At 29.5% G+C, this 144,179-nt stretch overlaps 12 protein-coding genes and 2 non-coding genes across 18 annotated transcripts; 7 read left to right on the top strand and 7 right to left on the bottom strand.

Annotated features, from left to right (window-relative positions):
• Positions 1-4,938: 4,938 nt before the first annotated feature.
• On the bottom strand, positions 4,939-5,766 carry LOC114179261 (E3 ubiquitin-protein ligase RHA1B-like). The gene has a single exon (XM_028065528.1). The coding sequence runs from the start codon at positions 5,639-5,641 to the stop codon at positions 5,159-5,161; it is 483 nt and encodes a 160-aa protein (XP_027921329.1). The 5' UTR covers positions 5,642-5,766; the 3' UTR covers positions 4,939-5,158.
• A 13,942-nt stretch (positions 5,767-19,708) lies between these two features.
• On the top strand, positions 19,709-23,919 carry LOC114178228 (BTB/POZ domain-containing protein At1g63850). Its single transcript, XM_028064020.1, has 3 exons — positions 19,709-20,908; positions 21,367-22,355; positions 23,417-23,919. The coding sequence occupies exons 1-2, from the start codon at positions 20,009-20,011 to the stop codon at positions 22,309-22,311; spliced, it is 1,845 nt and encodes a 614-aa protein (XP_027919821.1). The 5' UTR covers positions 19,709-20,008; the 3' UTR covers positions 22,312-22,355; positions 23,417-23,919.
• An 11,566-nt stretch (positions 23,920-35,485) lies between these two features.
• Positions 35,486-39,331, top strand: LOC114177868 (homeobox protein BEL1 homolog). Of its 2 annotated transcripts, none has more exons than XM_028063457.1 (5): positions 35,486-35,824; positions 35,952-36,969; positions 37,434-37,816; positions 38,233-38,293; positions 38,473-39,331. In XM_028063457.1, exons 2-5 carry the CDS (start codon positions 36,040-36,042, stop codon positions 39,034-39,036), a joined length of 1,938 nt encoding a protein of 645 aa, XP_027919258.1. In that variant the 5' UTR covers positions 35,486-35,824; positions 35,952-36,039; the 3' UTR covers positions 39,037-39,331. The 2 variants fall into 2 exon arrangements, with proteins under 2 accessions (XP_027919258.1, XP_027919257.1); XM_028063456.1 differs by having other exon boundaries at positions 35,487-35,824; positions 35,918-36,969.
• A 7,700-nt stretch (positions 39,332-47,031) lies between these two features.
• On the bottom strand, positions 47,032-50,489 carry LOC114179177. Its single transcript, XM_028065416.1, has 3 exons — positions 49,404-50,489; positions 47,552-48,094; positions 47,032-47,405 (listed from the first exon to the last, which is right to left on the bottom strand). The coding sequence occupies exons 1-3, from the start codon at positions 50,310-50,312 to the stop codon at positions 47,304-47,306; spliced, it is 1,554 nt and encodes a 517-aa protein (XP_027921217.1). The 5' UTR covers positions 50,313-50,489; the 3' UTR covers positions 47,032-47,303.
• Positions 50,490-53,436: 2,947 nt separating this feature from the next.
• Positions 53,437-53,554, bottom strand: LOC114180026. The gene has a single exon (XR_003603603.1). It is a non-coding gene; the product is annotated as a U5 spliceosomal RNA (small nuclear RNA).
• A 3,887-nt stretch (positions 53,555-57,441) lies between these two features.
• LOC114180027 lies at positions 57,442-57,557 on the bottom strand. The gene has a single exon (XR_003603604.1). It is a non-coding gene; the product is annotated as a U5 spliceosomal RNA (small nuclear RNA).
• A 4,972-nt stretch (positions 57,558-62,529) lies between these two features.
• Positions 62,530-63,099, top strand: LOC114175880 (protein SPIRAL1-like 5). Its single transcript, XM_028060721.1, has 2 exons — positions 62,530-62,739; positions 62,867-63,099. Exons 1-2 carry the CDS (start codon positions 62,557-62,559, stop codon positions 62,939-62,941), a joined length of 258 nt encoding a protein of 85 aa, XP_027916522.1. The 5' UTR covers positions 62,530-62,556; the 3' UTR covers positions 62,942-63,099.
• Positions 63,100-67,562: 4,463 nt separating this feature from the next.
• Positions 67,563-70,036, top strand: LOC114178367 (probable polygalacturonase). 3 transcript variants are annotated; one of them, XM_028064221.1, is made up of 6 exons: positions 67,563-67,983; positions 68,099-68,437; positions 68,532-68,652; positions 68,740-68,914; positions 69,019-69,089; positions 69,166-70,036. In XM_028064221.1, the coding sequence occupies exons 2-6, from the start codon at positions 68,102-68,104 to the stop codon at positions 69,870-69,872; spliced, it is 1,410 nt and encodes a 469-aa protein (XP_027920022.1). In that variant the 5' UTR covers positions 67,563-67,983; positions 68,099-68,101; the 3' UTR covers positions 69,873-70,036. The 3 variants fall into 3 exon arrangements, with proteins under 3 accessions (XP_027920022.1, XP_027920021.1, XP_027920020.1); XM_028064220.1 differs by having other exon boundaries at positions 67,565-67,983; positions 68,091-68,437; XM_028064219.1 differs by lacking the exon at positions 67,563-67,983 and having other exon boundaries at positions 67,998-68,437.
• Positions 70,037-70,370: 334 nt separating this feature from the next.
• Positions 70,371-73,252, bottom strand: LOC114178368 (mitogen-activated protein kinase homolog MMK2-like). Of its 2 annotated transcripts, none has more exons than XM_028064223.1 (7): positions 73,070-73,252; positions 72,750-72,972; positions 72,527-72,656; positions 72,266-72,403; positions 71,522-71,854; positions 70,879-71,062; positions 70,371-70,777 (listed from the first exon to the last, which is right to left on the bottom strand). In XM_028064223.1, exons 2-7 carry the CDS (start codon positions 72,932-72,934, stop codon positions 70,602-70,604), a joined length of 1,146 nt encoding a protein of 381 aa, XP_027920024.1. In that variant the 5' UTR covers positions 72,935-72,972; positions 73,070-73,252; the 3' UTR covers positions 70,371-70,601. The 2 variants fall into 2 exon arrangements, with proteins under 2 accessions (XP_027920024.1, XP_027920023.1); XM_028064222.1 differs by having other exon boundaries at positions 73,084-73,252.
• Positions 73,253-75,968: 2,716 nt separating this feature from the next.
• Positions 75,969-86,730, bottom strand: LOC114178309. The gene is made up of 8 exons (XM_028064140.1): positions 86,512-86,730; positions 86,134-86,263; positions 84,578-85,250; positions 78,442-78,630; positions 78,299-78,347; positions 77,922-78,201; positions 77,599-77,731; positions 75,969-76,230 (listed from the first exon to the last, which is right to left on the bottom strand). The coding sequence occupies exons 1-8, from the start codon at positions 86,642-86,644 to the stop codon at positions 76,156-76,158; spliced, it is 1,662 nt and encodes a 553-aa protein (XP_027919941.1). The 5' UTR covers positions 86,645-86,730; the 3' UTR covers positions 75,969-76,155.
• Positions 86,731-99,512: 12,782 nt separating this feature from the next.
• Positions 99,513-101,229, top strand: LOC114176072. The gene has a single exon (XM_028060981.1). The coding sequence runs from the start codon at positions 99,829-99,831 to the stop codon at positions 100,996-100,998; it is 1,170 nt and encodes a 389-aa protein (XP_027916782.1). The 5' UTR covers positions 99,513-99,828; the 3' UTR covers positions 100,999-101,229.
• Positions 101,230-105,280: 4,051 nt separating this feature from the next.
• Positions 105,281-112,727, top strand: LOC114179951 (monodehydroascorbate reductase, chloroplastic/mitochondrial). Its single transcript, XM_028066469.1, has 17 exons — positions 105,281-105,503; positions 105,579-105,738; positions 105,835-105,934; positions 106,047-106,124; positions 106,338-106,409; positions 106,802-106,920; positions 107,007-107,090; positions 107,425-107,515; positions 109,130-109,231; positions 109,344-109,433; positions 109,611-109,691; positions 109,981-110,052; positions 111,082-111,176; positions 111,267-111,355; positions 111,457-111,519; positions 111,610-111,650; positions 112,356-112,727. The coding sequence occupies exons 1-17, from the start codon at positions 105,488-105,490 to the stop codon at positions 112,485-112,487; spliced, it is 1,485 nt and encodes a 494-aa protein (XP_027922270.1). The 5' UTR covers positions 105,281-105,487; the 3' UTR covers positions 112,488-112,727.
• A 2,280-nt stretch (positions 112,728-115,007) lies between these two features.
• LOC114176366 (heavy metal-associated isoprenylated plant protein 39-like) lies at positions 115,008-116,709 on the top strand. The gene is made up of 3 exons (XM_028061397.1): positions 115,008-115,172; positions 115,677-115,752; positions 116,164-116,709. Exons 1-3 carry the CDS (start codon positions 115,167-115,169, stop codon positions 116,496-116,498), a joined length of 417 nt encoding a protein of 138 aa, XP_027917198.1. The 5' UTR covers positions 115,008-115,166; the 3' UTR covers positions 116,499-116,709.
• Positions 116,710-120,094: 3,385 nt separating this feature from the next.
• LOC114178008 (1-aminocyclopropane-1-carboxylate synthase) lies at positions 120,095-122,628 on the bottom strand. The gene is made up of 4 exons (XM_028063670.1): positions 122,330-122,628; positions 122,089-122,220; positions 121,807-121,967; positions 120,095-121,458 (listed from the first exon to the last, which is right to left on the bottom strand). The coding sequence occupies exons 1-4, from the start codon at positions 122,498-122,500 to the stop codon at positions 120,468-120,470; spliced, it is 1,455 nt and encodes a 484-aa protein (XP_027919471.1). The 5' UTR covers positions 122,501-122,628; the 3' UTR covers positions 120,095-120,467.
• Between the last annotated feature and the right edge of the window lie 21,551 nt (positions 122,629-144,179).

The following is a 144,179-nucleotide window of genomic DNA, read 5'->3' as shown; positions in this document are numbered from 1 at the left end:
AAAGATGGAACCTACCTAGGAGAATGGAAGCCGAGAGAGGAAGCTGCTGAGGGTCCTGTTGAGTTGGTCCTTCCAGAATCTGAGCATGCAACAGAACAGACAGTGAAATGGCAGAACTTGAGAAGAGAGGTTGAGAGAGAATTTGGGCAGCCGAGAAGATGAGAAAGGTGAGAAAGATGGGTATGGTGGTTTTGTTTCTTAATAGAGAGAGGGAAAGCTAAAAAGGGGTATCACAATAAGAACATTTCGGAAAACAATTAGTTATCGTATAAATACAAAAATTATATTGACTGTCATCTTGTCATGATAAAAAAAGGAATAGAATTTTTAAAGCAAAAATAATCAAAGAATAAAGAATACGGAAAAACATTGAAAAGCCTCAGTGAGATTTGAAACAAAATGCTGGTAGTTACTAAATATAACTACTCTCCCTCGAAAATAATAATTTAATCTTAAAAATATCTTAATTATTTAACTAAAAATGTAACAACTAAATTCAAATAAAATGTAACAACGAGTTTTATTTCAATTTGAATGTACTATCAAGATACATATTTTTATTTATATATAACTTATTATATATAATAAATTTATTATTTGTATAGTAGCTATCTTAAAATTATAAAATATACACTTAACTTATATTTTATTTTTTTATATTTTACTTTATTTTAATAAGTGTACTTTTTTATTGTGCCATATAATTATTATATTTATACTGAATAAACTAATAAATTTAAAGCTCCATTTTTAATTAAAAAACTCTTCAAGAAGTCAGCATCCGATCTTTTCAATAACTGAGTTAGGTTTTGAGTTGTATTGAAGTATTCTTATTCTTATTTTTCATTGACAAGTGTGTCGAAGGGTTTTTGTTATAATTTAATAGTATAAGTCGAAAATAAATATTAGGCATTATAAGAAAATATAATTAGGTATAATATAATATTAAACATTTTGAAGATTTAATTTGACGTTTATTATAATTTATGTGAAAACATATTTTAGAATAAGAGGTTTAAATAATAATTTATTTGGCAATAAAACTTCCATGTTTAAGATTGATACACCGTATGCAAGTCAATATATTTAATTTTAAAAGGATAAATAAATATAAGACTTAGTATACTATAAAAAAATTAATGTAATACTATTAATAATGCAACCACAACAATTTTTTATTTATGTTTCTTTAATTAGGTCGTCTAGTTTTCTAAATAATTCAGTGTAACATGAATCTAACGCATATTAGATGTCATGCATCTAAAGAAACCGATCATGCACAAAAATCGATTGTAGTAATTTAGTTATAAGTCTGATAGCTCTATTAAACCATTACTTACTAATTTCTTAAATAATGCTTAAAGTAAGGTTACCAAAACCTGAAATCGTGTTACTATAATTGTTCAAATCAAATAATATTTCGTGTGCATTCTGTCAAATATCGTATATGGTTTACATTAGCTAACTTATAAACAAATTGGTTAAATATCGAAACCAATTTAAGACTCGTTGATGGACCAAATCGCAATTCTAAGAAGTTCATCTAAAGTTAAAAAAAAATGAGGATACTAATTTAAAATGAAAATTAATCATAACATAATATATATATATATATATATATATATATATATATATATATATATATGTGTGTGTGTGTGTGTGTGTGTGTGTGTGTGATGTTTTCAAGATATTAAGACTAAGTTGTTTATGAGTTAATATTTCAAAAAATATTTTTTGAAGTTTTTCCAAATAACTTATATTGAATAGGTTTTTTACTCCTATTGCATACACTTAAAAAAGAAAAGTATGAAAAAAAAATCATAATATTTAATTATCAATCTTGATAAATTCAACATATAATACGAGATAATTTAGATCTAAAATTTAACTTTCAATTGATCATTCACATCATTCACCGTGAATATCAAAATTTACTTGCAAAAGTGATTAGGTAGTGAAAATTTTCTTGTTAAAAACATTAGCACAACCATAATTTTTTTTTTCTTGAAAATATGAACAAGTTTTGAGTATATATATATATATATATATATACTTATTTGATAAGTATTTTCTTAGATCACATTATGGTCTTGTCATTTATTCTGCTATGCATCAAAGTGTGGTTCTCTAAACACACACTTGTGGATTAACATGGTCTCCGCTAATTAAAGAGAAATCTAAAACTTTTTTTTTTTTTCAAATAAAGTGACATACTTTTTAAAATTTTCAAGAATCACAAAATTTGAGTTATAATTTTGGATATCTTAAACTTACAATGTATCTATGGAGTCAATGTATGTAATGTTTATATTACAAATGTGTCATTATTTTATAGGACTTGATTACATATTATTATGAAAACTAAATATATGGACATTTTGACAAGATTTACACACTTTTAGAATCAAATATAGATGAAATTTGATGGATAAACTTGAAAAGTTTCTTTACAAGAATTAGACAAATCAACCTCAAAATTAAAAGAATCAGCAAAATTTTAAAAAAATTACAGGTCGTCAAGGTAGGAGACTTCTTCTAAATATAAGTTGTATGCATGCATGGTGACTTTTTTGGAAAATAGAGAAAAATGTGAAATTGTCAGAACATGTGACGACTTAAATGTGGTTGAACTAAAGTCGTTAGGGAGTGTGACACTTTCTAATATAGCATGTGAAATGGGACACTGTGAGGTGCTATGACGACTTTGTTTCAACAGAAATCCTCATGTACTATGATGACTTCAGTTTTTTTTTTCTTTCTATTTTTCAAGCATTCTAGAGTAACTTTTGGTTAAGTTTTTCATTATGTGTTAAGTAGCAACGACAAAAATTTAAGAATATGTTTGTGCCTTTGTAAGAAAAAATTATTAATCAAAGTACATGATACAATACATTTTGGATTACATAATAATTAAAATACATTTATCTGTGACGTCGAGTGCCCCATGTTGGTCTTCTTCTTGGTCTCTTGGGTCGTCTTTGTTGTTTAGGGGGTTCATTGTCTTCATCACTCTATTGAGTTTGAGAAAAGTGAACAACATATTGAGACTCTTGAAAAGATATTATTGTGAAATAAAAAGTCATTGATGGAGATCCTAGATCGTAGACAAATGGTGGTGTTATGCTAAAGGTGGAAAACATATGAGATGGTCATGCACCAAAGGTTGAGTGAGGGGAAAAAATGTGTGTGAGGAGTGGACTTGGTGCATGGGGGAGTTGGATGAGATGTTAAGGTGAGAAGGGTGTACATATATGAATATTTGACTTTGGTCCATAGGAGACTAGCCAAAAGATTGTTGTGGTGGGTGAAGAAAAATTGAAATAAGACCTAAGATGGTGAGGGTAAGCCTGTATAGGAGGTTGAAGTTGTCATTTAACTTCTTTTGAAACAAAGTCGTCATAGTACCCCACAGTTTCAATTTCACATGCTAAATTAGAAGTCGTCACAATCCTAACAACTACAGTTCAAAATTATTTACATTGAAGTGGTCATGATACCCGTCGGTTTCCAATTTTGCTAAAGTCATCGCATGATCCAACAACTTCAGTTCAACCACATTTACATTGAAGTCATCACCTATCTTGATAATTTCACCTTTTTCCTGCTTTCTAAAGAAGTCGTCATGTATGCATACAACTTTTATCTAGAATTCAGTCACCTCGACTTGTCCTAGATTTGTAATTTTTTAAAAATTTTGTCCATTCTTGTAATTTTGAGATTAATTTGTCTAATTCATGTAATAAAAAACTATATGTAGTTGTTTAATAAGAAGTATGATTAACATTTTTTTTTTCTGCTTAAAATATCATCGGTATTTAGTTGCAACGTATATATTTATATAGTTGATCAATTATTACTATTATTTTAAAAAAGTATTACTATAAGTAATTTAAAAAAAATTGTTGTAAGTAAATATTATCATTGGTCAATGACGAATAAATACATGCATTCACTAAATGAAGATTATTGTTATCTTGATTTTTTTTTTCTTCTTTTGATAGAATTAATCTTTTTGATAAAACTAAAACTTAAGGTTTTGAAATGAATAAAATTAATTTTGAGTATGTTGTAAAATTATTTACAATGTGTTTATAATAATAATGCCTGTGTGTTGATAATATAAAACAATCTTACAAGGTCAGCCAGTAAATATTGTGAACATAATCATCATAAAATGTGAATTTATAATCAAATAATAGTATAGTTTTTATAGCAATAGTAGATGACATATTTTTTCAACATATAATATGTTTAACGTTAGTTTTAGAGATAACATTTTAAATATCTTCCAGATAGAAAGAAAGCATTCCAAATGTATCCAAGACATAAACAGCATCACCATTAAACGACAAAAAGGCTCCCCAAAACAACTTTCTCTTTTTTTCTTGTTTTCTTTCTTTTTCTGATTTTCCTGTGCTGGTAAAACCATTCCTCTAAGTTGCAAACGTTCGAAACTAAACAAAAAATTTCTGTCTTTTTATGACCAAAATTTGTCGAAACTGTGATGCCCTTCACTCACTGCCACTCAATTCCTTCACTTCCCAATCCATGCTCCAAAATCCCAACACCCTCACCAATTTGGTAAATCATAGAGGCATCAAATTAAAAATGATTTTTTTATTAAGAAAATATTATTAATATACTTTTATCACAACTAAATTCATTTTTAGCATGGTTGGAATAAAATCAATTTTATTATTTTCTTTAAAAGAAATAAGGTTACCAAAACCCTAAACCATTTTACTGTAACCTTTCAAATCGCGTGCTTTCTGTCCTTCGTGATGAACTTACACCCACACCCAAAATTGGTATTTGTAAACAACCAAATTAAACCTTAATAAACTGCAAAATGGTTTTCTTTTACAGTTTAGTTTCTATTCTCCACATTTAAAAGGGAAGTTTTTTATGATAATAATAATAATAGAAGATCCATGAATCAGATCCGAAATCTACAAAATTGATGTAAATGAGATAATGATATACAATTAAAGTCTCGATCTTTCCTCTGACCTCTGTATATTTACACATACACAAAAAAAAATTGAAAACGAAGAAGAAAGAATGAAAAACAGAACATGTTGTTCCGATTCTTCTTCATCAATTTCCCTTCCCCAAAAAAGTAAATAAAGGAACATTATTTGAAATAGCATTAATGAAGCTAGGAAGCAGGAAGAAGAGGGTGTTCAGAGATCCCAGAAATAGCCCGGAGTCTTTCAATGAAGGTACCTTGCATATCGTCTGGTATGAAGGGTGTTCTGCAAAGAGGGCACGTTCTCTGATCGTAACCCATCCAACGGTCCAAACATCCTCGGTGGAATATGTGTCGACAATTGGCCAGCCGTCTGATCTCATCGTTTTTCTCGAACTCCGTGAGACAGACGGCGCAGGTTTCGGGTGGGTCCAGGAGGTCGCCGAACTTCACTACGGGGAGGATTTCCCGGATAAGCGTGGCGGAGACGGATTCGAATTCTGGCATTCGGGTGTGGGCTTCGGGCCAAGCAATGTCGGGCTCGAGGAAATCGTGGAGGCCCATGAAACGGAGGACGCCGCAAATGAACCTCCGGAGGAAGCCCAAGAGGGAGAGGAGTTGGAGGAGAAGCTTCGGGAAGAGAAGCTCCGTGTAGCCCACAGGGAAACCCATGAGATTAGAGCTCTTGGTATTGTTTTGGAAGAGAAAAAATGTGCAAGAGAGAGAGAGAAGTGAAAAACTCACAAGGTGTGCTATGCTAAATAGACAGATGAAGAAGAGTTTGAGGTTGGAATGACAACAATGGCAGCTAATAAAGGATACTTTTTTTTTCTTCTCAATCAGATAAATAAAAGCTGCTTTTTTTTTCTCTTTAAATTAATTTTTAACTTTTTTATTTTATTTAACAAGTTTTACAAAAAATACTCACTATTTTTTTTTTACCATTACCATAGATTTTGTTTTATGAGATTAATAACAAAGACATTTAGAAAAAAATAGTAGAAAATGGATTGTCAACGCACGTTAATCTCCGTATTTAAAATTAAAATAAATGTTTACAAAAACAAGTAATTTTTAAAAAATTACTTATTTTAAAAATTTTGATTTATTTCTTAAAAGCACAATTTGTTTTACTAAAAAAAACAGTTTTTTTTTTATATATAAAATGGAAAAAAAAAGTCCCTACATAAGAAGAAAATAAATTGTAGTAGATTGGGTATTATTTTCACATTTACTTAACTGCCATATTATAACATAGATAGCACTATTCTTTTTTTGTTAGGATTTTAATTTCTTTTTCAAACTAGAACATTTTTAATTACTTTTTACCCAAATAGCATATATGCTAAATAATTACTATGCATTACTATAATAGTTTAAAACTCAGTTTTTAAAATAAATTTCTAACATGATTAAATATAATTTTACAAAAAATGTAGTTTTAAATTCAGTTTCGAAAAATTGAATTCTGAAATAAATCTTATTTATTTTATTTAAAAATGAAAGAAAGAGAACTTATAATTTGAAGTTTTAAAAGATTCTTATTGTAAAAATTGATTTGAAAAATAATTTTTTTTAAAAATATTTAATTAGAAAAGTAATTATATAAAATATAACAATTTAAAAAAAATTATGTGAATAAATAATTAATTATAAAAAAATTATTTTAAGCAATTAAAGAAAATAGGTAGATAAGAAAAATGTATTGAGAAATTAATATTTATAAATTTTGATGCAATTTGTTTTAATTTTTGTTGCAAGTTACGTTAATGATGTAGGATACGATGTATATATCACATACATAAGTAAAAAATTATATTATTTTATTTTGAGAATAAAAGGATATAGTGATATATATATATATATATATATATATATATATATATATATATATATATATATATATATATATATATATATATATATATATATATATTAATTTTTAAAAAACATGATAAATATACTATTATTATTGTGTGAATTCAAATTAAAATCACATCTATCAAAATTGTTAATATAAAAAATTATAAATTTTTGTCTATAAAAATATTATTATTGTATGGATTAAATACTTTGTTAATAAATAACAATAAAATATCAAATATTGATATGTGACCAAATTTGAAGTATTGATGCATCATAAGTTACCATAAAAGACACACTTTATGACTTAAACTACTTATATTCTTATTTACAAAATAAAAATAAAATAAAAAGAAGTTAATCACAGTAAATTATGTAACTCGTGCTTAAATAAATAAAAAGAAGTTAATCACGGTAAATTATGTAATTCGTACTTAAATTTTTGTTTACTTATTTATTATCTTATTCATTTAATCTCCTTTCAATTTATGTTACTTCGATGTTATGTTTTAATCATTATGAAACATAATTTCAATTCTTCCTTTGTAAAAACATTAATTTAATATATATATATATATATATATATATATATATATATATATATATATATATATCTTTAAACTTTAACATAATATTATAATTTGTTTTTATTTCAAACTTAAATACAATCTAATCTTAAACTTTAAAAATAAATTAATATAGTCATTTTAATCTAATTGCATTAAATATTTTTAACATGTCAAGTGGCATTTTGACTTGGCGTTTAAGTTTTTTTACACAGTTCAACACATTATAATTCAAATATCACTCTAGAATATCTTTTAACACGTAAAAAAAATGCATACAATTAGATGGTTTGATTAAAAAGGCTAGATCTATTAGGGTGTGTTTCTTTTTATGAATGGATATGGGGGAGAGTGTGAAGATGGATTTGTGTAGATTTAAGAGGATGGATATTTGTGTTTTTTTGAGTGGATTTGGAAGGTAAAGTGAGTGGATTTGGAGATATTTTTTATGAAAGTTAGTGAAAGATTTGATTGATGTGATAGATAAAATTATATGTTAAAATTGATATATTTATTACTTTACCATAATACCCTTTTGTCAAAATTCCACACTGACAGCTCCTCCGCCAGGCGCGGCCTCCGGCGACTTCAAACACCACCAAGTTCACCTGCACAAAACACAAAACATGAAAAAAGAAAATTTATATATGCCCCTCGACACCGGTGTCGTAACCGGTGTCGTAACCGGTGTCGCCCTTTAAGAAACAAGGCACCCGTTACGTAACCGGTGCCATCACCCATGCACACAGCACCACACCGGTGCCACCGGTGCCACCCCCACACCACATGCGAAAAGCGACTGAAAAATGAAGGGTAAAATGGGTAAAGCACCATCTTTATTCGCTAATCTTCTCCTCAAAGCGTGGATGGAAAAATCCACAAATCCCTTAAATCGTCGCTCTCAAATCAGCTTCAATTCGTTCAGTGGAACACGATATATTTTACGATCCGCGCTCCCTAATTCATTTTAACAGTAATATCCCTACAAACGAACAGGCCCTTAATGTTTAAAGTTTGAAGATCAAAATATATCAAAGTTTTAAATAAATATCAATTTCACGTCCAAAATTAAGGACATAAAACATATTTAACCTTTGAAAAAATTTAACAAATAATCATATATTTAAATAATAAAATTATATCATTAATAATATTTAACATAAATATTTTTTAAATAAAATAAAATAAACTTTAATATTTTAAACGAATAATTGATAGTAACTATCATTAATCAAATTAACATCATTTTAAATTAATTTCTGTATAAAAAATTAATAACAATAAAAATAACTTTTATTCAAAACTAAATTTAACACCACCATTTAATATTAATATATATTTAATTGTTTTATAAAATAAATGATGATTAGAGTTGGATTTTGTTGGAGTCACTTATTTAAAACCAATTTTAAAATAATTCATTTGGTTTGAGTGTCAGTAAAATGACAGTTTATACACATAAAATTACTCAAAATACTTAAAAGAATTAAATATTCAGAAATAAATCACAAGTTTTTAAAATCAAATAAACATTATTATTTTAAAATATATTAAAATATTTTTATTAATGGCATAAATAATTTTAATTTTAATTTTATTATTATTAAAAATATTTAATATTACTATTTAATAACAACGTAATTTAAAAGTAAATAATGGTTATTTTTTAATGAAAATTGCTTTGAAAATATAAATTTATAATAATTCTCATTATTTTTTTTACCAGTAATTAAATTTAAATATTATTTTCATTAATTGCATTCAATTTACTCATTATTGTAATAGATGAGGAGGATATCTCGGCCTATATTTCTATGAATTAAAGGGTTACATCATGGTATGAAATACTCAAATATCCATGTAGACATCAAGATAAATAACAACTAAATAATAATAGACTAATGGTAATTAAGCAAGTTAGGAAACCCTAAAACAAGGTAAACCTGTGGACCTTAGATCCAACAAAATTGTTCAGGAAGTATGTCATAGAATTATTTATTATTATATTTTCAATTACATCACATCACTAATTTGAGTGTTGAAGTGTCTTTGCACCTGAGGACATCCTGACTAAACCGGAATATGACATATCAATATAGTAATGAGAATATATAAATCTAAGAAGAAAGATAAAAGTGAACACATGATGTTCTAGTACATATAGGCATCGACGAATCTCCAACAAATATTTTGGATGTATAATTTTTTTTATTATATAAGTGTATACAAATTTTTAGGATGCCAAACATAAAAAATATAATAAAATTTGTACATAAATATTTAAAATTATATATTTTATATTAAGGATATATATATAAGAAAAATTGGGAAACCAAAACCCTCTTCATGTCTATACTAAGGTCTCTCGGTGTATCTCGGTCTAAACAAAACAATTATTAATTATAAATTAATAATATAAAACAAGAAAACAATTTAACTAATTAATGAAAAATTAAGAAACGTGGACAGAAATTGTATCATAGGAATTGATTTCTAGCAAGTAAAATCAATTAAAGGATAAAAGCGATAATAAGATTAACATGTGAATCCAGGATGTAGAGGAGGAATTTTGACTATAAATAATAAAAAAGTTTATTTGGGTAAATATTCATCTATTGAGTCTATGTGAGATTTTTTTTTATTTAGGTTTATTTTGGAAAAGAAATATGAATGCATGTATGAGTGAATAGAAAAAAAAGAAAGGTGATAAAAAAAAGTAGAAGTGACAAATTATGTGATAAAAAACAAGAGAAATAAAAATAATACGGTGAGAGTATGAGCGATACAAGAATTTAAAAGATTTAAAGGAAATTAAAAATATTTTTTTGATTAACAGAATTATTTATGTTAAAATATATAAAATTTTGGGAGGTTAAAGACTAAAGCAAATTTAAGAATTAAGTTTTTTTAATAATAAAGTAGTTTTATTGTAAAAGTTAATAGTCACTTATAATAAATAAAATTTTAAAATATTTTTTGGAAGGTGCTTTTTGGACCTTAAGCCGGGATGAGAGCAAGAAATCATAGGTAAAGTTTTAATTTTAATGATAGTGTTTAATGTAGTAAAAAGTTATTAATATATGGTAACAAACACGGGTAAAATTCTTTTATAATAATTTTAATTTTTCATATTTTTTTCTTGGTAAAAAAGTAATTATAAATATACTGGTAAAACCATGAAGACAGTGTTTTTTTCTGATCGAAGTTGAAACTGAGAGTTCAAATGACAGTGACAAGAAAGACACTGCTTTGAATGATGTTAAGAAAACTCACATAACATAACCTATTCAAAGATGATGATCGAGAGATTTTTTTTACCATAATATTTTAATCTATTTTTTTTACTTATTTTTAATTTATTATTTCAATCACTATTAGATTATCAGATCATTAAAAAAAATAAAAAAAAAATCTAATAATAATTAAAATAATAAATTAAAAATAAATAAAAAAAAAATAGATTAAAATATTATTTTCTATTTTTTTTTTCTTCGAAAATCCTTGCAGACACTTCACCCTCCATTCCCTCGTCTGAATCTTTTGCATGCGTTAAAAGTGCAACAAATCAATCAACCTTACCTCGCTAAAGTAGCGGGGAAATCAATAAAGCAAAATCACATCAATTATGTTATATTAATAATTAACAAATGAATTCATTTTTTTACTTTATCTTTTACTTGTTGATATAGTTCAATATGAATCATCAGAAATAATTCTAATATTTTGTTTCATTTGGAAAATGAAATGAAAAATTAGATAAAAAAAAATGGAACATTTGTTGAACAACATTGTTTTAGTTTATGTAGTCAACATATCAACGTGCTAAATTTATTGTTTCTACCTTCATTTTTTTTCTAAATAAAAGTAAAGGTTGTTGTACTAACTATTAAAGTGGATTAAGTAAAGTCAACTTGCCTAATCTGCCTATAGTATGAATTCAACTTTAATAGCTTCCATTTTGAATTGAGTTGGGGACGGATGAGTGAGTTGGCCTAATTTTTGTTTTCAATAATAATGAAGTTATTGTTTCTAACTTTAATTTGGTGGCAAATTTTGTTGGGTGGGATGTTGAAAATTTGAGAAAGGAAAGGGTAATGGTCACGATGTTGAAATGTCTAGAGGATAATATAAATGTGAATTTAGAAATAACAAAAGTAAATATTATATATAAAATATTTATAAATTTATTAAATTAAAATTTTGGATAGAATGATATCAATAAAAAAAATTAAATATGCTTTTATTCTTAAATTTTTCGTGAAAATTAGAAATTTTTTTTAAACTTTGATCTAAATTAGTTCATCAACGTGAATTTCGTCTTTTTTAATATTTTTTACTAAATTTATGTGACGTTTCAAATGTGTTTGATGATAACAATTTTTAATACATTTTCGTTTAAATATTAACTAAAAAACTATTATAAAATACATTTAAAATATTAAATAAAGTTAATAAAATATTGTTAAGTCGATTAAATTCATGAATTTTTAAAATTACAGAATTAAATTATATCAAAATTTTGAAAGAAAACTTATTTTAATTTTTATTGAAAATTAAGAAATAAAAATATATTTAATCATGAAAAAATAATGTGACGTTATTATTAAAGATGAAATTGAGAAATGAGGTTAGTAAAGTGAGTGAATGGTGGGTTTTAGTAAAACATGAGCATTCAGGGAGATCCTGTCCCATATGATAGGCGTGCATTTCCAACATATATTTTTGAGCTACCCTTCATTCTTATCACCTTTCATGTTTCACCATTTTTATCCTTTCACCACTTTTCTTTCTCTCTCCACAACGTGCCTTTCACCTCGCCAGGAGACACAACACAAATGCACTCTTTTTTTAAACCCTAATTCGAGGTGGGTTTTTTTTACGAAGAATCCAAGTAATGTGATTATAATTTCTACCTTTCTTTGTTTTATATATTCTTTTTCTTAGTCATGTTTTTACATGGTTCAGAGTGCAGAAATAGATGTATGATAGTTTGTGTTTGTTTTGTTCCTTTGTAAAGTCTATTGGATAGTGAGGTGCAACGAGGTGCGCCTCCTACTATTACCAAATTCTTAAATTTGGTGTCTTCTTTAGTTGTTGGATATCAAACTATTATCATCACTTATTTACAGTGAGTCTAATAAATCATAATAACTAATTTTATAAATTATTTTGATGCAGTACTTCCTGAATCACATCATGTGCTCTCCCTTATTTTTTTAAGAATGTAAGGTTGACCTCAGGTTTTCTGTCAATTAATTGTTCATTTAATAAAAAACTAATTTATATAGCTTTTTAAACTACAAGTACTAATAAATGTATCCACATATTCAACTCTGAACTTTTATAAATAATTTTACTTATTAAACGAGGAAAAATAAATGCGTCACCTGCTTCTAAAATATTAAATATATTTATGTTTAATTAATATATACGGCGCCAAACATTTAAATAAAGTGTTAAATATGTTTTTGCTTTCTTAATTTTCATAAAAAAAAATAAAATTAGTTTTTTTTTGAAATTTTGGTTCAATCTAGTTCATCAACTTTATACATGTTTGGATCTAGTATTTCTAGTCAAATTTTATTAAGTTTATTTGATTTTTCAAACATGTTTCTCGACTAACATTAAAATGAAGATGTGTCAAACGGTATAAACAACTCAAATGCTATAACAAAGTGTGTTTAAAACATCAAATAAACTTAATAAAATTTGGTTAAAATGATTAAATATAAAAATTTCAAAAGTTTGGAGACTAACTATAACCAAAGTTTTGAAGAGGGACTAATTTCAATTTTCGTCGAAAGTTAAGGAATCAAAAATATATTTAGTCCTTAAATAATGAGAAAAAAAATGCTAATTAAACATTTTTCTAACAACAAGGGTTACCAATTTAACCGTTTAGATGAAGATGAGATATTTTCAAAACCAAACATTACATCTATAATTATACAAACAGAAAGTACACAATTATTATTCCTACTTTACCTTTTAGAATAAATTATCTACTTATCTTTTAAAAAATAACAGTTATTTTGATATATTTTTTATTAAATTATCTGAAGAGTTATCTTTTCTTCTTCTTTTTTCATTTATCAACATTTATTTTCTCTTATTTACTCCATTCATTCTACTCTTGATTTTTTCTTCTTTCTACCTTTGAACATCTAAAACAAAGGAGACGTAAACATAAATAACAGTGATTATTCATATCCAAATAATCCACCCGTATTTAACTGAACCTGAAATTATCCATGTCAAAAATTTGATAAATGAAATGATCGGATATATATTAAAATATTAAATTTAGGTTATATTCGATCAGTCATATTTCACAATTCCACCCTGCTCAGCCCTACTTATACTATAAATTTGCACATATTTTAATATATGCATCTATTACAATGTGAAAATAGAAAGCAAGAAATTTCAACACTTTATTACAATAAAAAACCTATTAATTTTTTTTCCACACAAAATTTCAAAAGATTGATAGAAGGGAGTAATTAGGAAGCAACTCCACTTGTTCTACGTTGGCAGAGTGGAAAACTTACCAAATATACCCCCTCCACTCCCATAGGGTTATGTTTATATGTTTTTCTCATAAACTAAAATAGCAATAAATAAATTTTGTATCAAAATAACTTTATTAAAATATCCTTGCTGCACTGGTTATATATATCGGATATTAACAGTTAAAATTTTTGATAAATACTTTATTGAACTAATTTATATATAAAACAATATATCGTTAAAAAATAAAAAATGATGGTGATGATTTACTAAAACAAATGCTAATCAGTGTCTTAAGATACTGATAAAGAAATTTAAAAAACTATGGAAATGTATAAAAATATATTTTCTTACAATTTTTAATTGTAATAAAATGTATTTAAATTTTTGAAGTGTTGTTATTATCATACTAGTAACGGAATGAATAATTGAAGGTAGTAAAGGAACAAGGGGTCCCAAAAGTTGAATCTGATTTTGGTTTGCACTAGAGTTAAAACATGTTTAAAAATCGAACTATGATGGTGGGAAGACCAATTATGAGTTAAAGATAAAACTCGTGAGAGTGGTAATATCGTTGGTCGATCTCTGGGTCACATGCTAAAGCAAACTTGTCTTCTGATGTTGCTTTGGATTAAGGATATCTTAATGTATTTTCTTTTTAAATTTAAATTTCGAAGAACAAAAGGTATTTTTTTTTTAAATAACACGTGGAACTGATCTCCAAAAACGGACTTAATCTTAGTTTTGAAAATTGTTTTTTATACAGTAAAGTATTGTTTATTTGATGTGGCAAAAGATGGTTTTATTCATTTTTTTTTTATATAAATTAAAATAATATTAATTTTTCTTATAGTTTGAAAAGTATATGATGATTAAACATAAATTACTTCCCTCAATTGTTGCATAAAAGAAATGACTTCCCTCAAATCATGAAAGGAAGTAACCTTAAATTCACATTGAAATTTTCAATAGATGGAGAAACAAGAGGTAATGGGCCATTGGTCCACTTCCAAACTTCACTAAATTATTCCTATATTGTCCTTTTTCTTTTCACAAATACCAATGTAACTCCACTCACCAAAACAAACCCAACCATGTATCGTACAACACTTGGAGATAAGATTAACAGCTAAATCCAACAATGTTTAATCTTCTTAGTCCCACTTATTATTACTTATTGAAATTGGTTGTGACCTCTGATGAATGCTAAGTCAATGTAGTCATTCTTAATTGTCCCAAATGATTCCAAAATTTTTAATCCAAAGTATCAGAAATTGTCTACCATTAGGTTAAAAGTAAAACCTAAAACTCGACCACACCGGTGCCTTACAATATGCTTGTCAGATACTGTCTTTGCCTCATGACAATGGACAAAAGCTTCAAAATAAGAGTTGACAAAGATAATGTGCAACAAGTACACAAATTTGCATGTGCAAAATGGTTCTATGCACCCTTATTATCAACTCTTCAATTTGACACGTGAGAGCACGTTCATGATTGGAGATGTTGACAGAAAATGTCTACAGCTTCATTAAGAACAACAAATTTTAAAAAATAAAGACAGGCCAGGGAATATGGAAGCCATAAAAAAATTGTCATATGCATGCCCTTTCAGTGTATAAGTTAAATATTAATATTTATATATTTTCTTTTCTTCTTTATTTTGATACTGTAAACTAAACACTAATCATTGTTCATGATCCATCTCATACATGTCCCTTTTATTTGGTTCCAAACTGGAATGGAATCAATGAATTCATTATTTAACTAATTCCATGGAGTGGAAAATAACCACCTAAACCTAATAACCTGAAAAATGTAATAGGATACTACGTAAACATGGTGTACTAGAAAGAATAAGGTTTATTTTTCTTGATCTCTCTCACTCTAGGGACACGCACAGAACACAAAGAAATAAATAAAGAAAACCTAAGTACTGACACTGGCATGGCTAGAAAGAAGAGCTAAGCAACGTATGGTGTGTGTTTTTTACAGCTTGTAGGAGTATTGAATTGGGTTAAGTGAATCTCTGATCTGTATTTATACCATGGTAGGATTAAAATAAGAACAACAATAATCTATGTTTAACGTTTTACTAATATTATGTTCAGCATCTGGACAGCCTAGGCAAATTCAGATACCATGTTTCTTCACTTTTTTGGTGTCTTAGATTCTTTGACAAACTGTTTGTACCTTCTACCGTACGCGTTGTAGTTGTGAATGCTACTACCTGCTTTTTCTCCCGAATCACTTTTCGTTAAGGAGAAGAGACATTGTCTTTTCAATACATATTATTGGGGTACTATATTTATTCTCGAAATTAATTTTTAATCAAAGAAATATTACATGATATTTTTTCTTCTCCTACCTTTTTACTGTTCAAAATTTTGTTTAAATAATTATTAAGTGTCACTCAACCACTTGAGAGTTAGTGAGGAACTATTTCTTTAATGAAAATACATTACAATGGATTATGAATGAAAAGAACGTAGCATAATCGATATCACTCAACAGTTAAAGAGAAATAATTTTTTTAATAATAAAAATGTATATCAATGAATTGTAAAGGAAGCGAGAATATCATAATAAGTTTTTTGTCAATTAAAAAATTACATTTGTCAAGTGAGTTTTGAGGTCAACAGATATGAGAAAAAATATCAGTTAAAAACTAATGTCTTTCGGTAGGTGGTAAAAGAATTTATTTATCCGTTGTCTATATAATCCATTAACAAATAAGTTATTTAATTTAATCGTTATAATGATATAAAAAAGTAGATTAAATCAAATGCATCTTTTGATGTCATATATGAATAATAATTAATGAATTAATTCCATTTTAAAACTCAATAAATTTTTCCTCCATTAACAAATAGGTTTACAATTTATACTGTGAAACCGAAGCCTTTTTGTTATATTATGTCTTATTTGGGCTGAATTCGTTCGTCGTGATTAGATGGGCCGGCCTTTATTCACAAACGTAAAGAGAATTCCCATGCAGCCCAAAACCAAATGATTGATCATGCATGTTTTAGTTTTAATTTTTATTTTGATTTCCTATCTTTATAAACTTATATTTTGTATATGTATATTTTAATTAAATTAGAATTAATGAATTTTTTCACCAAAACATACTATTATTTTATTAAAAATAATCCTTTGAGAAATAAAGTGGTGATTTAATTGTTGGCTGCTTTTATTTTATTATGGTATGCCTCGATAGATTTTATATGGTTGGGAACTTTTATTTACAACATCACCACCTTTTCTCTTTTCCTCTTCAATTATCTTAAAATTAAAATAAAATGACAATGTAAAACCAATATGTCAAGTCAAACAATTATGTATTTTTTCCCCAAATTACCTCCTTAAATAAATTTTCAATATCTGATTTGAGAGCGAAACAGAAATAGTACAAACAAGTTGCATATGCTTCATCTTAAAATAACTCATGCGTGTTAATATAATACTTTTGAAAATATAACACTTCTATTCTAATTTTTTTTTTTTAGAATTTTCATATCAGAAAAAATCGTTGAATAGTGTACCTTTAGAGGCTCACAAATCCAAAACCTTGTAATTTTTGAAGGATTAAAAGTAAAAATTATCTAATTTGTAGACAGAACAATTTACTAAAAAACAAAGAAAGAAAAGGCCGTTCCTCGTAGTATAAAGTGTAAAATGAAAAAAGAAAATACGAAGAGAGGGAGGAAAAATTGAATTATTGGGCCAGTACCAGTAATATATCCGAGTTGTTTTCTGTACTTTAAAAACATGGAGGAGAAAAAAATGAGCCCTGACAATTGAATTATTGGGCTAGTAATGTTACGTGTGGGCCAGAGCCCATTATTGAGTATTTTGAAATTTGAAACACCGTAAAAAAAAGGGTAAAAGTAAAAGGAGGTTGGTGTCGTGTCATACTATCCAGAGAAGAACCCAAATCAGTGGTCCACAGAGGAACACAACTTGCTTTGAGAAATAGGTGTTGCTTAAAAAATATATATAATAAAATTATGTGATGTTATACATAATCATAATTTGCTATACATTTAATATATCGATAAAAGGTATGAAGAAGAAAATATATATGATTGTAAAATGTTCGATGAAAAAAATTCTATAATAAAACCCAATAGTTAAATTGATAAAATGTTAAAAAAACACTTTTTTGGAATATATCATTTAAATTTATACAAAGATATACAAGTACATATGAGAACATCGTTACAAGAACAAACTTTTTTAAAAAGTGGTATTTGAATAATTTAATTTGTGGGCTTTTGGCATTAACAAGATCCTAACAAAGCTGAGATCTTAAAGTGAGAGCACTTTGTTTCCACGTTGGAATCAATTTTAGAAATTCAGATAAGGCGTAATGAAATAATATTTTTCTTAATTAATAAATCGTTACTAGTGCCATAAAAAATATATATTTAATGGAGTTTAATTTCTTTGCAGTTTCAATGTAAAACATTACATTATTAATTAATCAGAAGTTGTAATCATTTTATTTTATGAATTGAACTATTTTGATATTTGATTTATGTGTGTTTTTTGTTGTTGTTGAGAGTGTGTCAGTTTATAAAGAAGCTTAAAATATCTTCCTTCTTTATATGTTTAAACAATATTTTTTAACGGTTACGACACACTCTGTTATCTTATTTTTAATATTATTATTTTTATTATATCAAGATAAATTGAAAACTAATAATTTAAGAAACAAATGACCTGTATTAGAACATTTAATAAGATGATGTAAATTAAATAAACAGAATTTGTCTTTTTCAAATATAGATTTGTGGTCCAACTTCAAATATAGGAAGCTAGTATATTGTACAACATCGAGAAAATGTTATTTACATAAAATGACATCCTTTCGGAACAAATTATTGAATGAGATTACTACATCAAAAACAAAACAAAACAATTATAAAATGAAATAAAATAATCAAATATTAAAACATTCTTAACTAATCTAGACTTTCTAAGTAAGGACTTACTAAACTACTACAAATAAGACATGGTTATTCTACAAAATCGCACTAATGAGCAAACATGGAAAAACAACGATCCACGTAAGCATCTTTTAAATGTATTGTATAATAACTTGAAGCAGACATGAATAATATTGTGATAAGGTGGGAGACGATCGTCTTAGTATGATTCAAACGTGCCTTGAAAACCAGAAAAAAAAATGATACCAATTGTTTGTGGCTTTAACATGATAATCTGTGATGATGAAAAACAACAACTTTTGAGTTTTTGTTTTCCTTTCACGAAAAGAAAAGCTGGCCATAGAAAAACAGAGTTATTAGCTCTCTGCCAAATATCGACACCATGATTAGTACAACTCCATGGAGCTTCGGGTTAAAAAAATCTCTAAAAAATTAAGAAAATTCTTCTTTTTTTTTTCCATAAAATACATAATTTTAAAATTTAAAGCACGGCATATCTTAAATAAGAAAAGAAGAAGAAGAAGAAGGAGTTTAAAGGAATGATAAATTAAGTCTGACAAGAATATAAGAAGTGCAGGCTAAGCGTAGTTGAAGTAGAGGAGCCATAAAATAAGACATCTCACGTGTTAGTTTATTTATTACTGAAATAATTAATGATCTGTGAATCTGCCATATTGTTGTGTTCAAAAGTCAAAACCAGGATTTGGAAAAAAAAGAAAAACTTTTTTTGATGAGATTAATGAAACCATAGGGTTGGGAACAGAAATATAGAGGGACAATACACATCTACCAGTAACATATGATGTTTGTTGGTTTGAGTTTTGAATGTGAGTTGTGTGGTTGCGCATGTGAGTGAATGTACCCACCAAACAGCAAAGGGGTTAAAATGGTGAATTCCAGTTGGAAAAGAATGAGGGTGATATCTCTTTCAGGTATTAATGGTTGTGTGGGTTTTTTATCCCATTCCCACCTCACACGTCTCGTTTCCACCGCCATTTATTAAACCTTGCGCCACTCTCTCTCTCTTCTTTCTTCTGCGATGCGCTAAAGGACAAGAAGAAAAACAGGCGCAACAGAGATTAGTAGCAGTAGCAGTGTGATTAGTGATTATCGCAACAACAATACAATAACAAGAACGACAACATTGGATGGCAGCGACAACTACAACAACTTTCCTCAAACTTCAAAACCAGCCCACCAAGCCCAAACGACGCAAGTATCGAGAAACGACAATCTCCGCTGCGGCATCTCCAAACCACACCCAAACAATCCCTCACCGTCGCACTCCTCAATCCCCTATATGTTCCCAAACCCCATCACAACCCGAACCCGAACCCGAACCACCTGCATTGCCCGAATCTCCCTCCACCCACAGGATCCGCTTCTCGCCGGGGCGCTTCTCCCCGATAATGGACTTCACCCACTCCTCCCCCACCGCCAACGGCCACCACCCCTCCCAGCCGCAGGCCCACGACTTCCCTTCCAGCTTCTCCAAGTTTAACTCCGCCCTCACCGCGGGCCTTTTGAACCCAATGTCCCCCCCGCCCGACAAGACCCGATCCAGCCCCACGCTCTTCGAGATGATGGCCAGCGAGCCCGATGTCCACCACAGGCCCACCACCCACATCCCGCCCACCACCGTCACCGCCGCCGCTGCGTCGTCGCTGCACAAACCCCAAATTCTCGATCGCCACGCCCTCATGATGCAGCGGATTTCGGACCTCTTGGGGTCCCGCAGCCCCGGGAACCAGTTCAACGATGCCGCTTCCAGCGATATCAAGCTCACGCTCAGCTCCAAAGATGGAATCAGTGTCTCCATGAACGTGCATCGCCAAATCCTCGTCGCGCATAGTAGGTTCTTCTCGGTGAAGCTCTCCGATCGCTGGACCAAGCAGCAGCAGCAGCGCTCGCCGGTTCCCTACGAAGTTGAAATCGCCGATTGCGACGATGTGGAGGTTTACATCGAGACCTTGAGGTTGATGTATTGTAAGGATCTTAGGAAGAAGCTCATGAGGGAGGATGTCTCCAGAGTTCTCGGTATCCTAAAGGTAACGCCGTTTTCTGAGGGTTTTGTTATTTTGTTCAGGCATTAACTTGGCTGCATTGTTAGGATCACGCCATCTGAGATTTGTTCTTAAAGTGTGTGTCTTGGTGGTTAGTGCGTTAGGGCAAGAGTTCTATCTGAACTACTTTTAATCTCGAATTCTAAACAATATGGATTACTCTTTTGGGATGGAACAGTTTAGCTGTTCTGTTTTATTGGATGGATAGTGGATGTTAATTAAATGATGCTGTGGGGTTAGGTTTGGGCAGTAGGAAAAGTTTGAATTTCGTATGTGAACAGTTGAAGGATGGAAATTCTGCTGTTTAGGTTATGGGTTTGGCTATTTATTACGCCAATGCATTCCTTTTCTCGTCCCTTGCTGTTTTTTGTGCCTGTTTGGAATTTGCCTTGTTTAGGGTTGTGGGGCTGAACCAGTTGTTTTTCCTTGTGGTTTTTTATTAGGTTTCAGCTGCCATTGGGTTTGATGCTGGGGTTTTGTCTTGTTTGGAGTACTTGGAAGCGGCACCTTGGGCCGAGGATGAGGAAGAGAAGGTGGCATCGCTCCTTTCTGAGCTTCGTCTTGAAGCGGTTGGCGCAGGGGAGGTTTTGAAGAGGGTTTCAACTGATGCTGCTACCAATGGAAATGAAGAGGGGAGTGATAATGAGGAGGTTCTTCTTAAGCTTATCCGTGTGGTTCTTGAAGGCAAGGATGAGAAGGCCAGGCGTGAGATGAAAGGGTTAGTGTCGAAGATGCTGCATGAAAATTCTTCTCAGAATGATCTTCGGAAGGAGTCGCTGTACTTAGCATGTGATGATTGTCTGCAGTTACTTCGTCACCACTTTTTGCAGGCTGCGGGTTCGGACTTGCAGGATGTGAGTCAAATTGCAAGACAAGCAGACAATTTGCATTGGATTTTGGATATTTTAGTTGACAGACAGATTGCCGAGGATTTCCTGAAAACATGGGCCTCTCAGGCAGATTTGGCTGAAGCTCATTCTAAGGTGCCAGCAGTTCACAGGTTTGAGGTTAGCAGAGTTACAGCAAGGTTGTTTGTTGGGATTGGGAAAGGACAGTTGTTGGCTTCTAAAGATGTTAGATGTTTGCTTCTAAAAACATGGTTGGTGCCCTTTTATGATGACTTTGGTTGGATGAGGAGGGCATCGAAGGGGCTTGATAGGCACCTAATTGAGGATGGTCTCAGTAACACGATTCTTACTCTGCCACTCTCCTGGCAACAGGATATTTTGCTTGCTTGGTTTGATCGTTTCTTGAATTCCGGCGAAGATTGCCCAAATATTCAAAGAGGATTTGAAGTTTGGTGGAGAAGGGCTTTCTGGAAGAGGAATGGAGAGCAAGAACGGACAAGACAACTACGAATTACAACTACATCAGCTGAGAACCCTTGAAGACAGATTGTTCCACTGTGGAAAAATTGGCAGTAAATTATTGGGTACGTCACCTTTTGTGCTTCTTGTGATCATGTCTATTTGATTCATCTACGACCTGCAAATTCAATGGTGTGAAATATGTAGTTAGACTTGATGCCTTCATGCTCTGGCTAGAAGTTAGCACTGTTTATCTTCACCACCTATTTTGTTGGAAATAACCAAAGAGGGTCGTTTAGTTTGAGTCGGTGCATGGAACCTCTTTCCTTTTCTCACTTCATATCTGCTGTATTATTTACACTTAGGTCATCAGTAATTTTGCTCTTATCTATAGAATGGATGACATTCCTAGAGAAGGAACTGACAAAAGTGGTTATGTAGTGTACCTAAGACAAAATCAGTCTTTATTTTATCAATGATAGTTCCAACTTCCTCGTATCCATGTAGTGTGGTGGCAAGACATGCCTAGCTTCTTTTGTAATTTATATAATTTTTTAGGTTCCAAAATACCATTTCTGATAACGTTTTTGACTTGTCCGAATGAAGTATAAAATAAGATTCATGTGGTTGACTAAACATTAGATTTTCTTCTAAAAATAACTGGTCGTGGCATCATTTCTATTTTCTGATGCCTGGATGCTGTTTAAGTGTTGTTAACTTGTCAGTGAATATTTTGGCACACCATCATCATATTGGCCGCACAGTAATAAGTTTAGATGCTTGATTTTTGCTCTTTGAAGTCAATCTTCTTAAAAATTCTTATAAGCGTGAGATTCTTTTGTTTTATTTCTCGGTGTGAAGTTATGAACATGCTGGCCAATACTAGCATCATCCCTTTTGGCTGTGAAGATCTCTTGTTTGTTTTATGTTGCATTATTCTCTTATGCAGGTAAACTTCGTCTTGGTCAGTTAGTTGTATGATTCGTTGGTCTTTATCTCATATTTGTGCTTTTGATTGGCATATTCCTAAATTGTTCAACTTCTATTTGTCAAGGCCTGCCACATAAATCTATTCCTTAGAAATGCATGTTTTCTTCAGTAAATATCCCGTAATTGCTCCCGAACATAAGTAAAATGCATTTTCCTGGAAAATAATTCAATCTTGGTATTGTGTTTCTCACTGTAGTTTCAGTGACGAATATAAGTTTCTGATGGTTCAATGCAAGCTCCCCGGCAAGAGTTCAAGGTAGTTGAATGCTGTTAAAGAATGGTTGGCCTTCAATTTTCCAAGTTCCTAAGATGAGCCATGTTTATCGAGTTCAGCAACTCGTTCCACGTTATGTTCCGCTGGGTTCATGGAAGGTTCAACACGAGGATAAAATTTCTTTTATGGTAGAGCATCAAATAGCTTTGAATGCAAGAAAGATGATGGTGGTGAAAAGGAGGATGGAGATATATACATATACTTAAATATCTTTCTTGCAAATTAGGTTATCTTGATTATTGAATGGTATTGAGTATTGAATATATTCAACCGGTTGTGTTATATATGATGGGAATAACTTGGAGGGAGGTTAAACTTTGGGAATATAATTTGTTTTTTCTTTACTGAAGACTGTGGATTCATTTTCTATTTCTTGCTTTTCAACAAAAGTTTTGAGAGATGCAAAACCTTCACCTTCACTTTCACCGTTCTTGGGTTTTTGTTTCTTGCTTGTGTGTTAGATTCTTTATGAAAGCATGGTGAAATGGCTATGGAAATTAGCCATGGTACAGGCAACATAATCATCCATGCTTTTCACGAAAAGGGAAAGAATGATGAAGAAGTGGAAAGGAAGAAGTTTTGCAAAGTTGGAGTTTCCATAATACTAGTCAAACGACCAGAAAACATGTATGCTCGATGGAGACATGATAATTGAACAAATAGGTTGACCCAACAACTGGTTGCTATTTGCAAACAACAGAAACATGCCCCTGTCTCATTGCTTATGTTCTGTCGACATGCTACCTTGCACAAATCTAACAATGAAGGAAAAGGGAAAAGGGACAATATTATAACTTTGTACGTCAAGTAAGAAAAAAGCTTCGTCTCAAATATGACAATGTTGCCCCAATTTGTTTTTTAATTCTTTTTACTACTGTAAGCAAGGTCATAAAAACAACAGAATAACGACAATGTTTTATTCCACGTTAAGTAGATGAAAAAGAAAACCTTAATGTAGTAATTGATGATGAAAATTAACATCAGCATGCTTGATAAGTGTTCAAATAATGATGTCTGTTCTCATTAAATCCTGGTAAAAAAACCACTCATCGTTATCAAGTGCTATGTTTTGTCTGTTTTTGGCATATTTAATTATAAATTACTATAATTTGCCATTTGTCTTTCACTTTCAAATTTTCTATTGAATAAAAAGTCTACATCCGCCAATAGCATAAACTATTTTGAAAATCACTATTTAATTACAACTGTCAAGTAAATTTATTGGGTTTTATAATAGTTTATTGCCAACAACAATCTCTTATAGTTTAATTTATTGATAAATCACACATAGAAACAGAGTCTTTTTTAGTTAGTCAACATAATGCTTCGTAAGCCTTTTTTTGTCTGTCTATCATTTATTTAGAAATGGCCACGTAAATTATTAACCTTTATCAAATTTATTTTTTAAAAAAAATCTGACCTACCATATTTTGTAGTGTTAGATATTTTTAGCATACTGTTTATATATATATGTTATAAGTTCCTCACACGAATCATGAAAATGAAGTTATTTGGGTTCAGTGCTTTCTATCTTTTCTTCAATTATAGCAAAAGTTGTGACAATTAAAGTATAGGCCCAACAACAAAAAAATTAAAAATCAGTTGCAAATTAACAGAGCTTGAGAAAACTGTTCATTCAACTCCAAAACAAATTTATATTGATAAATAAGTTAGAAGCAAGTTCAAATAGTACACACATAAGGGGATCATAAATGCAAAATACCAATCAATTTTTTGACAAATAAAAGGAAAGGAAAGGCCCATTAAAACATTTATTTTACAGTTTTAGGATGGACTTACGCATAAATTATAATAGTGTTACTTTCTGCACCCTGTCAATTTTTTCCTGTATCCAATCGAAGCTTCCCAAAAACAACCATTACAATATTATGTAAAAGATCACAAAGATAATAGAATATAGATAATAGTAAATAATATATAAATGCATCTTTTCATCATCCTACTTTAAATTAGCATTAAGAAAAGTAATATATTTCTAGTTTCTACATAAAATTTTTAAAAAATAATATTATATAACATATTAAATTAAAAAAAAAATCAGAAAACTTATATGAAAAATTTTGTGGTGAAGATTTTAAATATGTATGATAAAGAAAATACATCATCCATGTAGTGTTGTTTCTGTGGGCTGATTATCGAAGTATTGATTTAATTTGCAAGAATTTCAGTTTGTTCACATAAAATAAAATATGATGCTAAAATGTTTTTTTTTCCTTTGAATGTTGAAATTTTTGTTTTTACTGATAAATACCATGGAATGAGTCTGAAGGAAGAATTACCCGTTCCCACTGTTATTCTTATCATTGGCCACCAGCTAGATACTTTCATTTTTGGACTTCAATGATTATTTTATTTTTAAATATTTTCATTGCAACAGTTTATATTAAATTATTTCTCATTTTAAACAAGTAATTAAATGACACACTTAAAATACAAAAAATTGACTGTGTTTGATTAATTAACGTGCGAGAACACAATAAAAATCGAACACTGACGGTTGTTTTGTTTTACTTCTTATTACTTGCATTTCCATCTCTTTCTCAAACTTATTTTATTTTAATTACCCAACAAACGAATATCATAATATGAAAAATATGATGTTGTCTGAAGCAACCGTCCAACTAGAAAAAAATAGCTTTCATGTTGAAATTTAATGCAGAAAAATAAAAAGAAAACGAATTTATTGGAATAAACATAAAAGGTAGCTTTCATTAAATTTGTCTTCTGCAAAAACCTTTTAACACAATATTCCAGGGACAAGGCCAAAGGAAGTGGGTTTAACGTGGAAATTCAGCTGCAAGTTAAAGGAAATATTTCTAAATACATATGAATAAAGCTTCTCAAAATGTGCACGAAACCTCTAACCTCTGGAATTAAAACAAATTTCCAATTAACTTTTTATCATTAGATAAAAACTTTCAAAATTTACTAATTGGGTAAACTATATAAACAATATTTTTTCTAATTTACAAAAAATATATTTTAAGATAAGTGTGATAAATAATCAAAATTTAAAATCAACAACATTTTAAATTTTTTGTGTTTGATTATTTTTTTTTATGTATTTTTACATGCCTTCTATAGGTATTTTCTTGTTTTGATTTTATCCCACAATTTCTCTTTGTTTGTTATAATTCTACACCTCACAAAAGTGAGTTTGACTGCATTTTTTTTATTGGAAGTCCATAAGTCTTCTACACTTATCAAAAAGTGTGACAATAAAATTTCAAAATTATTCAAGAATACTTATTTTATGTCATAATTGTTGTGTATATAAGAAATATATGATATATGTACTAAAATAAGTCTTTTTAGTTTCAATATAGTATGTTTATTTTCATTTTATACCTCTAATAATATTAATTAATGATGGAAATCACTTGAATTTTTCTCAGAAAACATAATAAATAATAAAAGAAGTTTTCCTAGGCTGTAGAAGTAGTCAATTTGAATAAATTTATGTTAAAGTAAGCCATAAATGAAAACAAATAATAATAATAAAACCATATTTTCAAAATATTTTTAATCTATATATAAATTAGTTTTTTCGTATTGGACGTAGAGTTTATTATCAATGGATAAAATTCAATCTTTTTTTACTTAAGAGTTTATTTTATTCATCTTATCTATCTCATAAAATAATTGATCTCTTCTCTAATAATCTTACTTTGTAACCTTAATTTAAAAAAAATGGGCCCATATCATTTACTAAGTGTGTGTTTAATTTTTAGCTTGAGAGTTCAAATTCAATTTTTCTCTGTATTGAAAATCACAGACAATGTTTGACAAATTTTTGTTATGTTCCATTGAGTTTCAGACTTTGGTTAGTTTCAAAGCAAAATCATAAAACTTTTTTGTTGAAAGAGATTTTAATTTTACTCAACCAAATTTAATTTTTTCTAAATTTAATCAAAACAAATGTTATAATTGATGGTTGGAACATAATTTCTTCTACTTGGGAATATAACAGTGCAAAGACTATAATTTGATTTGTGAGTTAGTTCACATCTCATTCTACGATACAATTGACACACTCTAACCTAGGACAATTAGTATATGAAAAAGTATTTTATATTTTGTAAGAAAATATCTAAATATGTGTTTTAGAAAGGAGATTAAATGGTTGAAAATGTAGGAAAAATGATGGCTGAGTGGAATTAGCGAGGTGTTAGGTTGTGTAAGTGAAGTTAATTAGGATTAATGATCCTATTATTAGAATCTAGTATGCTCTTCTAAACACAGGCTGTCTTGAGTAAATAATTGAATATGTTATTTTTGTTTATGACAATACTTTTGTTTTGTCTGAATAATATTTATTTGCACATAAAATGAAATTAATAAATGAGATGAAAGCATGGTTGGAGTTAGAAATGAATGGGATTGGATTACAGTAAATCGAGGGGGGAGAAAAGAAAAGAAAAGAATGTAATTAATAATAATAGTTTAAGGATGTTTTTTTTGGATGTCTCAATCTGAGACACAGTTGAAATGGTGTAATTAATAAAAGGAGGATGGTTATAGTGTTTAGGGGTTGCATGGGTAGGTTCCCTAGTTGAGGAAAAGCAGTAACCCTAGGATTAGGATGGTCCTAAGTAGGAACCACAAATATACCTGTATGTACCACTCAAAAGAACATGGACCACCCTACCCTACACACTTCATCACACTTTTCTTTTACTCTTACACTCCCCCGCCATTTCTGGACTCAAAACACTTTCAAACACATTTCTTTTTTATTTTTTCAATTTTCTCAACACTCTCCATCTTGCATTGAAAATCCAAATCCTGTAACACCAGCCAAGAAGAATCTGCTGACGCTCTTCCTACTTCACAATTCTACTTTTTACAATCTAAATCTGCAATATCTCATCATACTAATATATATATATATATATATATATACGGGTTAAATATGTTTTTGGTCTCTTAACTTTTAATGAATTTTGGAATTAGTCAATTTCGTAATTTTAGACTAATTTAGTCATTCATTTTTCGAAATACATAGATTTAGTCCTTTTAATCAAATTTTGTTAAGTTTATTTGATGTCTCATACGTATTTCAGAATTGTATTTGAGTTATTTAGACTGTTTGACACATTGTTGTTTTAATGTTAAGTCAAATATTATTATGAAACAACAATTGAAATATCAAATAAACTTAACAAAATTTGATTAAAAGGACTAAATCCACGTATTTCGAAAGATGAAGGATAAAATTGGTCCAAAGTTTCAAAATGGATTAATTCCAAAATTCATTAAAAATTAAGAAAAAAAAACATATTTAACCATATATATATATATATATATATATATATATATATATATATATGGATAGCATAAAAAGATAAATTATACAAAAATTATTTATTTGAAGTGATATTAATTATTGTATTACAGGAGTTAAGTGAGCTAAATTACAATCGAAAATTATGATGTTTGTACTGTTATACTTTTAAACAAAAGTTACACTCGACTCATAATTATAACTTTTCATCGAATGATAAATATTTGATAATTTAAATTGCGAGATGATTGTAATAAGTAGCTAAATATTTATAAGTCGGTGTGCAAGAATTTGCGCATACTTTATTTCCTTTGATTTTTATTTTTCTAGGGAAAACCAAAATATAATTTTATTTCTTCCTTCCTAAGTTGTGAGATAGTTCTAGAGTATATAAGTTGGGGATTCGACTTATACCTTCATAATAATTGTATATTAGTTAACAATTAGTTGGAGAGATTCTTCTCGTGAAAAAAAAAACGTGGTTTGTGTTTGAAAAGAGACATAGTATTTTTGTTTCGATTAAAAAAATTACCGTTGTCAAAGTGTTATTGTATCATTATGTTATACCTATTGGGCACAATTTTATAAGATGTTTCAATCCAAAAAGTGTTTGACGAGGGCTTGATTACCAATTTTTATTTTTGAATTAAAAATGTATATTAATTTTGTCTATAATATAACTAATGTTTTATTTTCATTTTTCATGAAATAAAGGATATATATATTTACTTTCACATTGTTTTAATTCTTAAGTAAATAAGATTATTGTAAAAAATAAAAATCAAGAATAGAAAAATATGACAATATCAAAGATTCAATGTCAGAAAAATAAATATTTTATTTTCTTCGGGGTGTCTGATTAAGTGAGAAATTATAATTATATAAAAAATTAATGATAACAATTTTAAAAATGTTAATTAATTACGAAAAAAGTAAATAATGATAGAAAAATTAAATTTCATGTGAATGGTAACATTTGTGAATTTTGCAACTATTAAGATTGGAAATGTATTGAAGATTTAAATGAATTTGGTAGATATAAAAGGAGTTTTACCATCAAGAGATAATGAAAAGAAAATTCTCATATTAAACAAAATGTAGAACAAAAGAGAGAAAAAAAAGAGGTTAAGAGTTTACGTTGAAATTGGTAGTTAAATACTTACATGATAAAAAAAATAAAAAAAATAAAAAAAATAAAAGTGATCATAAATAATTAAATATGTATTCCAAAAATAATTTGATTCGATAATATTAACATTTATATTTCCTAAAATGTAATAGATTATCAAAACAAAACTTAAAAAGAATTGTGAAATTGAAATTATGCTAAAAAAGTATTTCTAAAATTTAAATAAACTTAGTAGATATTAAATGAATGAAGCAATTAAGAGACAGAATGAAAAGTTGTTTAACAAAATAATGGTTCATCCAATAAAACAAAATATAAAGAATAATTTTTTAAAATCAATTTAAATTAAAACTATTTTAATAGTTTAAAGTAAAGAGAAAGGCGAAATGAATATGACTCGGATGATCCTGCTAAATTTTTTTTATTAAAATCAAGATGAGTTCAAGAATATCCACAAGTTCATTTGTTATGTTGTAGTAAGTTCATTTGTTACCCTTGTGTGCGCAACAATTGTGGAATTCCCTTCACCAATTTGTAAACATTAACTAACCAACTATATTCTCTCATAACTATAATACCACAAAAATCCTAATGGAAACTTAGGAAATCAATGATATTAACATTGCGGAGGGCCCCATGATTAGAGATGTGAACAAAGAATTATTATCTCATACCTATAAATAAGTAAGTGCTATATTAAATTCATATTAAATCTTCCGATTAAAGATTCCCAAAGTCTTTCGCACACCAGGTTTAGAATAATAGTTAAGAAATTGAAGAATATATAAATATAACAAAACGAGAGGTATTTTTTGTTTATTTTGATAAAAAAATTATAAACTCCTTAATTTATAATTTTTCTACACTTCTTCACACCAGAATATATAGTTCTCAAAAATGTGAGACCAGACTTGTATAAATAAAGTGGTAACAGCAGTGGATTATAATAATCGATATCAGAACTAAGGAAGAGATTGTTGTAGGTTGCACAATTATTCCGTAACAAATGTCAGATGAATCAAGTCACAATTTAAGAATAGAATTTCTAGTAAAATAATTGCTGAAAAATAAATATTACATATCACATCAATTGTCCCGTGATAAATACCAACTATATGGGATCACGTTATATCTCATGCATTCACTTGAGTCTGCGCAGCGAGATGCGGTTGAAAGCATGCGCAGAGTGCAGAGAAAGAGCAAAAGCAGTATGAGAAGTGAGAAGTGGCAATAAGAAGAAAGAAAAGAAGTTGGTGTGTGATGTCATGGTTGGGTTGGAAGAAGAGAAATTTGGCAAGCGGCGGAGAAAGCTGCACCAACGTTCAAAACACAACACAGAAAAAGGACCACAAACACCAACCAACCACCCTTTTTATCACTTCTTCACTCTCCCACTCTCTTCTCTTGCGCGTCTTTTTCATCTCCCCTTTCAATTCAATATTTTTTTTTTTAACACCAAGATTCATAACATAACATCGGTTTGATGCAAAACAACGTTGTTCTTGGACGTGTTTTTGATTGAAAATGACGAAATGCAAAATTAGAAATGGCCAAAAATGATGGCTTACTAAGAAGCGAACGTGAGAGTGTTGAATGGACAGACACTACTATCCTTCACTTCATGGATGATTTAATCTTGCTTTACGTAATTATCTGTTGGAATTGCCTTGAATGGGATGAAGGGAATTAGTGTTAGTGATAATGTTGAGTGAAGTTTTGATGGGTTTTAAAATGTGAATAATGATGATGATGATTGAGTAATAATTGTACTTAGGTAGCATTAATTGAGATTTATGTAGAGTGCTGGGTGCGAAAGTAGATGCGCGTGGAGGGGCATGTTTGGATGAAGAATAATAAAGATAAAGGATGATGCGGTCCCTCCCATGCAAAATGGAGAGAGAGGAATGGGTGGAGTACTTTAATTCACCCATTAATATAAGATTTAGATGGGCAAAGATAGGATCACCAAACAATGCACCTCCCAACATTACTGCCTTTATTACCTATGCTTCTAAATTTTGTTTTTGGCTAATCAACATTACTTCCTTTTATTTATCAATCAAAATTTCCTGATATTGCTATGAACCTCTATCATTAAAATAATTTTTGCTTTTAATTTGTTAAGTAAAGGTACAATGAGAGATTATATTTAAATTAATTAAAGAGAATATTATAAAATATTTAACGACAATATATAAATTTGAACATGGATATTTTCTTGAAAGTATGAGTATAAAATTGAATGGATTTTTCTATATGGATATAATGATAAGTATTACTGATTTCTTTTTGAAAAATATAAGAAGTTTTTTTGTTTTTTAAATAAAATAAAATTGAACTGACATTAAAGTCCTTGTGAAGAAAACAAACTAACATATCTCTTTATCTGTTTCTTTCGTCATTTGATTCCCTTCATCTTTTCCAACATAGCCTCCATCTATTAAGGATTTTAACAAGTTACTAATAAGTATTCTAAAATAGATATAGATTCAAGTATCAAATCCTAAAAAAATTTCACGTAATGTATATACAATTACACAATAATTCAAGATGTGAAAACAATGGTTTGATTTTTTAGAATAATTCAAGTAAAATAAATGTTAAAGGAAAAAAAAATAAATGACTTGTTTGTGATTTTGTTAAACAATAAATGTGTAAAGTGTGTAGGTGAAATACGAACGAGAAATTAGAGTTGAAACTTATTAAATCACCTCTCGTGCAATAAATAAAGTATTAATTCATCCAGGTTCAATGTATAGCATTGATCACTCAATGATTTAAATAATAATTTTTTAAGTAAATGAGCATAAATTACTTTATTATAAATACTACTTTTTTTTTGGCAAGTTCCAAATAAACTTTGTAAATTAAAAATTTAAAGAATTTGTGATAAAGACATTTAGAAAATGTTTTTCAGTTTCACTTTCAAAGTTTTAATATATTTTTCACACTGGACTTAAGTCTGTATAAGTTTATATATATATATATATATATATATATATATATATATATATATATATATATATATATATATATATATATAATAATTGTTTGATCTCAAGTTATATTTTTTATTTAAGTTAAAATAAAATATTACTTAAACGTATTTTACGTAGTGTTTCGTCCTTTTTATTATTTAAGGGAGTTATAGGTCTCTCACTTAAGAAGTTGTAAATACTACTTAAGTAAGTTTTTATAATCGTATAATTCTTTACCATTTTCGTTCTTAAAATCATCTCACCCCTTAATTCCAAATTTAGCATAAGGTTTATGTTTTTTAAACACTATTAAGTATTTTAGGAAGTGTATCAAATTTACAAGTAATGGTTTTTTAATTTCAAGTATATAATTAATTAGTGGACTAACACGAGAATAAGTTTAATGTACATATTTATATTTTTATTCAATTAAAAAAAATAAAGGATGAAAAAAAGAAGCTCTATTACAAATTGTTGAAGATTGATATGCACATGTTGTTTTTAAATTGATATGAGATATTACAGTTGGATTTAATGAAACCCTGTACAACTCAAGTTTATAACATTTATTCAAATTATATGGTGGATTCATTTAATTATTGTAATTTTAATTTCTTAAGTAATTAAACCTAAATTAAGTGATTGCAAACTAATTCCTTACAAAATTAAATGATCAATTTTATAGTTTAAGATTTTAATAATGCCTAATTAAAATCAACCCACTCTTAACATGAAGTGTATTTTTTAAGTGTTTTTTTCTCCAAATTCTAGGTTTTAAAATTATTATCAAATATAAATTAAATCTTAATTTAAAAAAAAAAGGTATTTCTTCCTTTTCCATACACCCTCCTTCAAGCTACCACATATGTGCCTCCCTCCTACCAACACTTATCTCTCTCACAAAACCTTCCATGAACAACACTTGTAGACTATAGGTCAAGTTTTGAGATTTGAATCGTTTTTATTTATTTTTTATAAATTAAGGGAGTTAGATTATTGTTATATTTTTGTTTATTTACACACTGAATTTTTTTGACATGATTATTTGTTTGTTGGAAAAATTCAAAAACCATGATTAAAAAAATACTCTATTTTATATAAATTACACCATAAAACTAATGTCGAAACCCATATTCTCGGTGGCTGACATACTATTGAAAGTTTTCCACAATGCAAACAGGTTAAATTACCTATGTTCAATTTTCTTTTTTATCTTCTTCTTGCTTAAGCAAATGATACATTTTGTTGAAATGAAAATCTAGACTAGACTGAAACATCTATTTTTACTATGTAAATAGATATAAATCTTATTTTATTAGTTGACTTTTAAAATTAAATCAATTAACGATGGATTTATAATTTTTAGTATCTCTTGAATTTTACAACATTTATTATTTATGGATTAAAATAGTTAAAGTTGTTTTTATTAAAAATTAACGAGAAACATCTATTTTTAATAGAAAAGCATTTTTGTTTAAAGTATATTGTCTGTATTTAGAAATGAAAGAAGTATCAGTTGTCAGATTTTTTATTTTCCTCTGTCTTTTTTCCTGTACACACCAATGTTGACCAAACACCTTCCCTATAGAAAAGCATAGCGTATCCAAATCCAAACACACCTACGTTTTTGCTATTCAATCTCTCTCTCCTTAGGAATGGTGAGTTAAAATTCTCACTACTTGATATTTAATAAACTCTACTTCAGTGTTAAGAATGAACTAAAAATAAATAAAAAATAAAAAATTTGATCGTTGATGTGTATGAATTATACAGTTATGGATAGTACAACAGAGCAGGTTCACCCTATTTATCTGTGTAGACATATAACAGAAGGGAATAACTGAGGTAGCTTTTGTTTAGGAAGACAACAACATAAGGGAGGCAGTATCAGGACCCACCCTTCTCTTCTCACTCAAAAACCCTTTTTTTCACATTACTTACCAATCACTTCCATCTAGGGATTCGTTCCCTACAAAGATTTCCCTATTCCTTTCCCCATTGCAAATTAATAATTATTTTTTTTACCTTTATAACCATTTTTATTTAATAAAAAAATATAGAAGGACAAACTAAAATTAAAAACAGGACTTTTGTAAAAAAAACATGTCTATTTTATGTTGTTGTGAAAGATCACGGTGTTAGCAAATGAAAGAACAACTCATGCGGCGGCTTGTACACAGTAGTTAGTTTCATATTTGAGGCAAAGGACGATCTTACTTTATTATGTTGTTGCTGCTGGTCCATGTTATGTGTACTTTGAGGTTAATTTCGTTTTTATTAGAATTTTACATATACACATTATTATTGTTATATAAAATTAGACAATTAAATATATTATGCATAAATAACGATGAAAAACAAAAACCTTTCACAGTCATTGAAACTAAATTCATTAATATTTATTAAAATATATATTGTATAAAATGATTTTTATTGAATTTAAGATGAAATTTTAATATGATTAATTTGAGTGATTGTAGAATTTCTTTTAATAATTAGGAAGAAATAATTGGTTGATATTTTTTGCATTTAAATGAAGACTGTTTGGGGTGTATACCTGTATTAATATATCTTTCTGCATTGACCCACTTCTCTGCATAGGTAGAGAGAGAGAAAAGAAGAAGAACTGGAGCAGCAGGCATATCAATGATGATCATAGCATGGAGGTCATCATCACCCCTATCTGATCTTCTATTTCTGAGGAAGTATATCTCATCTTTCTTCCTAGGTTGGTTTTCATGGTACCCTCATGTTGCCTTCTTAAACCACAACACTCAGGAAAAACAGCTTCCACTTCCTCTCTAATTTACCCTCTTCATCAATTTCCAACCACACCTTCACCATCAACATCACCACCACCTTCACCACCACTCTCATCAAACAACCATCTACCCTAATCTCATCTATTCCACCTTACGGTAAGATCTTCCACTTTTTCAATTTTTTCACTTTCAAATATACTCATAAGTCATACACACATAAAATTTCATTTTTTTTTTTGCTTTCTTCAGTTTCTAACTATCTCGGAGGGGCTCTATTTCTTAGTTTTGTTCAAGCTTGATGAAAGCGCATCCCTTATAAACGGAAAGTGTTGCTGGGGACATAGATTATCAAGAAGTGGAAGTTTAATTTCATGATGGCTCGACAATTATGTGAAGAGAAATCCAAGGACATGGGTTCGTCAACCGGGTTGTTCTACCCCGATGTGTCATCGAACAGCCCAACTCTCCAACCCCATCTCATGAACCACATCCAAGGCTTTGTGACCGACCCAGAGATGTTCAACCTCACCACTGGCATGGAGATGATAGGGTTTTCCAAGAATCTCAATCCACACAGTGAAAGCAACGGGGTCATGTGGAAAAGTTTCTTCGCCAAACCAAGTCAACACGCGGGTCCTTCCTCTTCCAAAACTATGAACGAGTCTTCTTGCAATTTTTATAACCAGCATGAGTATAGTAATAAGCAAGACTTCACATCAGGGATTTCTGAAACAAGTAGCGAGAATTTAATAGTCGGTGGCGCCCATGATTCTGCCCCGTGGCAAGAGAACAGGTTAATGCTAGATGATTCTTCCTTAAGGTGCGTGTTCCCCTGTGAAGGTAACGAAAGGCCCAGTCAAGGCCTTTCACTCTCTCTCAGTTCAACCAACCCTTCAAGTATTGGGTTGCAGTCTTTCGAGCTAAGACAAACAAACCATCATCAGCATCTTTCTGATTTTGTTTCAAGAGACGGGTATTTTGGAAAATCGGTCAATGCTCAACAGCAGCAACAAATGTTGCAAGACGGGTACGTGAGTCCTAACAAAGCTGCGAATATTTACCAGGGGCATTTTCTGATCAAGAACTCCAAGTTCTTGGTGCCTGCACAGCTCCTTCTGAACGAGTTTTGTAGTCTGGGAACAAAGGAAAATGATGTGCAAAAGCAGAAGCAGTCTCTGAAGAACAAGGCGTGGGAAGAGGGTAACAACGGTGGTGGTTCCTCAAAGAACCATTCTCTTGGCTCTCTAGAGTTCGTGGAGTTGCAGAAGAGAAAGACAAGGCTGCTATCGATGCTGGAAGAGGTACATATATGTTTCAAATATTCTTATTTTTGTTTGGGTTCATTTAAGAGATGAGTTTGTACTTGGGAAGGAAATATCTTCCGTGTGATTGTTCCACATAACATGGAAAAAGTGAGTAAAAACCATGCATTTACTTCAATCGAATTACCCGTCACAATCCATGTTCTTAACTTTTCTTTGGTGTGGTTGATGGGATTGGGGTCTTTCCACTTTGATTCTTGAACTAATTAAGCAGCTGGTGCGGGCCTTTTCATCAATGCCAACTCGTGACAATCGAGCCTTTTTATTTATCCTCGCAACAAAACCCCCTTTTACCTTTTCTTAGCAACTTCGCTTTCATTTTGTTTCTGTTACTTTAATGAAAATCTTGCGAAGATTCATTCAATTCCAAGGTGGCCGTAACTTTCAAAGTGAAATTTATATATTACTTTTCTTTTACTTGCCCACACTTTTTGTTGTCTAAGGTTGATAGAAGATACAAACATTACTGTAACCAAATGAAGGCTGTGGTCTCCTCCTTTGAAGCAGTGGCGGGTAACGGGGCAGCCACAGTTTACTCGGCTTTGGCTCTGAGAGCCATGTCTCGCCATTTTAGGTGTCTGAAAGATGGAATCATGGAACAAATTCAAGCCACCAGAAAAGCTATGGGAGAGAAAGATCCCGTTGCACCAGGCACGACAAGGGGCGAAACACCCAGGCTTAAAATCATTGACCAATCACTCAGACAACAAAGGGCCTTTCAACAGATTAGCATGATGGAAACCCATCCCTGGAGACCTCAACGTGGCCTTCCCGAACGATCCGTTTCGGTTCTTCGGGCTTGGCTTTTCGAGCACTTTCTTCATCCGTAATTCCTCTCTACTCTTCTTATTTTATGCACTTCATCGCTTTGCATATATGAATGAATGATGAGATGAAACTGAGCATAAAAAGTAAGCTACAGAATAGATTTTCCCAAGGAATCAATGATTCGTGCCCGAGAAAAAACCATGTGAAATGAAATTGAATTTGGTAGCTTCTGTGCATCACCATTGAGATTCCATGTTCTGGTATTTTGTCACTTTATTTTGAATGATTTTAATTTTGTTTTGTACATTAAATTATAATCACAATGTTTCGAATTGCCTCTTTCTCTCAACTACTACGTAGGGCCCCGTTTCCCCCACTACAGTTATCTCTAATCATTAATCAATTAGTAACTCCTACGAGCCATCGAAGGTCACATTAGTGTTAATTAATGCTTTGGGTGAAAAACCTTTGCAGGTACCCAAGTGATGTCGATAAACACATCCTAGCCCGCCAAACCGGTCTCTCCAGAAGTCAGGCACGTGTGCATATAATTATATATCTTCGCATAATTTGCATTTGAATATGAACATTATCGTAACTAAATTAATCGTTGCTGTTGCATGCACGCAAGTTGAAAGTTGAAAATGAATAGATTAATTAAAGAATTAACAAATACGGTTTGGTGACACCGGCACGTGTGGGATTTGGGAGCAGGTTTCGAATTGGTTTATCAACGCGAGGGTGAGGCTGTGGAAGCCGATGGTGGAGGAGATGTACTTGGAAGAAGAGAAGGAGCAGCAAAACGACGTAGCATCGTCGGAGGGAGGAGGCACCGAGGGGGATCAGAAGCCGACGCAGGCTCGGCTGCTCCGAATTGACTCAGAGATGTCGTCGATGGTGAGCAACACGGAGCACAAAAACGACGGCAAGAGCGGGAAAAGCGTCGAAAACGAGAACGAAATGAATGAGAGGAACCATCCGGCGGAGGCGTTCGGGTCGGTGGAGCTTGAGTTTTCGTCATACGTGCAGCAGTCGTCCGGCGTGGTTGGTTACGATGGTGAGAACGGTGGGGGCGTGTCGTTGACGCTAGGGTTACAGCAGCAGGGTGAAAGCGGGGTGAGTTTAGCGTTCCCGCCAGCGACTCAAAGCTCGATGTTCTACCCACGGGACCAGATAGAAGAGTGTCAAACAGTTGAGTACTCTCTTTTGGACGGCGAAGGACAAAACATGCCGTATAGGAATCTCATGGGGACACAATTGCTCCATGATTTGGTATGATATCATTAATCATATTATATACTCTTTAATTCCATCATGGAGGAAGTGGATTTAGATGTCACGTAAGTATATATATATATATATGTCCTAGTTAAAGTAGAAGGATTAGTTTTCAGTTTTAGTTAATTAGCTTTTTCATATATATATAGTACATAGTTAATTATATATATTAATGGTTCCATAATATAGAATTTCAGCTACACTACACTTGTAGTTAGATAATGTAAACTTTTCAACAGGTATTGATCACGCGCATGCCTCATCTATTTTGGAATTTGAATCTTCTAATTATTTATTTTCTTGTGTGTTGATGGGGTTCCCCTAGCAAAGCGTTGAAGAGGAAAATAAATAGTTTTTTGGGATTGGAGATATTTGTAATTTAATGGGGAAAAGAAAGGAATATTGTAAAAGGACAATAAATCATTTTGGCTTTACAGTTTTGGTTGGATGCTAAGAAGAAGAGGTGGGAAAATATGAAAGATAATTTGGAGGGTTTGTGGTCCCTTGTTCACTTCATGGTTGCTTTATGATATATCTGTTTTATGATTGGTTCAACGGTGCCCCTTCTTTTTCGCCATTAAAATTATATCTTTACAACAGTGTTGGAGGCACTAGCTAGGGTTTTTTAAGATCAGATGCATCATCATGCATGCTCTTTAATCACACTGCAACTTGTGTTAAAAGTTTCATCACCAACTCAATGCCACGAACCATACATCGATACGTATCTATAGCAGAATTACACTCCTGCTTATTTAATTTCCTTCATTATTGGATCTTATTTTACGCCATCATAATGCACAGCTTATAATTTCCAATCAATAAATACTTATAGCTATAAATTCTTAAATAAATTCACTTTTCACTTCAAGTTTATAAAATTCTTACGTTAAGTTTTGTTTTATGTATATGACCTAATTCCAATGTCATGTTCATGTTGATTTTCAATACTATTTTTTCTCACTGTACAAGAAAAAACCATTTTATTGCTTTAGATCATAAACACTATATCCATGGATGGATTTGCTTGAGAAGAATATCAGAATGGTCAAAATAATTGACTCAAAAAGACAATTAATTTAGACATGAAGCGCATGACAATATATTCCTTACTGTTTTGCATGCAACGTAAATTTCTCGAACTTGAATCTCACTATTTCAAATCACATCTCACAACCCTTGTGTCGTGTTCTCTCTTATATTGTTTGTCAAAGTTAGAAAATCTTCTCCACATTTCATTGAATCAAGACTCGGTTAATTGTCGCATAGTTTGGGTTGATTTTCTATAATAATTATTACTGTTGAGAAATCTTCTTTGAATGTTTTCAGGATGCAATTATATAGAATTAAAAAGGCAACCAAAATCTGCAGTGGTTGGATTTGCCAAGAGATTCTTTTGGTTTTCGACAAGAAATTGGTGGTTGGATTCAAATAAGTTATGGATGTGTTAAGAATCCAATAACTTAGTTAGAAGTTAATTAAGTTCATTGTAAAGATTCTATTTTATACACACAAAAAAATTGTTGGCAATGGATGAGTAATCCATCATCATTATTACTTATCTTTTCACGACTACCGACCTCTATGACTCTAATGAAAGAGTAGATTACTCAAGCGAATAGGTTGGTAGACAAGGAAAATAAAATAAACAAAAGGTTACACTTTATTTGGCAGAGGGCAAAAAGTGTGGAAAGAAAAATGAAAAAAAAAATTGAAAAGAGATCAAGTTAACAAATATTGTATAGTTAAAATGAAATAAAGTGTAAAGAGATAGAAAGTAGAAGGATATTATAATATATATATATATATATATATATATATATATATATATATATATATATATATATATATATATATATATATATATATATATATATATATATATATATATATATATGTTTAATTTAAAGAAAAGAATTTATTTTATAAATTACCGTAATTGATGATCACTAGATATGTAACAATTTCAGAGTGGCAAGTTACTTCTTTTTCTTTGAAATGTAATTTTTCAGCTTTTACGAGTTCTAAAATGGGAGAAAGCTTCATGAGTACTGCCAAGGTACTCCCATGTGTGCAAGAGCAAATGCGGGCCATTTTGTATATAATGAGACTAGTATTTAAATTCATATTTTATTTTTGGACCATGGTACATCACTGCAAGAAAAATTGTTTATTATTGATAGATTAAATTTGTTGATATTAGTAAAATTTTATTGGTAAAATGGTCGTCCATAAATTTTATCGATAAACCACAAAATCTATCAATAATTTGTCATAATCTCAAATCCATCGGTAAATGTTCATTGACAAAATATCCATTTGTAATTTATGACAGACACTACAACATAAATAACTTTAGACAACGGTATAAAATTATGATATAAATTTTAAAAATCGTGGTCTAAAGATTAGACAATAATTTTTTAGGTGTGGTATAGGTGAGTGTAGCTATAGGTAATAGACAACGGTTTTTAGTATGACAATATTTTTTAAATCGTTGCTTAAACTTCTCACAATAGACGACAGTTTTACATGTTGATTTTATACCTTACATATGTTTTTAAATCACATTTTTACTAGTTTTGCCCACATAGTTTAAAGCAACAATTATATAATCATGGACTTTCATGATATTTATACATCATTTATAAAAATGTTGTTTATTATATGTTTAGGCTACATTTATTTAGCCGTTGTCTATTTTAGTGTGGTCTAAACTATAAATTGTTGTAATGAGATTTTGAACATTCAATAAATACATTAGTAAATTTCGGATTTGATATTCTTCTTCATCATCCCATTATTCTTTCCTTTTGTTCTTTTTCTACTTCTTCTTCCTCCAATCCTCTCCTCCCCCTCCAACGTCTATTGTTGTTACCTTGAACTCATTTTCTTCTTCCTTTTCCTCCAACTTTGATCACCATAGTTGACAACTTGTTGTTGAGCTTCCTCTTTCTCTTCCTTTCTTTTTCTCGTTTATGTCTTCTTTTTCTTTTTCTTCTTCTCTTTTTCTTCTCACTTATACTCTCTTAATATACAAAAAATCTTATCAAACTTAGCAAACAATATACCACTCATGTTATCGATTGATTTATAGATGAAAATATTTATGAGTAATAGCAATTCTAAGTTATTGATAAATTTTATCAATAAATTCATTATCGACTGAAATCTTTGTTGGCAGAAGAATTTTCTTTTTGCAAAATAAGAAAAGTCTGGTCAAGATTTTAGCTAAGAAGCATGCAAGGTTTTTTTTATTTGCCATAGTATTCTTTCGTTAAATTTATATTATATGCGTTATTTTTTACTCTTCAAAAATATTTTTTGTTATGTATACATGTGATTTACAAAACATGTCAATTTTCATCACTTAATCGTTACTTCAAGGAAAAAAAAAGTGTATTAGTATTTAGATGGATGAAAAAATAAATCCTAAAAACCATTTAAAAATTATAACGAAAATTTTATATATATATATATATATATATATATATATATATATATATATATATATATATATAACAAATTACATATTATATTTTCAACGATTTGAACTCTCCTAGAGTATATTACTTGCGATTTCAACTCTTTTTTATCGTTGATAGATTATCAATGATTATATTAACTTGCAAAGTATTAATATTTTTTTATGGACAAATATTAATTGTCACTATTTATTTTTTTATGAAAGAGTTGAACTCAGAATATTTTTTATATGTTGGAAGTCTCACATCAACTAAATATAAAACAATTTCATAATATGTATAAGTGAGATGTAATTCTTACCTTACAAGGTGATTTTGTGGAATTGAGTTAACATGGTATCAGGGCAAGATTTTTTAGACGTTTTATTCCACCTTCTAACAGAAATCTCACATCAACTAGAAGTTTTATGGTGTATGGGATTGAGTTAGACTTAAAATACACATCTAACAATGTTTTACTTTAAACTTATGAAACAAATTTTATTTCTTTAAATTATTATAAGGAAATCAAATCTATGATTTTTTCCTCCCTTGCCTTCCATTTAATCACTTAATTGCGGTTGTGCAAACATATGCTACTTTTCTAGCGATTTCGAGTGTGGGTATAGACAGAATGAAACATATGATGCAGAAAAAAGAGTGAAAGAGGAAGAGTAAATTTCAGAGGCACACCAATTGAAATTAAACATTTATCTGTAAACACTGGCTTCTATTCTATCCAATTCACAGCTATGAAACTTTATATGACCAACCACCTGCTATATTACATATAATAAGCACCGTGATAAGGCTCAACTATGGTTACGTATTAAGGTACCCAAAATACTCTAAACTTAAAAATTAGGAGTCATGCATGAATATGTGTGCGTCATCTTTGTATTTTTTTTTCTTGTTTTGAAAATGCTTGATGGTTTGTGTCACGATGTGCTAAATAAACATTTAATCTACACTATACTTGTACTAAGATATTTATTATTATATTAAATTGTATATCCTTCTTTGTTTTTCCTAACTAAACTAGTTGGTTATAAATTTATAGATGCTAAATGGTACCAAACCTTTGTGAATTTTGTTTCTTCAATACTCATTGGCAATGATTTATGCGTAAAAGGGGAATCAATAACGGATACTTCTATTATGTAACTTAAATTTGATAGTAACAATAACTTATTTAATATTAATGTAATCTATATGTTATTAATAATTTTTTAAATAAATGTATTCTAGTCAATATATTACGTTACTTATATTTAAATCATAGTATATTTTAGATTAATATGTACTGTCTTAGTATTGAATATATTTGTTAAAATTATTTATAATTATAGTAAAATTTCATATCAATCAATAATATAATAGTTGTGTGTCATTATTATTTGATTAACCAGATTGAAAATGTTTGTTTCCAATGTGAAAATGATCCTCGCTACGCCGAAGGTATATGCAGTGAAAGACTTGGTCTATAAAATTACATAATTGTCCTTGTTTTTAAATGTTATTTGCCCTTTTTACTTTCACCTTTTAATTTCACTATTGCGTTCGTTCACCGGTTCACAAACTCATTTTAATTATTTTCATCGATAAATACACTGTTTTAACAAATTACTCCTATTTTAGTTTATATTAATTTTAAACAAACACATCTCGATTTAAAATATTTTTATTAATTGAAATTATTACACAGTTTTATTAAAACTAATTACCAATAATCTATTTCGACTTGATTTCTATAAATCAAATTTTAATTTAGTATATTTTTATCAATATTTATATTCTTTTATTTTAAATAATTACTAACATCTCAATCTATAATATTTTTATCAATTGAATTATTACTGTTTTATTAAGACTAATCACCAAAAACTTATTTCAACTTAATTTCTATAAAATAAATTTTAATTTGATCTAATTTTATTAATATTTTTTTTAAATAATCACTCACATTTCATTACAGTGTAATTTATACTAATTACAGTTTAATTTAACATACTTTTATGAAAAAAGGTTAAATGATAATCTTCTATTTTTATCAACTAAAATATTTTTTAAACTATCAAACTCATCACACCACCTACAAACTTTCATATGGTATCCTCTTATTTCTCTTTATGTTTTAATATTTTTTTTAATCCAAACAAATTCATTTTCAGCTCTATTTTCTCTTATATTCATCCTCCTAAACCTATCTCAAAATCAAATTCAAACTTAAACATAATATATATATATATATATATATATATATATATATATATATATATATATATATATATATATATATATATATTAACCTTGCTATAGTTATAATAAGCATATGTCAAAGTAACGCACTAAATGTATATCATTACTATCTCAATTAATGAAATTATTAAATATAAAACTAAACGTAGCAATACATTTATTAATAAAATTTAATTTATGTTAAAGTATATAATTACTAATGTAGCATATTATATTTTAAATATGAAAACAATTAATAATATATATCATTATTATTAATATTTAATTAATGACATCTTAATTAATATAGTTGACCATGGTAATGGAGTAAAGAAAAGAGAGAAAATAACCGATGATAAATGGAGTAAAAAACTAAAATAACTATTAAGACAACTTTATAAAAAGTATGTAAAAATAACTGTTATTTAAAAAAAATATATATTATAAAAGATTAAATAAAAATAATAATTGTGAATGGAAATCTCATTCTATATAATTATATATAATTATAAATAACCGTGTATATTGGTCATATACATGATCAATGTTAGGTTCTTACTAAAATTGGGATAGATTCAATAATGTTAATAAAGAGTTAATTTATTCTATACTTAAAATATTTTTTTAATGTAATTACTTATTTAAAAGTTAGATCTATCTAATTAGGACAGATTCAATCATGTTAATAAAGAGTTAATTTATTTTATACTTTAAATATTTTTTAATATAATTACTTATTTAAAAGTTAGATCGGATTTACTTATTAAAATGGATAGAAACACTACTCGTTTTTATAATCAACTGATATATTATACAAGCATTTTATTTTATTTTATTTCATTAAATAAATGATTTCAAACAAATTGACTTGATGTATTTCCTAACTTAATTTTTTCAAATAAATAATTTCATTTTGTAAATAATTCCATTTAATGTATTTTCATTTAAAAGTAGTTGAGTAATTAACTGTACGTCCTAGAAATTATTTGACTCGATGTATTTTCTAACTTAACTTTTTTAAGACACATTTTTTCTTGTCAAATTTATTAAAAATTAAAAATCAGAAAAAGTTAATTAAAGAGTTAATGAGATGTTGAGTCAACTAAAATTTATGATTTTTTGTAAATTTTGACAAATAGTAGGAAGTGTGTTGAAAAAAGAATACATTGTAAATATTCCTCTTGAAGGGCATCCCAAACCTATATGTAATGGGCCTGGGTATACACCAAAGTCTCATGAAGCTACTTCTTGTTTTGAAGTGGGCTTTTAATGATGTACAACACTTATTTGTTTGAAATAGGTTTCTTTTTGTGGTCCTTCGAGTGTGAGGAAATGAGAAAGAGGTGGTTTGGTTGGTGCCATGGACATATATTAGATACAAAATGATTGAATAAATAAATAAATTAAAGCATGAGTTAGCACTAATAATATATGGTTGGGTTGAAAAACAACTATCATTTTGTGTGGTTTTTAAGTGGGTTGTGGCTGATTCCATTGTTAAAGGAAAAAGCTACCAAAATCAGATAACAACCGAGTTTAGATATTGATATAAAAAAAACGGCTATGGAGTCAAAGGGGAAAAGTTCCCTTTTTAAACCAATTTTTAGTAAAGGTGATTTTGCCTTTGCATTTGAAAATAGTATTCTTTAAATTATACTTTCATTTGTTTAAGATAACAGAAAGCATTAACAGAAAGCATTTAAATCAAGCAGAACTCAGAAATAGTTGCTAAACACTTATTTTGAAAAATGAGTGAATGATTGTATTAGAGACAGCTGAAAGGTCAGGGTCAGAGGTGGGTTCCACTGGAGACAACTTTTAGTACTTCAATCTTCAAGATTCTTTTGTTATTTATGTATTCATAAATTTTGGTAGAGAGCCACTTGTGGAGCTCAAGCCTTTGTTCTAAAAGCTTACTTCTCATTTGTTTTTTCATACAAAAATAAACGTTCTAATGAAAGTAATTAATTATATAAAATTGCACGCATTCTAATTAATTCAATAATAAAAAATAATTCTATCAAGGCTAATTATAGTGTATAAACCGACCCTTTACCTCTGAAAGATTCCTAGACATTGATAATATAGTATTTAGATTCATCATGTGACTCAACAGCTGTATTACAGAAGACAACACAACGTAGTGTGCAAGGCAAATAGATTTGTTAGCATCTTATTTTAGTAATCTGTATTCATAGCGCAGAATCAGATACTCGTATATGGAGATATACGAGAGAAAAAATTGGAAAAGTCGATTTTTTTTTTTATGAAAAAGTAAACAGGAGAGGAGAAATAAGCACGCATGTAATGATTTTGTTGAATAGGAAGTAAATTACAGGTTTTATTACAGCTCTCCTTGTGAGACCCCCTCTACATTTTTTTGTTTAAAGGACAAATCTCTTTGTACATTGTGATTGATCTTTCCCCAATATCTCACCCCTTTTCAGTGAATCCGGGGAAAAATTACAAAAAATTCTCAAATGAGAGTGAGCTACCCAATAAATAAAGAAATAAGGTTTTTAAGAAACTCCCTAATGTAATTTATAACTAACATTAACATCATCGTTATGTCTCGCTTACCTCACCATCTCTGCACATACCCACATCTATCACCATCTTCCCTTTCTCCTTCGTCCTCCTCACTCTGCAACAGTTTCTCCTCGGAGCCTGCCAAAATATAAATCAAAACAAACCCAAATCAATTACTGAGTAGTAACATTATGAATTGATCTTGTTGGAAAAAAAAAAAAAAAAAACTTTAAAACTACCCTCATGTGTTGGTAGTAGTAGTAGTAGTATAATATCTAACTTACTCTATTCCACAGATTGGGATCTGGCTTCTTGTATACCTCCACTTTGTCAAGAGCAGCAGGATCATCCATCTTCCACCTGCATTCCGGGTGAGGAACACGGTGCCTTTCATATTCGCTCACTATTTGTTCCATTGCAGAACTGTATTTTGCGTTGGAAAAGTAAAATACAAAAGGCTTCTGGCATGGATTTCGGCTAACTGGACGGGTGTTGAATGCATATGCAGTGTAATCTGCTCTTCGATACCAATTCAAGAATGTTCTGGAAGGCATTTCTATCTCTCGTGGTGAAAATACACCACGAAATATCTGAACAGCAAAACCCCACGAAACGGAAACAGTCCAGCTTTTTAATTTGTCGTAGCAGATGGATTGCTGCATCAGCCCTGCCGAGTCAAGCTTCATTGGTATAGTCAACCGTTGAAGGGCTTGCAATCGGGTCACGTTGGGGAAGATTGGCTCAACCACATCAAGGTGGTGCAGTGACACCAATGGAGTCACCGGATGAGATGCCAGAAGCCCAAACAGGTTTCCATACACATCGTACTGTTTCAATAAATCAGCGGCAATCAGTATGGATGTTATCACAACGGTATTTACAATACCCACCATTCCTTGTCCATAATCATACCAGCTGTCATCTTGACTTCGCCATTTTGTTCAACCAAATAAAAATCATGAAATGCTACATTTGATTGAGAATTTTAAGTAAATCATATTTAATGTTCTCTTTTTGGAGCAATTAAACACATTAACAAAACCCATTAAAATAACCCAGGAAGAAAAACTACCGAAAAATCAATGACAATTTAAAGCAACTGTCTCTACTCTTTAAAGAGCAGGATTAGGAGAAAAAGCTTATTACTCTTGGCCTAATTGTCTCGGCCACTTTGGCAACAACTAAAAGCTCTTAATTGTCTCCAAAGTTTGACAACTCAAAACTTGGTTTGCTTAGTCAAGATCTATAGTGCCTAAATTTCCACCGCATATAGAATAGAGCTCTCCAAATCGTAAATCTGCAGCTTAAAGTCAAAATTTCGAAATCAAAAGAAATGGCAGAAGCACCATGTTTTCCACCACCCACCCTCTGCGCCAGATAATCCAATCTAGTCACGCTTTTTATTGTCATGTACTTGCAAACGCTGAAAAATTAATTTCTACAAATATATTTTAGTCCTGTCAGATTTACAAACCCTTTTAGTCTTGTTCTGTTAATTTTCTTAATTCCTTCACCCGAAATGTTCACAGTCGTAATTATGAAGTGCACCAAATTCAGGTTTTCCAGTATATTTTTATAAATATGTGAGTATAATATTAGACAAAAACTTATTAGCCAATCAAAGAAGTTATTGGGAAGCGTAAATCAATCGGAAGCAACGCAGATATTTAAAATCCAATAAACAGAAAATGAACAGGAGTCAAATTCCGGCAAGAAAGCACAAACATAAAAAGAAAAAAAAATTAATGCGATTCCACACCGACACGCAAAGACAGCACTTCAATCCCTACTCCTCGGGTCCAGAATACCCGCAAGTAAACTATAACCTTCCTCAGTCACCAATTCTGGTGACGCCCAAAGTTTTCATTTAATCCATAATTAATATTAGCAATAGATTGCATAATCACAAAGCAAATTAAGATTTAGGGAAATTAAGCACAAAAAGCAGGAATGAGAAACCAGCCCCCACTCCCAACAAACACAAACAATGCCGACAAAAATTGATAAGACAGCGACAGTAACAAAATAAATAATAAATGATAAATAAATAAAACATTGATTGCAAATAATAATTACCACTAACAGAAACAATGAGTGAGTTTGAAAAAATAGTGAGTGAGTGAGCGAGTTAAGAACCTGGTGAAAACCGGTTTCCTTTGTGAGTGGAACACCGAGTTCGGCCATACACGCTTGCATTCTATCGTCGGAACCATAGAGACCCGGGTAACGCTGAATGCAGCGGTCCTGCATTTTGTACAGAGCCTTAGCGAGAGGGTAACTAATTGCAAAACCTCCTCCACCGTAAGCCATGTTGTAAGAGAAGTAAATGTTCTGCAAGTGACTCTCCGACAAACTCCCAATGTAGTAGAACTGATTGTGATCGTATTTCCTCAGAACGCGAATTAGGTTTTCGGTCACGAAAACGGTGTCGTCGTCGCCCATCACGAACCACCGCACATCCTTTAACCCCAGCCGCAGCGTCTCCGCCACGATCCGCGAGATCCTGATGGCGGACCGGTGCCCCTGCTTGTTGGTGTAATGGAACCTCTCGGTGTCGCCGGAGATTCTAACCGGCGGCAGCGCATCGCTATCCTTCCCCAATTTCACCTTCTCGTCGAGCCACACCACGCCGCGCATCTCCCGCGGACGGTACCAGAGCTTGATGTAGTTCTTCCTCTGCTCCCAGAGCTTCGCCGACGCGGCGATTCCGAACACCACGTGGCGGAGGTCCGTCCGGTCGTCGGAGATGGTTTCGCGGGACTCCCGTCGGAGAAGGGAGGGTACGGCTGGGACGGTGACGGTAGAGGTGGCATTGACGGTGGGAACGGTTTTGGAGAAGGTGGCGGTGGGGAATAAAAAGTGGTGGCATGCGTGTGAGGTTGAGATGAGCTTGAGCGTGTAGACGACGTAGGTGACGGAGACAAAGACGACGAGAATGACTAAAAGCTTTGGTATGTTTCGGTGGTGTGCTGTTGGTGCAATGAGAGTGGCAGAAGGGGTTCTCATCGGTTCCCAAATTACTTTCTCCGACTCTTTCTCACCCATAGCAGATGCTTCACAAATGCAGATGCAGGGAAGAACAATAGAGGGCCTTCAAAGCCCACAACCAAATAACCAAAAAGCCCAGAGTTAGATCTTAAAGAGGAAGAGGAAGAGAATTATGGAGCATGCTGCCACTGCCAATCCACCTTTTCTCACCCCTTCCAATTACCATACATACCATACACATATACATAGTATAAATACTATTTATTTTTTATTTTTTCATCTTTTATAGTTGGGCCCACATGTCAGGAGATGCAGGTCAATTCAGTGAATCCAAGGGCGGATCATATCCTCACATTATTGCGTGTGGGAGGGAACACACAATAAACAATGGTCTTCTCATTTTATTTATTTTGTTAAACTCGTGTGCTGGAATTTAGACAAATATTGAAACGCGTTTTTTTCTTTATTAGTGTGAATTTCTCTCAGACAGAACCACGCGCTCTCCCTTCACCACATCAGTTTAGGCATTAATTTAAAATTAATGAGTCAATTTATTTTTTAACTATTCAAATAATATTTTTATTTATTTTTATGAGGTTACAAATAATAATGGATGAACTGACTATTTTCGGAAACTCAATCTTTGTCCTATGAAAATAAGTTACCTTTTTTAATCGTAGAAAAAAAAAAGTGACCACTTAAATTCATGTACACAGGAGTAAACATAATAAAAAAGATAATTCTCACTCATAGGAATGAATTAAATTGGAACTTTTTACAATATTCTTTGAAATATTTATAATTTTAAAATATGCAGCAATACCTAAAGATACTTCATAATTGTAATTGTATTCAATTATCAACATTTTAATTTGAAAAACAATTTCTTTTTTGGCTCACAGTGCCCGGACCTTGACTGGTGATGAAAGAAAAAAAAAAACACAAAAATAAATTGGACATTTTGTATAGTTGATTTTTTTTTTTTTTATGGTTTGTCCTGTTCAAACTCTAACTTGACCGAGGTTATTGTTATCATTTGAAATTATGTAATATCTGATTAACTTTATTCAAGAGGAAGGAGAGAGAGGATGACTCTTACCAAAGTAGAGTATCCACAATATTTTCTTTTTTTCATATGTAGTTTGTGAATAAATTAATCAAATGAATAATAACATTAAAATGTTTAATGAGATTACCCTAATTACATAAATTTTATTAATGAGCCTTATTTGAGATATTAATATTAATAATTATAATTAATTAATAGTAAATAATTATTAATCCTTAACATCAATAGTATAAGCATTATATATAAGTTCTAAAATTATATTTATATTCCATTTATAAAAATTAAATTTTTGTAATTAAATTATCCTAATATTTCCTATGATATAATTTATTTCCCCGAGCATACGATTGAAATTACAAATTCATTTAAAGATGGGATCCAAATCTTTACTATAAAGTTAATACCACAAATTAAGTATAATTTTTTCTATCACTTTATAAAAGAATTCAAAATAAAGAAACATATTAAGTATTACTATAAATTTTGACATCATGTTGACATTCCAAAATTCATTAATGATCTGTCATCACTAAATTTATTAAAAATAAAATAAAATAAAGAATACAAATCGAAGAGACCACACAAATTTTATGATAAAAATCATGAAATATAAATAAATTATATTTATTATAAAAAAAATCTAAATAAATATTTGGAGATAAACTATTAGAACACTGTTATTGTTTTCTATGAATAAAACTAATTTATCATCATAATAATTTCCTTTATGAAAATTATGAAAAATTTTGAATTGCATAATTATTTATTCACAACCTCTAATATTGTAATGAGAAGATAAACAACATAAAGCATGGTCGATCACACTAGTAATTAATATGGTAGACGATCGACCTGTAGGTATTAATACAGTTAACCAATCTGAAACGAAACTTAACAAAAATCAATCAGGTAATCATATTAAGACACAATCTAGTAGTAATTAGTGGTCATAATTAAAAGTTCATTACAAATAGTATATATGAAGTCCAAACAAGATAATTATATTACATTCATTACAATATTTTAATACTTTTATATTCGGATACATGCTCATTTAAGCATTGGAGTGCCTTCTACAATAACACTCCCAACGGTTTAGAAGATTAAAGTGATTTGAAAATTAATATATAAAGGAGTTTCCGGTAAAAATAGACATTTAATAAAAATATTCTTAGGAGTAGTGCAGTATATTTGTGCTTTAGTATTTTATTTGTTGATTTTTACGAGGATGCGATGTCCAAGAACTTGTTTTTTCTTTTTACAATCTTATTTTGATTTATTTAGGAAGTTGGGGCTTAAAAGATGGGGCGGATATTGACAATAGATTATGTTTATGGTCACACAATGAGACCCACTACAATTGTTGTTTCATAATAAAAAATAAAAACAAATTATCATTACTTAACCCACTTGTTTGGTCATATTAAGCAGGTTTTGTCATTATTTTCTGGAATTGTCAAGTTTAAGGTTTTAAATTTTGAAATACTATGTATGTTTTAACTATTTTTTTCAGGTACTTCCCCACTGGCTTAAGACAAGTTTCACTACAATCAAAGTAGTTTAAGACCAGCCAATTAAACCCACTACAATTGTTATTTTTGCAAGAAAAAAACAAAAATAATTAAATGAAGAAAGCAAAACCAAATTATCTTCACTTCACCCACTTGTTTGGTCATATTTACCCATTCTTTTCTGGAATTGTTGAGTTTAAGGTTTCAGTCTCCTAAGTCAAGTCCCCTTCCCATATGCCTTGTCTTCCCCGGTCAGGAAGAATAAAAAGACGAAGACTATAAAGTACACCATATGCCTTGTCTTCCCCGGTCAGGAAGAATAAAAAGACGAAGACTATAAAGTACACACTTCACAAGTCACAGCTTTCAAAAGCATGAAATTTCTAATTTAGAGATGCCAGACTTATTCAACAATCACATTTTCACAAATCCTTAATTCAACTTACATAATCTACTTAGAAAACAACATAAAAAAATTTTCTTAAAAATTAGACCCTTTCATAAATAGAGAACCTAAAAAGGACATGAAAACAAAATGTTTCATGCAAGTAGTAGAAGATTTGCTACTAATCAATTAAACAAAATTTACACTAATAGCAGGATCCTTTTAACAAAAGGGATCCTTCCAAAAATTGGTGTATGCCACAAATGTATCATAAACACGGTATTCTTTAGTAAAAGGCGAAAGAATAGTTCGCATTGTTTATAACACATGGCTCCATAACTTATATGTACTAGCAACCCTCTCTGTTTTTATAGTGCAGATAGTACCTGCTCTTAGAATAACACTCAATGTGGGCTCTAGAAAGAAACCAAACTCGCACTCTTAATATTCCGAATCATGGGTGCTACATCTGATTCATTGAGTAAATACTTGTCATACTCGTATTTTAAATACTTGTTTCATCTATTTTTTTTTTATTTTCAGGAATCCAAATGAAAATTTGAATCTTACATCGAGTAAAAATAAAAATTTGAACACCATATAATAAATTCATCGTCTTAAAATTTTGGATTAAAAATCGTGTTAATTTTTTATACGTGGATTGGACTCATGCTTATTGGTGTTATACCTCTCCAATGATCTTCTCTAAAAAGATCCGGCTTATCTCTTGTTATGTCAAATACCAAAAGAAAAAAGAAAGACACTCTTGTTTTTTTTAAAATAAGTAAATATGGACTACACTATAAAATGTTGGCAACAGTGCATAGATATGACCGTAATTGACTTTAACAGAATGAAAACAAATCTTCTTCAGCTTTTGTATACCCTTAAAGATGGTATTGTAAATGATGCGGCTTTTTTGTATTTGAGGGTCTTTTTGACCAAAATATTGTAAAATAGGGTTCGTTGAATTTTTTTTTGTAAAATTGGGTTAAATCGTTATTGGGGAGGACGACTTTCAAGGTGAAACCGTCCTCCCCCAAGCCGGTTTTGCATTTTTTTAAAAAAAAAATAGTGTCGTTATTTCTTATAACGACTTCTACTAAATTGAAAAATGAAGTCGTACTGTAGCATGACGACTTCACTTTTCATTTCTTTTTTTTTTAACTTTTCAGTTTTAATTTTTTTTTAGTTTTTCACTTTTCATTATTTTTTTTTAAATATTTCAATTATTTTTTTCCTTTTTTTTAATTTAACTGTTTTGATTATTTTTTGTTTCATTTTTGATTATATTTTTTTAATTTTTAGTGTTCGTTATTTTTTTTTAATTTATAAGTTATCAATGTTTTTTAAATTTATAAGTTATTTGTTTTTTTAAAATATATTAATTTAAATTTAATTTTTATTTTATTAAATTTTTTACTGTTTATTTTTCCAATAAACTTAAATTAAAAAATAATGAAAATTCATATATTATGAAAAAAAAATAATAAAACAAAAACAAAAAAAACAAACAAAAAAATTTTGGAAAGGTGAAGTCGTTATGCATAACGACGACTTCACTTTTTTAAAAGCAAAATCGTTATAGTATAGTACGACATCACTTTTGAAAAAAAAAATAAAGAAACCGGTCAGGGGGAGGACGACTTCACCTCCGATGTCGTCCTCTTCCCTGACGACTTGACCCATTTTCGCAAAAAAAAAATTAACGAACCCATTTATACAAATTCAACTTCTAACAGACCCCAAAATACAAAAAAGCCAAATGATGCATACCTGATTTTATAAATAAGGGTGCAATTTCTTACACTGGTGGGGAATTGTGACAACTACTAGTAATAATAGCATATCATATTTCAGTTGATCACCGTGGCCTGAGTATTAAACGTAATCTGATTGTTCCACTTCTGTACATATAATTTAGTTTAACTTGGTTAGAATTAAGTTAAGCAACTGTTAAGGTGATAAAAAAAATATCTCGAAAGCTTGATTAAAACAAAAGGTATAAAATGTAAGAAATGAGAAAGCGTGAAAGATATCATTCATCTCCACCTTAAGAATGAGTCTTTTTCACAATGATAAGAGATTGTAGATGATAGACACCAAGTTGTAATGTTAACTACCTCGGTCTCAATCTGAACCCCTGGAAACCCTTAAACCAGAACCCAACTCACCCTATATACCTATAATGCACTGGGTTCTGTTGTCCTACTTAACCCAACTCTAAACAAAGTTTTTTTATTTGACAAATCAGATTCAGATACATAAACAATGTGCTATTACCACTGGCTAGTTACAAAGTAATAATTTTCTGAGTGTTTGGTATCAGATAGTACCCGAAAGAGTTTGAATATGTTGTATAACGAAACTGAGTTTATCCACTTGCCTTTGTTTGGAAGGCATCAAAGTAAACCAACTTATGTATCTCGATGTGGCTTATTAGTTAGTCAAATTAAACCGTAGACCAATTCCATATCAACTTGTACAATTCTTGAAACTGTTTGATTTAAAATGACAGCAATCATGTCGATATAAATGAACGTGTTTGGACAGTGGAGTAGAAAACATGTGACTGCGGACTAGTTGCAGGTTTCAAAATGAGATATGGAGGAAGCTGAATGAGCTTAATAAATAGTACATAGATTTGGAAAAGAAAAGAAAAAAAAAAACATTTGTATATCTGAACCATGCTCATCTGCACCACTCAGGAACTGAAATTTCATAGTTTACTGCAGGGATTGTAATACCCACACACTCATTCAGTGTATACTTCTAGTGAAAGAAAAATTAGCAGATAAATTGATTCTCTCTGCCAACAAAATTATCTTTATCACGTGTTTATGATATAAAGTACTTACATATCTGAATATATACACAAGTTGATGATGCTTTAGTCCCAGCCAGCTGCAGCTGCTATTAAGAAATGCAAACAAAATTAAAGGAATAAAGAAAAAAAGTAGTGACCAAATCTCATACCAGAAACCAGCACCAAGGTTTATAAGGCAGCCTCAACGCCACTTGCACATCTTAATTAAAAACAAAACTATTGCATCAAGTAAACAAATCTACAAAAAATTTATTAATTGAATTTGAATTGGAAATTTTTAAACCAAAACCTTTGACTGTTAAATGTTATGTCTGGTTAAATGTTATCATGTATTTTTATTAATGAACACTCTTAAAGTAAAATTTGCTGTTCAAATGCAAAAGATATTGAAATTCATTCTCTTGATTAGTCAATCAATTTGTCTCTAAATAATAGTTATCTGTTAAAAGCAATAACCAATGTAGGATCTAAGGGCTGACTAATTTAGTTGACAAGTAATTATTTGTTACTTTTTTATTATAACACAAACTAAACTCACATGTCAAGTTGATGGATAAGTTTATTATAACATATAAATTCTGTAGTAGAGCTTTATTTTCTAATAAGATAATTTGAGATCTATATAAACTCTCGAACCTTACACTCTTCCGCATCCGCATCCTCATTCTTGAAACACAACAAGCTGATAAAAATATCTCTTGCATCAAACTATTCATTTACTTCAGTTCCTTTAACATGATGAAGAACCCTTCCCAGCATGTTCCAGCTGCAGAAGTTCCCAACAGGAACAGGTTCAGAAACACAAAATCATCTCTGAAAAGGGGACAGATTAAATCCAAGATAGTGGTTAGTGTTTTTCATTTCATTGCCTCCGTAATTTGTTCAGTCTCATCACTGGAGATCTGCATTAAAAAATAGCTACTTGGCTTGAAGCAGGGATCAACGATGCACAAGGATTTCTCTGTTTGCTGTTTGTATATCTAAAATCATTTAGTTTTTCATTTTTTCTCCTTTTAACTGATGTGTATAATATTTGTAATACAACCTTTCATTTCATAAAACTGCCCTTTATCTTTAATGTATTTTAATATAGGATAAAAATGATAAGAATCCCTTGACAGAGGGTTTGGCTGTTCAATGTAAATAAAGAATATTGAATAAAACAGCAGTTCAGTTTATAAAAGCAGATAAATTTTAGAAGATTTCGGATGTTATCATCAAATCATATTCAACTTTAAATAAAATAAAAATTATATTTCTACTAGAATGATATTATATCTACAGAACAACCATTACTGTAAAAAAATAGTTAATGACTTCACCAGTAACTTCTTTACTAACATAGAATAAAGCATAAAAACAAAAAATAAAAAAAATTTAGACTACATTTGCAGAGTCCTAGATAATAAGACTCTTTCAAAAATTGAAGTATGCCGCACAAAGTGCCAGAAACACGGTATTCTTTAGTAAAAGGCGAAAGAATAGTTCGCTCTGTTTCTAGCACACGGCTCCATGGTTAAATATGGGTCAAACATTGATTTTTATAGCATGAGTAATTTATTAGCATTTAGAAAACTGACCGATGTGGGCTTCGATCAGATACTTGGTGACCTCCGCATACACTTGAACTAAGCAAGCAACTATCATTAACCTAATAACATCTCACCAAAGTATTTTCAAACTTTATCTTATTTATTTCTTCTATTGTATACTATATCCTGAACTCTACCATGGTAACGAGAGATAATTGCTTAGCGTAACAGTGTCTTCAAGAAAATAACCAAATTTAGTACAAAATTGAATAGAAGTAACAAAGAATATATGAATGTAGATACAACATTGTGGATTTGATGGTAATAATTGGATGTTATTCAGATTAAACAACTCTAACACAACATTAGTCCTTCAGCTTAGTGTTTAGTGAACTGAGATAAGTTTTATCATTCTTGGGTTGTTTGCTTCAAAAATTAGGAGTAATTTTCAGTGTTTAAGTAGTATTCATTATTATAAAAGTACCATTGTAATTGATTGAATATTATATATATTTATATACTATAAGAGATGGGATTATAATGTAAGTAAAAATGACCATGCATTACTAACTAACTGCAGTTCTGAACTGATATGAATTTAGCTAACCTGACAAGATATGAGCTACAACAAAAAATGAAGAAACTTTCATTTCATTTCAAGAGATTAAAATATGTAATTGAAATAAGGAATGGCAATGGACATGGTTCAATGGACCTGCTTGCATTTATCATTGATTAATTGCTGTACATTTTTTTTTAACTTATACATAAATTTACTTTTATCGGATCTGTTCATGAAAAACTTGATTTTGACATATTTATTTATTTAATCTGGATCTTAAGTTTATATTTATTTAGTTTATTTCAATTTATTATCGATAGTAGACTTGGATCTTAAGTTTATATTTGTTTAGTTTATTTCAATTTATTATCGATAGTAGACTCGGAAGATGAAAAAAAAAATGTTAAACATTAAAATAACATTATCCTACAATATTTGTAAAAAAAAAAAAGTTAAGATTATATTTATGGCACAAACCTGCATACCTACTGTCCAATCATTATTCAGGATGAGCCAATTTAAGTCTCGTGCAAGACGAATGAAATGCAAAATGGAACAAAAGGGATACATCAACTTACATTGTGATTTATAATTAAAACAACATAAATTATTAATTTAAGAATTTACTCTCTTTTTTACTTACTTTTGAAACGACCACCTACTACTTTATTTACTTTGCTTGATAAAGAAATAGCATTACCCCATTTTATTTTTTGTATAATTATATATTATATAATATCGTATCAAAAACTAATTTATTTCACTTTTATATTACAAATAAACTATTGCTTATCGTGATCAAATGTCTAACGTGATATTTAAATTTTTTTTTGTTATTTTCTTATCAAAAGGTTTAATTGTCATAAAGTATAAAATAGTTTTACCATGTCCATTAATAAAATGATGGTTTATGTCTTTTAACATAATTGTGCTAAAAAAAAACAAATTTAGCCAACATGATAAACTCAATGGATAGCAGACAAGTATTATTTTAGTTTGCAAGGACGGTGACAAATTCATTTTTTTTTAATTAACATTAATTCACAATATGAACAGTATAGAAGAAAAGTAGATTAATATTTATTGAGACTAAAATGAAAAAATCAAATTCATGTTGCAATGGGGTAATCAATATGAAATTACACCAACAAAATGTTAAAGAGATGCAAATGCAAAAGAGAAGAGGAGAGGCATATAGTATATACATTGAGAAGGATACATGCTCTAACATTATAATAGAATAAATTTTAACATAATGGATACGCTCTCTTTTGCTCATACTTTTGAAGTGCTTTGAATTTTTGTCTTTCATTAAATCTTTTATTTTATGAATTTTGTAAATAATTTTATAAAAAGGGTTAAAATACCCCAAATGTTCTAGTATAATATTTTTTATTGATAAAAAAATATCAAAAATCAATTATATATTGTTGTTGTATCCTCTACCACTTTGGTATTAATATATTTTTTACTGATAAAAAAAATATTTAAAAGCAATTATATATAGTTACTGAATCCTTTACAATTGGTAGATGTAGCTTTGTGACTATTGGGTAATAAAAGACAACTCACAGAACGAAATGAATAAAGGATGTGTAAATTGTTTTTTTATTTTAATTCTTAAATAATGTGAGACTCAAAACAAGATTGCCTTAGTTAAATGTATTGTTCTTTTTTAAAAAAATAATGAAACTCTTTTCATATAAAGATGTAAAATATTATGTTAAATGAAGTTATCATAATTGAAATGAGTTCAAGTTCATATTAAATAGAAATGAAAAAAATAATGCATACAACTACTAATATAATATCTTATTATGCATATTTAAAAAATGTATACACACATGCACCGCAATAGTATTTTACACACATATGCAATATTATCTGTGTTTATGCTATTACAAAATAATTAAAGTTCCTACAAGATAATTTTTGTATAATTAGTAACTAAAAATAATTAGTCACTATAACAGTTAATTTATATATATTTTATAAACTAAATATTATTGGTAACTAAAATAGTTTTAATTTATTATTAATATTAACTACCAAAATTTTAACTATCAAAAGAATTGATATCTAATTAAATTATTGATCTCTATAATGATATCTAAACATATATTTATCACTAAAATTAACCATTATTTAAAATAAAAAAAATCTAACGGGGGCTAACAACATAAAACATAACATGAGATAAGGTAAATATTGCATAACAAATTTGTGTTTGATATCTTGTGATTCATGATAGCCAACGTAGTTTTCATCCGTCACCGTATCACATTATGTTAATTATAATATACATAATTCAAAATTTTAATCTATTGGCATTCCATTGCATTTTTTTTTTCTGTCTTTTGTTATTATTTGATGGTCCTTTTAAGTAAGAATGTAGTGTTCGGTGAGAGATATCTGTCAAACAAAGAAGACTATGTTTAAATCATTACATTCTTGAGTGTACTTTTTAGCAGCTGCTATGTTCGTGTCTAAATAGTTCAATTCATTTTTTGGATCTCTCGTAAAGCTGCACGTACAATCAAACTCTTTTTTTTTTTTCATAGGAAGAAATCCTTAAGAAATTCCTATTTAAACGAAAAAAATAAAATGTAATTATTAATGTTTATGTGTAATGTCAATCATGATGGAAAATTATGTTGGGGCACTTGATGAGTAGAATTATTTGGGGAAATCTGGTCAAAGAAGCAATGAATGTTTGTTGGTAAAACAGTAGTAAAATTTTGTCTGAAGATTTAAAGAAACATAAATAACAACAATTTATTTTTTCTTTTGTGAAAATAGATAAATAAAAGGAATTTTGGTAATACATTTTATAGTGAGGCATTGATTGAAGAGTTTCACGCCATAATTCGTATATAAAATGTATTTTATTTTTGTATAGGCAAGCCATCTCATCTATTATTGGAGAGTCATCATTGCAAAGCAACAAAAACCTTTACAAAATCTGTCCAAGACTATTAATGATGCTTTAAAAAAAAAATAGAACTTTCAAATGTGGTTTCAAAATGTTGTATTAAGTGAAGTTGCTATGATGAACATTTTCACTTTTGTTTCGAGACTTACTAAAAAAGATATTAATTGTTGACTGGCAAACTTAAAATTGTTTTAGATTTGTTACCATAATTTCTAAGGACTGATTTTAAAATGCTGAAATTTAATCATTTAAAAACACTCGTTTTAATTTTATATTTCAATTCTATATTGTGAGTATTGTTCTTTAAATGTTTCTTTTACCTTTAGTAATTACATAAAATAATTGAGTCAAAGTTACACAATCCTAAAGCCTTGGGGCACAAATTTAATTTTTCAAAACAAATAACTAGTTTTCAAGAGATATCCAAAAGTTTTACGAAGTACCGAAAAAAAAAGTCATTTAAACCTTATATTCCATCAAACAAGTTTGGGACAAATTGTTGTGTCGTGGGCTTGACGCAAGTTAAAAAAACTGAAACTCAATTTATTCCTCAAAAGCTAGGTCGAAGTCAATTTATTTTTTACATGTTATGTTTGACTCATGAGTAAGTCTTGCGTTAAAAAATTAAATTTATTCTTTCATTAACTAAGTTCATGTGAGTCACGGTCTATAGAATTTTCTTTGTGGGTTCAAGTTGTACTGATGTGTTGAGATCTCCAAGATACATTTTTCACGATATATATATGTCTGAGATTGAATATTAATGAGTGATCCAATAATATGTGATACAATAGATCTAGGGTCTAACAAACAACAAATCTTGTTAGAATAAATTTTAGTTCATGACTTTTATACTATGTTAAAAGGTAAACTTTAAATCTAATTCTATCACACAAAATTAATTTATAAGATGAAATTTACATTATTTTTATACAATAAAATTATCTTAAAATCACTTTATTTCTAGTCAAGAAATTTTCAACACTATATAATTAATCGGTCGAAAAGTCTCTGTAACTAATTATTTTTTAAATAGGACCAAACCTATATTTGCAAAATTACAAAAAATCGTGATGTTATAACAATAAAATTGTCCACATTGTTGAGAATTTTAAAAGTTGCAAAAAAGAAATGAAGATCGGAGATTGAAATAAAAAAATGAATTAGTAGGAGGTGTAGGCATGGTGACTATAAGGTGATTGATCGGTGACAAAACCTTTCCCAGTGTTTTTTGTGCCCTACAAGATCCCTGCCAACCCAACTCTAATGTTACAAACTCCACTGCAACACCATTTTCATTCTCTCTATTCTTTATTAACGATTATTAGGTTAGTGCCACCATTATCATCATCACGATTTAACACCATTAATGTCTCACCGCCAACATATGTTTATATTTGTACATTTTCTTAAAAGAAGAAAAAAATAATTTGGAATTTAAGCTTATGATATATAGGGTGCCATTAATGGAAATTAAGCAAAGATGAGTAGAGGTGAAAGAAGTGGTGGTGGACAAAGCTCCTTAAATTATTTGTTTGGGTCAGAGGAGAAGCCAAAGTCTTCTCCTCCGAAGACAGTTACGTGTTCATTGCCACCTTATGGCATTGATATCGACAACGATAACCCTCCACCTTCTCAGGGCCAACACTTGGGAAACCTCGTAACCGTAAGTTTCTCTTATTAATCACTATCTGGTTGATTACGATGATGTTTTTATATATGATTCATCATCTTTATTTTTGTGTTTATCTGTGCTTCTCCACATGTATCAACAAATTACTATTAATGATCAGAACCGTCCGTCCACAAAAGTGAAATCGGTTCCCGGTGGACACTCATCGCTTGGATACTTGTTCGGAGACAAGTGATGTTGTCATCTCTTATGGCGGTGCCTCTGTGAAGAAATCCAGTTATGTGCTATTATATATATTACCAGAATAAAGTAATGCAGCACTTTCTCGGTTACATTTTTATTATTATTATTATTATTATTATTAGGTATAATTACTGATTTGATATCCCAATTTTTTCGTTAAGTTCAATTTGTTACCTAAACTTTTTAGTTTGTTCAATTTAGTATCCAATTTTCTAAAGAGATTCAATTTGGTCTTCTCCGTTAAGTTGGAGTTAACACCGTGTCCGTATAGGACATGTGTCAAGCCATGGAATTTTTAATTTTTTATTCAAAAAAGTTTATTTTTTTTTCAAAAAAGTTTTTTTTTTTCAAAAAAATTTAAAACTGTCACATGTCGGTTTATCATCGTGCCACGTGGCAACTTACAATCATGACACGTGACTAGTTGTTTTCAATTTAGTACCCCAGTTTAAATTTTTAGTTCAATTTAGTACCCAAATTTTTAAAAATGATCCAATCTCGTGCTCTCTCTCTTGAGACCAAATTAGTAAATAAGCTTAATTACAACCTATATATACATGTTACAATAACTTTTTCTAATATATACATCAAATCATTTTACCTAAATACTTAAATTATTTTATTTTTTACATTTTAACCTTTCTAATTTTTTACACATGAAATTTTTTACACTTGTAAAAAATAAAATAATTTGAATATTTAAGTGTAATGATTTGATGTATAATTCAAAACAATTATTTTAACATGTACATATAAGTTATAATTAAACTTAGTTCAAAACATTGGGTACTAAATTGAACCAAAAATTTAAATTGGGTACTAAATTGAAAACAACTATTACCACTGCCACGTAGCACGATGATAAACTGACACGTGGCAGTTTTAAATTTTTTTGAAAAAAAAAATATTTTTTAAAAAAAAATTAAAAATTTCATGGTTGGACACGTGTCCTGTACAGACACGGTGTTAACTCCAACTTAACGGAAATGACCAAATTGAATTTCTTTAGAAAATTGGGTATTAAATTGAACCAACCAAAAATTTGGGTATCAAATTGAACTTAAGGAAAAAGTTGGAGTACCAAACCAGTAATTATACCTTATTATTATTATTTCTACTGTACTTCAACTGAATAAATAAGAGATCTCGATTGTGTTGGTTAATATTTCTCGCAACAAATATATAAATTCAATTGAAACTGACCTTTTTTTATGAACATATGCTTTATATTATTATTTTAGTTATATTGCCCCAGTTCTGAGCTTTTTCACATTGATTCACTTAATTTTTTGTTTTAATTTATCTTTTAATAATGATCATTTTTGCTATGTTGTTTGTCAAGGTATACTTCCTTTTTATTTTCTAATATTAAAAACTGGTAATTTGTATATGAGTATAAGAAATTGTTCGAAAGAAAGATGTTATTTTGGATATGAAATTTTACAAAAGTAAAATAATAAAAATTCGTAGAAGTAATTTAGTTACCTAATAGTATTTAAGTTTTATTTTAAAATAATAATTTATATTTATTCTTACAATCATATCATTCACTTTTAATTTTTTTTTTTATATTTGTTGTTTCTTAAATATGAAAGAATGTTGTTAGTTTGATATTATTTTAAATAATATATTGACAATGATTTTTCTCAAGTTAAAATTAATTATAATTATTTTTAAAACAATTTGTTAAGTTAATTTTCATCGATATAGGTTAAAATGATTTCTTATTTAAAATCAATCAAGATTTATTTAATCAATATTAGTTGTAATTAATGTTAATTATAAATATTCAATTAACAACAGTAAAATAGTTAGCAAAGAAATATATAGGGTAATGAACGAAGCAAGGAATCATATTTGAGCTAAAACTAAATATATACAACATATAGTAAGTACAGAACAATTTATATATTTTCTTATAATCTGATTTTCGTAAATTATTTTCCACAGAAACTGTTTTTTTACAAAAAATATATTAATAGAAAGATGGTGGGTGTAAATCACTTTTGTATTTGTTTGATTTTGGTAAATGTAAGAATATACGAAAAATAAGAGAAGGAAATTGATATTTTGATATCATTCTTTTTATTATTATTATCATTTGACACTATCCCTAATTATTATTTATTTTTATTTTTAAAAAAAATATAAAAGTTAATTTTTATTAATATTATTTTATCCTTATATAAATTGTGAAATGATCATCAATGTCAAAGAACATTTTTCTACGAGAGAAATATGAATGGGTAATCTATGGCTTTATTATACTCCGAAAAAAAAGAAGGTAGATTATACCATTCTCCCATTTGGACCAAGATTTAGTTTTATACAAATGTAGGGACTTTTCTTCTAGCACGACCCTTTTTACTTACTGCACCCCTACACAATTTCTAATTTCTGATCATCCTTCAATTAAATTATATTAAAAACCTTGATTCATTAATCTCTACCATTCTTTCTTTTTCTAATTTCCATTTTTAAATCACCATTTTTCCTTTCTTTACTTTTGTCAACACAATAGATAAACCCATCATCTTTCTCCATCTATAAATAATGATTCATAGATCTGAAAATATATTTTGAAATACTCACAATATATATAAAATATATTTTGGATTGAGTATTTCGAAAAATATTTCTAAATTTATAAATTTCATTCAAAAGAAAAATTAAAAGCAAAAGAAATGCAGGAATTTTTATTATAATTTTAATGAAAAATAGTTTAGGAATTACAAGTTTTATATGGGAGATGTATGAAGGAAAAGTGGGTGCAAGAAAAAAAAGCCCCAAATGTAGTTTGTTATAGAAAGATAACGCATTTTCTTCCAACACCTCATTATTACAACTGCACCTCATACCACAATAAAAAAATATTAAAATACTCTTTCTCGCTGTACCGTGCTACTAATGCTGCAACCACTACTGCCATCATTGTCATGGCTGCCATAGTGTGCACTCTTTAGGAGGAAGAAGAATAAAAAAAAAGAATAAAACAGTGGATTTGATTAAAAGCTTATTCTAAAAATCTTTTTTCATACGGTATTTTCATATCCAAAAACTTATTCTAAAATTGTATTTCGTATATTCTGAAAATATTATTTTAAAAATTCTATTTCAGTTTTAAAACCACCTTTTTGAAAGATGAAATGAAATGATCATTTTAAAAATTATGGGTTGAAGTTAGAAATTATGGGGTGCAGAAAGAAGTAACCCTAATATGTAATTACAATAAAATAATTATGTCAATACTTTTTCCTGGGCCAAGCCCAGTATCATGACATTCACAGTTTTTAACAACAGAGACCTTTTGATTTATATTAATAGTAGTAATAAATAAACACAAATATAAGAGAATCTCCAACTAAAATGTTTATTCAAGAGTTTGAAACAACTTGTTTAGAATTGAAAACAGAGAACAATATGCACAGAGATAGCAAGAGAAAGTAAAAAAAAAAATTGCTAACTGTTTAGAATTCTTTACCTTTCTTCTATTGAAACAAAATTAAATATAAATTGTTTAAGAATGTGTGATATAGTGAAATTCACATTTCGCATTTTTAAATATGTAAACGTAACTCACATGAGTTTCTTTTTATTATTATTAAAGTTACCTAAACCATTACTTTGGTGATATTTTATTATGTACAGTAGTTTCCATGTTTTGAGTTCTGTAACTACAAATCATATTCAAAGGTTTTCATTGTATGACAACAAAATTTGCCACCAGCGAATCTGTGTCGCCCAGCTTGTAAAATTTGGAAGGATAAATTATAGACTTTTCAATTCTTGTGTACATGAAATGTAATGTACTTATTACAGAATAAATTTAGTACGGAAAAATGTGATTGGATGATAACCTAAAATTATTATAGAAAAATCAGTGATAATAATATTAATGAGGAAAGCGGAGAAAAAAAAATAGGGTGAAGAAAAAGAAGTTTGAGCTGTTAAGTTGGGCCACGTGGAAGTGGCATCACACTCACCGATGAGTGTCATGTGAGCGTCTTGTTTCTGGGATTAGAAATGCAGTCACGAGATTGGCAATGGAATGGAAGGTAATCCAGACATGTCCGACAAACTTCCGTGACGATGTGGGACCCCTCCCAACAAAAGAATGCTATTTCCCACCCAATACAGTTTTCAGCCAACAGTGCCAAACTTCAAACATTAACCCAATTTACTTCTACTTTTCATTCTTAAAGATTAAGGATAAAGATAACAGTAAGTCATGTGTGAATATTTTTATGCAGTGGAAGAAAAGACACTAATTGATGCACGATACAACATGCTCTATTGCCTACGCCACTCTTTTTTGTTCTCCACTTTAACTTCTAAGGAACAACATCATGCATCATATTTGTCCTCGCATGTAAGTGGGGGATTAGACAAGCTCAACCACACATTATACGATACATACAAAAAATTAACCTAAAAAAATTATGGTGGAACTCAAAATAGTGGTGTTAATTGGCTTTGTATACTACTTTTTTATTTTTAAATAATGTTATGTGGATTATGCATACGCAGTGCACTCAACACTGATAATGGATCGTGTCTTCTGAACTGTTCAGCTGAAATATCATCTATTAAAAATTCTCACGCCAATTCATTATTTCCTTCAATCCTCGGTATATCACAATCAGATGCTGAATTATCAGTTCTCGAACTCAATAATGAAAACATCTAATTTATTTCTTTGTTTTACTTTTGGTGTAAGCTTCGACTTGACAAATTCCTACTAAAATGTAATATTGGGATGAGTGATTCTGTTCAAACTTTATCCCTGACACACCATCTAATGGAATGAATTGAATCCAAAAGAAATTGACGGGCTACGTTTGGAAACATCGCCTTACAAGACACGTTCTTGTTATCACATTCACATGATGAATAAGAAATATATTATGTGGGGTAGCACAAAATGAAAGCAAACATAATGCAGAATAATAATTATGTATATATATACCTACATTGTCTTCTATGTAAACATACCAATAGCTTAACGCCGCACCAGTTCTCCCCTCAAGAATTCAGGTACAAGAACCACTCCATTTTACTCTTTATCTTTCTGTCCTTGCGGTGAGTAAAACAACATCTACTTCGACATTTTGGGTTACATATGAAAAATTTGTCATGTGAAGTTTGGCAGGTCATGGATGTGTTGTTGTTATTATGTGTTCTTCTGGTTGCTTTGCCAAACGTGGCTGTAGTGGAGAGTCGCAAAGCTCCAGTTTTGGACTACTTTGAGTATTGTGCTCTGAGCTGCAGAGCTTATAGTGCCTCATTGGAAGAATTTGGGGGTGTTGGTGATGGAACAACTTTGAACACCAGAGCTTTTCAGGCAGCCATAGATCATCTGAGTCAGTATGCATCTAGTGGAGGGTCTCAACTTTATGTTCCCCCAGGAAGATGGTTAACCGGCAGCTTCAATCTCACCAGCCATTTCACTTTATTCCTACACAAGGATGCTGTGATTCTTGCCTCTCAGGTCTGATACAGTAATTTCCTAATGTTATGTTTTTCTTCACTTAATGTGATTTAAGTGTATTGATATCATGTTTGTTTTGAAACTGTTGTATCAGGATGAAAATGACTGGCCAGTGATTGATCCCTTGCCATCTTACGGTAGAGGGAGGGACACCCAAGGTGGAAGGTTTAGCAGCCTAATTTTTGGGACCAACCTCACTGATGTTATCATAACTGGTAAAGAAAGTTGTTCTTTTGAGATTACAAATTTTGTCCAACTGAGAATTTGCTCCATTTAATTACTGAATCAAAATTTGTTCGTAGGGAACAATGGCACATTGGATGGACAAGGTGATCTCTGGTGGCAAAAATTCCACAAGGGGGAGCTCAATTATACCAGGCCTTACCTGATTGAAATCATGTACTCAGATAATGTTCAGATATCCAATCTCACTCTGGTGAACTCTCCATCGTGGAATGTTCATCCTGTATACAGCAGGTTCATCTTTTCTTCACCTATTATCTTTAATAATTGACTCTGCAACTGTTTCTAATTTACTATAATGTTTCCTGTTTCTAATTAACATGTGAAATTTAATGCAGCAACGTTGTTGTTCAAGGGATCACAATTCTGGCTCCTGTGACATCTCCAAATACAGATGGAATCAACCCTGGTAAGTTAGAATACATCTCCATATCTTGTTCTAGATAATAAAACAGTTCATAATAAGGTTTATGGTTTTGGTGCAGACTCTTGCACAAACACAAGAATTGAAGACTGTTATATTGTGTCCGGGGATGACTGTGTGGCTGTGAAGAGTGGTTGGGATGAGTATGGTATAGCTTATGGAATGCCAACAAAGCAGCTTGTAATCAGAAGACTCACTTGCATTTCTCCATTCAGTGCTGTGATTGCTTTAGGGAGTGAGATGTCTGGTGGGATCCAAGATGTGAGGGCTGAGGACATTGTGGCCATAAATTCAGAATCAGGGGTTAGAATCAAAACTGCTGTGGGAAGAGGAGGGTATGTTAAGGACATATATGTTAGAAGAATGACCATGAAAACCATGAAATGGGCATTTTGGATGACAGGAAATTACGGGTCACATGCTGATGACAAGTATGATCCTAATGCTCTTCCTGTGATTCAGAACATAAACTATCGTGATATGGTTGCGGAGAATGTCACTATGGCTGCGAGGCTGGAGGGTATCTCTGGAGACCCTTTTACTGGAATCTGCATATCTAATGTAACAATTCAACTGGCAAAGAAGGCTAAAAAAGTTCCATGGACTTGCACTGATATTGATGGGATTTCAAGCGATGTCACTCCTGCACCATGTAATCTGTTGCCAGAACAAGGAGAAGAGAAGATTGGAGCATGTACCTTCCCAGAAGAAAGCTTGCCAATAGAAGATGTCCAGGTTCAAACGTGCACTTACAGTAGGAATTTATGATAGTGTAAAAGGAATGGCTCAGTTCAATGCAAACAATGTCATACTTCAAAAATTGTATTTAAAACATTGTGTACTTATCAAGACTCTGTACAAGGACAATGACAACAAATGATTTAGAAATGAGTCAATAATAAATACACATGTTTGTATTTGTCATCTCGTTATGAAATTAACTGTTTTTTCCCTCTTGCGTAAACCCTGCAAAATATAATAAGTAGGTAAAAGCAACGAGCACATAATTTTTTGATTGCTATTGCTGAGGCAGATAGTTTCATTATGCAGACTTTAGTGTTACTTTAACATATCACTTTGCCACACTCAACCGGTCAACCAGTTCACAAGAAGAATCGCCAATCACCATACGTGAAAGTTAAGCATCTTTGCAATGTAACAAACGGTGTCATGTCCAAACATTGAAAGTGGAAAGTGAAATTTAAAGATGGTTGTGATGAAATAAGAGAGGGTACGTGCGTGCTCCCTATACCTCCAAAAGAAAACTTGAGCGAGCACAATACAACACAGCTTTTTTATTACTCTTATAAAGGCCTGCGACATCCAACTAGATTTCTAACGATTACCCATTTTCCAGGAGAAATTTGTTGGTGTAGGACTAGATTACAAGAAAAGAGAACTTGAATTTGTCCCTAGCAAATCGTCTTGGTGTTGCACAGGCAATACATTTAAGGTGAAAGAGGTTCATCTTGTTACATTTATACAAATAAGAAAGAATTACTGGCAGGGTGGATCTGGATTGAACTTCACCGATTCCCTCCAAATGAGCTCCTTCACGTGCTCTTCAGTGCATGTTGGCTGATCAAAATCAAAACTGAATGGCCTGGGACAGACTGGTTCATCATTGATGTTATGGAGTGATGAAAGATAAGGGTGACATAGTGCCTCATCAACTGCAAACAATGAAAATACCTCACAAACATGAAACAAATGAGGCCATTTATAGGAAAACTATAAACCTACCTTGGAACTTAGATTCTATGAGAATGCATACCTGTAATGCGTTTGTTTGGATCAAATATGAGCATCTTCTCTAACAGGTCCAATGCCTCAGGCAACATGTTTGGGAATCTGGAGGAGAATTTTTGCTTCCGGTACTGTGGAAGCTGTCTGATGTATCTTCTGGCATTATCACTTCGGAGAAATTCTAGGCTTGCATCATCAGGTGAACCTAATAACTTTTGAACAAAAGGAAAACATAATGTATGAATGGTGTTACCCTTAATATCCTTTTTATTGCTACAAAAATATACCAATATTTTGTTTTGATTCCTTTAACTTTCTTTTTGATGATCCTAAAAAGTTCCAACTTCCCTTTTTGGTCCTTACCATCTTCTGTTACAAAAAATGCATATTGATTCCATCCAGTATTGTTGAGTTAGCATTTCTGTAATGTGGTGTTAACATGTGACAGTGCTTGACCCTTTTGGCTTTTGTAACAAAACAGATCGAAATGTTTAAACTATATAGGGATCAGAATAAATTTACAGGAACTTATAACAAAAACTACGCGTTTCTCTAGTTGGTTGATAATAACCACATTCAAAAAGTATTGGAAATGGCACATGTAGGAAATGGAATACATGAGTGAGGAACTTGACATGATCATAATTGGAAGCACCAAACCAAAACCATACCTCTGTTATAAGCCTTAATTGGTGAACATAGTCTTTGCCAGGAAACAAGGGTTCTCTGGTCATAATTTCACCAAGTATGCACCCAACAGACCAAACATCAATTGCAGAGGTGTACTCGGAACAGTTAAGGAGCAATTCAGGGGCACGGTACCATCGTGTGACTACATACTCTGTCATGAAATCTGTTTCGGTTGTTGTTCTTGCCAACCCAAAGTCCCCAATTTTAAGGTCGCAGTTTGCATTCATTAGTAAATTACTGGGCTTAAGGTCACGGTGCAAAACATTAGCTGAGTGCACATATTTCAGCCCACGTAACAGCTGGTATAAGAAGTACTGCAAAAGTTTCTTCCAATATCAATTCCACGCTTAATCTCAAACTCAATCAAAAGGAGCTTTTTTGTTTGAGTGAGTTATTTCTTATGATCATAGCAAATAAAACAAAACAAAAAAATCGATCTTTTTAAAAACACATACTACCAAAATGAATCATTTTAAAAATATGAAGTACCAAAACAATGTCTCAAAAATTCGACATGGTAAACCTATTTAACGTTGCTGCAACTGCTAACAACCGAGAATTGTAGAAGCCTAGAAGGGTTATATCTATATTGCTGGTAACCAGAGGTAGATACTGCATACTGATATGTTATGTAAAAAAATTGGATAATTCCATGCTAGAAAATATAACAAGAGGATGAAAACAAAATGTAATTAAGATCCAATAGTATATCATTTGAGTAAAACCTGGCAATGCTCTTCACCAAGAGTTTGGTCAGAATGAATTATGTGATGAAGATCAGTGTCCATCAACTCGTAAACAATGTACACATCATTGAAGGTCTCCCTTTTGGGGGGTCGTATGATATCCTTGATGCCAATGATCTGTGAAAGATGATAGCAATTTTAAGTATTTAAACAGAGAGAACAAGCTTCAGTAATGTAAACTGAGACTGTAAGAGATCAAAGTTCAATCGAATATGAAGGAATTAGGAAATGAGCACTTACATTTTCATGTTCCATGTGACGAAGGAGTTTGATTTCTCTCAATGTCCTCTTAGCATCAATTATATTGTCAAACGCGTTACCAATCTTCTTGATGGCAACTTGTTCGTGTGTTTCGGAATTAACAGCAGCACTAACAAAAAATATGGTTCAAGTGAACATAAATCTACTTGCAAGAATATATTTTAAGAAGCAAATAATCTGAAGAAGGAAATAAAACACTTACCAGACGATGCCATTAACGCCTCTACCAATTGGGCGAATAGGAGGCACGTACTTGGAAGACACCTCGAACAAGTTTCCATACACATTGTACTGTGCATATTTACCACCATGTGTGAGAACCCTTTTGATTTTTGCATCCCCAGAAGCTGAAGCAGCAGCAGAAGAGCTTGACCCTTTTGTGGCCATGTTCAATGTTCGAACTCCAAGAGCAAAAGGGTCTTCACCTTTTCAATCAAAATTAAAAAAGCTAAGCCACCCAATAGCAAACAGAAAATAGCATTTTTCACTGGTTGAGTTTATTAGTTGATGATGGGAACGTACGTAAATACAACTACCTTCCACCCAATTAGTACAAAAAAATATAAGATACTTGTGTGTTCATAGACCAAAGTTACGAGATAATTTTGACACATACACGAAAAGTGGTCGCAGAAGGTATCATAAAGGGAAAAAGTAGTTGTAGGATAAGTGAGTTGTAATAAAGCTTTTAATAGAAATCTGAAAATGGCGTTTTCTGGATCATGGGCTTGCCACTTGGATATTGATCATTCTACCTGTAAAAGTAAAAGCCTAAAATGTAACGTGATCTCTAAAAGCATAGGATTTGTCACGAGATGTTTGTTAATTTTCTTGCACTCATGCATCGTTAAAACTCTAGAAAATGGAAACCTGGCTCTTTTCTTTTTTAGGTACGTATACCCCTCAGAACCACGTCTCATTCTGAGTTCACGAATTGCCTGTGATAAGTTGCATGGTGAAACGTGTGCTGTGGTTGAAAGTACACCACGTATTGTACTTTATGGTGCGCAAAAGAGGGAAAAAAAATGGACGAGCTAAGTGAACATGAAATGAAAAAGGCTAGTTATAAAAAAATGTGTTGTTTTGGTGGCTTTAGGCCAATTCAAGACAAATAAAGTGTGCATAAGTTTCACGAGAGAGCTTGTATATCACTCTGAAGAAACTTAGATTGAAATCTGTTCTTCTTTTATGCCAAAATTCTATTATTCTGTGGTGATTGTTACTGGGGTGTGGTGTGTGAAAGGATTTGGATGGTGATCGACTCAAGTGCTGGTTTTTGTGTTCAAATTTTCAATGTGTAAATATGATGCAACTTATCTTGGTTGAAAACTTGAAGCTAAGCATTGTTGGAGAAAATGTGGCAAGCGAACGTCGAAATCAGCGTTTGACTTGCTTCATAACACATAAGATTCAGCCATTTTTTGTGCAATGCAGAAAAACTTAGATCCTGCAATTTTACATGTCAAGTGTAAGGTTACAAATTTCACTACACATAGCTGCAAAAAATGGAGAGAATCCGAACCTGTAGTAGTCTAATGAAGAAGACATGAAGTTATTACCTTCAATACTGTTTCTCTTTTCACATATCATTCCGTTTGTATGATTGCATAAAAAACTAAAAGAGACAGTGTCAGAGAGGAAGATTCTTAATCTTATATATTGTGTTAAATGTAATGAGATGTAAGAGCAATTCATGGTAATTAATTATTACAAGATGTTAATGTCAAGTGTAAGATGTTCTTCATATATTTGAATTTTTATTAAGAAAAACCAGTGCGCGTAATTAAAGCTACGTGGTGGTGTTGCGTTGAATTCGCTCACTTCAAATTCTGAAAATCTGCAGAGAATTGAATATCCATAAAAAGCAAGAAGGCACTGCTAAAGTAAAATGTAATAAGCTGCGAACAAGAAACATCCATGTCAGGACAGAAAATCACTCCAGAAGCAATACCTTGAGTATAAAAAGAAGAATTAATATTTCAGCAATTTATTTCATAGAATTAAAAATATAATAACTTTTAATATACAAATTATATTATAATTAAAATCTATAATAAATTGTTTAAATATATAAGTTATGTTTTAAATTTATAATAGATTATCTATATCATTTTGATGTTACAGTGTGATATAATAACATAATAACATGATATGCTAATAAAATTGCCATTTTAACAATAATAACACAACAAAGTATACAATATAACGTCATCAGATATTGAAATAAGAAAGTGATGTAGTTATAAGAATTAAAATAAATAAATAAATATATATATATATATATATATATATATATATATATATAAAATTAAAAGGATTAAAATGAAATAAGAACTTTTTTATTTATTTTAAGAAATGAATGTGTGGTTTATTATCACAGTTATAAAATAAGTACGAGCAAAGATGAACTCAACCTAACAAATCTATACAATTTAAATTTAAAATTTAAAATATACCTATAAATTCATAAATAATCAAATATTACTTTCGTGTCCAATGATTATAAAAGTGTAAACCAATATTATTTATTTTATCCAATTTTAACCATCTAGCATTATTTGCTCATCCGAACCAAATCAACAGTTCGTCCAATTTTTTTTTGGATTTCTTGGAAATGGGCGATTATTTATTTATTTTTAGGTCTCGTATAAAGGATCATCAACCTCTAATTTTCCAAATTGATTTTTTATCAATGAAAACCTTTCTTCTTGTAATGTTATAAATTTGAAGTTTTGTCTTCAAATGTATACAAAGTTCTGGAGTTTTAGTAAGAGAAAAATGTAATTAACTCTATTTTAGCCTTTCTATTTCTTCACAAGCTTAACTTTCGTCTTCCAAAACAAAATTTTCACACACAAAAGGATAGCCTATTAAGAAATTGGCCGTTGCTTCCTACATCCGTCAAATTTCCACCTCCACCCCATCAAAATGATTAAGGAAAATTTTTTCGATAATTAGTGGTGATTGCTTTCTAAAAAAATTCCAAAATTGTTTATAGTTATCCAAAAAATAAATTTCAAAAGTGATAAGGTGCTGGAAGAAATATGACGGTACAAAAAGCAATAGCCTAACAAATTTCTTCCAAAGACTAACTGAAAAAAGATTAAAAAAAAAACGAAGAAACACCAAGACAACTGACCCAATAAAAAATTGTTGACCTTAGCATGGCAGATTTGAAAACGTATAATAAAGAAAAAATACAAAATAAAAAAATTGCATAGTAATTTTTCTTTTAAAATCTCTGGCGTCTACACTGCATTGATTAAAGGGATTTTCACGTCATAATTCATTAGGCATGAATAGTGCATTGATTATTCTGTTTTCCTTCACGTGCGGGCTAAAATTTGGCAGTAAGTCCGAAATATGCAATGTAGTAACGAAAGTTCTGGCCAACTGCAAGCATTAGAAGTTGGCTCTAGACTGAACAGAAACGAGGGATGTAACACTCCATTAGTAGAAACTCAATTCAAAATCTTCATTGAACGATAAACTGAATATAAACTCTTAAGCTGATAAAACAATCAATAGGAGAGGGTAATCTATCATTAACTCCAACTACAGGCACATTCTCTAGAAAATTAAACAAAAAATAAAACACAACATTATCCTTAAGGAAGATTAGAACTGGTTGGCGCTCCAAAACCACCAGATCCACGACCAAAGCCAGGCCTTCCGCCAGAACCCTGCAAATATGGTAAACCAATTACGAGGGAAAACAATACAGAAAAAGAAAACAAAAGTAAATCTACACAGCACAAAAAATGTCCCAAGCTCATACAAATATAGTTATCAACATTAGAACTTAACTGCTTCACGAATCTACCATAACTTAAATTACAAAGCCTAATGATCAGCCACATGACACTTAAATCAGTTTAAAATGTTCTATACTGCACAAAAAATTCCCAACATTGACAAAAATTTCTGATCAGTTTCATCAATTACTCGACACTATTGATGAGAAATATATTGCACATGTACAAATCCGATTTGTCAAATCGTATGAGTTCCCAACCCAGTATTTGGTTTCACATTTTCTACAACAAAAAGGAACAAATCATAGGAAATTATAAGTATTCCCAGTCAATTTGATTACAGTTAAACTAAGACATAATAAAGCAAAATGAATCAACCTTCCTTGAAAAAGTTAATTTTAACCTATTCATGTCAACTTGTTCAAAAGTTTGCAAGTGCTTGAAAACTAATACTTATCTAAGACAAGAGCTCTACTACGGTAAAAAATAACCCAAACTGAGCACAACTATAAACCATTTCTTCCAGCGAAGGCAACCATAGGAGCCTATAAATCTTTTTCACATAAATAATTTAACTTGAACCATAATTTAATATCTCTGGAATTCCACACTACATGGCAAAGAAAAAAAATTCAAAGATTTAAACGGAAACGACCATACACATACGAACGACAGGCAGATACATTGGACTAACAAATCATTTGATTTCACAAACTACCATCATCAAATGCAACTACCATTGTAACAGCAACATTATAACCAATCAGGAAAACTTCACAATCACCTTACCCAAATTTACTCATAATTTTAACACAAGTTCAATAAGCATAACCCAACCCTAGCCACAAATATACTCTAGGTAGTTTAAAACTTGAGAACAGGCATAGTCCTAGTCACTAACATAGCCTAGTGATGAAAATGAGAATAAAAACAAGATATAGGAATGAAGGGATTTAAAAGAAGCGAGGTTTTAAATCTTTTCACATAAATTAATTAATTTTACTTGTGTTTCAACTTGTTCAGAACCTCTCCACAAAAGGACCTATAACTTATAAGGGCTTGGAACAAAATACTTATCCAGACTAAAGCTCTATAAGTTATAGGCTAATTCAAAATGAGCTAAAATAAAAATCATTTCTTCAAATAGGAAGCCGTATAAGTGCATACCATGTAGAACGCATTCAATGAAAAAAAAAGACAACACACAATGATGATGAAAACTAAGTCAAAAGCAAATGACAATCAAGATTACACTAAAATAAACAAAAGATTAATTGCAGCGAAAAATAGGATTACCCCAAAAGAGGGTCTGTAATCAGCAGGAGCTCCTCCCTTGTCTCCTCCAAAGTCCCCACCGCCTCGGGGACCTCCACGGTATCCATCACGATCACCACCAAATCTACGCTCACCCTCAAAGCGTGGTGGGCCCCTGTTCAAAACGCCACAAATCAGGCTCATTACAATCAACTAATAGAAATAGTAACTATCAGTTAATTATAACCAAATCCCTACATCTCTTGTACTCAGTTAAGCTAGTTAAGCTCATAGTACCACACTATGATACTAATCCTACTATACATGATATTATTCAATCATTTACAGTGATTTTCTTCGCATACCTAGGGCGATCACCGGATGGGCCGCCAAAGGGCCTGCCAGGTGGCTTGGCCTGTTTCTTCAAAGTGGCAGGGACAATTTCGGAAGGAAGGTTAAGATAAGTTCTGAGAAACTCTATGCCATCATTAGTGAGGAACCAGTAGTAATGCATCCAAGCAAAGGTCTCCCTCACGTATTCGCGAGATTTGAAACTCTGCATCAGCTTAATCACCTGCAGATTAGGCACATCAATCTCAGGGTGCTTCGCCAAATTGAAGTCCTTCTTCGCAAAGCAAACTCCCTCTGCACCATCAACACCGAGAAAAGGTCAGACTACTTATTCCACGAGATGAAACCCTAACGAACAAACACGAATGATGATAAACTATAATGGACCTACCTTGGAAGAGGTACTTGCAGATCTCCTTACGGTTCTTCTCCGGGATAATCTGAACATATAAAAATGCACGCAAGTGTCTGCGTCAGAGTGAAAATTGAACGAAACATTGAAAATTTTTGGGGATAACGAATTTGTGAACATACCATTGTGTGAGAAGGTGAATGAAGAAGAAATGGATGCTGGGAAACAGAGCTCGGCGTCCACACTGTTATCTTTGCTGCCTTGTGGCGTATAAACCCTAAATTCTCACTTGATCGATTTTTCGTATTAAATGGGCCTATTAATGGGCCGGACTGGCTCATTAGAGCACGACCTATAAACACATATTTGGCCTTCACTTATCTATGAACCCATGTGGGGGCTTTTCCCTGCACCTCCAAAGACTTCTACTGCACCTTCAAATATTAATTGCACTGTCTATTTTACCTTTCTGACTCACCTCTCTCTTAATTAGGTAAAAGTAATTAAAATATTTATTGAGATAGGTGAACTGAAAGTTGAGACTTGAATTTGGTTGTTGCGCCTTGTGCCCTTCTCCCCCTCGACAAGTCACTTTCATTGTTGTTTTCAGAACCTCTATTGTTTTCACTGTGAATTGTGTTGCACTTTCGCTGCTCAGGTTTATCAAAATGTTGTTTCATTTTTCAGTTATTTAAGTTATATCTTCTTAAGGTATGTAAGTTATTGTTGGACGTCCATCATCCATCATTTTGAAATACTATATTATGCATTCAACTTTCATATATCAACCATTTTATACAATAGGCTTTGTATATATGGAATACCAAATGCATTTTTTGTATATAGTGATGCATGTTTGTGAATGGTTATGAATGGGTGATTTGTGTTTGAAGATATTGATAGATAACATCGAAAAGAGAAAAAAAAAATTTAGAAAGCATAAACCCGACTTTCGACATCCGGTTATGCCTGATTTATAAATCCGGTTAAAAATTTAAACGGATTTTGGCATCCGGTTTTTCATGTACACATACACCAGTTTTCGAAATCCGGTTACGTAAAAACGGATTACATTACACGGATTTCGATATCCGGTTAAATTTTTTAATTGTTTATATTTTTTCTGATTCATTATATATTTTATTTAATTTATATTTCTTTTTCCAACTTTTAAAAATAAAATCTTTTGTTAAATATTTTAATAAAAATATAAAACAAATCAGTGGTAATGATAACCACAAATTTCATTTTACACAAACCGGAAATCGAAATCCGGTATTGATTTTGGATTTTTTTTATTTAGTTTTAGGTATAATATTTTATTTATTTGACATATTTGTTTTATATTTTTATTTTTAATTTTATTAATTGGTTAAAAATTTAATTTCCTTTTAATTTAATGTTAAATAGTTTTTTAATAATTTTTTTATTTGTTATTTTTTAAAATTTTATATTTAATGTTTATTGTTTTAATAATTTTTTTTATGTTCTGTTTATTTTTTAAAGTTTTTTTTATTGTGTATCATATAATTTTTTATATGTAATGTTATTTTTCAATTTATTTTTTAAATTTAAAAATATTATTCATTTATAATTATTTTAAATTTTTATTGTGTATCATATAATTATTTATATGTATTGTAATTTTTTATTTTTCAAATTTTTAAAAAAATTATAAATATTATTCATTTATTAATTATTTTAATTTTTTATTATGTCATGTAGGTGATTATAATCTCTTCATATATAAAGATGAAAGATTTTCATTTGAGTTATTTGGATTCATTAATAAATTTGAGTTTGATGTCAAATTTCTCCTCTTTTATTAATGATATATGCGAAGAGGATTATACAATATATGACTAAAAAATATATAAAAATAAAATTAAAAATATAGTAATTAAATGAATAAAAAAATTAACAAATTAAAAAAAATAAAAATAAATACATAAAAGCTGAAGTTTAAAATTCAAGAAATAATAAATATTAATAAAATATATATTTTAAAAACAATTAAACAATAACTAAATAATATTAATCAAATTCAAATTAAATTTTATATATAAAATAAATAAATAAAGTAAACTACCGACATTAGAATGCCGGTAACTTTAAAAAAAGATTTAGTTTAACAACCGGATGATTGCCGGTATATAATTTTATTTAATATAATTATACTAACAACTAATAAATAAGTAAAGTTAACTTTAAAATAATTAAATATAATTAATCTAGATATTATAAAGACAATATATTAAATAAATATTTATCATTATTAATTAAAAAATAACAAAAGTAAAAATAACTATAAAATATGTAACTTAAAAGATATACAAAAAATTAAATTAAAAATAAAGTAATAAAATGAATAAAAAATTAAAAAAATAGTAAAAATAAATACATAAAAACTCAAGTTCAGAATTAAAAAAAATAAGAAATATTAATAAAATATATTCTAAAAACACTTAAACAATAACTTAATAATACTAATGTGAAATTAAATTAGATTAAATTTTACATGTAAAATAAATTAAAAAAAAACTAACGGAATTGAAATGCCGGTATACAAATATCAATTTTAAATAAAAAAGTTATTAACGTACCAGATTTCTATTGCCGGTATATAGTTTTATTTAATATAGAATTAAAATTAAATAATTAATATATGATATAAAAAATTTGAAATTAAATTTTATAAATAAATAAAAACATTAAGAGGTAACAAATATTAAATAAGGCAAAATTATTCGAAAATAATTAAATTTTATTAATCTACATATTATAAAATAAAATATTTTAAATAAAAATTTATCATTATTAATTAAAAATTAACAAAGTAAAAATAACTACAAAATTTAAAATAATAAAATTTTATTTAACGTACTTATATAAAATATAAATAATCTAAAATTAAATAATTAATACATAAATTATAAAATAATAGAAATTAAAACTTATAAACAAATGAATAAAAAAATACGAAAATTTAAATTATCAGCGGATTACCAATGCCGATTCAAAAGAAGATGATTTTGGATTTCTTAACCGAGCTTCGATTGCCGGTAGAAAATTAAACCGAGTTTCGAATGCCGGTAGAAAATTAAACGGGTTTACAATGGTGGTCCACAAATAAAACGGAGTTTGAATTTCGTTTAATCACTCACCGGATTTCAAATGTCGGTGCACTATGGGTTACGAAAGTTCAAGTTTTTTACCGGGTTTAGAAAGCCGGATAAATATTTTACCGGGTTTCGAAATCCGTTCTACCTAAATCCATTTTTAACTTCTACGAACGATGCTATAAATGATGTTACACGATATATTTTTTCCATGTTGAAACAATAAGCATATTCATCTACATCTCCAAGTATATTCAAACAATAATCATAAATACAAGTATATTCAAATAATAATCATAAATAGAAGAATAATGCTTACTGGAAAAAGAAAGAACCTTTCCTTGCAGATTTTCATAGCGGCTGGTGCGGCTTTGGATGCAAAGGGTCTCCCCTAGCAGTTGAAGCTTTGCTTTCAATTTGGGGGTGTGAGATTAAAGGTAACTTTTATTAAAGAGAGACTGGAAGACGGATTTATGACAGCCGTGAGTTAAGAGTAGAGAATCTTTTTTAATTTTTTTTTACCGTTCAACAATAAAAGGTTTAGAGGATATTATTGAAATTTTGAAATTTTTGGGGGTGTAGTAGAAGTCTTTGGAGGTGTAGGGAGAAGCCCCCACCCATGTTTATAGTTGTTATTTTTGCACTAGAACTTTTTGTATATAACACCAATAAAATTATTAAATTAGATTTTAATATATTTATTTTATTTAGTTATTTATATTAATGTGTGAGATATACATAAAAGCTTTTAGTTTGGAAATATTGAAGAGAAAATATATAGATTTAAAAAATTAATTAAAAATATATAAATATTTTTATAGAAGAAATATCTAGAGTTGATAAATAGACACCTTAAAAAAAAATCCTTTAAAATAACATAACTACCCTCATAATGAAGAAAAATAACGATTAAAACCGTGGTCTGTTAATAAAATGAAAAATACATTAAATAACGGCCTATGATCAATGTAAGTGTGATTACATAAATTAGACAATTAATCGTTTTAAGAAAAATAAGGTTGTTATTGGATGTTGTATTTGATCTTTTAGTCTTTGTAAATAACTGATTACGAGTGTGTAAAATATTAGTAATACTAAAAATAATAAATTATACTTTTTTAACATGTTCAATTATTTATATTTGATTCAGGAATAGGTTTTGAAAATATAAAATAATCAATTATATTTACATTGAAATAATATATTATCTTATTATTCCTGTTTTCTGCTAATATTTCTGTCAAATGATTTGCGAAAAAATATGCATTTAATCAATGCATTTATATATTTCAAACACGAAAATACTCCAATTCCATTGTTATTATTAAGTTTACAGACTATAGTTAAAGCTTTATATACACTGAAATGAAATGTTGGCTCAATTTGAAGATGATTCAAAAAATATAGTTTGGGAGAATGGAAAAAGAGCATGGTTCCACCCCTCTTCCCTTTTTACTTGATCTCCCTTTGAATTAGCCTCGAGGTTGTAATTTGTGGTTGTATAAAAACAACAAATCTATTTAACAATCTCTATTTAAGGTTGGTTTCAAAAGAATCAATATTAATTAATTGGTGTTTTAAATTCGGAGTTGTTGAATGTCAAAATAATAGTACCCATATTCCAATCCGCTTGCATAATTTTAATTTATAGTTTGTAAACTAGCGAAACGTATTCTTTCACTTCTCCCTCAAACAATAATTTGGAACCCAGACTCATTCGAACAAGTTATTGCAAACTAAAATCTAAATGGTTTTTGTCATTTTAAATGAAATTTGGTTAAAATTATGAGTGAAATCAAGGAATTTACCTGAAGTTGAAAACTTTGATTAAGGAATCACGTAAATATTTAGTATCAAATTTTTAATCCAGGATAAAAGTCATATATGTTTTTAGTTCTACCAGTGATGACTAACTTGGTCTTAATTTGTGAAAACCAAACAGTAATTTTTTTTTCAGAAGCACATTTGTCTCACCGTTCTTCCAAACAAACTATTAATTTGTACATAAAATATTAAGTTAATTTATATTTTCCAAAATAAGATCTGGGTACCAATATATCCTAAGTTGTCAAATTTATTAAAGTTTTTATATAGGAGTATCAACCATTTTTAACTCTTACAAGTTAATTGTGTTCTATACAAAACCGGTTCTGTTGAATCTAGGACAACAAATAGAGAATTCGGTAATAAAAGCGACTTTAATAGTTATGTACACGTAATTTGTTGACATCATAACCCAACTAAAAATTTGGTTATATTTTATAATTTGCAGTATAATTATTATCAAACTGAGTAAATTTAAAGTACATAGCATTTTGAGATTGAATAATATTATTTTTCATTATTAATGTATAATTTATTTTGACATTGAAAATATTTAGGGTTTAGGGTATTATGATTGAAAGGGCATTATTATCGTTGTTGATGAAACCAAATTAACCCGCGCCACTATGAAGTGGGAAACTAATCAATGCATGCACAGCCTTTATGCAGAATCTCTTTTTCTCCATCTTTTTGCATTTGGTGTTTTTGGGACTTGCGAATTGGGGGACATACATGTGATAAGTCAATGTTTTTTTTTTCACTTTTTCTCTTTTTCATAGACAGGTTGGTGTAAAAGGACATGTAAATGCAAAGAACAAAAACTCATTATTGTCGTCCACAAGCAACATCACAGTCAAACGATAGAGCTAAAGAACGAAATTGCTGATACCAAGATTAATCTCTACCAGATAATAATCACAAAAAAATCTGTGTTAGAACAAAATAAAAAGATATAAGAAGACACAGAATTATGTGATGCGGGCAAAACCCATGCATTATTATCATTTGAAAATCCAACACATGTACAGTCAAATATCTAGCAACTGGAAGATGCTTTACATGTCTTCAAAATAAAGCTTTTGCTGCTGCTGCTGCTAGTTGCAATCACCTTTATTTTCTTTCTTTTTTTTCCCTCTTGCACGTCAAAAACACCCAACAAACATCACCATTGGTTACATACAATACATATTTTTCTTCTTACCTTCAATCACATTAATCACAATCTTTACAAATCAGCAATCGAAAGAAAAAAACGTGCATATCCTCTGCAAATTCACAAAGCTTGGCCTGGACCATTTCGTGAAAATGTCTTCCTAGCTAGTCAGAGAGGTCATAGAAGAAAGTGGGGACACCTTCCACAATCATTTTAATCTCACAAAGAAGAAGGAAAAGGAGAAAGTGTGTTTGCTTCCACATTTGCCGAATTTGGTCCTAGTTCTTCCCCACCAATATGTCCTTCAACGCTGTCCCAGAAGAGAAAGTTAGGACATTGCTGCTGCGTTTCCACCCATTCATTTAAACCTTGCCTCTGCAGGCACTCCAGTGCTATATCTCCTTGCTCCTCCATGGTACAAGGTTGTACCTCAATCGGGACCATGTTGTCCACGTTCTCTATCAATGGTGGCAAATAATTTGTGGTGTCCAAGCCCACAGTCACTGTTAGAGGAGGAAGCGCCTGAACCTGATGGTGGCTCAACCATGTTTCAGTGCTCAACCCCACCGCATCTTGAAAATTTTCAGCTCGCACACTGTTGCAGTCTGTCGCTGGGCCTTCCAGTGAAGGTGTCTCGAACATGAACAGAGGGCATGTTGAGGAAAACAAGGTTTCTTGAAGTGGTGGTTTTGTCTGTGGATTATCTAGGTTGGAAGAAAAGTGGCCAAGTAGATTGGAACTGTAGCTGAACTGGGAAGGATTGTGATCGATACTTTGTGCAATAGTGGTTGAAGACACTGAAGTCTTTCTTATTTTCTTTTTTATCCATGAGTTCCAATAGTTCTTTATTTCATTGTCCGTTCGACCTGGCAAGTGGCTTGCAATGTGTGCCCATCTGCATTTCACAGATTCAATAATCAATATGGAATTCTATAGCAGATGCTTATAGATCTATATATAATCAAGCAAGTTTAGACATATACTAAGAAAAAGAAAGAGAGAAAAAGTGTACATAAAACCCTTGTATATATTTTTTAAGACACTGTATAGTTTCTCTCTGTATAATTTGGAAACATTTGTGTGAAGAAAAACCTGATAGTGGAAAATGAATAGTAAGATAACGTTTTAGAAGTATATACAGATCTATATCATCTATATATATAAGACTGAGAAGGTGGAGAAGAGAATATAGGGCTGAAAGTATTGATCTATTGACTTCCCTAGAAATGAATTTGCTTCTGTATAGATAAAACGGGACAACTTTTGCCATTACTTTTTGACTGCGATATTTATGTGAAAAAAGAACTTAAGCAATAGATACAGATAATTGAGAATGGTGTGGATTGTATGATGTTTAAATAATGGAATTGAATGAGAAATCTGGCTCATTTTGTCTGCTCCAAATATACATGGAGACTAGAAGTGCAATGCTGGTTTTATACCTAGTTTATTTGTTTATCAGAACTGAAATTGAAAGATGAAACATAAGGAATGCCTTAATAAGCCATCATCATAAGTCCTTCGTTAATTTATATAACAATCAATGAAAATCATAACAAATTTCATAATTTCCAAACTTTCTTTTTTTTGCCTAATAGAGAGCTATTAAACTCAACTCAACGACAGCTAATGATGTCGTATATAGGACCGAGAAGAAGGCATGTGTATTGTGACAGTAGGGCAGAAAATGCAGGAAGATAAAGCAAGAGAAGGATTGAAGTGATGATGATGATTCAAAATTCTGGGTATAGCATAAAGCTATATAGTGTAATTCAAACCTGTTGCCTACGACCCCGTGAAGGCTTATAATTAACTTTTCCTCCTCTGGTGTAAACCTGCCTCTCCTAATATCAGGTCTCAAATAATTAATCCATCTCAAGCGACAACTCTTGCCACACCTTTGAAGCCCTGAAAGCCAATTAATCAAGCACAGATCAGAAATTATAAACACTACACTCACAGGGATTCTGGTCCTTTAAACTTAATCACTCAAATAAACATATATCAGAAACAACTTAATCAACAATGAGAAAAGTCTTAATTAGATTTTTTTCGTAAATAATATTATTTTTTTGAATTATATATACTGAAAAAGAAATTGTTGAATTGATTTAAATATTGTTATGAAAAGGAGAAAGAAAGAAAGAAGAACAGACCAGCTTTTTCTGGAACTTCACTCCAGCAGCCGTATCCATGAGTTGTGATGTATCTGATGAGTTTTTCATCTTCCTCGGGAGACCAAAGTCCTCTTTTAACCTTCTGTTGGTTGCAGCAAGAATGGTGACCCATATTTCTAGGCTTCTTGCTCTGTCGTCTTCTTTTTCCTTCTTTTATATTCTTGTTCCCTAAGTGGCTTCTATTGCCTGGATCAAATTTGTGTGCAATAGTTAAAGACTCTCTTTCCTCCCCCTCCTTTTAAAAGTACATGCCCTAGCCGACATACATTCAGAAACCTCATGTGGGCTCCATGCAGGGGACCCACACCTCCATCTAACCCTACAATGACGTTCCATCAACCTAACTCCATATATTGCTAACTATTCATTACTGTGTAACCATTTCTACGTACCTCTAGAGTGGAGCACTTACGTAACCAAACTTCCTCATACACCACTACATATCTAAAACCCTCGCTCTTTTCTCTTCTCCGCACATCTTTCAAATCCAAAACAAAAAGAGGGATAGAGAAGAAAACGAGAGGCTTGGTAATAATAACATCTTTTGCCGGTTGTTTATGCACCTTCTTCGCCCTGTCTGCTGCAACTATACACTACTGGATTCTCTCTCTGATATCGACTTCCAGGATTATTTCCACATTATTATCTCCAAGCTAATCACTAATACTTTATTTAATGCTTCCCACCACACATTAAACTTATACATTTTTTCTATTACTTATAATTATTTGTTGGACATTTATTAAATAAAATAAATTTATGATTACCACTTTATTTATAAAATTAAGTTAAATTTAAAGTTTGATTCTTTATATGATATTAAAATCATGAAATAAAATATATTTTAATAAGAATTTTGTTGTTCGTTGAATTTCTCGTATTATTATTATTAATTAATATCTGGTCTCATTTCTATGTATACATACTTTAATTTTATAAAATTTAAAGTTTAAAGTTCACGTGTTGATATTATCTGTATTTTTAATTTGTACCATGTATGAAAATTCATCGGACGAGCAATAGATAATACAATACTAAACTAGTTTCAAATGAACTTGGTCGAAATGAACTTAAAAAAACTCAAGGTAAAAAAATGTGTCAGTAGTTTTCCTACCACACGGAACGAGGAATAAGATATAGAATTGGTATATGGTCGTACATATATATAAAATAGAAAAATAAGTTTTTGACTACTAAATTTTGATAATTTTTTCTTATAACATGATGAGTCATTTTTTAAGTGGCTTTTTATTTTTTCATTTTTTCACTTTTAATATTCCAAAATCACTTAAAAAATGTTACCTCATGTTATAAAATAAAATTATCAAAATTTAATAGTCAAAATATCATTATCGTATAAAATCAAAACAAAGAATATCTTCACACCCAAGAGAGTCTACTTTTATAGGGAGAGATCGGAAGATGGCGAATGAAAAAATGATAGAGAAAATTGAGATGACAAAAAATATTGATATTATTAAAGTGATTACATACAACTCATACTATACTGCAGAGCAATTATGAAATTATGAGAACGGGTTTATCTTCTTTGTACGTTTTTTTCTTCTTCAGAAAGAGCTTCATGGAAGTCCTGAAGTTTTCATTTCAATTTTTCACATCAAAGAATTAGTTAACAGGTCTTGCACATAAAATGATACCTGTAATATCAAAAGTAACTGTGAAAATATAAATGGTGTACCGAAAAAACTCATGACTTGTATTTTATTCATAAAGGGTATTTTCCTTTCTTTTTCATATGAAACACAAAGAACCGGTCAAATAAATAAAAGGAAATTAAATCTCTCATAAATTTGAAACTCTTAATTCAATCTTATTAAATTTATTATGATCTATTGAGTCTTCAAAAATAAATTTTTTTAATTAAATTTTTGTAATTAGAACTTTTGTTAATTATGTGAATTGATAATTATTTTTCTTTCTCACCTTACCGTTAAAAAACCATGTTAAAAATAATCTTCTTTTAGAATTTGTTGTATTTATTAAAAATTATTTTAAAGTTACTTAAAATTATAAAATACACAATTGTAAAATTATAATTTTTGTAATTTTATAATTTATATTTCTATACATTGTAATTTTATATTTGCATAATTTTATAATTATATATATATATATATATAACTTTTTAATTAAATATTTCATAACTTTAATTAATTTTAAAATTAATTTTTGTTAAATAAACAAAATCTTAAAGTAGATATCATCGTCATCATCTATATATGAGAGAATAAAATAATTGTCAAATCATATAATTAATAAATTAATATAACAACAAATTAACAAATTTAAATTTCTAAAGACTTAATATATCACAAAAATTTACCGTAAATTTAAAATTTAATTAAGTCCATTACAAATTATTATTTTCATATTTGGATTCATGGAAAAATAATTTACTAGAAACGTTTGCTAATTCTGTCCATGATTTTTACAGTCTAAGCTTCATTCAACTTTTCAATGATTGAAAATGTTGGAATTGAAAAAAATAAACATAATAATTATTTTTTGGCTTTAATAATACAGTATTGGTCAAATCAAATGTCTTAAGTTTAAGCAGGTAATTTGCTGTATTATCCTTGATTATGTTGTATTATCTTCAAGTGACAATATATTAATCCCAGTGTATGACTCGTACTAAATCTACTTTGAGAATGTCAGGAATTGTACTTAATTTTAATTTATCTTAATCACAACCTAAATTTAAATTATTAAGAAAACTTGTGATATATAGATTTTTCTTACAATAATATATTGAAAAATTTAAATTCATCCGAATGCGTTTAATTATTGGTGTTTGTGATTGATATTAATTACGTCCTGTCCCGACAACCACAAGTTTACCTGTGTGGCAGTTGGAAAAAACAACGATAACTACCCAGACATCACTTATTATTTAATTTAATAATAGATCACTTTAATCATATCATTAATTTGTTGATTTGCTAGCCATGCAATAATTTTTTTTAATTAAAGTGGCCTTGTTTGAAGGGTAGTAATAATAATGTAATTTAATTTTAACAACACCAAATAGAATAATAATGTAATTAATAAATCTTAAATACAAATAATTACATAAAATTTAATCATACTGTAAAAAAGTCGTGGGTGAAAAAGAAGCAATGGTTATGACAAGAATTGCAGGTTTGAGTATCTGATAAACATTGGTACTTGATATGCATGAAACTTCATTTTCTCTGTTTTCAATTTCACCAGTACTTCACAATCTAATTTTTGCCCTCTACTGAAAACATGAAACTTCAATATGATTTTTGTATTATTGTTTTCTGTACCTTTTAATTTTGTCGTTGAAGTTTGGCTTGGTTTTATCTTAAACGCCGACACATTTTTTTTCATGGAGTAATTGGCAATAAAAAATGTAAAGAATTAATTTATATCGTCGATACGAGACTTCCGATATGATCAGGGTAGGCTTTTACTTAATTTCACAAAATTAAATTAAAACTAAATTATAAAGTGAGATTTGCGCTTCATATATATTATTAAATTATTTTTAATAGATACGAGACTTCTAACATCAATACATAATTAATTATAATATAAATATTTGTGAATTTTTATGTAAGCATGAAGCCACTTAAATATAGTTTTGTCTATATATATGTTGAAAGTAAAATAAATTTTATGGTATGGTTAATTTTAATAATGGATGAGGGTGAAAGGAATTAAATGGTGAATTAGTATATATAAATGGAAATGGTAGGGCCAAATTGCACTCCATTGCTCCTCCTTAAAGCTAACTATAATCATTTACTCTTTTCATTTCCTCCCAAAGGTCTCTTTTAAAAATGATTTAAATATGTATTACTATCAAAGTTTTAGCTTGCTATTCATACAAGCAAATGTCATTTTCTCTTCTTCTTTTCCATCAATTGTGGTGGTTCATTCGCATCAATCACCTCTCCCCCTTTCAACACTCCCACTTAACTATATTATTTTACATATTATATTAATATCAAAAGGGGAACGTTTCAAATGTCGTACTAGGGTGGCAAGAGCTTATATATATAATAATGTTTTCATGTAAAAAAGTTTTAGTAATTTAACAATCATCATACTTAAATTTTTGGTAAAATAGATAATTCTAATCTGAATGTTACAGTAGATACTAGTTGATTTATATGGAGTAATATATCATAAGTTAAATCAAAGAATTAAATAACTTTAAAAAATAATTTAGATGATATCCGAGTACATTAAACTTGTCAAAATAATGAAAAAAAAAGAGTTTTGAATTAAGCATGATGTTATTTAATCTATTTAACTAGTTAGATTTAACTTGCTGGTGTTATTTTATGCATATATAATTTGGGACTGAAGAGGTAAAAGTTGTAAAGATATTAAAGTAATATAAATAATCACTTATTACAACAATCTTATAAATTTTTGGGTCTTTAAATAATTTACCAAAGTATTATTGATATATTAGATGAAATTTAAGCCATTTGAATTTTGGAAAAAACTTTCTTTGATAATAGCTAATATTCACAAGTTTCTTATTATAGAGGAGCAAAGTATCTTATTGAATAAGAAATGGCACTTCAAAATAAAACGTGGATATTTATTATCCACCATCATAATGCATTAAAGAAATGGTAGTCTTGGCATGCACAAGCACAACAATTAATTATAATTCAACCATTAAGGAAATAACGTTAAGAAAAATCCTTCCTTAATTTGTATGTATTATCAAATCAACGTCTTATACAACATTTTTTTTAGTTAGTATTGTCTTAATCATCATATCTCACATAGATTTTTTTTTTCATCAACGATTTTATCTTATATCCAATGATACATATGATATGTTTGAATTTTGAATATAATATATAATATCTCAACTAGATGAATGATAATTTGGTTATCATGATTCAGCATACATATTCTCATCTTCATAGTTCTAAGTCACTTAGGAACTTCTTCACTCATAACATGTCTTTCGAAGTTTTTATTGCAAAACAATATTATGTTTTAGTTGTTTATGTAATATAGTTTAAGTTTTAACTCTTAAGGAAGAATTCTCATTGTAAAACTAATCAAATATCATTTTGTTAGGAGTAAATCCATTTTATTGTATTCTTGATTAAATTTGAGTCAAAGTTTTATATTGAATAAAATAAAATAAAAAATATTATTTAAGAGAAAAAACAAACGTGACTTTGTTGTCTTGAGGTTTTTAGATTAAAAGTGATACTAAATATCTTATGTATGTAAAATTAATATTATATATTTAAAATTGCAATCTTTTAATTAATATCATATATATATATATATATATATATATATATATAAATATGTCGTGTTGTTTTGATATTAAATTATTTGATGACAAATAGACCAAGAAGTACTCGAACAAACAACAGATCGATCATTACTCATAATATTTCTTCAAAATCATTATTTGCAAGGTTTTGGTTTATCTCTCGGAATAATATGAAGTTTGAAAACTCATTTTGTTTCTCAGTCTCTTATGATTATTAAGTTAAATGAAATCTCTTATAATTTCACATTTGATATAAAAAATAATAATAATGTTTTGCTATATATGACAGATGCACATGCACATTGCAACTTACTGTCTTATCCAATCATTTTCTGACAAAGAAAGCATCTTAGAATCCAGAAATTTATATATGGAAAATGATTATATTAGCATGAAGAAGAGTAGGGTAGTTCATTGCATGAAATTGCTTTTAGAGGCAGTGTCATTGTGTAATAGCAGCATGATCTCACCTCCATAACTAATAGGGTTTTCGATGGACCTATCATTCAATTGCGACATACGACGTTTGCTTACACGTGAGATTCAAGGTTATCAAAATAGTTTTTTTTTTTCTTTTAACTTTTTATTTTCAGAAATATTCTTAAAAATAGTTGTATATATTAAATAGTAAAATATAAGAATAATTAAAAACTTTAATAAACCCATTATCATTATAAATTCATCTTATATTTAATCAATATACCTTAATGATGAAGACATTAAATATAGGATTCAAGAAATGTTCAATAACAAATGACACTATACACTCAACTATCAATCGATATAGATCCTAAAATCATATCAAGAAATGAATAAAATAATTAATTAAACAGTATGTGTGTAATTTATAAAAAGTGATAGCGGTTTATAATAACAAAAATATATTAACAAACTGAATATAAAAATAATAGTTATTTATATATAATATCTCGAAACTAATGACTGATTATTTATAATATATACTTATATTTCTAATGAATAATTTTTAGAAATTAAAAAATAATAAATTATTTTACTGCAATTTTAATATGCTAAAATGATATTTTTACTTTTATTTTAACTCAATGAAGTAATATCTTATAGAAATTATTTTCTACTAATATTATTCTTTAAAACTGAACTAAATACTCATTCGCATAAAATATATTTATCTCGTGCATGAAAATATAAATGAGAGTTTGATTTGTTTTAAATAATGGTTTTGATATCATATTAGGAGTGAGTTTTAAGTCTAACTCAACCTCACAAAACCGACTTGTAAAATAAGGTTTGCACCTCACTTATATATTATGAAATTACTTTATCTCTAATCAATATATTATGAAATTACTTTATCTCTAATCAATATGAGACTTTCAACACCCAACCATTATTTTTCACATAACTTTAGTAACCAATGCATTTTGTTTTAAGATGATGAGGTGAGGAGTTGTATTAGTCTAAACCGCATGATGTTTATTGGAGATTGAATATGAAATGAATTGATTCCGAGTGAGGAAAAGCACTTTTCACCTTTAAAGAAATGAATGTGATTGCAGTGTTTGGGTGTGTGTGGTTATAAGTGCTTAAGTGGACATCACAATGAACTTGTACGTCTGATTATCCAAATCACAGCCTTGAATACACTCCCAATTCCACTTTTAAGTCACTCTGCTTCTCTGCCTTCTGGTCCACATACACTGCTTCTCTTATTTCAGTTGAAATTCTTGCAGTGTGTCAATATCAACAATCATTATAGCTTCTTCCTCTTCTTTTTTTCTTCTAGGATATTTTGTTAATTACAAACCTTTCAAATTACAATAACATTATTGTTTGTAAGAAAATATTCATAAAAAGTTATTTACTTTTAACTGATTTTTATATAAGGACATTTTATATGTTTTTATAGTTAAAAAAAGTTTTTCTTTTAAGTTTATCTTTTCTGTCATGTTTTTTTATGATAAATCACTCCAAGTTGTTCACAGAAAGTAGAAAAGTGTTTTTTTTTTTAAATAACCATTAAACATATTAAAAATCAATTGTTTTAAACACATATTATTGGAAGAGAACACTTAAATGGAATAATTTGAATTACTTTATAACCACAATAAATTAAATCAATTTAATTTGCTTTCAATTGTTTTTTTATAACCTAAATTCCTTAGACTGTATGAACTATTATCAATAAATATTTTATTTTTCATTATATTTTTCAAGCATATAAATTACAATTTAATTTATTTCAAACAATCTTATTTAAAAGTGAACTAATGTTTAGAAATTAAATTAACATACTAATTTAATTTAATCTTACTTTTAAAACACTTCTATTGTTTTATACGGTTCAATTCATTATCAATTAATCAAATAATTAAAAAAAAAAACTTATATTATCTTCCAAGCCTGCAAATTATAATTTAATTTACTTCAAGCAAATCTTGTTTAAAAGTGAACTTGTAACGTTTAAAAATTTACAATTGCAATTTTTTATAATTGTATTGATTTATTAATTGGTAAAATACTAATCAATCCAAAATTTTCTAATGGTATTAAAGAAAAAAGTATTCAAAACAAAATCATATAATTAAATGAGTCATTTTTCTTAGGTGACATGTCAAAAGAATGTTAGTAAATATATCTTCAAAACCTTAGTACCGGAATTTATAAAGAAACAATCTAAGTAATCAAAACGCACAACGAAGATGAATACCATCACAAATCATATGTCTAGGTGCAAACTTCTTACCAAAATCTTTTATCTTTTTTTGGCCTTCATCCCATGACACTGCTACTCGAAGATGTATACGCGATACTGCCAATGTTTAAGATGTGGATATACTTGAAATAAACACACTCATGTTCAAGTTAGATATGTGTGTCGTATGAAAATAAATACAATTAATAGTTTTTATCGTAATTTACTTGTAGCATAGATTTTTATGAGTGCATTTAGTGAAAAAAAAAATTACTTAACACATGAGTTTCTTACCCAATTATCACAAGTTTTGACGAACTTTATTATCTTTCTCTTTGTCAGAACTTGTTGCCCAATTTATGGTAGGAAGTATCTGCACATCTATGAATCCCCTGCATTCCATATAAGAAAATATTGTTTATGTGCTTTTTAAATAGTATAACTTTGAAATTCATTTTCAGAAGTTAAAAGTTATTATGCGATCAAAAATAAAAAATACCTTTTTCATTGGATCATACGAAATCCATTATTTTTCTTTAATTTTTCTTTTTGTACTGTATATCTCATCAGACCATCGACAACGCACAGTCCTTCGGTCCATCGAACAAGGTCGGGAGGGCTTGCCTATGAAACAGGACCACCGGTCGAACAGTCCCACAGATGAACCACAGGGGACCATCAGTCGAATGGCCCCACAGATGAACAACAGGGTACCATCAGTCGAACAACGCCACAAATGAACCACAGGGGACCATCGGTCAAACGACCCCACAAATGAACCACAGGGGACCATCGGTCGATCGGTCCCACAGATGAATTACACGTTACCTCACAGGGGACCATCGGTTGATCGGTCCCCAGATGAAGCACGCATACCCTCGTAAGGGATCATCGGTCGATCATTCCTACAGACGAACCACGCGTTACCTCGTAAAGGACCATCAGTTGATCGGTCCCCAGGTTGATCACGCATCAACCCATGGAGATCCAACGGTCGATCAACCTCATAGGTGATTCGCGTAGTGTCTTACATATGATCATCGATCACCCACATAGATTAAATATTCACTTAAGGTTATTAAAGTCAAAGAAGATAACCCACCTAGTCAAGCGGCTATCGGTCGATCGGCCAAACTGAGCCAGTTAGCTGGGTTAATTAACATTAAACAAGTCAGTAATCTTGATTAAAAGATCATTGGGTCGTGATTAAGGAACCCTAATTATAGGCCCAAACCGAAAACTATAAATAGGGCCCAAAGGTAGGTTGGTGAGTATCTTGAATTCGCATTTATTACAACAGCTATACTTATACACCGATCGGTCCATCAACTGACTTAAGCATCAGAGCCTTTTAGACAGGTACCCCGATCGTTTGTTCAACCGATCGAGAGAGAAGGAAGCTTTCTTGGTGAGGAAGTTATCACAGATCAAGAAGAGAGGAGACTTAGCGAAGAAAGGAATAAAATTAAAGTGGTTTTTAGTAGGCGTTTGGTCCCTACACCCGAAACTCTTTTAAATTTCGCAATCTGAAAATTAAGAATAGTATTTGGATTATATAATTAAAAATTAAATGACTTCTATATCATGTAATTCATATTTTTTTTCTCTTAATCCTTTCCAATTTATAAAAGTTATTTTTCTCTTTTGAATTACACAATAAGTTATGGAGGTGCAGAAAGAAACTGCCATCCAAAATTGGGATAGAGGGTTCTGACAAAAAAGAAAGATAATTCAGTGCATTCTAACAGTAGCCCAATGATCAAGTATTAGGCCATTTATTTGGGCCGGAACCTTACTACATGGCTTTTTCTTCTTTGTTTTATGGGACATTTCCTCCTGCACCCCTTTTTTTCTTCCTGCACCCCATAAAAACATGCAATTCTAAAACTGTTCCTCATTATTATAAATATAATAAGAATCCTTGCAAATTTTTTTTTTTAATTTTTCCGGATTGGATGTTTAAGAAGGTATCGGAATAGCCGATCTGAAATATATGTTTTACACATTTTCGGAATAAATATTTTGGTATTACAGACTTTTTTTTTTTTTAGAAATAATTTTTTAATTCTAACTCAACTTTATTAAAATCAACATTAGTTTGTAAAATAAAATTTACATCTCATTTGTATATTGTAAATTGGTCTTATCTCAAATTGGTACGAGACTTCAAACACTTTTTAAACAAACTTTTTTTTAGAAATCATATGATACATTTGAATACATTAAACATTATGAAAGCAGAAAAACAAAAATAAACAATAGAAACATTTAAAACTGAATACACTTAAAATGATTTTATCATAAAAAAAAAATCCGTTCAAAAAGTTAAAAAAACAATAGTTAAAGAGTACTACAGAAATATTTTCTAAACTCTTAATCTCGTACACATAATGTTGAAACGATATAATTTTGAGTTTACTCCCAAGTTCTGATAGCATGTTCGGATAACATTCTTTAAAATTATGACGTATGAGTAATCAATTGTGGAAGAAAAAAATATTGAAATTTTATTACAATAATTAAATTATTTAAAATTAGAAAAATTTAAACTCTCCTCTAATAAAAAAAAAAGGAAGAATTTGAAAATTTTAATAATCTTATTTATTTTAGTAGAAACATGGTTGGCTTGACAAAGACTATAATATCGTTGTCCTGACAATATCTTGAATATCATAATTTAAAAAATTTAAATGTAAGTTTATGTTTTACAATTAGTAGAATTAAAAAAATTTAAGTAACTTATAATAATAAAATTTATAAATTCATTGTGTTAATATTTTTTTATATATTAAAAGTATATACAGTTCTTATATCAGTTACCGTCTCATCAGTGTTTTTAGTCATAAAAAATCCATCAATTTTATTGTTAACAATATATTTTGACAAAAGACTTTTTCTTAATTTGTCAATTAGAAACATTTTTATTTGAGTCAAAATTATTTTTCAACTAATATCAATTAAAATTATTTTTTTAACAATGCAAGTCAAATATTTTTCAATTTTCAATTGATATGTACTATAACTTATCAAAGTTATTAATGTGATTTATTTTTTTAATTACATTGTCATTTTTTTAACGAATTAGAATTTTTAAGGCTAGTGTGGGGAAAATAATTTTGTTATGAATTTGAACCACATTTATTCTATTGAAGTTTTCATGATTGTTTTTAACTATTTACAATATTTTTTTTTATCAACAATATCAACATTATTATTTTCTTTTTCAATAATTTTTAGAATTTGTTATTCTAATGTTAACTATAAAGACTTTCATTTAACTATGATAAGTTTTTTTTATTAATATTGATTGAGAAAATTTTTAACTTATACTCATAAAAGTTAACGAAAATAAAATTCAACTAAAAATGTGATAAATATAATTTTATAATCTAAGTAATTACCATCAAAATCAATTAAAAATAATTTAAACTGTCGTTAGTAGAGAATTATTTTTATTAATTTCAATAAAAAAGATTTTATCAATTTTAACAAAAAAGAAAAAATCAAAATCAATTTAAAAAATGTTAAATCCTAAAACTAAATTCTAAAGACTAATATTTTTAACTATTAATAACTATGTAATGATTAAATTTTTTTGTTGAATGATAATTAAAATACTTCATTTAAATTAAAAAATTAAATTTTAATATTTTTAAAATAATTTATTCAAACACAATGTGTAAAAAGTAAATGAATTTAAAACAACCTTCACTCAAATTCAATGTATTGACAATGATAAAATTCTTTAAGATACGCAATATTTTTTAACCTATTATTTTAATCATGATTATTTATTTTAATTATTTTTAGTAATATGATACGATTATCTAATAATAATTAAAATAATAGATTAAAAATAAGTAAAAAATATATATTAAAGTATCATTATCCGTAGATTTCTACGCACGAAACTTTCCCTCTTTGTTACCTGTCTTTTTGAAAACATTAATTAATAATCAAAATGGATAAAACTAGAACATTTCATACTCTTTACTTTTTAAAATTCCTCACAACACTTCACAAAGAGCAGGATTGTCAATGACTTTGATATATTATGATTTCATTATAGTGGTGGTGATGTCACATACAAAGTTTAATATTTTAAGTATTAGGTGGTTTCTTTCATTTCAGCATTAGTTGGTGTTCTAATTAAGTTGAGTCACATTCAAAAAAATATCCATTGTTGAAACTTTCAATCACTTGTAAATATTATACATTATAACCACCACAGGATATTTAAAAAAAAGGTAACTAATTACTCCACGATAATTCTGCCCGTTCTAAAATTATTACAATTTTATGCATTTCAAAATATACTCTATTCTCACTATAAAATGGAGAATATATTCACACAGAAAAAGACGGATTTTGTTTGGTAAATCGTAATATTTATTACGTCTATAATTAAATTTAACTGTTAACATAAAAACAAATTAAATAAAATAACGGAAACATAAATGTCAAATTTAGTATGATAAGGAGTTGATTATCTTTCAGTTCGACAGTGTAAACTAATAAAAAAATAGTTGAAATTTATTTTCTGGATATTAATATTAATATAGTTTTATTCTTCGCAAGATACAGTTCTTACCAAGGCTGTTAAAAAAATTGAATAAAATTAAAAAAAAGTTTATTATATGAAAATTAAATTATAAATAATGAACTGTTTTTATTAGAAGTTAAACTAATCTATTTTCAGTTAAAGTTTTAAAACGAACTACCGAAATAATGGTTAAGTTACTACTAGTAAGTGCACTATTACAAAAGTTGAAAAAAAAGATATTTACATAATAAAAATCCGTATACATTGTTAATAAATGAAAATTTTACATACAAATCTTGTTTGAAAAATGAAAATATTAACTAGAGAAGACTGAAGTCAACGAAGTTGAATAGATGGAGTGAGGGAAATAGAATAGAACCGTGTTTATCTATCTAATTGATTATTATCTAGGTTGCTTTCAGTGACAGGTGTAAAATGCGATTTTGATTTGACAAAAAAGAAATAAAATTGTAACGGTGAGTAATAAATGGTTCCAGTTTTGGTGTTGTAATTGTGGGGGATGGGGGAGAGGGAGGGACAGTGTGGGAAAAAAGAGAAAAGAAAGAAGACATGAGGGACTAAAAAAGAAAAGAAATAAAAAAAGAAGAGAAAGGGTGCGGTGTGAGGCTTAAAACACAGCATAAATAACTTCCAAAACTGACGCCCTATCCCCATTGACTTCTTCCATTTCTTCTTCTTCTTCCCATTTTCTCAACACCTTGTTTTCTCCATTGACCCATCATCATCCACTCCCAAAGCAAAAGCAAAAAGCAAAGAATGCCTGCAACAACAGAGAACCAAGGCTCGTTTCTGGGCCGAATAAGCATACGTAGAAATCAAGTCATGTCCATGGATGGAACCCACGACCAAGAAATGGAAGACCTCGAACTTTTCCAGAAGCACGTCGGAGACCGCTTCTCCGAACTCTTATCCACCACCACGGAGGACTCCTCCGGCGACGCCCTCCTCTCCATCTCCTGGCTCCGCCGCCTCCTCGACGAGCTCCTCTGCATCGAGGCAGAGTTCAAAGCCGTTGTGCTCATGGGCCGCGACCCCTCCCAGATCGCCAAGCCGCCGCTCGACAAGCTCCTCCCAGAGTTCCTCGACCGCTTCGTCAAATCCCTCGACCTCTGCAACGCCGTCGCGCTCGGCCTCGACGCCGTCAAGAACCTCCAGCGCCTCGCCGAGATCGTCGTCGACGCGCTCGAAGTGACGCCGCTGGGCGACGGCCAGGTCCGCCGCGCGAAGAAGGCGCTCTCCGCCCTCATCGCCGCCATGCTGCACGAGGACAACGCCAACGCGAAGGGGACCGAGCGCAACCGGTCCTTCGGGCGGCGCACCAACAACTCCGGGTCGAACAGCAAGGACCGGGTGCGGGCGCTATCGTGGACGATGGCGCGGAACTGGTCGGCGTCGAAACAGATCCACGCGATGATGTCGAATCTGACGGCGCCTCGCGGCGCCGAATCGTCGGGATTGGCGCAGCCCGTTTACATAATGAGCACTGTGCTGATGTTCGTGATGTGGGCTTTTGTGGCAGCGGTTCCATGCCAGGAGAGGAATGGGTTGGGGACGCACTTTCCCCTGCCCAGGCAATTGAACTGGGCCCAGCCCTTGATCGGGTTGCAGGAGAAGATCGCGGAGGAGTGGAAGAAGAAGGAGAAGAAGGGCAACGTGGGTTTGTTGGAGGAGATGCAGAGGATGGAGAAGCTGGCGCAGTCGCTGGTTGAGTTCGCTGACTCCTTTCAGTTTCCCCCCGAAACGGAGCGTTTGGATGAGATGAAGAGAAACGTTGAGGACTTGGCCGAAATTTGTAAGAAAATGGACCAAGGCTTGGAGCCCATGCAGCAGCAGATTAGGGAGGTCTTTCACAGGATTGTCAGGAGCAGGGCCGAGTTTCTCGTTGTCTTGGACCAAGCTGGCAAGTTGTCTGCACCCGCCGTTTAATTAACCTTTTTTTTCTTCTTTTTTTTTTTTCCCTATAGATATCTACTAATCTATCACTTTTCTTTCTATTTCTCATTCATTTCATACTTTTTAATTGTACAAAAATTAGTTATATTTATCATACCTTTACGATTTCTCTTTTTTTAATCACCAACTCTCCACTCCTAGATCCTTGCTTTGTTTCTTTTCAAATATTTCAAAACTGTGTAAATTATGTACACATTTCTCTTACCATTGGTTATAGTCACTTAATTTTGATCTATCTGTATTAAATATTGCGCAGGCGTGACATGATACTCTGTGTGTGTGTGTGTGCAACGATTTATATTCCAAAGCTTGTAATTGTTTATCCTTAACTGTGTAATTTGCAAACTATAAATATAAAGCCAACAGTTATAGTTTTTCAATCTCATATTTTATTAAGGGAAATATACTATTATAAAATTTTGTTTGACTTTGGTAAACAACCGTTTTTGATAAAAAAAAATTAAAAAATTAAAATTTTAAAACTTTATTATTTTATATTTGTAACTTCCATCAAAAAATAAAAATTACTCCATTTCGTAATTTTGTCAAATTTATCAATAAAATGTTTGTCAAAAATTCATTTTCTTTCTATTAAGGAGAATGTTAATGTGCCTTTTCAAAAAAAAAATGTTTTAGGGCACCAACACTTAGTCACAGTTAAAAAGTGAGACTCAAATAAAACTTTTAATTGCAATCACACATCAGATTACAACAATTGAAAATGTTACATGAACACGATCTCGTTAAATCTACATGAAAAGACACGAACATATTTCGTCAAGGGACGTAACATATTTTGTCAAAGGACGTTGTTAAACGCATAAAATAGGATAATATTTTTTTTAGTTCAATTTCGACACACAACACTGCCATAAAATTAGAATCATTATTACAATTTGTATGTTCTTTGGTTTTAGTATCATGTTTTGACCATAATTACAATTGGATGATCTTTTGTTTTAGTATTTTGATCTAGTGGAGTTCTTTCATTTATTTATTTATAATGAAAAAAAAGCAACTACTTTAAACCTTTACTACATATATAAATATCGTAAACCTCGCATATGTTTCGATTCATCTTCCAAGTTTATCTTATTCACAAACATAACTCTTGAGTTTTAAGTTTATACCAATTAATTTTTAGTTCTACCGTTTTTTTTTTTAAATAAACACCTAAAGTTTCCTAATATTTCAAATAATCTTAAAACATTTTATCTTTTTATAAATAGATTTTTTAATGTCTTCAAGATAACCATTTTCATTAAGATTGGTTATTCATTGATCTTTTATTCTCTTTAAATAATTTAATATAATAAACATGAGAGGTTTAGTTATGTTTTAAATATTCGATAAATTTGAGAACATTCACTTGAGTCACTAATAAATTTTTATAATTTATTGAGCACTTAATAAATTTAAATTTTTCAATTGAATTCTCGCTCTTAACATTTTTTGCTAACTCAGTGATATGGTCATTAAGTGGCTGACCGTGGATATTATCTTGTTAAGACATCATGCTTAATTATTGTCATGTGCAATTTTACTATTTTAAAATATTATAAATTATAAATTTATAATATATAACTTTATAATTTTTAAATTTTTAAATTTTATAAATATGATAATATGATGATAAGACAATATGACGATATAATGATAAGACCATATGGCTAGATATGTCAAAATGAGTTCCAACCTTTGAACCAACGGCTCACCAAAGGTTTGAATCGGATTGGGTTGAGAAAATTTTATTTTTTCAAAAGTAAGTTGAATTGAACTCAACTTACTTAATCCACGAGTTAAATGGGTTTGAGCTATGTTGAATGTGGGTTGACCCACCAACAAAAACATTATTAATTTTTGTTACAATTTTTTATTTTATTTTATTTTTTTATAATTATTTACCACTTTTAATTATATAGGTTCACAATTTGGTATTTTTAAATACTAGAATGTTCTGAATAATATTTAAATAGTTTGAATGTTTGATTTATTTTTTTGTCAAGTTATATATGTTGATATTTTATAACAATATGATGATATGACGATATAACAATATTTCAACATGACAATATAACGATAACACAATAAAATAATATAATGATATAACGATATAACGTTATGACGATATGACAATATGATGATATGACGATATAATAATATAACAATAAAAATTTAAAATTATAAAATCATAAATTATAAAATTATAATTTATAAAGTTTTTAAAATAATAAAATTACATGTAACTGACAACCAACAACGGTGATATGAAAAAAAATAATCATATCAATCACTCTAAACAATTACATCACTAAGTTAACAAAAAAAAATTAACCGTGAGAATTTAGTTGAAATATTTAAATTTGTTGATTACTTAATATATCATAAAGATTTATTAAGAACACAATTAAAAATTCTCAAATTTCTCATAAATTTAACATAATTAATCTAATGAAAAATAACCAAAAAGCATTACCCATAATATGGGAATTGATTCTTCCATTATTTGGTGTTTATTTTATGTACAAGTGAGTCAGTATTTTCAACGTTATACTATTGACACAAACTAAAATAGTTATTTAGTATAAAAAGGTATAATATTCATCAAATTTAATATATGTACATTAAACGTGAGTATACTTTTTTAGCAATCAATTAAAAATATCCTTAATATGAGTTAAAAATAGTTATAATAAACTCTATAGTTTTTATTTATTTTATGTATAACATATAATGATTTACAGTCATTAAAACATAACACATTTTAGGATTGGAAATTTAAGATAAATTTTAATTGTTTGTTTTTTACTTTTAAAATATTATTTTATAACATTTTAATGTAGAAAAAGATGAACTGTATGCGTTTAAAAAAAGTTGCCGGCTCAGTACTACAAAGATGTCACCGTATATAGTAACTAAAAAATGTATTGAATTTGCAAGGTAAAGTAAGCAAAGTAGTTTTAAATAAAAGAAGGAAAAGTTATGGATGCGTAGTGGCATATACCGGGCACTTACACTCCCACAACTAAGGATGTTAGGTTGAATTATTTAGACGTGCAAGACATCACTACACGTCTTACCTTTATTTCTTTATTTTTCTTTCCAAAAAACACTTAGTAACATACTGACATCGAAGAATAGGAACAAAATAAAAACTTTTCTTTGATACATCACATCTCAGATACGCATACGAGTTTTTAGTTTTCGATCATGTTAACGTTAGGCATCATTACTGAGGAAAATATCAGTTTTCTTAAAGTAAGCATAAGCATTTGAGAACAATAGAAAGAGAGAACAATTGATATAGTTTTTAGAAGAAAAAAAACTTCCCAAATTTGTTTTTTTCAGGTAAAAAGTTTAATGTCTTAAACCAAATAACAAAAATACGGTGAATTATTTGACTCAAAGTTACTAACTACTTAAGCTAAAATAAAGTTTAAAAAATAACTGGAATAAAATAAAAGTTCAAAATATTTATTTGTAAATAAGATAAAGTTTAAGATTAATTAAAATAAAATTTAAATTCAAACTTAAATTTAAACTTAAATATTTATTTATTCAAAAATTAGGAGAGTTAAATACTTGATAACAAATGTACAGTAAAATATTTCTATTCGAAATGCACGAATTAAGTAATTCAAACAATTTAACAAGTTATGAAATTGTTTCTATATTTGTTAAAGAAAAAGTGTTCTATTACTTGAATATTATCATTGAAAAAACTTTTCAGATTTTTTTTCACACACTTTCAAAGTGACCGCGAAGAACCTACTAAAGTGTTTTAAATAATAAAAAAAGTGATGATATACTTAAATAACATTTTTTTTATTCAACTTCTATTCACCATTAAAAAAAAATATAAAATGAATTAAAATGAATAAAGTAGAAAAATTAAAAGAATAATTTTTATCAATTGTTAAATAGGTGTAAGAAGATTAAGAAGTATATATTTATAATTCTTCTAAAAAGAAATACGAATTGTTTTGAATATTGAAAGACAATTTACAAAACTACTTTTTAACAGGAACAAAAAAAGACAGAGCCCATGAGTTGTGGCGTCTCTAGATAGATAAGGCTGTTTCTTCCTGAATCTCCGTTTAAATGTTGTGGAGGGTGCAAAGAGTAAAAAAGTTGATGCTTTGTGTAACGACGGGCAAACTGACCTTAAGTGATTACAAAATGGGCTGGGCCCTGTATAGAAACAAAATGCTCTCGTCTTCTACGACGTCGTATTAGTCTATTGGGAAAGGACACACTGGGCACCAGCAGAATGAACATGGCGATAACCTCCAATGGAGAAAACGCAACAAATTTGACCATCTCCCGTCGCACACACTTCTTAATTTGAACAGACATCATGCCCCTTGGACCTCTACTAGAGCCACCTTAAGTAACACTAACTTACCCTTCAATAATTAATTTATCATTATTATAATAAGCTTCACCTATAAACAACGCATCCATGCCTTCTCCTTCAGGTACTCGACCTCTATTGTAGGAGTATTTGATTGCATTGTACTGTCGCTTTCTCTCGTAACCGATTTCTGTTTCAGCTCGTAGACTCACAATGGCCGCGATATCAAACTCATTATCACTCAAGCACGGTTTCTCTCTGGCGCGTCCGCAACGTCCTTTTCTCACTCCAGTTCCTCCTTCTTCCACTTCAATCAAATTCAGAAGATGCTACGCCGCTTTCGCCAATGAGAATCGCGAGTACGGCTTCTCTTAATTCATGCATATCACTGTTTTTTATTTTTTTTCAATTTTAGTTATTACGCGATTTTGAGTTTTCATTTTCTGTTGGAGCAGGTACGTGATCGTTGGCGGTGGAAATTCCGCGGGATATGCTGCACGCACTTTCGTCGAGCACGGCTTGGCGGATGGACGCCTTTGTATTGTGACCAAAGAGGTTTAATAGTTTCTAGCTTCAGTGTGTCAATTTCTGTTTCTTTAGTTTGAACTTGAACGTGATCTGTTTCTTTGTTGTTATTTATGATTTTTCGTTGAATTCGATGAATCAGCCATATGCACCTTACGAGCGTCCTGCTCTGACGAAAGCGTATTTGTTCCCGCCGGATAAGAAACCAGCGCGTCTCCCTGTAAGAGTTTTTTCCCTTAGTTACTGATAAAATGCGATTGCATCGTGTGATCCATTTAACGGACCTCATCTAGAATAAGGCTTTGGTGGTGGGGTGCTCATATATACTCTTCAATTAGTTATATTATTATGCTATTATTGCCATTCTGTACTGTTGTTCCCTGGCTTCACATTATGGTTTCTTGTCTGTGATAGTTCTTATATGTCTTTTTAGGGTTTTCACACGTGTGTTGGATCCGGTGGAGAGAGGCAGACTCCAGAGTGGTATAAAGAGAATGGGATAGAGGTAACTCTATATTTTGCTGTTGGAATCGTTTTGCAACAGGTTTGATCAGGGTAGGGATTTCAAAAATAAAGAGTAGAAAAATTTTAAGATTGCTTTGCATACACTGTTAAGTTTGTTTTTGGAATTCAGTTGAGTTCAACTGAAGACCAATCTGTCTCTTCTATTCTATTATGTTTGCTGCTTTGGAAAGCGGAAAGTTCTGTACATAAGGCTCCAAACTGGTTTCCACACACACACTTTAAGTATGCGCATGGTGCAATGAACGTAAAATTGCTTGAAATAGAATGGTAAAGCTTTGTATAATGTAGCTGTCTAAGGCAGCGTTCCTTTTGGTTCTCATCATTTAAAGCCAGTGAGATGAAGAGTTTAGGCTGTTTGTTTTTCCTGTCCAGATGTTGTATGAAGATCCAGTAAAGGATATTCATATTGAAAATCAAACTTTGACAACAAATTCTGGAAAAATTCTGAAGTATGGTTCGCTTATTATCGCAACAGGATGTACAGCATCAAGGTGTTGGTTTATTTACTTTAGTTCACTATTTATGTTTGTGTACAATGTGGTGCTGAAAATCTGAGTTGTTGATTTCTTGATGCAAGGTTTCCAGAGAAAATTGGGGGAAACCTACCTGGTGTTCACTATATCCGGAATGTTGCAGATGCTGATGCACTGATTTTATCATTGGTAATTTATTATGCCCTCTTACATGAATAATTTGATTGATTTTCACATTTCAAGTGGAGCATCTCTTGCACGTTCCAATTCTTACAATCGTTTGGTGTAGGTATTCAAATTGTGGTTTTTCCAATTCTACGATATTTTCACCATGAATATATTATTCTATCATAATCTTTGTCAAGAGTTCTTTCATACAAATTGAGAAAAGTTACAAATATTTTACATTTGTTGTAAGGTTGCTTTTAAGAAACATATCAATACAGCCTAAAGAAAAAAAAACAATAGGACATGCAATTGGTTCGTCATTATGATTTGTTTCATTTGTTTTCTTTAACTTCCAGGAAAAAGCAAAAAGGTTGTAGTTGTTGGAGGTGGTTATATAGGAATGGAGGTTGCTGCTGCTGCTGTTGGTTGGAATCTTGATACCACGGTATGTGTTTATTCTGCACCTTTTTCATTATCTATTTTATAGTTTGAAGTGAAAAGTTCTTGTTCTGACTTCCGTTATTGCCTATTAAGTGTTCATCTATGCCAACAGAAGTTTTGCATTTTGGTTCTCTACACAAAGCTTTAAAATGTCTTGCGTTAAGTAAATTTTATTGTATGTGATGAATCGTGAATTCATAATTAGGAGTCATTTAAAATTTCTTGCATTAACTTGTTTTGTTGAATGTCTACATTGGATCAGGCATGACATTCCTTTTTGTGATGTGTAAAATAACTACCCTCGAATCGCCACAAAAGGGTTGGTTAAGCCATACAAAAAATTCAATGAATTCATTATAAAACTCTTCACTTTTTATTGTTATATTGGGGATTAGAAATATGACTGTTGCTTTTCAATTAGCTTTTTCTACTTTCATTTCTAATTCGTTTATCTTATAGACTAGTATACCCCTTGTTGAAAGGATTAGTAACAAAACAGTGATGGAGGATGTTACCACTCTAGTACTATAGTGAGAAGAGAGAAACTGAGAAGAAAGATAATGAATGTTGTGTGTTCTTATTTATAATATAGAAGAGATACAATAACAAGGAACAAAATTAACATGTAATGATAAAAAATATTTGATAAAATATTTTTCTACCAAATCACATCATATCTCCTTATTTAGTGTTGTCAAATCACACCTTTAACATTCTCCCTCAAGTTGAAGCATTATATGGGACAAACCTTTTAGAAATATCATCAACACAAAACCCCTTGAGGGACCTAGTAAACATGTCAGCTAGTTGATTGCTGAAGATGACAGTAAATAATTACAAAGCAAGTAGATATTTCCTGGACATGATTTTCTCTATCAAAGTGACAACAATATTTAGTGCGTTTCTTCCCTTAAAATCATATCTTTAACACTCCTCAGGCTGTAATGTGTGTACCATGACTCAAACTTGTTAACAATGATTGGACGACACAATAGCTACGCAAAACCAAAGTTGTTAGAAAGCAAAATTGCTCAGAGGATGTGGTAGCTGCTAGTGCAAAAATGCTTAGAGAACATGGTAATTGTTGGAGAGCAAAAATGCTTAAAGAGCACCTCGGCTGCCAGAATGCAAAAATGCTTGGAGAGTGCAGTCACTACTGGGAAGCAACAAGTCTTATGAGGTTTCAACAACTTTCAGAGAGCAAAAATTGTCATTGCGCAACAGGGCAATGCTAGTAGTGCCAGATGCCGGCCAGAAAAAGTTTGTTGGGAGAAGAAAACAAACATTTTGGAAAAATATCCATGATGAACAATAAGGCTAGTTGGAAAAAGCTCGATGAAAATATAAGCTCACTAGAAAAATGTTGTCAACAAATAGTACTTGCCAGAAAAACATCGACAATAAACATTACTAATCGAAAAACATCATCGGTACACAGTATTGGCTGGAGGAACATCAACTGTAGATACATAAGGTTATAGATGTCTCCTATTCTAATAAATTGACATGAGTTAAGACAAACGCATGAGTTGAACTTTTATGCATACCCTTTATAAGATTTTTTTTTTGTAAAGTTTTGGCCGACTGACTTGCAAATATGTGTTTCCATAAAAAGTAGATCATATTTCCGGAAGATCAACTTTTGCAAAGACTGTTTACTCCTTCTCTTTCCCGGAGATATGAAGAACTCTACCAAAAAAATGGAGTCAAAATCTTAAAGGTATTTCCTCTTTCTCCATTTCTGTAATTCTTTCCATTGCTATAATTATTAGGTAGTAATGGGTTTGAGAAAACCTTTCCCTTTTTTGTTTTTTTAAATCTTAATTCGCCAGGGTGCCTCCATAAAAAATTTGGAAGCTGGTTCTAATGGACTTGTAGCTGGTGTGAAACTTGGAGATGGATCTGTGGTGGAAGCAGATACAGTAATTACATTTTTAAGTACTCTTTAATATTTGAAGATCATTTCCGTACAAATTTACTTCTGTAATGCATGCGTTACAAGAGAAAGAATTGAGGTTTTAAATCTACGTTAGGCAAGAAGGACAAAACGTAGAGATTTTTTTTTTTTTTTTCTCTTTACTTTTTCTTCTGATTCACAGGTTATCATAGGCATCGGAGCTAAACCTGCTGTCAGCCCCTTTGAGAGGGTGGGCCTAAATACAGATGTTGGTGGTATACAGGTGAGGCCAATTAATAACAATAATTTGAAAAAAAATTAAAAAGATTAGGAAACACTAACGACTAAGAGTCTTATAATGAACCCTATTTTTGTGCATGGGCAAGACCATCTATGTCTTCCCTTTCCGGTGAATGAAGCATAGGTTTTTAAACATGTTAATCATCAATTCTCGGAGATCATTCTGTTTATTAGAGATACTACCCACATTTGCAGAAGAAACTTGGAGGGAGCCAAAATAATGGTTGAAGAACTTTGTCTAAATGCATCAATAGCTTTTTTTTTTTTTTCAGGTTGATGGTTTGTTCCGGACAAGCATTCCAGGAATCTTTGCTGTTGGTGATGTAGCAGCTTTCCCTTTAAAGGTACAAAATTAACTTTGCTTTTGAAGTTTTATCAATTCATTGTTGGAGCATTTACAGTTTGGATTAGATATATTTTAGGCAAAAGAAAAGAAAGTATTTTTGGATGAATTTGAATACAATATTTAATCCAGTCCAATTTCTTATAGACTGGATTGGATTGGTTATGTGGTTTTAGTCTCCTCCTATGTAACACATACTATTTAATAAATATAATAAAAATACTTATTCAGTGTATTGAATATCGACCTGTTAGACAATAGGCACCGCATTATCCAACTTGTAAATCTAGGGTTAAAATAATATGAAGTTTATATAAAGTTGCAGATACATGTTTATACATAAATTTTACATTACTAGAATTTAGGCATGGGAACTCTCAATCCTACAAAACTGTTTTTTAGGATAACTACCGGCCAAATCAAGCCTTATAAGGATTACATTGATTACATATTTAGCAGTTTGAGATTTTAACGAATGCATGCACAAATTTTTACTTCTCTTTGTAGACTTAGACTTGGCACACTGTATATAATATTTTGTTTCTTCTATCCATTCTTTATCAAAAGTCAAAACCTATTTTTCAGCATAAACATAAAAGTGATATAATAGCAGAGAACAAAAGATACAACAACCACAACAATATTATAGTTTGAAAAGATAAAAATACAAAATTCAAGCTAACTAAATTAATACACTTATAAAATATTAATATAATTAGACTTAAAATAGTTAAAAAAATTATGAACAAAATAAGTAGGTATATACAAATATTAGTACAATAATTTCATAAACAAAATTATATATACACGTAATTTGGGCTTGACTTGGGTTTGGATTGGCTTTGAAAATCACATACGAATTCCAATCCAATTCAATAAAAACTTCTCAACTATTTCACTTGATTTGGTTTTTTGTTATTTTCTTTTTGGCTTTTAGTTTGGTGTTCGTGATTTGCATTGAATTGGATCAGTTTATGTATATCTTTTCATTTTTTTCATCTGACATATGAGTTTATGGAAAACCGGACAGATTTATGACCGTATCTCTCGAGTGGAACATGTAGATCATGCTCGTCGCTCTGCACAGCACTGTGTGAAAGCATTACTCAGCGCACAAACTCAAACGTACATGGGATTATATGTTCCTGTCATTTATCCTTGGAGTTCATTTTTTTCCGCCAGCTGATTTTCTGAATTTACTTAATGAATTTTCAGGTATGACTATCTTCCATACTTCTACTCGAGGATTTTTGAATATGAAGGAAGCCCTAGGAAAGTATGGTGGCAGTTCTTTGGAGACAATGGTAAATATTACTTAAAAATAAATATTATCGCCAGTATTTGCTTCTTTTATCAACTTTTAAATTTCTCTTATTACTCTTACCATTTATTTTTCTTTGGACAGTCGGAGAAACAGTTGAAGTTGGAAATTTTGATCCTAAAATAGCTACCTTCTGGATTGAATCTGGTAATGCTTTAATGTGTACGTTTAAATGCATACATATGCTTGTTTGATCTTTGAATTACTCTTACAAAGAATATGATTACTTGAGCACAGGTAAGCTGAAAGGAGTTCTTCTTGAAAGTGGGAGCCCCGAGGTACTTGCTAGTTGCCACTATCTTTCTACAGTGTAATTGATATTATTAGAATTATACACAGACACACACACTAGCAGAAAGATAGACACTACATGGTCAGTCTTTCTGCATTTCTTATACTTTTAGATAAGACGTAAAATTGATATTTTATGAAAAGAATTATCGAATACTGCAAGTATCCTAATACAATAGGTACTTAATGGAGTTAATTTGCCATAATCTATGGCATGTTTACGAAAAATCGGCAAAGTTGCTTTCGTTTTTATTGGTATCGTTAAATGTGTACACAACACGATAACACTGTTGGTCAGCAGTTATTTTTGTTAGCTTGGTTCTGTTTCAGTTTGTACAATTTCTTTGGTAAGGAGAAGTTAAGAAAGTTGAATTAATTCTTGTAAGCTAAAATCAATATATACAGTTAAACTTTTAGAAAAAAAAAAGAGAGGTTCTATAAAAATTAACTAATTGTTAGTTTTTGATTATGGAAAAAGCTCAAACCATTTTTATCTCATTTTCTTCTCACTCATAGTATTTATATTTAAATAGAAGTTTATCTAAGTAGAGACTAAGTTCTCTTTCTATACTACACTAGTAAATTACAGAATTTATATTCAGAACTAGTCGTATATAATTGAGAATTCATTTCAATAGACGTGGGATCATTGAAAGAGAAAACCTAATGCTGATTTTTTGTTTTTAACTCAGGAATTTCAACTCCTGCCTAAACTCGCCAGAAATCAACCTCTGATTGACAAAGCCAAACTTCAAAACGCAACTACAGTGGAGGAGGCTCTAGAGATTGCTCGGGCATCCTTACAAGGCAAAGCCGCTGTCTAATAATCTCGGTAATAGCATCCAGTCACTTCTATTCATTTTCGGCCAGATTATCAGGGACCATCTGTCGTCATCTGAGTAGGGATTGCCCCCTTTGGGAGAGAATAATTTTTATTATATTCACTCACATGTTATTATTAATGGGTTTGAACTGGAATGAATGTCTTGGATCTGATTTAGCGTCATTTGGCATCCATGAATTTTCTCAATAATTTAAGATAGTCTTTGCCTTTTCACTTTACATTTATCGTCCTGGAATGTGATTTTTGTTCTTTACTTACTACCCTCAACCCTGACTTCCTTTCCATTCCTCGATGGTTGATTTTTTAACGACTGTTTTTTCTCGTTAGTTTGCTCGACCTTGCATTTCCAGGTTCTTTTTCTAATATAATACAAGGCAGAATAAAGTTCTTTTGTATGTGTCCTGCGTATTATAGGTCATTGTTTGCTGGTTGATTTTGGTAGATTAAAAAATTGAGTGTGAAGGGTTTTTTTTACTCAATGTGGATCTTCACACCTAATGAATCCTGACAATCTCTCCCACAATAGGTTTTTGGGTCATTTTTAACGAATGAGACTTTGTATAAATTGAATTCTTACAATCATCTCATTAAGTTTATGAGGGGATGAGGCTTTCTATTTATATACCGGTCATCTTATTTATTTTTTGCCGATGTGAGACTTTGAACTCGCATTTAATCAAATCAATCTTTTCCTAAATAGGTTTATAAGTCTTTTTACTTATATACTAATCATCTTATTATTTTTACCAAATGTGGGGTTTTAAACTACATGAATCCTATCAATCTTTCTCTCAATAGGTTTTTAAGTTCCTTTTATTTATTTATGTAACAATGATTTTACTCATTTTTACCCGATGCGGATGTGGAGTTTTGACTTACGTTAAATCCTAATAATTTGTTTTTGTATAGGTTTATGAGTCGCTTTTTTTATATACTGTTTTCCTTAATAGATTTATGAGCCGTTTTTCTTATATACTAGTTATCTTATTAATTTTTTTTAATGTAGAATTTTGGACTAACATTAAATTCTAAAAGTTATTTTTTTATTATATTTTGGAGTCATACTTATATGCTTGTCATTGTATGAGAAATGAAATTAAAGGGGCACTTAGACTACTTTAATAAAAAATTGGTTTAAAAGCTTGCCGTTAACTATTTGTTAATAACTTCTGTAAGTATTTTGTATAAGTCCTTGTCATTCTGTAACTTGAAGAAAAATCCCTATACTTTCTATGGGAGAATATTCAAATCAAGTAACACATTTTGAACATTTTTCTCGTGTAATATGCAAACTTAAATACTTGTTCTCCTAAAGTAAAAAAATAACAAATTTACAAAAAAAACACATTAACAACTAAAAGATAGATTGCCGATATTTTTTTTAATTAATGTATCATTTTCAATAACAGAGGAAAGCTATTAGCGATTTTAATACCTTTAGTGTCTTCCAACAAAGAACTGAAGGCCATGATAAAAAAACAGAGCTTAATAGTTTATTTATTTTTTTATTGAAAGAGCGCGCGTTTTTTTATCTATTTCAAAAAAAATTCAAGCACAGCTCAGTTATACCAAGGATAAAATATGTTTTTTTTTTTTAAATGAATGAATTCAATTCTAATTTAAAAGTAAAATTCTGTATTTTCTAAAATTTTAAAATACGATTTTTATTCCAGTATTATTTGTTGGAAAAAAAAATCAAGTGATTACCTAATTAAATCATCCATTATTACGTATTAATACTGTCAACATATAGCATTTTTTAAAATTTGAGCATGCACCATAACTATTCTTCGTCCAGAGAGTGTATAACATGCAGCGTGACGCATAGGTCATTCCCAATGCGAAAGACTTGGTCAAGCTTTTACCCTTCAAATCTTCAACAACACGCAAACACAGACAAAATCAAAACAAATTCATTTGTTTGGCTGTCATAAATCTTGCGTCAATTTCATCCCTTCCTTGCCCAACACTCTCATTCAATAGAAAAACAAAACGCACAGATTTAGTTTTCATTTTTCAAACCATAAAATCCTTGTCAAACTTAGAAAACTTTAAATAAATTTCCACAATGAAATCATTTTTTAAAGTTAGCTATTTTTTCACATTTTAGTGATTAAATATGTATTTATACCAGTGAAAACATAGTTTTAGACGATGCACTTCTTTCCAAAACTTAAACTTTTTATATTCTCAATTTGATGAATTACTTTGTTTTTGAACGAAAAATTAATAACAAATTATTAAAAATAATATTTAAATAAAGATTAAATGTTAGAATGTGGAGTTATTGGTGGAAACATGTAGTAACTTTTCTTTGGAGGTGTTGGATTAGAGAGATGTATGTAATACTTGGGAAGTTTTAAAATAAAAATGAGTGATGTTAACATGAAGGGTTGATTTAAGAATCTTAAAGGAGTTATTGGATTGAAAATGGTCTAAAATGTTAGTTTACCCAAAAAACAATTAACTAAGAAGGCACTTGTTTGACTTGTTTTGATCTTATATTATATAATAACAGGGTTGATGCATTGGAAATAGTCCATCCTCCACATAAACCTTGCCCCAACCCATCACTGAAATTGCACTGCTAATTTCTCTGCTTCTTCCTTTCTTCCTCAAACACTCTTCACTCATTGTCAAAACTTAGACCAATTTGTAAATGAAGGTGAGACTTCCTATTCTTATTGAAAGTTCAGTTCCTCATGCACTTCCTATGTTATATCTTCTGGTTCTCTCTAATCTTATATGTTTTTGTTTTGCCTTTCACAAGTTTGTGTCCCTTTCTCATCATTCTTCCTTTAAACAAGAATGACCTCTTCAATATATATCTCTTTTATCTTTGTTTAATTTTCATTTTCATTTTCTATCCCCTCCCCCACTCTGTTTTTTATCATTATACCCATTTTCTAATCTGTTTCATACATATATTATTTAAACGCTATCATAGTTGATGCAGATTATAGTATGCACACATCACAGTACCATAGTCCATATTTCAGTTACAATATGATTTCACATCTCTTCTTTTCCTAGCTTAGCTTCTATACAAACACAGAAAAAGAAAAGAGCTTAAACATGTTTTAATCTTAATTGGTGATTATTGTTTCGTGATTATTATTACGAGCTTAAACCTGCATGTTGTTGTTGTTGCTGTTTTGTTTTGCTGCAGAAAGTGGTGGTGAAATTGGATTTGCACGATGAGAAAGCAAAGCAGAAGGCGATGAAATCGGTTTCTAGCCTGCCAGGTACTGATTTAAGACCTTACTTTGGTAGCTTATGGATTTAAATTATAATTTTGATAATTATAGAAAAATACATCTAAATTCTCTCTTTCATTTACTGCAATTTCTAACTGTGGATATTGGACCATTAGGAATCATTCAATACATATAAATATTGATTTGGAACAATTTTTCCCATTAATTAGTGAGAATGGCTTTCAACAAAGCATGTTGTCAATATAAAAGGACAAAGGGGTTAATCACAGGAATGGACGTTTATTTTGTCTCTACTTGCCACTCTGAACATAAGTGAACCTTAATTAGTAAAATGGACGGCTTAAAGTTATGTGTTAATTATCAATTCCTTAAACAGATTTTAATATTTACAACACATTTAAAAAAAATAAGACGTTTGTTGATAATTTGAATATGCAGGTATTGATTCGATCTCCATGGACATGAAGGAGAAGAAACTGACAGTAGTGGGTGACATAGACCCTGTGAGTGTGGTGAGCAAATTGAGAAAAACTTGGCACACAGAAATTGTAACTGTTGGGCCGGCAAAAGAGCCAGAGAAGAAGAAAGACGAAGAGAAGAAAGACGATGGGAAAAAAGATGACAACAAGAAGAAAGATGATGAGAAGAAGAAAGATCCAAATCAGCAAATTGAGGAACTTGTCAAGCTCTACAAAGCATACAATCCTCACATGACCACATATTATTATGTTCAGAGTGCTGAAGAAAACCCTAATGCTTGTGCTATTTCTTGACTCACACTCTCATCTTTTTTCATCTTTCACACCATCAAAAAACCACAACTCATGTTTATTGGTGAATCCCATGCCACCATAGATGACCCAACCTCGTGAAACCTTCGTGTAAATTATATTTTGGGAGTATTGATTGAGAGGATTACGATGTACCAAAACAGGCTATGGAGGTTTTGAATGAATAAATCAATTGATGTGTGAATTGTGGGAATATTGATCATTACTGTGTTATTTGATACCAATTTAGAAAATTGTGTCTACTGGAATTTTGTTCTTATCGAAAATCTGAGTATAGTCGAAGTTTTTTACCGAGTAAAATTGAAAAAAAATTGACTATTATATATGAATCATAAATTTATTATTTTGAAGATTTAAGTTGAAAATAATGTTATTTTTTTATATCTAAATTTGATTCTTATCTTATTTGTGCTGTGTTATCAAAACTTGTGTTTCTTTTTCGGTCATTTTTCTTCGAAAGACTTTGTAACGTATTTTATGAGAGAAATTGGACTCTACTTGATGTATACATTTTGGGTGACCGTAACATTTTGAAAAGTTGTTTGGGATAAGATTGAATTATGGAACACGGTCTTTTATTATCTTGATCAAGATGTGATGACGATGTTAAGGTTTTATATATATATATATATATATATATATATATATATATATATTCAGAAAAGATTAAAATAGTGACTGTGGTTTTGGTTTTGGGGCCAAAACCAGTGGCCAAATTAATATCCAGAGTTAGCTTGCGGTTGAAAGCGTGTCTCCTTGATTAAGAAGTTTAAGGTAGGGTTGTCACAACAACCCAAGGTTACTTCAAAAACGTTTTTAATTGGATATAATATTTATATTTTTCTCAAAACGTCTTAATGGAAAAAAAAATGTTAAGCCTAGAAAATTAACAACTGGCAATAAAAATTTTAAAAATGTTTATGAAAACAGAGCAAACAATAAGGAAGAATGAGAATGAGTTGTTAATAAATTCCAATGAAAAATCCTAAAATAATAAAAATTGTATGTGTAAAAGTAGGCTTAAACATAATAATTTGAGCATGAAGTAGGTTCTGAAGGTAGTGACTCTTGCTGTGTATTAGGAGGTATGTTAAAATTATTGAGGCATTGTACTGTATTGCCTTATTGTCGGCTCCAATGCATAATTCCAAATGATGAAAAACTTTGTTCTAATTTGTTGGTCGGTTTTAAATTCTTGATGTTGACAAACAACCACCTATGACATGTAGAATCATTATAAATCTATGATCAAGACAAACCATAAGACAATCAAATATAGAAATAGAAAGGTAAAGAAATAAAAAAAATAGTGTTATATTTTTGCTCGTATTGTATACGAATTTGATTCTCTATCGAATTTTGTTATATATTTATTAAGTCTTTGATTATCACTAATTTTGATATTTTAAAATATATTAAAAAATATTTAAAATATCAACTCAATATATTTTTAATATTTAATAAAAGATAACATCAAAAGAATTAATAGAAAATCTGAATTCATTATATACACTATTTATATATAATTTAAAGACGAACTCTTAATATTTGTACTCTTCAAACGATAAATTAATATCTAAAATAATAATATTAAATCATGAGCATCTCTTAAAAAAATTTTATCTTCTGATAACTTATTTGTCAATAACATATATAGCTGAAACATAAAAGCATATTTTCCCTTGTAAATCTTTAATTTCAATTTCAAGGGTTTAAATCTAACTTTTTTTCCCTTGTATCTTCGTTTTTTTTACCTATATCAGTTATTGTTGTTTTTCTCCACTTTAATCTTTTTCTACTTTATTTTTTCTTTCAAAGCTTCTCGAAAAACTATTGGGTCTTGATTATTGATTATAGTTTGTCCAACTTTTGGCAGTCCACCAAGAATTACTTGAAGTACTTGTTGCGATAAAATAATGTATCAACAAAAATAAATGGATATCTTTATGTTCTTTTGGTAAGAGCTTGAGTAATATAATTTAGTGTCTTAACCAACATAGGGAGCGAGTTCACTTTAAAAATATATTTAACTTTATTAAAAAATTTAATATATTTAAACTTGAAGGACCAAAATTATATTTAACTTCATTAAAAAAATTTATTTTATTAAATTAATTTTGTTGTGATGACGTGAGTGATATTTTCATTTATCCATCTCCAACATATCGGCTAATTATTTTTTATTAGCAAGTTAAAGAATATTAACAAGCTACAGAGCAAATTTATTGGCAAGTTAGGGACTAGACGACCAAAGTAAAGGTAATGTAATCTTGACATATACTTAGACAAAAATAATTAAATATTTAAAATTGAATTAAGTCTTTAAAGTAATAAACTTAATTAATGTATAATGTGACGTAAATGGATTCAACATAAAGAGGGTTATTTATGTATAGATTGTTCAACAAAAAGACATTCCGTTAGATTTAGATGCAGATTTTGATAATCACGAGAAGTAAAAGGAATTATAAATCCCCTAATTACGTTAAAGATACTTAAACTGTTGTAGGTAAAGCCTCTTTATTATTGAGATGACACAGTCATCAGTGATGTGATCCTTTTTTAAATGTGTCATCCATATTATAATAATAATCAGCCATTTAAATGCAGAATAGCTTAGGTCACCCCTCTCGTAACATCTAGCATTTTACCACGGTTTTTTTAAGGATCACAGAAATAATTCAAAATTATTTGAGTTTTAATTCAACAATCTTTTTAAATAAAAATAAAAAATAAATTAAGGAAAATAAATATATAAGTTTAGGAGCAAAAATAACTTTTTTTACATATTTAATAAATCCGCACCAAGTATACAATTGATGTCATTCTGTATGCCATTGAACCAATATCTAACTAATCTTGGGTTTCTTAAGAAAAACATTCTTAATTGCAGCACCAAATCTTATCCAATGAGTTTTTGCTATTTGTAAGACAATAATGTTATCTGATTTGATCAAAATTGACTGTTTCTAAGTATACATGTGTTGTCTGATTGTTGTGTACTCTGCAGTAGTTGATCAAAGGAGCTACCTACGCCATTATTTTAAAGTTGTAATATCAAAAGGTATAACCTTGAATACAACGAAAAAGGGGACATACTTTTCTTCTTCTTTCTAAAGTAAAATACAATCCCCTTTCTTGTAAAGGGCTTAAGTTATTAGATTCTTTATTTTATGCGTTTCACTCTTCTGTGACATTACACGTATTACACCTTAATTTATTCTGATATGAATGAACTTTTGGGAATGTTTTCTTGTCTAATAGTTTAACAACATCATCAACCATTAGTTTTAAACTTGTTATCGGATTTGAGATTTTAAGATATGAATTTGAGTGTAAAGATTCAAAATCAATAACTAAGATGTTAAAGAAGAAAAGTATTCCTGAAATTGAAGTTAGCATCTTTTGCGAGAAGAGAACACAACTCACCTATTATTTTATTTATCATATTTTGATTTGTGGAACTTCCAACAAATGTTTATCAGGTAGTAATCTTTTACCTGCCATGCATCATTCAAAATCTCGTTTTTGACTTTGACAAATGAAGAGGAGGAAAAAATGTAGTCTTCTGTACGAAATGGAAATGAATTTGAAGACCTTTATTAACAATTTATTCATAATTGAAAGTTACAATTTCGGTAACAGAATACAGACATCTTTTGGACTCTTTTAATAAACCAATAACCTTACAGAATCTATAAACTTTTTTCACCTTGAACCCGTTATTTGGTCAGTGAAAAAAGAAAAAAATGCCCCTAAGATTGAAGGGGCGTGCATGAATCAGCACAACTTCTAGGACACTAGATTGTGATGCCGATCACAAAAACAGCATCAGGAATTTCCTGTTATCGCTGTTCCATGAACAAATCCAGCGCTTATGTACCTTCCCAAAATAACAAATCAAAGAACCAAGTAATAATCTTCAGATATGAGTTACTTCTTCTAAGCGACTCAGTTTGTGGCTTTAACCATAGGTGACTGAGGTAGGGGAGAGTGAGGTGACATCATGATATCATCAAATCTTCTGGTTTTGAGGCTCAGCCTCAAGTTACTGTGCCAACAATGTTTCTTGTTAGGCACCACCACCTCTTTGTTTTGAAGCACAAAGGTGCGGATTCGTTGCAAAGCAATTTGCACAGCCATGTCATCCATGTTGGCATAGCACACCCTAAACCACCCTGGCTCAGTGCAATGGAAGGAAGAGCCAGGTGAAACATTGATCTTAACTTCATGAATGATCACTTTCCAAAGCTCCATTTCAGACTCCAAAGTTGGCTTTTTCAGAAGTTGCCTTAAATCCATCCACACAAATAGACCAGCATTGCTTTGCAAACACTTTATGCCAACTTTTGCCAACCCCCCAGTGAAAACCCTGAACCTTTGAGCCAACCTCTTTGCACTCTCTGCCAGAAACCTCTCCACAAACTCATCATCATTCAGCATTGATGCTAAAAGATACTGAGTCTGTGTTGACACCAATCCAAAGCTTGACATTTTGCGTGCACAATTAACCACAGCATCGTTGTAAGAGTATATGATGCCAACTCTGAAGCCAGGGAACCCCATGTCCTTTGAAAGACTATAAACAATGTGAACCAGGTTGCGGTCACACTCTATGTCTGTTTCTTCCTCTAATATCTCAGCTATGCTTATGAAACCGGGGTGGCTGAAAACTGTTGCAGCGTATATTTCATCACACACAAGGTGGATACGCTTCTCATTGATGAAGCTCACCACGGTTCTCAGTGTCTTTCTGTCCATGATCGTGCCTAATGGATTTGATGGATTGGTGATGAGTAAACCCTTTACTCTGATGTTATCGTTTCTTGCTTTCTCATAGGCATCGTCCAATGCTTCCTTTGTCAGCATGAAATTATTTGAGCCGTCGCACATAACTGGAACAAGTTGAACTCCCGTTCTCCACCTCAAATCCCGGTCAAAACTGCATTAGGAAATTCAGATTCTTATTAGAAACAAACATCAAGATGTAGATGTCAACAAAATTAATATCATATGATTACATAATTTTTCTTGGTTTATTTTTTCTTGTAATGGGAAGGACAAAAGAAAGTCTGAGATGGCGTGACAATGAATAATCGAACAATGTTCATGATCAAACTGCTATTCAATTGTGGTCTGAATTTGACTTTAGTTTAAGGGCTTTCGTTTTTTATTTGATAGGACCGTTGACTACTTCCACTCATTATCATCATCTTCTTCTAAATTAATGCCCGAAAAATAATGAAAAAAAAAATTAAGAAAGAACTAGAAACTGAATTGAATATATTACCCTGGGTAATAGGGAATGGGCACTAGGAATGCTTCACCGGGATTTGCCAAACAAAAGGCAGTAACTTCGTGTGCACCAGTGGCTCCACCGCTCATGACAATACGGTCAGGGTCAAAGGTGATTCTGTTTCCCCTTGTTCTAGCCATAAAATTAGCCACAGCCTGTGCAAGTTCGCAATTCACGTTTAGCTTTTGATTGCATCAAATGTTATCAATAGTGAAACTCAACTTATGGCATAAAGAGAGCGTTTGTGATCAAATTTCACTTTATGTTGTAACTCACATTTCTGAACTCGGGAAGACCATGATAATCCTGAAAGTTAGCTATGGCCCTGAAATCATTTATTCCTTCTGGAGTGCAAATGGAGGCCTCAGGGTTGTTCAGAATCCAATCTTCAACCAAATCAGAAGTAAGCTGCAAAAATTGAAGATAACTAAATTAGCAGCAGATACGTAGATGAACCATATTCCTCCCAATTCATGCAATTGCATGACATTGGAGTGAAGTTTTACACGGTTTATACCTGATTCTCAGCGAGACCCATTTGGATAACCCCGTTAGGATTATCAGTGGGGTGAAAGGGGTTTTCATCATAAGCCTTCCATCCATCAAAGTATGGGGATGATTCACCATGTCCATCACTGATAGCCATCTTGGACAACAAGTGAGTTTGTTCCATGGCCATGAAACCCATATGGTGTATGTTTATGTTGTGATTAGAGTGTGGAGTGTAAAAAAGTGTGTGAATTGATGAAATCCAAGTAAGTGGGAGAGAGGATGTTGAAATGAAGTTAGGAAAATGGTGTGAATAATTTTTACAAAGGAAATGTGTTGCAATGAAGAAGAGAAGGAAGAGAGAGGGTGTATTTATTGTAGAATGAAGCTTGACTTTGAGAGACAGTGGTTCAGATGGATGAAGGTTCAGAGGAAGGAGAGAAGGTGTGAGGGTTTGAAAATTAGGCAGAGTTGGTATGCAGAGAGACCCACTATTAATTAGTAATGCTTTGTGAGACCTAGCTAGCTGCCACTTGTAATAAATTTTGTCAACTCAGTGGAAACCAGCAACACTTTCCGTTAGTATTCAAGTCCAAATTAAGTTCCCACACTTTCTTATTTCTTACACGTGTATACTCTACTTTCTACATTTTCGTTTTGGTATAAATACACATTTGGTACACAAACTTTTTTGAAAAGTTCAATTTGGTATCCGAACTTTAGAAATATTCAATTTGGTACCCCAATTTTCTAAAGAGATTCAATGTTAAGTTGGAGTTAACACCGTGTCCGTACAGGACACGTGTCAAGCCATGAAATTTTTATTTTTAAAATTTTTTTTTTCAAAAAAATTAATTTTTTTTCAAAAAATTTAAAAACTGTCACGTGTCAGTTTATCATCGTGCCACGTGGCAGCTTACAATCATGACATGTGGCAGTGTAATAGTTGTTTTCAATTTAGTACCTTAATTTAAATTTTTGGTTCAATTTAGTACCCAAATTTTTAAAAATGATTCAATTTCGTCCTTTCATATTTGAGACCAAATTAGTAAATAAGCTTAACTATAACTTATATAAACATGTTAAAATAATTGTTTTGAATTTATACATCAAATCACTACACCTAAATATTCAAATTATTTTATTTTTTACAAGTGTAAAAAATTTCATGTATAAAAAATTACAAAGATTAAAATGTAAAAAATAAAATAATTTAAGTATTTAGGTGAAATGATTTGATGTATATATTAAAAAAAGTTATTGTAACATGTATATATAGGTTGTAATTAAGCTTATTTACTAATTTGGTCTCAAATGGAAGATGACGAAATTGGATGATTTTAAAAAATTGGGGTACTAAATTGAACCAAAAATTTAAATTGGGGTACTAAATTGAAAACAACTATTAAACTGTCACGTGTCATGATTGTAAGCTGTCACGTGGCACGATGATAAACTGACACGTGGCAATTTTAAAATTTTTTGAAAAAAATTAATTTTTTTGAAAAAAAAAATTTTAAAAAATAAAAATTTCATGGCTTGACACGTGTCCTGTACGGACACGGTGTTAACTCCAACTTAACGGAGAGGACCAAATTGAATTTCTTTAAAAAATTGGGGTACCAAATTGAACATTTCTAAAGTTCGGGTACCAAATTGAACTTTCCGAAAAAGTTTAGGTACCAAATGTGTATTTATACCTTTCATTTTCTACTATCAAACATAATTTCAATAACTCATGTGCATACATATCCAACTCTTCCTTTGGGTTGTCATCTAATCAAATTTATTACGAATATAATTAATTAAGGTTAAAATACCTTTTTGGTCCTAATTTTCGTTAAGTTTTTTCAAATAAGTCCTAATTTTGATTTTCTGTTCAAATAGGTCCCAATTTTCGTCAATTATGTTCAATTGGGTCCTTTTTTGCTAACACTGTTTAAATCATTAACGGCCATGAACAGTGACTGCCACGTGTCATCTCGTGGTTTTTTTGAATTTTTTTTATTTTTATTTTTAATTTTTAATTTTTTTTAAATTTTTTTAAAATTTTTTTAAATGTACATGTGTCAACCCAGGAGTGTGCCACGTGTCACTTTGTGGTTTTTTTGAATTTTTTATTTTATTTTTTTGAATTTTTTTTGAATTCTTTTGAATTATTTTTTAAATGTCCACGTGTCAATCTAGTAGTGTGCCACGTGTCAAAGTCAATATTCTATATTCAATTTAGTCCCTATATTTGTTATTTTTGTTTAATTAGGTCCTAATTTTTGTTAAGATTAACCAATTTGGTCCCTATAGAAGATGTGACCAAATTTAATTTTTATATCAAAGTTATAATGATGTGAATTTTAATATATTATATAAAGATATTTAATAAAAAGTATGAATTTTAATATAAAAATTAAATTTGGTTTTAATTTGGAGAGGGACCAAATTGGTTAATGTTAACAAAAATTGGGACCTAATTGAACAAAAATAACAAATATAGGGACCAAATTGAATTTAGAATATTGACTTTGACATGTGACACGCTACTGGATTGACATGTGGACATTTTAAAAAAAATTAAAAAACATTTAATTTTTTTAAAAAAAATTCAAAAAAAATTCAAAAAAACCACGAAGTGACACGTGGCACACTCCTAAGTTGACACGTGTATATTTAAAAAAATTAACAAAATTTAAAAAAATTAAAAAAAATTAAAATAAATAAATAAAATTCAAAAAAAACCACGAAGTGACACGTGGCAGTCACTGTTCATGGCCGTTAATGATTTAAACGGTGTTAGCAAAAAAGGACTCAATTGAACAAAATTGACAAAAATTAGGACCTATTTGAACACAAAACCAAAATTAGGACTTATTTGAAAAAACTTGACAAAAATTGGGACCAAAAAGGTATTTTAACCAATTAATTAATTATAGAGTTTTTTTGCGATTTAATAAAAGAAAAAAAAATTGTTTGCCAAAAAAAAAACCAATTGATAACTCATTTTGGGGTAATGCGGTCTTAAAAAAAGTAAATTTTTGTATTTATAAAGAAAAAAGAGAGTGAAGTGTAGTGTCTAATTGATATAAAAACTTTTTGGCTGTCAAAATATCACTCTACTTAATAAATATATGTATTGGTTGAACATTAAAATTAACAAATTCACTCTTGACATTTCTATATACCATTTTTTTTAATAAAATGATAATCAATCTCAATATATTTGTTTATATGAAAAGTAGCTTGATTGTCACATATAAATGTCATTTAAGTGACGTTTCCGAATTTCAATTCTTGAAATAATTGTTAGACAAATAAACTCACAAATAGCTAAAGTCACAATTGTATACTTTGCTTTTACACTATATTATATTATAATATTTTGTTTCTTAATCTTTCAAGAAATCAAATTATCCTTCACCAGACACAATATCTATATGTAAATCTCCTATCAAAAGGAGATCATGCCTAATCAATGAATAACACACAACTTTAGTGTGAAGATTTTGCCCATATATCAAACCTTTTCTTGGAGAAACTTTAATATACTTCAATATATGAATCATAGCATTCCAATTATATGCACACGAAGAATTAAGAAATTAACTCACTATACATTGTCTGCAAAAGAAATGTTAGGACCAATAATTGTAAGACATCAGAATATTTTAACTAATATTTTGCATATCTCAAGATATGTGAGTAACTCCTCTAATTAGGTTTGAGTTTGGCATGAGGAGGTCCATGAGTGTGTCAACAGACTTTAAATTCATTAGCCTATTTTCTTCTTAAATATTTAATGCATACTTTCTTTGAAAAATAATAATTATATTATTGGATTGTGTTACCTCACCTTAAGAAATATTTGAGTATGCTAGGGTCTTTGGTTTGAAAGTGGTAAAACAAAGGTGTTACTTTACCTATAACAAACCTTAGTAATCATTGCATGTAGGCACAATATTACCTACATATACTATTAGATAGATACACTCAACATTCAAGTGACAATAAAATATTGAATGATTTACCTTACTGCAAGTTATAGCAAATTGTTGAACAATGATATTAAATTTGTAAAAACAAGTCCTACAAGACTGTATGAAGCCATATAAAGATTTGTAGAAATAACATACCAATTCAAAAGACTCGCCTAAGCAACAAAGCCTATAGATTTCTCCATATAAATTTCTTTTTACAATCCCTATTAGGGAAAATATTTTTGACATCCATTGGTGATATTTTTTTTTATTATTACTTATTTAAGTGTCAATTTTTTTTTAAATAAATGAATCTTTTCTCCTTTTCTCTAACTTAGGCAATCACTTATTGAAATTAATACTTGAAATCTTAGACAAACCACCTTTTTTACTATAAAAAGGTTGCAATAATTAATTTCCTATAAGAACACCGAACATACCCAACATATGATCTCGTTTTAATTATGTACATTAATATCACACGTATATAGATAACAAATTATATGTATGTGTTAAGTTGTACTTACAAAAGTTGTAGCGTGACGAGTAGTGAGATAGCAAGAGTATAAAGTAAGTGGGGCCTTAGTTAGCGAAGAACAGGTACATCACCATTAAATCCCTTAGGTGGCATGAAAGGAGAGTGTGACCTGATTCACTCGCTACTCAGCCACCCAACCACCCACCCTATATACGCGGAACTCACTCTATCCGTGTTCTACACATAACCTAAATATATGCAAAACTCGCACGGGACCTTCAACCTCAAAATCATTCATTGTTCTTCGACACCACGCATGTGGTGTTCTTGTCGGCAATCCAGGTGTCGGGATTCACCACCTTTCAAAATAACTTGTTTTTTGTTTTTGTTTTCAATAAAGATGAACCAAGGATTATTGTAGGAAACGAGAAATTAATACGCATACAAACACTGGAGTTGTTCAACTGGCTATTTTTTGGTTCTGTTCCCAGCTTCTAGATAAAGGCATGATTCAACTTTTCATTTTTTAATACGTAATATCAAATTCATGATTCCTGAAACTTCTAACAACAGACCAAAATAATCTCAAGTATATAAAAACATATCATTGTCGTACCAATCTCCTACAATTATTATTTCTCTATTATTAAAGTAGATGTATCCCTTCGCATACACAGAGTGTCGTCTGATTCTGTATATATATATATATCTGGAATATTCTGAAGACGTGTGTGATGTTTAGCTAGCAAAAAAAGAACAGTACACTGTACACCCCAATTCTATTTCACAATCGGAATGTAAAGAAGTATAAATCCACTCTGACAAAAAGAAAAACATAAAAAAATAAAAAATAAAAAACACTTTTTGTCAAATGCTTTGAATCATATATATCGCCAATGAGTTTCAAAGCAGTGTGATAAATGTGATGCAGCATAAACGTTGTTTTACATGGTAAATGTGATAGACGTGATACTTATGTATTTTCAGAAAGGTCGGTTCCATGCATGGGTCTCCAAATAACCGCGTTTACCATAAATGCTACAACAAAACAAAAAATAATAAGTCTGTATGAACATGTATCGATACTTTAATACAAGCTGAACAGGCTTTTTGAACCTTTCAATATTTGAATTTCTAGGGTTGAAACATGAACAAAGTAGAAAAGTATACGGGTCAGGAAATATTGAATTATGTAAATCACTTGTTGATCTTATATCATGTTACGAATTACTTTTACAAATTTCAAAGTTTTCTTTCAATACAAATTTTAAATCTAATTTTTCTTTACAAAAATCAGTTTGTAAATTGAAATTCACATAACGTGAATTTGTCTTGTTTCTAATATGAGATCTCTAATAATAATAGAGTAAAATAGTGGAAAGACTAAAAATAAAAATATATATCCACTAAAAATTCAAAAAAAAAAATGAATCCTAATTTTCAGTTGTTAGAAATTAACTGTATATTCTTTTTACTGTTAAGACACAATTAGATGATGGATCGTAATTACAGTTTAAAATTCTAATTTCATTTATAATTCTGATACAAATAAATTATTCTTGAAGTCTTAAATTTCATATTCATGTTATATAAACTGAAAAAATTATAATAATTATAATTATATTTTAAAACAAAAATGTTTTTAGAAATAAATTCTATCATAAATATTTTATTAAGATTATAGCATACCGATAATTAAATATTCTGAATATATCAATAAACTTATAACTTTAGCAATAGGTAATTCAGTTCATTGGCTCGTTCAATTGAATCCAATATTTTTGAACATGCGTTTTAAAATTAAAATAAATAAAGTACTTGGGTACTTGATTCCTTTTCTTTAATTATGATAATAGTAATAGGGCAATGATTTTTGATACTTCATATAAATTATATTAAAATTATTATTTTATCTAACGGGAGCTATTTTTAAACCTTATAGTTCAAGTTAACCTTGACAATTTTCAAAGCTTGAAAATAATGAAAAAAATTATTTAAGATGATTATTCATAGTTTCACATAGGTTTTTTCGAATTGAAAAAATTATTTTCAATTCGTTAAACTTTAACGAATTGAAAATTAATTAATAGTTTAATTATCACTCATTTATTAACAAGGGAGAGAAATAATAAGTTGCCATGACTACCTACAGTTTGTTTTGTTTCGTTTTTGTTTCATTTAAATTTGTATATTTTAACGAAAAATATTTATACATACAATGAATATCTCCATAATAACACTTGTGTGTATACGAACAGGTGAGATGTACTGTTACCAGTGCATCACCCCTATGAAAAAATGTGAGACTTCATTTTTAATATTGAGACATGTATCACGAGCTTTCAAATTCAAATCAATACAATTTTTTTTCTTAAACAGATATTACTCCTCATAGTTTTATTAATCATCTTTCATTAACCTTAGAAATGTTTATTATATGATCATTAAAATGTTAGCGTTTTTTTTTATAAATTAAATCATTGAATTATCTGAATATTTAATATTATTAAAATAGAAATTGAAGAATTGGATTAAAGTTTTATGATTGATTATATATTTTGATGAATGCAGGCGTGCATTACACGGATTAGATAGTTATTATAAGGTGGCGAAACCTATAATGCAGTTTTAAATAGGTGACAATTGCGGATGATCTTCCACTTCTATAATATCATATCTTGCACGACTCTAAAACCATAAACCCTTTTGACTGCACCCATTTAAGTATTTATTATATATTAACATAATAGGATTATCAAAACATATCTTACACGTCATCATTTTTCTCCTTTCTTTTCATACAAATCAAAGGGTCTGGCTCCAGCTGTTTGTCACTATTTCAATATAATTCTCAAAATACTTTATTAATTATTCCAGAAAAAATCCATTATTTAAATATTAAAAATGTACATTATTTCTATAAACCTGAAAGAAACATTGGTTCTGGTTGCCGTTGTTTTTAAATAAGCATAAGAATGCTTGGTTGGGGTTTATTATTATTATTTATTATTTGTTAGTATTAATGGATGGAGGTGGCAAGAGAGGTACGACTCTGAGAAAAATGATCTAAGATGAGATATTTGGTGAAGCTTTGGTTTTCCAAATTTCTGAGCTAACTTTTACCAATTGTCAAATTGCCTAACCTCATATCTCAACACATGTTTTTTCGATTTCAAACACCCTTTCGGTCAAACACTGCAGGGTTCAATCTCTAATCTTTCCACTTTTGATCACTATTATTATCATTTATATACAATTTAAATAATAACACTTATACATAATATTTACTAATGCTCATCCAATTTACATAATAAGACTTAATATCAATTTTATTAGAGTTGCAATTAACAATTTTTAATTTTAAATTAAAATTTAGATCAATTTTTTTTTCTAGTTGAATCAAACATTTCTAACTTCTAGCTTTACATATATAATATAAATGGCGCATTCAGTTTTATTTGTAATATGGTTGTTGTAGCAAAAAGCTAAAAAAAAAGTCCAATGCCAAAAGTATTAATCATTCGTAACGAAAACATTTTTTTTTTTATCAAATATTCCATTAACACAATAAATCTTGTTACGTGTGTTATTTTAGGTTTGTTTATTTATATTATATTTATAACATACGTAAATTTACTATTGCATTTATAATACACGTAAATTTATGTATATTTCAAAATCAAAAAAACGTAATTTTATTGTTTTAGTACCAAATCTCTTCTTCTCTTTTTTTGCCTTCTCCTTCCTCTTATTTCTCTTGTTTCTTCGATCTCCTCATTCTTCTTCATCTTCTTTTCTTTTCTTTTTTAATATTTTTTTTGCTATGAGGAGATTGTTGAAGGTTTTGGCAAAATCTTAGACTAAACTCGTATATATTCGATTTTTTAGGTCTAATTATTATAATATTTTTTTACTTATTTTTGGTCATTCAATATCTTTTCTTGTATTTAAGTGACAGTTAATACAACCACAAAATGTAGTTTCTTGTTATTTATCACATTAAATGAATGAAATTTTGTTACTTAACTTTTTATTTCGATATTGAAATACATTAATTAATTATGACTAAAAATCCCATTATGAATTTATATTATCTATTTGTTCAATTGAAATTTATCTTCTTCTTTTTTTCACATTAATCTACAACTATCAATGAATTATTAATAAATTGGAGGATTAAAAATAATGTATTAATTCAAGGAGAATGAAAAAATCATTTTTAGACTTATTTTTTTTTGGATTGATATTTTTTCAATTTGAAGAACTAAAAAATAAGTTTTAAATTTGTGGAAGCAATTTTCTTTTTCTTTTTTAAAAAAACAAGGGATTAAATTATAATTGACTTAACATTTTTGGAACTAAAAACATATTTTATAGAAAAAATGAAAAATAAATTTCACGTTATTATTTTAATTGAACGTTTTATTCTTAACATGGATTATTGACGTGAATATTGATGATAACCATGTATGTCAGCATCAAGTGTAACAAAAACACATTTAAAAAAAAAATAGGGACTAAACATTTTATATAGAAATTTAGAAGGATAAAAGAAAAAGTGATCCAAATTTGAAGGATTAAAATCCTATTTAAACTTATATTTAAAAATATTTATTAAGTTCATAATCATCATGAATAATATTTAGAAATAATGTTAATTATTTATGTAACGTCCCATTTTAATAGATTAATCTACCAAATAAAGCGTCATAAAATTCTGATAACGAGAGCCAATCAACTAAACATGAAACGTACGGAAAGTGACTATTACAGTCATCCAAAGGAGTACTTAGAAGAAAACATGGACATACAACCATGCCATAACTAAAAGGAAACTAACAGAATCCAACAGTTTTGCAAAAGGAGTTGCCACTGGCAACTGATACAAAAGGCCTCCTGGCCCTGAAACTATCCCTAAGACCTCCAAACAGGGAAGTCTAGGCCGCACCGCTGCGTCTCCCAGATCCATCACGAACCTCCCTCCCATCTGCTCCCACCAGAAGGTGATCATCGCAAAAGAGGAAACATAACAGAAAACAAACACAACATGCAAGGGTAAGCTAATGCAATATAATACTTATCATGGTATAAAGGAATAAATGCATAACATTCCCAGACATACAACACAGAGGTACATAATTCATGTTATGACAGACAAACAAGACACTATGACTCAATTATCCGGATACATATATTAAGATCGGATTCACTGGATGCCTGCACTCGTGGTGGCCTCTACTGCTCTGCAGAGCCATTGCCAATGGGTTTCACCCTACCACTCACGAGGTTAGCCTTTAAGCGTCTAAGGCCATTATCCTGCCAAAGACTAGGGCCTCCCGCTACTCTCACCACTTGGGTCAGATTTCTCTACCTGAGACTCACTGACCCTTTTTGAGTTTCGGGATGCGATCCTTACTTGAATCCTTATCTTAATATATACACTACACGCCACCATAAAGTCTCCCCATGGGACTCATGGAATTACGCCTATCTCATCATCACAATCATGTTTCTCATACAATTCCCACCTCTTTTTGGTCATTCATCCAATTTTCATGTTAAAGCATCACGAAACCACAACCCATGATGAATCCCATACCAAGCATGCCAATTTCGTTCATAAAATCCAAACACCCAAGCATATTCACTCATATCATATTTAAGAGGAATAATCAAAACAATGCATGCAATAAATCATTTAACAGCCAAGGAAACATAACACGCACTCGCACACTCGCTCAGGCGAGACGCTGACCTTCCTGATGCAGCGGATTCTCGCCCAAGCGAGATAAGATAAAGGGGTCTTCACGCATTCTCGCTCAGGCGAGATGCTGTCCTCACAGAAAACAACGAATTCTCGCCCAGGCGAGACGCGCGACAGTGGAGGCTTCATGAGATCTCGCTCAGGCGAGGCCTTCTCGCCTGAGCGAGACCGTGCGTCGCTCAAAACGGGAAAGGGCCGCCTAGGCGAGTTCTCGTGGCAGGGAGCACTCTGGTACTCTCGCCTAGGCGAGACGAGCTCGCTTGGGCGAAATTAGCAGAGTTCATCACTGTCCACCCACATGCAATGGCGGAGACCGCCCAGATCCACTCCCAAACACACATGCAACTCCATTTCATCCAACAAAAGCACACTATGCACGCATACAAACAGACAACGACCAAAAACAGCCAAGAATAACTTAAAACCGATGAATCTAGCTTCCCTTACCTCTTTAAGCGCTAGCAAACACAACGGGTTCACACCACGGAACCCCACAGCTTCAGAAAATACAAAAATGAGCTGCAAACACGAAGCCAGGACCAAACAAGGGTACGGAGTTAGATCCCAACCAAACTCATGTGCCCAACAGCGGAAGAAAAGGAAAGACCATGAAAGTTTCCCAGATTTTTACTTACTTGAAGGCCAAAACGAACTTAGCTAGTCAGGTGAGGGAGATCCACTGTGCCCTAGCAGAGGACTTCTGGTTGAGTTGTGGGATGGAGGGGGACCTGCTTCTGTGTAGGGGACAAGAGCCAGAATGAGGGAATAAGGTAGGGTATGGGGTCCTTCTGTAGGGCAGGGCCTTGGGCCTCCGAAAAGGCCAGGCCCAAACTCTATATTACTGAAAAAAAGGCTTACAATTTAGAGTTTGTTTTCTAAGATTAATAACCTAGTTTATCTATTAGTAAGTATTTTAAAAGTAACCTATTGTAAGAGATTTTTGTTAAATTTGTTTAGCTTTATCTTTTTCATTTTCAATTATTATTATCTCTTATATTTTAATACATTTATTTATTATTTTTAATTTGATTTTAATCATTATTACCTATTTCAATTATATAAACCAATGAAAGTTCACTTTTTTTTTATAATGAAAAATAACAAAATTAAATATAAATAATTTTTATGAGTTTATTGTAATTTTTTTATTTATTCTGAATGTACTTTTATATTTAAAATAATATTAAGTTTTAAAAGACGTCAAGTAAAAAAATAATTAAATTTAAATACATTTATGATAAAGTAATTATTTAAATTTTAAAAAATATTTAAAGAATAAAATTGAAAAAAATGTGGACACCAAAAAATAAATCCTTCATATATAGGTATAGATAAATTAATTATCATACTATTTTAAATACTTGTGAGACTTCTTTTTAAATTTTTTATACATTTCACAGTAAAATAATTTAGCATTAAAAATTAAAGTAACAAATGTTTCAATACATATTGTCTGTCATGTAAATATTATACACAAAGAAAGATAAAAAAGGAAGTTTAATAAAATAATAGTTTAAATTAAGAAATGAAAAATTAAATTTCTAAAAAATAAATAAAAAATAAATTTGATCAATCCTTATTCAATAAATTAATCTAATTAAAAATAACTTATTCAAATGTGTGTATATATATAATTTAAAAAACATAAAAAGTACCAAAAGATACAGTAAGAATACATTTTTTAATCTGATTGCATAATAATATACAATACAATTTATATAATTATGTTTTTTTTTTCATTTTAAATTTATTAACTGATGTTTAAGATTTTATGTTAATTAAAAATAAAACAAATTTATATATTAAAAAATTATGATTTAATTTATATATATATATATATATATATGTATTAAATTTTTTACTAATAAATATGTAAAAAGCGTAAATTTTACGTTTTGTAAAGTTGAATTATATTTAAAGTTTTTTTAAATAATTTATTAAATAATTTTATTTAATTACTTAATTTTTTGGTTCAAATTTTATAAATTATAAATTTATGGGTTACCAGCTAATTTATTATCTAAGAATTAGTTTATCACCTGTCAGTTAATTTATCATCAGCTTTTATGAAAAAAGAAGAGGAGGGAATGCTCTTATTTTTTTATTAATATAATATAGCTGGTGGTCACGGAAGACAAGTTGAACTTGACATGAAATTTTATAAATAAAATTTTAATCCAACAATTTTGACTCTTCGTCTTGGTCTCACAGACAGAAACAAACACTCTCCGGGTGCTATTGGTGTTTTATCCTCCTTAGTCTTCTCTGCTTTATGTTTTCTTTTTCATTTTTATGATCCAAAAATTAGTATCATTGTGATTATTCGTCTGTAACACGCATAATTTTGAATTCTGACCACACATTCTTTGGTTTCAAAATAAAACATGTCTTCTAAAATTTATTTTAGCACGTGTAAAATTAATACTCTACGACCAAATGCAGACCTGGAATTTTTTGACGACCAAATTCCAACTTGTCTATCCACGTAAAGGAATTTCTTAGACCGCAGCCATGTTCTTAGGAAGTTGTTAAAAGTAAATGTTAATTAATGAATTGATTTGATTAATAATGGTCGTAGTCAAAGTTTTTGAGGTGGTTTAAGAGAACTCGAACCAAAACATTCGATATGTGATATCATTCCTCACCTCTTACTTTGTTTATTTATAATGATTTAGTTAATAATAGGCTTTCTTACTTGATGATGCAGTTGTATGAGTTTATGATGTCAATTTCTCAGAAACCTTTCTTAACTTCCTTTATCATCTTCATAACTAACTAACTAACTAACTGCATCTTCCATCAAACCTAGTCAAACCTTAAAAAAAAACATAGCAGCCACTGGTGGCTATAAAATCTATGTATACTCCAAAACATTAATTGTAGTGGCCTTGAACAACAATTCTCTTGTTTTCTTCACCAAATTCCTAAACACTTTGTCCTTTATACTTTTTCTTAATTCACCACAATATCATTTTTAAGTTCACGCTTTTTAAAAAAAATTAATAATCCTTTTTAAGTTCAGAAGTAAGCAAAGCTTGAGGACTATATACTATTTTTCTTTTGTAACATTAAATGATACTGACTGTTTGTCGGTTGGATTAATAATAAGTTTCTTAAAAAAACATATGATAATCTTAACATTTTTTTTTGTTGTTGTGAGAAATACAAATTGAATTCACAAATATTTATCTTTTTGTGAGTATTTGTTCATATTTGGATGGATACCTATTTTTATATTCAAAATTTATAAATGTACTTGTATATACATTTCATTAAAAATAGACATAAGTTTTTATTAAAACTATATATTTTTATATTAAAATATTTTATCTACTCATAAATTCATGCAAATATATGACAATACGTACTACTAAACTTTTTATTTTATAAAAAGAATAGAAGAAGTTTTGAAAAGGTCCATGATACGATTTCTCTCATTTTCACTTTTTTGTTTCCCATTTAATTTTATATTTCTCTATTTTTCACAACATCATTTAAACAAAATATAAAGGAAAATGATATAGTAACATCCATTTATTGACAAGGAAAATGATATAGTAACCTGAGGTCACTCTCTATTCTTTTAATCTTCTTCAATTTTCACGTTTGTTCTCTTTGGAAGAAAAGCGGGAAGAGAAAAAACAAAAGGTGCGAATGCAAATTAGAAGAGAAAAAAAACAGAAAGTGCGAGTCCAAATTGATGAACCGAAAAGCATCTTGTTCGTCTTCTTCAACTGCACTAATTTTCGTCTTAATCGTTGTTCTTCTTCTTCAAACCCTGTTTTTTCTAAAAACCCCTATTCTTCTTCGTCCCAACGATGTGTGTTTTCTAAAAACCTTATTTTTCTAAATACCTCTCTTCTTCTTCTTTGTCCCAATGGTGTGGGTTTTTTAAAAATCATATTTTTCTAAAAACTCTTCTTCTTCTTCATCCCAATTGTGTGGATTTTCTAAAAATCATGTTTTTTTTTAAAAACCCCTCTTCTTCTTCGTCCCAACGGTGAGGGTTTTCTCACTAGACATAAATTTTTCTTTCTTCGATAACTTTAGTAGTGACACTTTCATGCCTTGAGTTAATGTGATAAAATTAAATCTTCATACTCTTATTCCTTCATGTGAGTCCAAATTTGTCCCTATTTGTGTTTTGGAAAAGGAAAATAAAGATGTCTATATTTCTTCTTCACTACCACTATGCAATATTTTTGCTTAACCATGCCTACATAAGTGCTAACGTCTGGTATACGTTTTGAACATGTGTGAAAGGATGTACATAACCTATTTCAATCTTCACTCTCTTCGTTACCAGTGGGGGTATATGTTGGTGAGTCAAGGAATGAAACTTTCGTAATTTAATTAACAACATATGAATTCATACCCTTACTATGTGTCAACCTGTAAATGCTAACCAGGTGCAAATTTTTCTTTCTTCAATAACTTCAATAGTGGCACTTTCATGCCTTGAGTTCCTGTGATAAAGTTGTTATCATCTTCTTGATACTTTTTTAATCTCTAATTGTGTTCTTGAATTTTGTCTTAAAAATTTTTAATCATCATAATGAGTTATTGTCTTAAAGTTTTTAAATTCATTTTCTTGAATTCTATTTTCTCATTTTTCTTATTTTTTTTTAACTCGTCATTTTCATTAACTTCTTGAATTATTTATTTTTACACTTTTTTTACTTATTGTTCTTTTCCTGAATTTTATTTTCTTATTTTAATTCTTTTTTAAAGTAGTTATCATCTTCTTGATCCGTTTTAATCTATTATTGTATTCTTGAATTTTGTTTTGAAAATTTTTAATCATCATATTGAGTTATTCTCTTAAAGTTTTTAAAAATTTTTTCTTGAATTCTATTTTCTCACTTTTGTTAATTATTTTTAACTCGTAATTTTCATTAACTTCTTGAATTATTTCTTTTTAAACTTTTTTTACTTATTGTTCTTTTTTTTGAATTTTATTTTCTTTTTGTTTTGAATTATTTTTTAAAGTTTTTATCATCTTGATCATTTTTCAATCTCTAATTGTGTTCTTGAATTTTGTCTTGACAAATTTTAATTATCATATTGAGTTCTTCTCTTAAAGCTTTTAAATTCTTTTTCTCAATTTTCTTAATTTCTTTATAACTCGTTGTTTTCAATAACTTCCTGAATGTATTATTTTTATTTATTTTTCTTTTATTGAATTTTATTTTCTCAAATTTTTTGAATTTTTTTAAAGTTTTTATCAACTTGATAAGTTGCTTTTGAAACTCTAATTCTCTTATTCTATTTTGTTTTGTGAAATTTTAAACATCATAATGAGTTATGCTCTCAAAGTTTTTTAATTTTTTTTTCTTGAATTCTATTTTCTCACTTTTCTTAAATTTTTTTAACTCTTCATTTTCATTAACTTGTTGTGTTATTTATTTTTACACTTTCTTTACTTATTGTTATTTTCTTGAATGTTATTTTTCAATTCTTTAAAGTTGTTATCATCTTCTTGATCTTTTTTTAATCTCTAATTGTATTCTTGAATTTTGTCTTCAAAAATTTTAATCATCATTTTGAATTCTTCTCTTAAACTTTTTAATATTTTTTCTTGAATTCTATTTTCTCACTTTTCTTAATAATTTTTAACTCGTCATTTTCATTAACTTCTTAAATTATTTATTTATAAATTTTTTTTAATTATTGTTCTTTTTCTTGAATTTTATTTTATTTTTTTAATTCTTTTTTAAAGTTCTTATTATCTTCTTGATTTTTTAATCTCTAATTGTATTCTTCAATTTTGTCTTGAAAAATTTAAATCATCATATTTAATTATTCTCTTAAAGTTTTTAAAATCTTTTTTTTGAATTCTACTTTCTCACTTTTTTAAATTTTTTTAACTCCTCATTTTCATTAACTTCTTGAATTATTTATTTTTACACTTCCTTTACTTATTGTTCTTTTCTTGAATTTTATTTTATGAATTCTTTTTAAAGTTGTTATTATCTTCTCGAACCTTTTTTAATCCCTAATTGTATTATTGAATTTTGCCTTGAAAATTTTTTGTCATCATATTGAGTTATTCTATTGAACTTTTTAATATCTTTTTCTTGAATTCTATTTTTCTCATTTTTCTTAATTTTTTTTAACTCATTGTTTTCATTAACTTCTTGAAATGATTATTTTTATTCCTTTTTTATTTATTTTTCTTTTATTGAATTTTATTTTCTCAAATTTTTTTAATTTTTTTTAAAGTTTTTATCAACTTCATAAGTTACTTTTGAAACACTAATTATCTTCTTGTATTTTGTTTTCTGAAATTTTGAACATCATATTGAGTTCTTCTCTTAAAGTTTTTAAATTTTTTTCAATAATTCGACTTTCTCACTTTTTTTAAACTCTTCATCTTAATTAAGTTCTTTAATTACTTATTTTTATAATTTTTTTACTTATTGTTCTTTTCTTGAACTTTTTTTTATTAAACTTTTTGAATTCTTTTATAAAGTTGTTATCAACTTCTTGATTCTTTTTAAATATCTAATTATGTTCTTGAATTTTGTTTTGTAAATTTTTAATTATCACATTGAGTTCTTCTTTTAAAGTTTTTAAATTCTTTTTTTTGAATTAAATTTTCTCACTTTTTCTTAATTTTTTTAAACACTTCATTTCATTAACATCATGAATTACTTATTTTTACACTTTCTTTACTTATTGTTCTTTTCTTGAATTTTTTTTCTTAAACTTTTTGAATTCTTTTTTAAAGTTGTTATCAACTTCTAGATTCTTTTCAAATATCAATATCTGTTCTTGAATTTTGTTTTATAAATTTTTAATCATCATATTGAGTTCTTCTTTTAAAGTTTTTAAATTCTTTTTTTTTGAATTAAATTTTCCCACTTTTTCTTATTTTTTTAAACACTATAATTTCATTAACCTCATGAATTACTTATTTTTACACTTTCTTTGCTTATTTTTCTTTTCTTGAATATTTTTTCTTAAACTTTTTGAATTCTTTTTAAAAGTTGTTATAAACTTCTTGATCTTTTTCAAATCTAAATATATGTTCTTAAATTTTGTTTTACAAAATTTTAATCATCATATTTTTTTAAAGTTTTTAAAATCTATTTCTTGATATGAAGAGTTCTTCTCTTAAAGTTTTTAAAATCTTTTTCTTGAATTCAATTTTCTCACTTTTCCTAATTTTTTTCAACTCTTCATTTTCATTAACTTCTTGAATTACTTATTTTTACACCTTCTTTACTTTTCTTTTCTTAAATTTTATTTTCTTAAAGTTTTTGAATTCTTTTTTAAAGTTTTTATCAACTTCTTGATCCCTTTAAAATCTTTAATTATTTTCTTGAAATGGTTTTTGAAAAATTTTACTCATCATATTGAGTTCTTATCTTAAAGTTTTTAAAATCTTTTTCTTGAAATCTATTTTCTCACTATTCCTAATTTGTTTAAGCTCTTCATTTTCATAACTTTTTCTAATACTTATTTTTACACTTTCTTTACTTTTCTTTTCTTGAATTTCATTTTCTTAAAGTTTTTGAATTCTTTTTTAAAGTTTTTATCAACTTCTTGATCCCTTTAAAATCTTTAATTATTTTCTTGAAATGGTTTTTGAAAAATTTTACTCATCATATTGAGTTCTTATCTTAAAGTTTTTAAAATCTTTTTCTTGAAATCTATTTTCTCACTATTCCTACTTTTTTTAAACTCTTCATTTTCATAACTTTTTCAAATACTTATTTTTACACTTTCTTTACTTTTCTTTTCATGAATTTCATTTTCTTAAAGTTTTTGAATTCTTTTTTAAAGTTTTTATCAACTTCTTGATCTTTTCAAATCTTTAATTATGTTCTTGAAATGATTTTTGAAAAATTTTACTCATCATATTGAGTTCTTATGTTAAAGTTTTAAAAATCTTTTTCTTGAAATCTATTTTCTCACTATTCGTACTTTTTTTAAACTCTTCATTTTCATAACTTTTTTAAATACTTATTTTTACACTTTCTTTACTTTTCTTTTCTTGAATTTTAATTTCTTAAAGTTTTTGAATTCTTTTTTAAAGTTTTTATCAACTTCTTGATCTTTTTCAAATCTTTAATTATATTCTTGAAATGATTTTTGAAAAATTTTACTCATCATATTAAGTTCTTGTCTTAAAGTTTTTAAAATATTTTTCTTGAAATCTATTTTCTCACTATTCCTACTTTTTTTAAACTCTTCATTTTCATAACTTTTTCAAATACTTATTTTTACACTTTCTTTACTTTTCTTTTCTTGAATTTCATTTTCTTAAAGTTTTTGAATTCTTTTTTAAAGTTTTTATCAACTTCTTAATCCCTTTAAAATCTTTGATTATTTTCTTGAAATGGTTTTTGAAAAATTTTACTCATCATATAGAGTTCTTATCTTAAAGTTTTAAAAATCTTTTTCTTGAAATCTATTTTCTCACTATTCCTACTTTTTTTTAAACTCTTCATTATCATAACTTTTTCAAATACTTATTTTTACACTTTCTTTACTTTTCCATTCTTGAATTTCATTTTCTTAAAGTTTTTGAATTCTTTTTTAAAGTTTTTATCAACTTCTTGATCTTTTTCAAATCTTTAATTATGTTCTTGAAATGATTTTTGAAAAATTTTACTCATCATATTGAGTTCTTATCTTAAAGTTTTTAAAATATTTTTTTTGAAATCTATTTTCTCACTATTCCTAATTTTTTTAAACTCTTCATTTTCATAACTTTTTCAAATTCTTATTATTACACTTTCTTTACTTTTCTTTTCTTGAATTTCATTTTCTTAAAGTTTTTGAATTCTTTTTTAAAGTTTTTATCAACTTCTTGATTTTTTTCAAATCTTTAATTATGTTCTTGAAATGATTTTTGAAAAATTTTACTCATCATATTGAGTTCTTATCTTAAAGTTTTTAAAATCTTTTTCTTGAAATCTATTTTCTCACTATTCCTTCTTTTTTTAAACTCTTCATTTTCATAACTTTTTCAAATACTTATTTTTACACTTTCTTTACTTTTCTTTTCTTGAATTTCATTTTCTTAAAGTTTTTGAATTCTTTTTTAAAGTTTTTATCAACTTCTTAATCCCTTTAAAATCTTTGATTATGTTCTTGAAATGGTTTTTGAAAAATTTTACTCATCATATTGGGTTCTTATCTTAAAGTTTTAAAAATCTTTTTCTTGAAATCTATTTTCTCACTATTCCTAATTTTTTTAAACTCTTCATTTTCATAACTTTTTCAAATTCTTATTATTACACTTTCTTTACTTTTCTTTTCTTGAATTTCATTTTCTTAAAGTTTTTGAATTCTTTTTTAAAGTTTTTATCAACTTCTTGATTTTTTTCAAATCTTTAATTATGTTCTTGAAATGATTTTTGAAAAATTTTACTCATCATATTGTGTTCTTATCTTAAAGTTTTTAAAATCTTTTTCTTGAAATCTATTTTCTCACTATTCCTTCTTTTTTTAAACTCTTCATTTTCATAACTTTTTCAAATACTTATTTTTACACTTTCTTTACTTTTCTTTTCTTGAATTTCATTTTCTTAAAGTTTTTGAATTCTTTTTTAAAGTTTTTATCAACTTCTTAATCCCTTTAAAATCTTTGATTATGTTCTTGAAATGGTTTTTGAAAAATTTTACTCATCATATTGGGTTCTTATCTTAAAGTTTTAAAAATCTTTTTCTTGAAATCTATTTTCTCACTATTCCTAATTTTTTTAAACTCTTCATTTTCATAACTTTTTCAAATACTTATTTTTACACTTTCTTTACTTTTCTTTTCTTGAATTTCATTTTCTTAAAGTTTTTGAATTCTTTTATAAAATTTTATCAACTTCTTGATCTTTTTCAAATCTTTAATTATGTTCTTGAAATGGTTTTTGAAAAATTTTACTCATCATATTGAGTTCTTATCTTAAAGTTTTTAAAATCTTTTTCTTGAAATCTATTTTCTCACTATTCCTAATTTTTTTAAACTCTTCATTTTCATAACTTTTTCAAATACTTATTTTTACACTTTCTTTACTTTTCCATTCTTGAATTTCATTTTCTTAAAGTTTTTGAATTCTTTTTTAAGGTTTTTATCAACTTCTTGATCCCTTTAAAATCTTTAATTATTTTCTTGAAATGGTTTTTGAAAAATTTTACTCATCATATTGAGTTCTTATCTTACAATTTTTAAAATCATTTTCTTGAAATCTATTTTCTCACTATTCCTACTTTTTTTAAACTCTTCATTTTCATAACTTTTTCTAATACTTATTTTTAAACTTTCTTTACTTTTCCATTCTTGAATTTCATTTTCTTAAAGTTTTTGAATTCTTTTTTAAAGTTTTTATCAACTTCCTGATCCCTTTAAAATCTTTAATTATTTTCTTGAAATAGTTTTTGAAAAATTTTACTCATCATATTGAGTTGTTATCTTAAAGTTTTACAAATCTTTTTCTTGAAATCTATTTTCTCACTATTCCTACTTTTTTTAAACTCTTCATTTTCATAACTTTTTCAAATACTTATTTTTACACTTTCTTTACTTTTCTTTTCTTGAATTTCGTTTTCTTAAAGTTTTTGAATTCTTTTTTAAAGTTTTTATCAACTTCTTGATCTTTTTCAAATCTTTAATTATGTTCTTGAAATGATTTTTGAAAAATTTTACTCATCATATTGTGTTCTTATCTTTAAGTTTTTCATATCTTTTTCTTGAAATCTATTTTCTCACTGTTCCTACTTTTTTTAAACTCTTCATTTTCATAACTTTTTCAAATACTTATTGTTACACTTTCTTTACTTTTCTTTTCATGAATTTCATTTTCTTAAAGTTTTTGAATTTTTTTTTAAAGTTTTTATCAACTTCTTGATCTTTTTCAAATCTTTAATTATGTTCTTGAAATGATATTTGAAAAATTTTACTCATCATATGGAGTTCTTATCTTAAAGTTTTAAAAATATTTTTCTTGAAATCTATTTTCTCGCTGTTCCTAATTTTTTTAAACTCTTCATTTTCATAACTTTTTCTAATACTTATTTTTAAACTTTCTTTACTTTTCCATTCTTGAATTTCATTTTCTTAAAGTTTTTGAATTCTTTTTTAAAGTTTTTATCAACTTCTTGATCTTTTTCAAATCTTTAATTATGTTCTTGAAATGATTTTTGAAAATTTTACTATCATATTGAGTTCTTATCTTAAAGTTTTTAAAATCTTTTTCTTGAAATCTATTTTCTCACTACTCCTACTTTTTTAAACTCTTCATTTTCATAACTTTTTCAAATACTTATTTTTACAATTTCTTTAGTTTTCTTTTCTCGAATTTCATTTTCTTAAAGTTTTTGAATTCTTTTTTAAAGTTTTTATCAACTTCTTAATCCCTTTAAAATCCTTGATTATTTTCTTGAAATGGTTTTTGAAAAATTTTACTCTTCATATTGAGTTCTTATCTTAAAGTTATTAAAATCTTTTTCTTGAAATCTATTTTCTTACTATTCCTACTTTTTTTAAACTCTTCATTTTCATAACTTTTTCAAATACTTATTTTTACACTTTCTTTACTTTTCTTTTCTTGAATTTTAATTTCTTAAAGTTTTTGAATTCTTTTTAAAGTTTTTATCAACTTCTTGATCTTTTTCAAATCTTTAATTATATTCTTGAAATGATTTTTGAAAAATTTTACTCATC

This window comes from Vigna unguiculata, chromosome 3 (genome assembly GCF_004118075.2).
Source record: "Vigna unguiculata cultivar IT97K-499-35 chromosome 3, ASM411807v1, whole genome shotgun sequence".
NCBI classification, from domain to species: domain Eukaryota; kingdom Viridiplantae; phylum Streptophyta; class Magnoliopsida; order Fabales; family Fabaceae; genus Vigna; species Vigna unguiculata.
Note: the sequence above shows the minus strand (reverse complement) of the source record. Positions and strands in the feature narration are given on the sequence as shown.

What these genes read in the sequence shown, in the direction of transcription:
- LOC114179261 (XM_028065528.1), bottom strand. Translation starts at nt 5,641, where the DNA reads ATGGGTTTCCCTGTGGGCTACACGGAGCTTCTCTTCCCGAAGCTTCTC.
- LOC114178228 (XM_028064020.1), top strand. Translation starts at nt 20,009, where the DNA reads ATGGCAGCGACAACTACAACAACTTTCCTCAAACTTCAAAACCAGCCC. An exon ending in GAGTTCTCGGTATCCTAAAG is followed by an intron (nt 20,909 to 21,366) that starts GTAACGCCGTTT and finishes GTTTTTTATTAG; the next exon opens with GTTTCAGCTGCCATTGGGTT.
- LOC114177868 (XM_028063457.1), top strand. Translation starts at nt 36,040, where the DNA reads ATGATGGCTCGACAATTATGTGAAGAGAAATCCAAGGACATGGGTTCG. An exon ending in TGCTATCGATGCTGGAAGAG is followed by an intron (nt 36,970 to 37,433) that starts GTACATATATGT and finishes TTGTTGTCTAAG; the next exon opens with GTTGATAGAAGATACAAACA. An exon ending in CCGGTCTCTCCAGAAGTCAG is followed by an intron (nt 38,294 to 38,472) that starts GCACGTGTGCAT and finishes ATTTGGGAGCAG; the next exon opens with GTTTCGAATTGGTTTATCAA.
- LOC114179177 (XM_028065416.1), bottom strand. Translation starts at nt 50,312, where the DNA reads ATGGGTGAGAAAGAGTCGGAGAAAGTAATTTGGGAACCGATGAGAACC. An exon ending in AGGAAACCGGTTTTCACCAG is followed by an intron (nt 48,095 to 49,403) that starts GTTCTTAACTCG and finishes TTATTGAAACAG; the next exon opens with TACGATGTGTATGGAAACCT. An exon ending in ATCCCAATCTGTGGAATAGA is followed by an intron (nt 47,406 to 47,551) that starts GTAAGTTAGATA and finishes ATATTTTGGCAG; the next exon opens with GCTCCGAGGAGAAACTGTTG.
- LOC114175880 (XM_028060721.1), top strand. Translation starts at nt 62,557, where the DNA reads ATGAGTAGAGGTGAAAGAAGTGGTGGTGGACAAAGCTCCTTAAATTAT. An exon ending in ACTTGGGAAACCTCGTAACC is followed by an intron (nt 62,740 to 62,866) that starts GTAAGTTTCTCT and finishes ATTAATGATCAG; the next exon opens with AACCGTCCGTCCACAAAAGT.
- LOC114178367 (XM_028064219.1), top strand. Translation starts at nt 68,069, where the DNA reads ATGAAAAATTTGTCATGTGAAGTTTGGCAGGTCATGGATGTGTTGTTG. An exon ending in GTTCATCCTGTATACAGCAG is followed by an intron (nt 68,915 to 69,018) that starts GTTCATCTTTTC and finishes AATTTAATGCAG; the next exon opens with CAACGTTGTTGTTCAAGGGA. An exon ending in TACAGATGGAATCAACCCTG is followed by an intron (nt 69,090 to 69,165) that starts GTAAGTTAGAAT and finishes GTTTTGGTGCAG; the next exon opens with ACTCTTGCACAAACACAAGA.
- LOC114178368 (XM_028064223.1), bottom strand. Translation starts at nt 72,934, where the DNA reads ATGGCCACAAAAGGGTCAAGCTCTTCTGCTGCTGCTTCAGCTTCTGGG. An exon ending in GGCGTTAATGGCATCGTCTG is followed by an intron (nt 72,657 to 72,749) that starts GTAAGTGTTTTA and finishes ATTTTTTGTTAG; the next exon opens with TGCTGCTGTTAATTCCGAAA. An exon ending in AATTAAGGCTTATAACAGAG is followed by an intron (nt 71,063 to 71,521) that starts GTATGGTTTTGG and finishes TTTGTTCAAAAG; the next exon opens with TTATTAGGTTCACCTGATGA.
- LOC114178309 (XM_028064140.1), bottom strand. Translation starts at nt 86,644, where the DNA reads ATGGGTCACCATTCTTGCTGCAACCAACAGAAGGTTAAAAGAGGACTT. An exon ending in CTCCTTTTCCTTCTTCTTTG is followed by an intron (nt 78,631 to 84,577) that starts TGAGATTAAAAT and finishes AGATAAGTGAAG; the next exon opens with GCCAAATATGTGTTTATAGG. An exon ending in CTGCAAGTACCTCTTCCAAG is followed by an intron (nt 78,202 to 78,298) that starts GTAGGTCCATTA and finishes TTGATGGTGCAG; the next exon opens with AGGGAGTTTGCTTTGCGAAG.
- LOC114176072 (XM_028060981.1), top strand. Translation starts at nt 99,829, where the DNA reads ATGCCTGCAACAACAGAGAACCAAGGCTCGTTTCTGGGCCGAATAAGC.
- LOC114179951 (XM_028066469.1), top strand. An exon ending in GATGCACTGATTTTATCATT is followed by an intron (nt 107,091 to 107,424) that starts GGTAATTTATTA and finishes TCTTTAACTTCC; the next exon opens with AGGAAAAAGCAAAAAGGTTG. An exon ending in TTGAAAGTGGGAGCCCCGAG is followed by an intron (nt 111,651 to 112,355) that starts GTACTTGCTAGT and finishes TTTTTAACTCAG; the next exon opens with GAATTTCAACTCCTGCCTAA.
- LOC114176366 (XM_028061397.1), top strand. An exon ending in ATCGGTTTCTAGCCTGCCAG is followed by an intron (nt 115,753 to 116,163) that starts GTACTGATTTAA and finishes TTGAATATGCAG; the next exon opens with GTATTGATTCGATCTCCATG.
- LOC114178008 (XM_028063670.1), bottom strand. Translation starts at nt 122,500, where the DNA reads ATGGGTTTCATGGCCATGGAACAAACTCACTTGTTGTCCAAGATGGCT. An exon ending in TGGGTCTCGCTGAGAATCAG is followed by an intron (nt 122,221 to 122,329) that starts GTATAAACCGTG and finishes CAATTTTTGCAG; the next exon opens with CTTACTTCTGATTTGGTTGA. An exon ending in GTCTTCCCGAGTTCAGAAAT is followed by an intron (nt 121,968 to 122,088) that starts GTGAGTTACAAC and finishes GAACTTGCACAG; the next exon opens with GCTGTGGCTAATTTTATGGC.